This window comes from Muntiacus reevesi, chromosome 4 (genome assembly GCF_963930625.1).
Source record: "Muntiacus reevesi chromosome 4, mMunRee1.1, whole genome shotgun sequence".
Lineage (NCBI taxonomy): Eukaryota > Metazoa > Chordata > Mammalia > Artiodactyla > Cervidae > Muntiacus > Muntiacus reevesi.
This window is the reverse complement of record NC_089252.1, coordinates 149,637,828-149,772,457: the sequence shown is the minus strand read 5'-3', so window position 1 is coordinate 149,772,457 and position 134,630 is coordinate 149,637,828. Positions and strand designations below refer to the sequence as shown.

The 134,630-nt window shown below is 40.1% G+C and overlaps 1 long non-coding RNA gene across 1 annotated transcript; it reads left to right on the top strand.

Moving 5' to 3' along the window:
* The first annotated feature begins 17,871 nt into the window (after nt 1-17,871).
* LOC136166119 (uncharacterized) lies at nt 17,872-117,196 on the top strand. The gene is made up of 3 exons (XR_010662853.1): nt 17,872-18,001; nt 39,942-40,025; nt 116,925-117,196. It is a non-coding gene; the product is annotated as an uncharacterized lncRNA (long non-coding RNA).
* The last annotated feature ends 17,434 nt before the right edge of the window (nt 117,197-134,630 follow it).

The window sequence follows — 134,630 nt, the reverse complement described above, 5'->3', positions numbered from 1 at the left end:
TTAGAAAGTTAAGATCTTTGTTTACCTACTGCTTTGCCTGAAAAGACAGCCTTATGGATCTGCTACGTTCAGGTTTCCTAACAGCCTCTTCTGGGGGCATTTTCCTCTCACTCCCACCTTGAGAAAAAAGCCCAGACTGGGACTTGCCCGAGGTCCCTGATTTTCCACACCGGTTTTAACTTTCCCACCAGAACTGCATTTTTTTTCTTATAGGCTTCTGTAATTAGAATTATTGTAATTAATAAGAATAGCTAATGTTCATATAGTACTTGAGTCAGTTGTTTATAAATATGCAATTCTTTAGTTCATCCACTGTGTGAAGTATGAACTATTATTGTCCCATTATTCAGCTTACTTCATTCCTTAGAGATGAGGAAATGGAGGCACAGTCAAGTTAGATGACAAGGCTCTTTTCAGCTTGTAAGTGGAAGAAGTGGGATTTGAACCCAAAACTGTCTGAGGTAAAATCCATACTGTGGCCACAGTGTTATAGAAACACTCTACTAACAAGCATGATTGTACTGAAACATGAAATTTACATTTTGTTGGGGATTATTTTCCTTTTACTTATTTAGCCTTCCTGAAGTTTATTTTGGAGAATTGTCTGAATTTAATGTGGTTAGAAAACCACACACAATTTAAAATAGAAACTCTTGAGAACAAACCATACATTCTGGGGCAGTTTTATGCTTTTCTTACATGTAAGATTATTGAACTTTTTGACCTAGGAGCTTATTTTTGTTTGGAGACTTGTTTGTCTTCGTGTATCTTGAGCCCCAAGAGCATGGTGAGCCCTCCGGGAAAATGACAATGAAGCTCTTCAATCATCAGTTTGAAAAATATATATTGATTAAATGTGCTCAAGAAGTGAACACCCTTGAAGTAATCGATGACACAATGCCAAATGAAAAGGAAATTTCCAAAAAGAAACATAAATATTAGGTGGATTAAATAGGGAAGATACTCCAGGGTATTTTTTTTTTTTCTGGAACCTTCTTTTCTGCCCTTGAACTGACCCTCCACGACTGGGTTAGAAGCCTCTTCTGTATGCTCCTGTGGCGCCTAGAAACTATGCCTGTGGTGGTACATTGTATTCTCATTGCTTGCTCGCCTGACTCTACTTCCCCGGAGATTCTTAAGTTTCTGAGGGGCACTCTGTCCTCATCAACAGTGTGTCTCCAGATCTCAGCATAGTTGTTTGTCTTAAGAAGGAGCTTAGCAATACTAGTTAAAAGGATGAGTTTACTGGTAAGCCTGGTCTTGTTGGGATGTACTGAGTTGAGATTATAATAAACTGTGAGACCAGTAGGGGCTTCCCACGTGGCACAGTGGTTAAGAATCCCCTTGCTAATGCAGTAGGTGCAAGAGATGTGGGTTTGATCCCTGGGTCAGGAAGATTCTCTGGAGTAGGAAATGGTAATGCACTCCAGTATTCTTGCCTGGAAAATTCCATGGACAGTGGAGCCTGGCGGGCTACAAAACTGAGCACACACGAGACCAGTATACCCACTGTGAATGCAGTCTCCATCCAAACCCCTCCCACTTTCCACCTCTCTTACATTTCCTTGTTTTCTTCCTCCCTTCCTTTCCCACTAGATATAAACTAGCTGTATATTTTGAGTGTGTGTATAGATCCTATTGTCCGGCTTGTTATTTGGCACATAACAGTTTTTAATGTTTATTAAATGAGAAACAAAGCAACCTGAAAAATTTTGTGTCAGGTTAGCTAACTTATTTCTGCACCCAATTAATAATCCCCGCCTTAATCCTGACCTCACAACTTGCAATCTTTAGAATGACAGAAGCACAGGATTTTCCTTTTTTTTTAAAATTGCTGAAGGAAACCTGACAACTCTCTAAGAGAGCCACTAGCCACAAGAGACTATTTAAATTTAAATTGATTAAAATAAAATTAAAAATTAAGTTACTCCATATTTCAGGGACTTAATAGCACATGTGAGGAGTGGCTCCTCTATTGCTGAGTACAGATATAGAGATTTTCATTATTGCAGAAGGTACTATTGGACAGAGCTGGTAAGTTACAAAAGGTAGGTAAAAGGGCCTAGTTTTATTAACTTAAATATATCACTATTACTAAAAAATATTTCAGGTTTCACAGCAGTTCTTTTACATACAAAGGACAGCACATTCCTCTCTAAGATGTGTGTTATTTCACATAGATAAAGATTTTTCCTGAGTAGTTGTGTTTAATGCACATTTAAAAGTATTCAGAAGAATAGACGGTTCAAAAGTATTCCTCTTTGTATACCCCTAATGTGAATATGCACTCAGTCAATCCTTTGGGAATCTTAATTTTTTTCTGTTTAAAAATACTCTGATCAACTTTGAGTCACTGCACAAGTTTGACATTCATTAGATTCGGCTGTGCATTTTAAGCTCGCGTGATTGAGAAACTAGAATACTCAGTAATGTTGGTAAAGGACATATGCCAGATAGTTTTGGACTGACCAAATATATATTTAATGACATCACACATACCATAGAGACAGTTCTCAATTTACAAACACTCTATTCAGAAGCAGCCCAAATATAAAACACACTGGTGTACTTAATCTCCTCCTTAGAACAGTATTGCAACAGTAGTCATTGTACAAAAAAATTAGTCAATAAACAAATAAATAAATCTTGGAATTTTTAGAGAATGGATAGCTTGAATTGCAGAGGCAGTAAAGACGCTGAGGAAAACCCTGGGGAATTGACAGAGGTTATTTCTACAGTAGAGCAGATTTGCCTAAGTGGTAACCCCCCTGACTAAAATAGTCTAGTTCCACCTTTCTCTGTGAGGCTCCGCCCCTCCTTGTTGAATTTCTGTTTCTCTCCCATTCCCCCAGTCTTTTACAGTTCTCCAGTTTAATTTGTAGTTCAGTTTTGTGGTCTCACTTCTCTAAGACTCAGTTTTCTAATCTGTAAAATAGGAATAAGAACATGCTGATTGTCAGGAATTAAAGGAACCTTTATGTGAAAATATAGATTAGAACATTAAAACAAGTGACTATGATTGTATATCTTAATAAAATTCAACTCACCCCACCTCAAGGTTAAATGGCCCTCGAATGTGTATATGGTCAGAATCTGGTTCATCGGAGTATGTAAGCTAGTTGATGGTTTGAAGGATCTGAGGGTTGCGGAGGTGTTCTGGGAGATGGAAAAAGAGTTTAAAAAGGAAATGGAAGGCTGTGAAAGAAAATAGTTCAAATTTGGCAAGAGTTTGTATAAATACCACCTTTTCCTTTAAGGAATGAATGTAATCGCTTGCATTTTCCCCCTTCTTCCATCTTTTGTTTCATTGATTATTCCTAAGGCTAAAGTTTCTACTTTACATCCTAATTCATCTGACATAGCATGTTTTAAAAAACTTAACGTTGCTTACTTTGATTTTCTAGTTGTCTTTTGCTGATGGAGCTTCTGTGAAGGGCAGATTCAAAGTACAACTGACTGCCACAGCAAAGGGGGAGGAAAACGGTGGTTGTGTTTCTGAGGGGTCCTGGGCAGCTAAGCCTTTAACTCTTGGGGTAGCAGGGCCAGTCACAGCTACTTGGCCTAAGGCAGAGGAAGCAGTAGTTAGACCAGAGCAAATCAAACCAAACCAAATAAAGTCAAACAAATAAAAAGGGCGTTGGGCGGGGTGAGGGGAGAGGGAGAGAGAGAGGGAATGAAAACAAGAGAATGAGCAGGGGAGAGGTGGTGGGTGAAGAGGAAGGGTAGGATGCTAAAGAGAATGCTGGGTACTGTCAATAGTTCTGAGCACAGTACATGTATCAGCTCATTTAAGCCTCATGATAGTCCAATGACATAAACACTCTTATTTTTATCCCCATTCAGTAGATGAAGAAATTGAGGCACGGAGATGTTGAACACCTGTTCCCAATGTCACACAACTCCTAAGTGGTAGAAGGAGGACTTGAACTCAGTCAGTCTGGCTCTGCGGTTTGTGATCTTAATCACTACTCTAGCAATTCTCAAGCTTTCTGGTCTCTGGACAACCCTCCTTCCCCCACCCCAACCCCCACCTCAACACACACACTTTCAAAAATTATTGAGGACCATGAAGAGTTTTGTTCATGTGAGTTAACCTATTGATATTTACCATATGAGAACTTAAAACATTTAATGAATAGAGTTCCCTGTGCAATACCGTATGTTCTCATTAGTTATTTATTTTATAAATAGTGTTGATAGAGTATATATGTTAATCCCAATCTCCCAATTTCTCCCTCTCATCCCCCATTTCCTCTTTGGTGTTCATACATTTGTTCTCTATGTCTGTGTCTCTATTTCTAGACACAAAATCATCTATACAATTTTTCTAGATTCCACATATATGTATTAGTATACAACAGTTTTTCCCTTTCTGACTTCCTTCACTCTGTATAACAGTCTCTAGGTCCATCTACATCTCTGCAAATAACCCAATTTTGTTCCTTTTTATGACTGAGTAATATTACGTTGTACCACATCTTCTTTATCAATCTAGTCAAAGCTATGGTTTTTCCAGTAGTCATGTATGGATGTGAGAGTTGGGCCATAAAGAAAGCGGAGCCCCAAAGAATTGATACTTTTGAACTGTGGTGTTGGAGAAGACTCTTGAGAGTCCTTTGGACAGCAAGGGGATCCAACCAGTAAATCCTAAAGGAGATCAGTTCTGAATATTCATTGGAAGGACTGATGCTGAAGCTGAAACTCCAATACTTTGGCCACTTGATGCAAAGAACTGACTCATAGGAAAAGACCCTGATGCTGGAAAAGATTGAAGGCAGAAGGAGAAGGGGATGAAATGGTTGGATGGCATCCTAGCCTCGATGTACATGAGTTTGAGCAAGCTCGTGGAGTTGGTGATGGACAGGGAAGTCTGGCATGCTGCACTCCATGGTGTAGCAAAGAGTCAGACTTGACTGAGCAACTGAACTGAACTGAACTGAACTGAACTGCTTACTTTAATTTTCAGCGGATTGTTTGGATTCTTTCTCTCTCTCTCTCTCTCTCTCTCTGTGTATGCATGCATATATATATATATATATATTTGTATATACATACATGTATTTGAGATTCAGTAAAAAACTGAATATAGGATAACTTCTGAATTGGGAGTCTTCTCTGGTAACTCAGAGGGTAAAGAATCTGTCTGCAAAGCAGAAGACCTGAGTTTGATTCTTGGGTCAAGAAGATGCCCTGGAGAAGGGACTGGCAGCCCACTCTAGTATTCTTGCCTAGAGAATTCCATGGAGAGAGGAGCCTGGCAGGCTGCAGTTCATGAGGTCGAAAAGAGTCAGACACAACTGAGCCACTTTCACTTTTTTCTGAATTGGGAGGGATTTTAGAGATTATCTGCTTAGTCTTATTTTATGAAGGGAAGCATCTGAGGCCAGGCAGGAAGATGACCTGCAGGAAGATGACCTACTGCAAGATTGGTGGCAGAACACAGGTCTCCTGTGTTCTCATCCACTTCAGAGAGTCATTGGTATTAATAAGTTGTATTATTCAGTGATTAGATAAATCTGTACCTACCAGAAAACCTATGATTTGACAGCCATAAGATCTATGGCACATTCACAGACTTCATCATTGCCATAGTGAAAAATTGCCCTTCTCTTCCCCAAATTGCATCTCCCCAGATATCTTGGTCTGGTGGATATTTGTCAGGACTTATTACCACTTCTTGCTTATTGCCTTTTGCTTTGCAAGTAGTGCTAAAGAGAACATGGGCTTGATATTGAAAAGAGGGTAATGATGTGTAAGAAGCAGCCGTTCTGAGACATCTGAGAATGCTGTCAGCCCTGTTATCTGCAGGACTTGCTTTTCTTAAGGATGAGGATATTTGGCTCTGAAGGTTTCCAAGACAAGCACATTCCTGCCAACATGATCCCTGGACAAGCCGTTCTGGAATTTGAACTTGCTACTGAAAGGGGTTAAGTCCAGGACACACACACTAGTTTCAGTGGGGGGTGAGCCATAGCTGGCTATGTTAGCACCTCATTATACAACAGTTCTGGAGAAAGTGATTCCAGATGTGCTCTCAGAAAGTACCTAGCACTTAATGTTTTTAACTCATTAAGCCAAAAATCTACTTTTTCAATTTTGGAGAACCAGAAGTTAGTTGATTAGTAATTTCTAGTTACTTTGTAAAGTTGGTTCTAAATTGGCCTTACTTTGCAGTGTACTTCAAGTTACCTGATTATAACCAGATAAAACATATATTTACACATTATTGTTGTTGTTCAGTTGCCAAGTCATGTCTGACTCTTTGCAACCCCATGGACTGCAGCACACCAGGCCTCCCTGTCTCTCACCAGAATATGCCCAAGACAGTTGAACTGGTGATGCCATCCAGTCATCTCATCCTCTGTCCCCCTCTTATTCTACCTTCAGTCTTTCCCAGCATCAAGGTGTTTTCCAATAAGTTGGCTGTTCACATCAGGTGACCAAAGTATTGTATATTTACACATACGTACAAGTAATCATGGGCTTCCTGGTGGCGCAGTGGTAAAGAATCTGCCTGCAATGCAGGAGACCCAGGTTCGACCCCTGGGTCAGGAAGACCTTCTGGAGAAGGAAATGGCAACTCACTCCAGTATTCTTATGCCTGGGGAATCCCATGGATGGAGGGCTGGACAGAGGGTTGGACAGAAGGATGGACAGATACTCCATCAGATAGCAGAGTTGGACATGACTGAGCGACTAACACATACACATATGCTCATGTATACATATATCTTTGACTACAATTAGAAATCCATTTTGAGTACTGACTTATGATCACTAAGTTCCTTTGTCCTGGAAATTTCATTTTGAAAAGTAAAGGGAACATATATCTGGAAAGTAGTATTCTAGTTTCCTTCTAACTAATCACACTGCTTATGATTCTGAAATTTCATGAAAAGTCATTAAAACTCTCCCCCACCACTCCTTATGTTTTTTTTTTTAACATAATTTGAAATTTTTGTCTTCATAAACTTTGTAACCTGAATTTACAAAGTATTGAAGAGAAAAGTTGCTGAATGCTTTCTCTGACAGGTCAGATGATTACTAAGAGTGGGATTTTTGCATCCCTTGTTCCCCAAGAGAGGGAAGATGAGGGTGAGTGTTTCATCTTGTTTAAATTATTTCAGATCGTAAAAATTATGGTTTCTGTTGAATACAAAGCAGATCTTCTTGGCTGGTCTCTGTTTACTTGAGAACATTGCATCCTGATAAACTCTTTTGGTAAGATATCTAAAACACTAAAAAAAAAAAGAAAGAAAAACTAGGTATTATATCTGGCTTCAAGGACCACAGCATTTATTTGCCAGACTTTAACCTAGGGCATTATTTACAACATGGAAGGACTGGTAAATATGTTTTTCAGAGGTGACTGTTTTGTTGCAAATAGAGTGGCAACTATGCTATGCTTGTGTCAGACTCTTTGCAACCCCATGGACTGCAGCCCCCCAGGTTCCTCTCTCCATGGGATTCTTCAGGCAAGAATAGTGGAGTGGGTTGCCATTTCCTGATCTTTCCAAGGCAATCCAGACCAAGGGATGGACTCTGGGTCTAGACAGACTATCTTGACTCTTGGTTCTGTTTGTTAATAGCTGTGGGCTTTGGTTTTCACAAATATAAAGTGGAATAAAAACTGCTGAGGATTTAATGAGTTTGTACTTGCAAAGAAAGCACTTAGAATCCTGCCTAGCTCACGTTAACATTGTGCTAGTGTTTTTTTAAACAAATAAAAAAATCTCAAATTTTGACTTTGCCATGTCAGAGATGCTAATATCAAGTAGCAATTTAAGCAATATATCACTTGTTAAAGTTAAAAGGAAGATGATCCTTGTGATTTATCCCCTCTTATGAAGCACCTTCTAGGTGCTTCTATCAGACTGGGACTACAACTGGAGGACAAGAAGATGAGGAACATGTAGCAGAGTGTGAAGGCTATTGCTTAGCGCCCCAGGTGGGGGCCTTGCTACATACTGATTTGTTTATATTATTTCCAATTGGAGATAAAGGCCCTTGGTAGTACCCTTCAGTGTGAGATGGGCCTTAGTCAGTGTGTGGAGTGTCAAGCAGTTGTAGTTTGATCATATGAAAGGCTTACTCTGGAGAAAATGGAAAAAGTCATGTTTTTTCCCCAAATCATTTGGGGACTCACTACTGAGTCAGTCAGGTAAGGCCCACTAGTCTCTATGACAGGTTTGTGACAGCTAGTCTTGCAGCCCTTCAGACTCATGGGCTTTTGATTTGGAGAAGGCTCCCTTCTTCCTGGTGGATGCAGGCCCATCCCAGGGTGCAGGGCTTGACTAGTGGAATACAGGCTGGATTTCAGCCCCCACCCACTCCTCCACCCAGCATTTGGTGTGGTACACAGACTGCACGTTGAATGTGGTAGCCCTGAAAGCAGGTGTTTGAATATTACCTCCTATGCTTCTGTGCTGTGCATTTGGTTTGATCATAGTCTACTTAAATATTTGGAGCTGGGGAAGAGATGGTTGAGTGGTTTTTGTCATTGAATCCATTGGGCAGTTGTTAATTACTACTTAAGATAATCCACAAGCATCTTGCTGACAGTCCAAGACTGTTTTCTATCAGAGGTTTTACTAAGGTAGTTAATTTAGGATTAAGATCCTGCCAAACCCTATATGTGTCTAAAAATGAGAAGAAAGGCATCAGAATATTAGACCTGTTTAGCCAGAAATCATATTTCTACAATGCTGTTGGTTTGTTTTATCTACATGCACTTACAATTTAAGATGATGCTTTTTATTCTATTTCCAATGATTTACAAGCTGAAAGACCAAGTACTTGGTGAAGGCCCTGGCTAATAACCAGTCAGTCTATTGACATAAAATCATGTCAAGAGTGGCCTCACAAGATTTGTGGGTTTTGGCCTCGCTTGTTTCTCATTCAGTATATCTTTTCAGTATTATCATCAGTTAAATTCTTCATTGGACATGTAATAGATTAAAATCACATTAAAGTCTGGACTTCAACCAAACATAGCAGAAAGTCTTGACTCTTTGACATTACCTCTGCAGATTCTTCTATTACAGTTTCAGTGGTCATCATTTCTGGAATCAATTAATATCTCTACTAACCCGTCAGGGAGAGTGCCATATGTAAAAAGGCATTTCAGAGTTATATTGTCTCAAATATATTTACTCTCATTCTCAGGGAAACTTGAAAGAACTTCTGTTGGTTCTATTCTTATCCTTTATTCATTTAGAAACCTTTCCTTTCCATTCCCATCTCCTGTCCTATGTTTTTTTACATTCTGAAATGAGTAGGAACTCTGCTTTTTAGCTCATTTGTGGTATAAGCATAACTCTAGAATCAGTTGTTTCTATTATCAGATTTCTATTTAGTAGTAAGTAGTATGCACTCAACACATTACAGTTTCTAAAGTACTTTTCAAATGTGTTATCACATTTAATAAACCTGAGCTTTCGAGAGGGCTATCATGATTTTCTTCATTTTTACAAAATGGCAAACTGGAGTGCTGTCTGCTCTGCTACCTAAAGGACATAGGAAGAGAAACGTGCTTTATTTTTTACCCTTTTTTGATTAAAAAAAAGATATTTGTCCCCCTGTTTCCCACTAACCAATACAACAATTTAAGAACATCTTTCACTTGCTTAGTTATGTGTAGCATAGTTCATGTGGTGGGAAACACATACCTTGGTAGCTAGCCTGTGAATTTGTCCCAATTTATTTAGAGAAAACTTTTGGAATGATTTAAAATTCTTGGGATTTTCGACTCAGACGAGACAAAGGACAGTAAAACAACTCTGGAGCAAAATTTAAGTAGTTAGTATATCTAGCCTTTCCAAGTAAATCAGTCAGAGAACCTTGAATGTCTGTTTTGTTTTGCATATTATGTGCCCCAGTTAACTTGACATTTTCACTTTTTCTAACTTTTTTCTGGGTGTGTTGACACTTAGGTTAATTCTGAACTGCTTTGAAGGACAGCCAGTGCCTAGCACATTATAGGCATTTAATGCATTTTGAGTAAATGATTGAATTGTTCAACATATGGACACATGGCAATTTGTAAAACATATCCCTAAATACAAATAATCACATTATATTCATGATTTTAAACTTGAAGGTTTTGACACAGTCTGAAGTGGTGAAGAAGAAGCAAGGACTTTGGAATCTGGAAAGATCTGGATCTGAATCTTCACCCTAGTATTCACTGCTTGTTATTACACTTTCCTTAGGCAATAACTTCTCTGATCTGCAGCCTCCTTACTTGCAAGTTTGGGATTTTATGGCCTACTTTGCAAGATTGCTGTAGGGATCATTTGAAACAGAACATGCAAAGTATGCAAGTATGCATAAACTGCTCTGAGTTTATGGTCAGCAATTGATGAAGACAGAGATAACTGTCATGGGCTCTACATTATTGCACTTTGATAAAGATATTTTTGAGTGCCAGTAGGTATTAAGCATGTGATAGGAATGTAAAGATAATATATAATATTCTCCTAGCTCTGTAAGATTCCTACACTTGGGATGGAGGTAGTGACAAGCCTGAAGTTTCCAAAGAAGTACAGACTAATTAAAATCCTATCCCAGAGTTTGTGTGATTCATGTTGAGGACTCTGAGGGGCAAAGCAGTTTGGAGCAGTGCCAGGGAGCAGTATAGATGAAGTAGGACATTCTCCAATCTTGCCTTGCACACTGGCCAGTGAAACAATGCCGGGACTTCCTCCTGTGTCATCAGCAACTGAAGAAGCTGCTACCAGCTACTGACGCTAGTCAGGAGGGGGAAGAATCATTGGTCACTGATTGCCATTATATAAAGCAGAGTGAGGTGGCCAAGTCTCTTATCGATGAAAGACCCAACATTGGTTAATTATGAATTTTGACAGTCTGAAGTGGTGAGGAAGAAGCAAGGACTTTGGAATCTGGAAAGATCTGGATCTGAATCTTCACCCTGGTATTCACTGCCTGTTATTACACTATCCTTAGGCAATAACTTCTCTGATCTTCAGCCTCCTTACTTGCAAGTTTGGGATTTTATGACCTACTTTGCAATTCATAATTAATTCATAATTAACCAATGTTTTACAGCAATCATTTTTTAATATGATTTGGAGATATGGCACTTTTCAAATTTGTATATGTAACTTATTAGTATTTAAGCTCCCACTGATCAGATTGTACATATCTATTTAACCTTTGTAAAAATCAGCTGCACAATCCATAGCATAAAATGCTCATGAGGACAGTAGCAGTTCAACAAATTACTTTAAATTTTACACAGGAGAGCAAAAAGCCAAAAATAGTTAAGATAATTTTGAAGAATAATAGAATTTTGCTTTAAAAAAGTGCAGAATTTTACTTTAATAGATATGAAGACTTACTATGAAGCTGTAGTAATCAAGATAGAATAGTAATGGCAAAGGCTTAGATATTTATGCTTGTGCATAGAACGTAAAGTTTAGAACCTCATCTACACATATCAAGTTTTTATATATGTATAGACCAGGTGCAAAACTTGGCATATATGAGAGGTCACATGGGAGAAAGTTTGATGGCTCGGTAATGGATTTTGTTATAACAGGAGAAAAACTAACATTAGATTCCTATATCATACTATACATAAACATCAATTATAGACAGAGTAAAGGCTTAAATGTGAAAATCACATGTTTTAAACATCTAAAAGAAAATATTTTATGAACTTGAGATAAGTAGAGATTTCTTAAACAATGTAGGGACTGGGTAAATAAACTTGACTATGTTAAAATTAGATCCTTCTGTAACAAAAAGACTCAAGTGAAAGACAAGTAAGCAAGTAAGAAAGACATTTAAACGTATAAAAAAAATCATGCCCAGAATATATAAATAATCCCTTAAAATCAGTGTGGAGAAGACAACCCAATAGAAAAATGGGGAAATGATAAGACCAGGTAGTTTGAAGAAAAGATTACCCCACATGGCTAGTAATCACGAGAATGTGGTGATCATGGTAATGCAATATGAAAACTGTCAGAAGTCTGGTCCCACCAGAGAGCAAGTGTTGGTGAGGATATAGAACAAAGAGAAATCTTATGCATTTCTTGCGGGAGAATTTCACTGGCATTACCATTTTGGAAAACAATTTGACAAAATGTAGTACAGTTGAAGATGAGCCTATCGTATTACCTGTATCTCCGTTGCTGGGTTTAATCCATGGAGGAAGTCCCACTGTACCAACCATAGTCTAAGTCTAAGTAGGAGCTCAGTGTATAGAATTTACAGGAGGGAAGGAAGGAGGGGATGGAAGGAGGGAGGAAGGAAGGAAATTTATGTTTTTTACTTCCTTTTGCTTTGTTCTGGATGTTGAGGGACTGCTTCTTCCTTGCCAGGGTGGTCCCAAACTGTCCTAAGAGTCTGTCAACTCCGTTGCAACTTTGGGGACTCAGAAGATTAGCCTCTATATCTCTGAGGTCCTACTGTGAATGGAAATAATGGTTTTCATAACTGATGAATTGAGTACATTCTGTAAATGTATTTTTGTATAGAATTCACAGTGGTATGAATATTAAGCTCTAATTGCATATTTAGAATGAATCTATCTAGGGAGCTATTTCAAATCCTAAATGATGATGCTGTGAAAGTGCTGCACTCAATATGCCAGCAAATTTGGAAAACTCAGCAGTGGCCACAGGACTGGAAAAGGTCAGTTTTCATTCCAATCCCTAAGAAAGGCAGTGCCAAAGAATGCTTAAACTACCGCACAATTGCACTCATCTTACACGATAGTAAAATAATGCTCAAAATTCTCCAAGCCAGGCTTCAGCAATACATGAACTTCCAAATGTTCAAGCTGGTTTTAGAAAAGGCAGAGGAACCAGAGATCAAATTGCCAATATCCACTGGATCATCTAAAAAGCAAGAGAATTGCAGAAAAACATCTATTTCTGCTTTATTGACTACGCCAAAGCCTTTGACTGTGTGGATCACAATAAACTGTGGAAAATTCTGAAGGAGATGGGAATACCAGACCACCTGACCTGCCTCTTGAGAAACCTGTATGCAGGTCAGGAAGCAACAGTTAGAACTGGGCATGGAACAACAGACTGGTTCCAAATAGGAAAAGGAGTACGTCAAGGCTGTATATTGTCACCCTGCTTATTTAACTTATATGCAGAGTACGTCATGAGAAACGCTGGGCTGGAGGAAGCACAAGCTGGAATCAAGATTGCTGGGAGAAATATCAATAACCTCAGATATGCAGATGACACCACCCTATGGCACAAAGTGAAGAGGAACTAAAGAGCCTCTTGATGAAAGTGAAAGAGGACAGTGAAAAAGTTGGCTTAAAGCTTAACATTCAGAAAACTAAGATCATGGCATCTGGTCCCATTACCTCATGGGAAATAGATGCTGAGACAGTGGAAACAGTGTCAGACTTTATTTTGGGGGGCTCCAAAATCACTGTAGATGGTGATTACAGCCATGAAATTAAAAGACGCTTACTCCTTGGAAGGAAAGTTATGACTAACCTAGATAGCATATCAATAAGCAGAGACATTACTTTGCCAGCAAAGGTTCGTCTGGTCAAGGCTATGGTTTTTCCAGTGTTCATGTATGGATGTGAGAGTTGGACTGTGAAGAAGCTGAGCACCGAAGAATTGATGATTTTGAACTGGGGTGTTGGAGGAGACTCTTGAGAGTCCCTTGGACTGCAAGGAGATCCAACCAGTCCATCCTAAAGGAGATCAGTCCTGGGTGTTCACTGGAAGGACTGATACTGAAGCTGAAACTCCAATACTTTGGCCACCTCATTCGAAGAGCTGACTCATTGGAAAAGACCCTGATGCTGGGAGGGATTGGGGGCAGGAGGAGAAGGGGACAACAGAGGATGAGATGGCTGGATGGCATCACCGACTCGATGGACATGAGTTTGAGTAAACTCCGGAAGTTGATGATGGACAGGGAGGCCTGGCGTGCTGCGATTCATGGGGTCGCAAAGAGTCGGACACAACTGAGCGACTGAACTGAACTGAACTGAATGTATGACATGAGATGCACCAGTACATTATGGGTAGCATAAAATATGAGTTATTACTGGATCCTTACAATTCTATTGGCAAAGGAAAATGAGACCTAATGCCCCCGAAAGATAAAAGTTTGGGGCTGGATGAATTTGGTGTTAATTCATTTTGCTGTACCGCAGAAACTAACATGACATTGTAAAGCAACTAGCCTCCAATAAAAGTTAATTTAAAAAGAGAAAGACAGATGAAAAAAATTCCGCTGGTGTATGAAGAAATGGGTGCTCTTTTAAAACAGTAAATATCCATATACACTAAGCCAGTCCTTTTATAACATATATTCCTAAGAGCATAGAAAACATGGCAGCTCTTGCCATAGCTGGAAAAATGTGTGGTTACCCTGGTAACAGCATCTTAGTTCATGCCAAGTACCACCTGGTAATTTCAAGTCTAACAGCTGTGCAGCATCTACATTTCCATTGAGGAAATAAAATGCGTTCATGCATCATCTCATGGCACATTTAAGAAGAAACAAGCTTGCAAATTTGGGGAAGGAGGGAACGAAATAGCACTACATACTAGCAGAGCCAATGGAGGTTTGAAAGCCCTAACTGCAGTCTTGGAAACATGCCCAAAGCAGTCAGCGCCACCACATTAGAGCTGTAGGATCTCGAGGCAGAGTTTTCATCAAAGCTCTAACACTCACTTAGGTCCAGTAGCTCGAGAACATTTTTTATCCCTTACTTAAAATGTGTACATTTAAGTGGAATTCTCACTCTCCATCCTCACAGGCATTTAAACAAAAATGATTGTGTACCCATTACTATGACAAACAGAGGATTATGAAATAAAGTGGTCCCAGTTTCATGATTTCTTGGTGCTCCCAGTTTGACCCCAAGTATTAGGACCTTCCTGAAATCTAGTCGTATTAAAAAAGCCAAGTCCTACAGTAGTTACTACTAGAATAAATTTCATGGGCACTTCTGAATCAGGTAGTTGAGTGCTGCTGCTGCTGCTAAGTCGCTTCAGTCGTGTCCGACTCTGTACGACCCTATAGACGGCAGCCCACCAGGCTCCTCTGTCCCTCGGATTCCCCAGGCAAGAATACTGGAGTGGGTGTAGTGGAGAAGAATTGTTTTATTAGACTGCAGGGGCATAGTCAGCTATGGAATAATTTCCTGCTCTCTCACAAAACCCAAAGACTATGAACAGTTTAAGATATATATTTAATTTTTTCCCTTTCCCCTTTTTCTGTATTATTGTAATTCTACACATATGTTTTGGAAAATTTAGAAATAGCAAAAATTATATAGAAGGAGAAAAAAATCACTGAAGATTCTAACCTTGTTAATATATTGGAAAATTTCTTTTATTCTTGCTTATGCATTCTTTTTGCCTTTGTGCTGCATTTCAGAAGAGCTACTCCAGTTATCCATCCATACTACAGGTGATTTTGTGCAGGATCAAATGTAATCATTATTACTTCAAGGGAAGACTTTCATTCTGATATGGCATTTTGAATTACCTTGCATATTTTTTTTTCTTTCTGCTTTTTCCTTTCATTGTAATCTATTCATTCTTGAGTATCTGTCCTCTGATTTCATGGAGATCATGTTTTCATACACCTCTACTTAGGACACCAAAGAGGACAGTGACATTTTCCCTGGTACTGTGAAATCTTTTCAAAGGCATCGAATTGCTTTTGTCCTGCCTCATCTTTGGTCAGGGAGAGCTCTATGTAGCCCAGTATAAACAGGGTGTACTGAACGGCCCTAGCTCTGTCCACTTTTGTTCTGACCACTTTTCCTCTCTCACTGAAAACTGAAGGCTGGCTATGTGCACAGCTTCTGTCCAGTTTCCAGGGCTTAGAATTCTTTCATTCAGTTACTTTTCCAAATACCTGATCCCTACTATGTGCAGACAGTGCTGTAGGTGCTGAGGATAGGGCAATAGACAAAACCAGTTAATGTAAAAGAGATTAACTTGTAACTGTGTAATTATACAAGATATATTACAAGAGCAATTGTAATATTAATCTTCTGGTAAGGGAAGGAGGGGCTTCCCAGGTGGCGCTAGTGGTAAAGAACCTGCCCGCCAATGTAGGAGGCATGAGAGATGTGGGTTTGATCCCTGAGTTGGGAAGATCCCCTGGAGGAGGGCACGGCAACTCACTCTAGTATTCTTTCCTGGAGAATCCCCATAGATAGAGGAGCCTGGGAGGCTACCATCCATGGGGTCGCACCAAGTTGGACAGGACTGAAATGACTTTGCACAAGGGAAGGAGTGGGTAAGGGAGGCAGTTATTTTACCTAGGGAAGGACGCTCGGGCTGATAAGGTAACTTTCCTTTTTTTTTTTTCTTTTAAATTCTTTGGTGCATGGCTTTCTTTCTTTTCTTTCTTTTTTTTTTTTTTTTTTTGACTACCTTTATTTTTTTATTAAAAATTTTTTTTTTCCATTTATTTTTATTAGTTGGAGGCTAATTACTTTACAATACTGTAGTGGTTTTTGTCATACATTGACATGAATCAGCCATGGATTTACATGTATTCCCCATCCCGATCCCCCCTCCCACCTCCCTCTCCACCCGATTCCTTTGTCTTCCCAGTGCACCAGCCCTGAGCACTTGTCTCATGCATCCAGCCTGGGCTGGTGATCTGTTTCACTCTAGATAATATACATGTTTCGATGCTGTTCTCTCAAAACATCCCACCCTCGCCTTCTCCCACAGAGTCCAAAAGTCTGTTCTGTACATCTGTGTCTCTTTTTCTGTTTTGCATATAGGGTTATCATTACCATCTTTATAAATTCCATATATATGCATTAGTATATTGTATTGGTCTTTATCTTTCTGGCTTACTTCACTCTGTATGATGGGCTCCAGTTTCATCCATCTCATTAGAACTGATTCAAATGAATTCTTTTTAATGGCTGAGTAATATTCCATGGTGTATATGTACCACAGCTTCCTTATCCATTCGTCTGCTGATGGGCATCTAGGTTGCTTCCATGTCCTGGCTATCAAAAATATACAAGCAACTCCTGCAGCTCAATTACAGAAAAATAAATGACCCAATCAAAAAATGGGCCAAAGAACTAAACAGACATTTCTCCAAAGAAGACATACAGGTGGCTAACAAACACATGAAAAGATGCTCGACATCACTCACTATCAGAGAAATGCAAATCAAAACCACAATGAGGTACCATTATGCGCCAGTCAGGATGGCTGCTATCCAAAAGTCTACAAGCAATAAATGCTGGAGAGGGTGTGGAGAAGAGGGAACCCTCTTACACTGTTGGTGGGAATGCAAACTAGTACAGCCGCTATGGAGAACAGTGTGAAGATTTCTTAAAAAACTGGAATTAGAACTGCCATATGACCCAGCAATCCCACTTCTGGGCATACACACTGAGGAAACGAGATCTGAAAGAGACACGTGCATCCCAATGTTCATTGCAGCACTGTTGATAAGGTAACATTTGAACTAAAGGAGATGAGGGAAGAAGTTTTGTGGTTATCTAGAAGACCATTCCCAGAAGACGACTCCAAAAAGGCCTTTAAAGCCATTCTAAGGTTTTTATTCTGAGTGAGCTGGAATACCAGTCTAGGGTTCTAAATTGAATGAAGTCCCAGAAGCTGAGTGAAGCAAGTGTTTTCAGAAAGAAGCAGGCCTCCAGCGTGTAGCTAATGGGATGGGTGGGGAGAGCTGGGAGCTGACCCTGGGTATAGCAACGTGGAGGTCATCTGTGACTTTGACAGGAACTATGTTGATGAAGTAATGAGGCTGAGAGCAGCTTGGAATGGATTCCAGAAGGAATGGGAGGAGTTGGACAGGAGGCAGGCTCTAAGGCTACTCTCTAGAGGAGTTTTACTCTTAAAAGGAAGAGAAATGGGGTGGTAGCTGGAAGAGGATATGGGACCAGGAACGTTTTACAATTTTATCAAGTGGGAGAGATTCTGACAGCACATTTGTGTGCTGGGAATGACTCAACAGAGAATAACAGCTCAGCGATGCAAGAGTAAGTATATGATTTGGAGCATTATCTTGGAGGAGGTGAGAGGGACTGGGCCCCATTGCACAGCGGCAGAGACAGGAAGCGGTCAGTTATGACCACAAGGGTGAGGCAGGGTTGTGGGCGCAGAGGGCCCTGTGCTGAGGGAGGCCCGGACGTCCACTCATTGTTGCTCAGTTGGACTCTGGCTGAAAGTTGATGTATTTGACAGACTGAGGTGCCATTTGCGGGCCTCTGTCCCACGTGCCCATGTGCTGTCTGTGAAAGTCCACCTCTCTGCCCCTCCTTTCTTCGGCACACAAGTCCAGGGGCTGTTCCCTGGCCTGGGCTCATTCTCAGCAATTTGTTTAAGGAAATACTACCCTTTTGTCCATTTTGCAATTTAAAAGACTTGGGTTCACACGGGATCCAGCAACCCCACCTCTGGGCCTCTATCCAGACAGATAAAACTATAATTTGAAAAAATGCATGCACCCCTATTTTACAGCAGTAGTATTTACGATCGTCAAGACATGGAAGCAACCCAACTGCTCCTCAACAGATGAATGGATAAAGAGCACGTGGTCCATAAATACAGTGAAATATTATTCAGCTATAAAAAGGAAAGAAATAATACCATTTGCAGTAACATGGATGGGTTTAGAAATTACATACTGAGGGAAGTATGTCAGACAGAGAAAAGACAAGTACCATATGATATCTCTTATATGTGGAACCTAAAATATGACACAGAGGAGCCAATCTATGAAGCAGAAACAGACTTAGAGAAATAGAGAGCAGACTTGTAGAGAGCAGACTTGTGGTTGCCAAGGGGAAGCATGGATGGGGGAAGGAAGGACTGGGAGTACGGAAATAACAGATGCAAACTATTATATATAGAATGGATAAACAACAAGGTCCTACCGTATAGCACAGGAAACTATATTCAATATCCTGTTATAAACCATAATGGAAAAAGAAAAGACTTGCGTTCAGACCAATTTAGTTACTGACATAAGGTCATCTGTGAGTAAATTGTAGAGCAGAGAACTGCCCCAGACACTTTGACTGTTTCTGGATTCTTCCACACCATCATCAGAAGAGGTTGGAGGAGACAGAGAATGGAGATTTTACTTCCAAAGATTCAGATTCCACATCTTTCTCCTGCTCTTGTCTGCACTGGGGCCCACCCCAGGGGTGATTGTGTAAGTTCAAAGTCCATGCAGACCACGGAGGTGTTTCTTAACCATGTGGAAGGGGCGCCAGTATTTGCAGGAGATGGGGATACATGCCCAGATGCTGAGTGGAGTCTCAGAGCACTCCGGAGGCTCCCGCTCTCTCCATAGCCTCTGAGGGACTGAACTTGGGCGGCACCTCCCTGCCTGCTCAGCCTTCCACCACTTTTCCGTAGATGCTTCACTTTTTCCTTTTGCGTTTTAGATCTGGAGAGAAGCAGGTTTTTAATGCTCGTTCAATTGCTCCTAGAAGGAGAGCGGACTTTTGAACTTGGAAAGAACCATTCCAGGACCTCTGGTGTAACCATCTTCTTATGCCCCCTGCTTTATTCAGCTTCTGTGTTGGCACAGCAAGCACTACCAAACATCTACTTCTAGAACTTTCTATCTCAACTCAGGAAAACACACACACACACCCACATTTGTTTGGTTCTCTTCTGGAAGAAGCTCTCAGAGACAAGGTATGAGGATTTGGCCTTAAAACAACTCTCCTGCTCTTCCAAGGACTGCCGTTGCAATCATTTTGGGGGGCCCAGGAGGTAGGACTTTGGCGTGCTTCTGGCATTATCTTATTTATGATGCGTTCTCCTCAAAATAGGGCTTCTCTGATGGCTCAATTGGTAAAGAACCCGCCTGCCAATTCAGGAGGAGCAAAAGACGCGGGTTTGATCCCTGGGTCAGGAAGATCCCCTGGAGAAGGAAATGGCAGCCCACTCCAGCATTCTTGCCTAGAAAATTCCATGGACAGAGGAGTCTGGCAGGCTCCAGTCCATGGGAGTCACAAAGAGTCAGACATGACTAAGCAGTACCCACAGGGATGCACTACTCAAAATTTGCTACTTTGTATCAGATGAACTGTACATTCCAAGCAGCAGGTGTTTTCTATTACACATATTAATACACACATGTGTTCAGTCTCTGTAAAGGATGGCGTCATGTCATGGCTAATCCGTTCAAACTCCTAATTGTAATGAGGTGTTATTAACAAGGTTCAGAGCTATAGATGAATGAAAAGGGCATTTCAGGTACTGGAATAAGACACATGTAATAAGGAGTGTATTTAGATGACACTGGATAAGTCCTTAAAAAGGAAAGTTTAGGTTAACAAGTGTTTAGAAAAAAATGGTAAATTGTAGAGTGTTTGTGTATATGTGTGCGTGTGTGTATATATATATATATATATATATATATATGCCTATATGATTATGTATGTAAATAAGATATTTTGGCTCAGCTGGTAAGGAATCCTCCTGCAATGCCAGAGACCTGGGTTCAATCCCTGGGTTGGGAAGATCCTCTGGAGAAGTGAATGGCTACCCACTCCAGTATTCTGGCCTAGAGAATTCCATGGACTCTATAGTCCATGGGGTCACAAAGAGTCGGACCAACTGAGCAACTTTCGTTCACTCCTCCTATGGTTCAGAAGCATACCCCAGGAAAACGTGTCAGAATGAAAGATGTTTAGTCCTCTGCCCTCATAGAAGGTTCTGCATGGGTGCTCACTTTGCTTGGCTGCTCATTGCCCCAAAGGTTCCGTTCTTTGTGGAGGAGCTCAGGCATGGGTACGGGGAGAATCCATCATTTTGGTGGAATGAGATGACGGCTTTGCTAAGAGTTCCATATATGTTGATCGTTTGGTGGGGGTGGGGGTGGAGGCGGAGGACGAGGCAAAAGCTGGAATTAGTCATATGAATGATGTGCTTGTTTGGACCCTGGGCCACTGCCGCCCAGATCAGTGCCAGCAAGTCCTGCAGACAGCTTCAACACCAATGTTCTGTTTCTGTCCCACTTGTATAAAATTCCATGCCAAGGTACAAACCACAGTCCTCCCTTTCTTGGTTTTTCATGCAAAAACTATTTTAGAAGAAATTTAAATGTCAAACCTTCAAGAACTTTGAACAGAGGAAACTTTAGCTCACTCACTCTAAGCATGGCTAAAGAAAGTTTTTTTTTTTTTTTCTTTTTTAAGTCTGATGAAAGTACTAACATTTCAGTGGTGTCTGTTTTTCACTGAATTTTTGTTCCAGAGAGAAACAAAATCACTATGTTGGAAGAATAATATTAAAGAAGAAGGAGTGAGGAAAGCATAAATATCAACAGCAGTACTTTCATGCCCAGGAGAGGCCCCGAGACCCCGTGTGTGAAGGGCATTGCGAGGCTGCTTTATGCAGTATGTCAATAAACCCCACACAGTTTAAAATATTCAACATTGACCTAAGTAGGCACGGACAGAAGATGCCTGTCCAGGCAGACATTGATGAATATACACATAGAACATATTGCAGGAAGAACTTGATGCTTCCCTCCACCCCAAACATTTCATTAGGCACAAATTTCAGATTAAATACCGATTCGGACGTCAGTCTGAGCAATAGAAAACATGTTTCAAAATCAGTTCTGGATGGCAGAGAAAAACCTTCTAAAGGAGTTCTAAGAGGTTTGTTCTTCATTTAAAGATGTTTATTGATAATAGAAGGAAAGAAGTTACAGGATGTATCTCTGGCTTCAAAGAGTTGACATTGTAGGAGTGATGAGGCAAGTCTGGTCCTCAAGGAATTTAAGAGAACTTTTACATAGCTAAGTGAGAAAGGAAAAAAGTCACAGGGAGAAAAGAGAAGGTCAGAGTTTGGATTTCAGAATTACAGACTAAAAGTGAGTGTCCACACAATCTGGAAGAGTCTTGAGGTAGAAACAATGGAAACGAACTCACCACTATGCATTATCTTAACCAGTGTTTCCTACATTATGAAATATATCCCACTGGACTCCTTTGAGAAGCTGATGAAAGTTACAGGCTTGGAAATAGCTATCTACCCTCAAACTCTTACACACAGTGTCAGGGATTTGGAGTCTGAGTCCATGGGCTTTGGAGTTTAAATTGAATCTGGTTATATTTACCATGGTTAGTGTCTTATAACTATTTACATTACTGTCTTCTCTACTAGAACATAAGCATTTCTAGGACATGATTATGTTTTATCTATTAGTCAAACCCCTTTCTTGTTAGCATTGAATAGTGTATTTGTTGCTGTTTCGTTGCTAAGTTATGTCTGACTCATCGAGATCCCATGGACTACAGCCCACTAGGTTCCTCTGTCTGTGGGATTTCTCAGGCAACCATACTAGAGTGGGTTGCCAGTTCCTTCTCCAGGGTATCTTCCTGACCCAGGGAGTGAACCTGCATCTCCTGCATTGGCAGGCAGATTCTTTACCGTTGAGCCACGAAGAAAGCCAGAATTGTTGTACAGAAAGCACTAAAATGTGAGCTGTCTATGGCCTATCTCAATGTATAGGTGTTAGGTTAATACAGCATTTTCCAAGTGTCAGTCATTAGAGTAACTTCCTCTATAATTTTTGCTGTAGATGTTTAGTCCCTGAACTATTATTTATTATCTATAGCAGCACAAAAATGATTTTTGGTGATAGAGCCCTACATAATATTGCATTTCAAAATGAGCAAGTTATTTTCACCATGTTTTCTTTCAACCTGGCTTATACCAAAAAGAGAGTTCCAGTTTACTTCTGGTGTATCTTTAATACCTCTCTGACATTTGGAGATCTTTTTGGGGAACTAATACAAAGGCTTCTGTAGGCTGCAGTATCTGGTAGAAGTGAGTAATATTGTTTTGTATCTCTTTCATCATGTTTAGTCTTATGAGAAGAAACTAATTTTCTATTTATAGAAGTGACAAAATTTTCTTTTAACAAAAAAGTTTTCAAAAAAGAACTGATTTAAAGAAAAGTGGTGTATCTGTTATTTATTGCTGTGTTAACAAACTATTCCAAAACACAGTTGCTTAAAAAGCAATGACTTATTAGGACTGTGAATTGATTGGGCTCAGCTGGGCAGTTCTTTTTCACTTGCTGTCTCCTGGGATCATTCCTGTGACTTGAGAGTTCGACTGGGACTAGAAGGTCTAAGATGGCTTTACACATGAGTCTGGTAGCCCACCTAGAGTGACTGCAGTTGGCTCAGCCGCCTTCTGTGTGGTCTCTCATCATTCTGTAGTCTGGCTGGGCTTTCTTATACTGTGCCTGGATCCCAAGAGAGTGGGGGAAAAAAGCTGCAAAATCTCTTAAAGTCTAGCTCTAGAAGTCACACTGCATTCCTCCTGCTCCATTTTATAGGTTTAAGCAAGCCACAGGATAAGTCTAGGTTCAAAGGGAGGAGAAATAGATTTGCATATTTGAGGGGAGGTTAGTGGCACTTGTGTTCAGGGGTGGAAGGAATCTTTGGCAATCATTTTGTAAACAATCTACCCCAAAAGGTGAGTAAGTAAACAATAGGACAGGTTGTAACAGAGATGCCAAAAATTGTGAAGGTGTTACTTACATGACTGATATTTAGTGTCTGACACTGTGTTAACCTTACACCTAAATAGCACTGTAGACAGTCTGTAGACAGACAGTTTTTAGTAGCTAGTCCATACTAAGCATAGTACTACACACAGCAAGGTTAAAGAAAAAAGATAAAACATACAAACTTGCCCTAAACTGCTTACATTCTAGTGAGGGAGACTGGTGTGTCCCCCATAAATAGTTGTAACAAAATAATCAGAGTGCATATTGTAGTAAAATACAGAGCCCTGATATTTTACATCAGTGTGAGACCATATGGATGTTCTTGGACTCATGACTTTGATCAAACTCTGGAGAAGATGTGAGACCCTAAAAGAACCTAAAAAGCACTGAGTGAATTAATAGACACAGTGGTGTGATGCCCCAAGATGACAGCTGCTCACTGTACTGGGAAGGAACAGGCTTCACATCCGCAGTAACTCCTACACGTGGGGAGGAGGGATGATTGAGGAAGGAGAACTGGCGCAGTTGGGAACCAATCAGATGCAGCAAGGGGGTCGTGGCAGTGAGATGCACGGAGGGGAAGAAGGAGGAAAACATGCAAGAAGACAGGAATGTGGGAGCTGGAGAAAGGAGGAGAGGGTTAATTCCTGGAAGACTGAATTCTCCAGCTGGGGAGGATGGTAGAAAGAAGAAAGAGGAGGTTTTCTGGGAACATCTCTCCTGAATTCAGTTTTTTTCCAAGTTGTACTCGACCTGCCCACATGATAAAAACGAACCAACAATAGGAAATGCGGATCTGAAACTCACTACCTTATGCCAGGCTCCTTGATAGGAATTGGGCATGAAGCAGTGAATAATCCTGAGAGAGGTGTTGCCTGTGTTCCCACGGAGCTTACATTGGGGGGGTTGAGGGGAGGGGGAAGATGGGGAGGGAGGTAATTTATATGTAAGAGAGTTCAAGTAAATTTTGCATTCATGTGTATGTGCCCAGTCGCTTCAGTTGTGACTGCCTGCTTGCGACCCTTTGGACTGTAGCCTGCCAGGCTCCTCTGTCCATGGGATTCTCCAGGCAAGAATACTGGGATGAGTTGCCACGCCCTCCTCCAGGGGAATCTTCCCAACCCAGTGATTGAACCCATGTCTCTGAAGTCTCCTATATTGGCAGGCAGATTCTACACCACTAGCTCCACCTGGGAAGCTCCCAAATAGATTTTACCTAATATTAACCGCCAACAATAAAATAAATCTACTTAATGGAATTGAGTGTTGGGGCAGTTGCTTTATGTAGGGTAGTGTGGTAGTGAAGGCACATTTAGAAAATACAACTGAAAGCTAGAAAGAAGGATTACACTGTTGTAGCTGAAGAAGGTAGGGAAAAAATTGTCCTAGCAGGAGATTAACCCTTGCAGTGTAACCTTGCCTTAGGCAGAGAGCAGATCACTGTCAGGGACCTTCCCTCACCGCCTCCACCCACAGAAGTCTGAATCTTCCCCGTCTCACAGCAGACTCATGCGGAGTAGATCATGAGACTGAGAACACACGGGAATGGCCAGGAGACCAGAGACGGGAACTTCCAGAAAGACAGGAGCAGAAGGAGAGAGAGAGGATATATGGAAGATTGGCAAGAGGGAGTTACTCACAGACCACCAGTGGTGTGGCCAGACGGGGCTCCTATAAAAGATACTGAGATCTGCTCCCGGAGTTAGTACCAGGAACGAGTTTGCTAGGCTAGAGATGTCACCCTCAATCCTCATCACACTTGGAATGTTGTACACGATGGGTTACAGCCCCTGAACAGTCTTCTGCCTTTTGGGGGTGCTGATCTGAGTCAGTGGTAGGACCTGAACCCCCCTAACCATACACAGAGCGAGTTGTCTGGACCTTTCTGGGGGGAATGATGGGCCAAGAACAGAGTTGCCTCTGGATCAATCTACCACCAGTGACACTTTGACTTCTGATTATTCTATTCCATCTACACTAAGGTACAGTTAATTTTTGAGAAAATTATATTTTTTAGCCACCCATTTCTCAACACATCTCCCCCCATACCATGAAGAATGGTACAACGTTAAGTAAATCAGTCTCTGGCAGTGATTCTCACCACATCTACCTTGGCTGGTGACAGGATGTCCCTCTAGATTTAAGATGAACAAGGATAAATTAGTTCATGGCATGTGTTGAAATGATAGGATCCTGTAAAAGAAAACCTTCAATGATTGGAATGTATCATTATTTTATTTTATATATTATTTTATATTTATATATTATTTATATATTAATTTATATTATTTTATATATTATTTATTTTAGAGCTTATAAAGCTTTCAAATATTGAATTGGCAAAAAAAATAAAATAAATGATTGGATCTATTATTTTTTTTCAAACCTTAGTTAAAATATAATTTAAAAACCACAGCCTTTGAGTATTGCTAGATACTGTGGGTAGAAGTAGCAGCAGTGATCTGGCTTCTACTTGCCACAGGTCCAGACCTCATTCTGAGAGAAGAGGCTTGGGTTTGGGAACAATTTTAGACTTTTATTTTTCTGCCATTTGCTGCTATCACCCTGATTCAATCTATTCACTGGGGTGTGATTCAAAACACAGACTCTGGATCGTGATGTAAACGTGTGGAATCAAGTCACTGACATGTTTATGATTCCCTTGTCCCATTTGATAGTTATTAATATCGTAGAGGTGGCAAGGACACATTCAATACACAATGCCTCCTGTCAAGAGAAAATGAAAACCTTCCGGTAAAGTCCCCAGAGCACTGGCTTTGTCCTGAGAGTACAGACGCTTAAAGTGGGGATCTGAACTATTCACCCTAAGCCAAATATAAGGGAGGGAAAGATAACAGTGTTGGAATCCTTGAGTTGGTGACAGAGAAAGCTACTCTTACCACCGCTGCTACTAGCAGTAATAACAATACAAATGATAGCTATTACCTGGTGCATACTCTGTGCTAGGGGCTAAGTGCCTCCCCTGTTTTAACCCATTTAGTCCTCACAATAGCAACGGATACCATTACTACCCTCCTCTTATAGGTGAGGAGACCGAGAGGTCATGCTTCTGAGAGGTGGCGGAGCGGGGACGGGTGATGGTGCTGGCAGGTGAATGACGCTGACAATTAAAGTGAAGAAGGTAAAATTTTTCTGTGAGGTGAAGATAGTCACTTGGGAAAAGGCTGCTCCATCTTTGTAGCCACTGCTAACAGTGAGGTGAGAGAGTGGCATCCACCTCCCTGCCCCTGGCCTTTGGGGATGGGGATGGGGGGTGAGGGAGGTTCCACTCCACTAGAAGGAGAAGGATCAGGAGAAAGGTTGCGTGGGGCAGCTGCAGAGACTCTTCTCATGCACCACCATGCATCTCAGAATCATAAAATGTTTGTGCTGGAAGGATAGTTGGGGTTATATGAACACCCCACGTTTTACAGAGAGGTCTCTAAGGTACCACATGGACTTAATGCTGTGTTGCCAGGGACACCTTTACTTTGATCCTAGGAAAGTCAGCATTCAGGGGCCAATTAATTGAGAAAACATCTGAAGCCCAGTTTATTTGGGTCTTTCTTTCTTTAACTTCTACTGAGTATAGTTGATTTACAATATTGTGTTAGTTTCAGAGGTACAGCAAAGTAATTCAGTTAAACATAGGCATATATTCATTCTTTTTCAGATTCTTTACCCTTGTGGTTTATTACAGAATACTGGGTAGGGTTTCCTGTGCTCTGATAGGTCCTTGTCGGTTCTCTATCTTATATATATAGTGTGCGTATGTTAATCCCAAGCTCCTAATTTACCCCTGCTTCCCAAGTTTCCCATTTGGCAACCATAAATTTGTTTTCAAAATCTGTCTGTTTATGTTTTGTCAGTAAGTTCATTTGTATTCATTTGAAAAATTAACTTCCATATATGAGTGATATCATATATTTGTGTATTTCTTTACCTTCTGTTCCTGACAGACAGGAATGACAAGGACAAAGGCTAGGATAAAGGGAACGAGATCCTACCAAATTTTTTTTTTAAGTCTTTATTGAATTTACTACAATATTGCTTTTGTTTTTTTGGCCACAGGTATGTGGAATCTTAGCTCCCTGATCAGGGATTGAACTCGCGCCCCTTGCAATGGAAGGCGAATTCTTAACCACTGGACCACCAGGGAAGTCCCCCTACCAGATTTTATGAAGAAACATGTGAATAGGAAGGAGACCTTCAGGCAAGACTTGTTTATAGCACTGTAGGGGGTATGGATTTGTGTTTATGGGTATGGACATTCAGGGACTATGAAGCTTAAATTCTTTTAATGTTCTTTGTAGGTGTCCTGGTGGATTCATTATTTTAGTTTTCATATTGATGCTCTTAGGAAAAGCCACATTTCCCCCCAGAAACTCCTGCTGGCACCTCTTCAGGAGGGCTACTAGGCTGGGCATTCTTTCATGCTGCTTATTTTGGACATGGAGTCCTCACTGTTACCTGGACTCTTTGGATGTGGCCTGAGGGATGTCAATTAGGCAAGTTGGAGAGAAGGCACTTTCCATTGCTTCTGTATTTTGCCCCAGCTTCTCGTTAGCTGTCTTTTCTACCTCCTAATTATGCCTCTAGGTCCTTTCTGGGAAGGGTGACATTTTTCTCTCGGCAGGCAGTATTATAGTCTAGAACTATCCTTGTCACTCTTTATTGCTTTTAATAACTGCAGAATCTCTCACAAGTTGTCTAGAGTTTCATAAACATATGTTGATGGCCCTATTTTGTCAGCCTTCAAATGGTCAAGGTCACAGACAATGTACCAGAGAAAGGAAGACAGTGAGCACACTATTATAAATAGATGTGTAGCTTGAAGATACACTTTCAGACATGGGGATATTAGCTGGCAATAGGAAGGAAGTGATGACATGCAGTAATAATTCTATTTCACTTAGGGAATTCTCCATGTGTGTGCTAAATGCTTGCTGCATTTAATCTGATGGGCATCTTGGCATGTCAGAGGTTTAAACGTTTATCGTGGTTATTTCATGACAGTCAAAAGTGAATTAAAAGATAAGAATGGAGCTAAAGTACAGTTTGGATAGCTGAAAGTTGGCATAGGATAATTTTAATTTAGGAAATCTAAGTGGAACACATAAGGACAATATACCTTGCATTTTGTCATTCTGAACTCTTAGAAAACATAAGCTCTGGGGGACCCTTTTAGGTAGAGTTGAAATACTAGTACTGAATTTCATTTCCTTGCCTCTTCATAATCTAATTCATACTCAAAAAGTATATATGTATATATATATATTGTACTTGAAAAGGTTGGAGTATTAATAGCCTTTAGGGATAGAAATATTTTTCTTTGACATTTCAAAACTAGGGAAGTGATAGTTTGTTAAAGGTTAGTTGCAATGTGGAAGTAGGAACCATATAAATAAAACTTTTTTATTCTGTTAACGAAAATCTATTCATCTATTTGCATTTTGTTTATCTTATTTCCTGGTTGTTCATTGCTACTTTACAGAAATACAACTGATTTTAGTGTTTTGATCTTGTATCCTGCAAGCTTACTGAACTGATTTATTAGCTCTAAAAGTTTTTATTTCTCTGTTTTCTTCTTAATTTTTATTTTACATTTAACAGGTATATTTCAACAACGAAACATCTAAAAGGTCTATAAATTTTGTTATCTGGTGCTCAAAATTGTCCCCAAGACCTTGGTTTAGACTTGTGGGTGTATGGGCTCATGATTTGTGCCTAATGGACCTCAGAGCTCCCAGCATCTGGAGAGAGGGGATAGCATCACCACAGAAGGCAATAGCACCAAAAATAATGACTATAGTGTTCACTGGTAGGCCTATACACCAATGTTAACCCTTTCAGTATCCTGTTTAGGCAGGTATTATAACCATAGACTTCCCTGGTGGCTCAGATGGTATAAAATTTGCCTCCAATGCAGGAGGCCCAGGTTTGATCCCTGGGTCAGGAATATCCCCTGGAGAAGGGCATGGCAACCCACTCCAGTATTCTTGCTTGGAGAATCCCATGGATAGAGGAACCTGGCGGGCTGCAGTCCATGGGGTCACAAAGAGTCAGACACGAATGAGTGACTAACACTTCCACTTATAACCATAGGCAAGGAGGTTAGCCCTTGGATAAGTTAACTAACTCTTCTCAGAAATGCAATTTTTCATCGCTAAAGGAAGAAGTATTATTACTTCTAACAGTAATTAATACTGCCCTGAGTTTTTCCCCCTGAAGATTAAATGAAGAATAATGTGAAAGTACTTAGCACAGGGCCTCTTTTATGGTTGCTAGTTATCATCATCATCATCAGTGTTCCATTTTTCAGATGAAGAAGTGACAGGCTCAGAGACCCAGGAAGCTGGGAAATGGAAGGCAGGAATCCAAGAGGGAGGCGCCTGACTCCGGATTTCCTTCTGATTGACAGTCCACCACCATATTGCATTAGGAAAGTCGAGGTTAGGTTAGAGAGAGGAAGTCATGGGACTGAGGCTTAACTTTTGACTGGGAATCTAACTCTCATTTTGGGAAGAGGTGACAGGGACATGGGAGAAAGAAGTTATTTATAGTCGGGGCCTCAGAGACCTCAGATGACTGCCTCTAATTGGCACTCTTTTTTCTGCTGGGTTCCTGCCTTCTCCTAATGGTGTTGCCCTTCCCATGGATCAGGGTTGCCAACTATAGACAAATGTTTCTTTAGTTCATTAACCCAGTTCCCCTTTCTCTGAACTCGCTTCATTCCTTAGATAACTAAAAGAAGGGAAAGGGGATCACCTACCAGTCAGATATTTCTCCCTTCTCATGACCTGGGAGACCCTAGACAATTTATACAGCTTTAAGTGTAGCATCTTTTGGGAAAGGCACAACAGTGCTCTTCTTAAAATTACCTTCCTGGAACTCTCAGGACCAATAGCCATGCCAAATTGAGTCTGAATGAAGGTGTTATTGATGAGATTTGTAATATTCTTAAAGTTCTTTCAATAGTCCTCACTTTGATATGGCTTAGATTGTCCAAAAATCATAATTACCAGTGGTATATGGAAAGTAGTTGAGACTAGAAAAATCCTCATGCTATCTCCAACCCAGGACAAGGATACTGAGCCACTGAGATCATCAGATACATGCTGGTATGTGTTGCTCTTCCTGACTAAGAGGTGGAAACATAACCTTATAAGAAGTTACTCTGGTCTTCTATTTAGTTCCCTTTGTGCTAAAGAATTGGAGAAGGCAATGGCGACCCACTCTAGTACTCTTGCCTGGAAAATCCCATGGACAGAGGAGCCTGGTAGGCTATAGCCCATAGGGTCGCTAAGAGTCGGACATGACTGAATGACTTCACTTTCACTTTTCACTTTCATGCATTGGAGAAGGAAATGGCAACCCACTCCAGTGTTCTTGCCTGGAGAATCCCAGGGACGGGGGAGCCTGGTGAGCTGCCATCTCTGGGGTCGCACAGAGTCAGACACAACTGAAGTGACATAGCAGCAGTAGCAGTGCTAAAGAATAAGCATTTTTCCTGTGCAACACCTGCAACACCCCACCCCTTGCAAAAATTTGGGAGGAGAGATGCTTTTTGAGGTTGAGGATTTTTTGTATGTGGCATCCAATAAATCTTTATTTTGTACTCTTGTTTATTTAAGTGTTTGTAGAAAAAAAATTTCTATGGTATAATCACCTGGTGGGGATTGGCGAACTCATTGGAATTTAATCATTGTCCTTCGGTGATTCTCCTTTGCCCTAGATTTAGTTGTTGTCGGGCTTGCTTTCCTCTGTTGGAGCAGAGGCTTCTTGCAGGCAGGATGAGGCTTCCTCCTCTTTGCTTGTACCTGGAACAGAGAACTACCCAGTAAGCATCAGAGTATGTAGAGCTAGTGGATTGCTACAGACTAATTTGGGCTCAACCTTCTTGCTGACAAAGGAGTGAAAAGGAGAAGGGAATTCATAGCCTTGGTTCCACAAGACAGAAATAGTTTCAGTAAGTCAGGCTCTTTGGCTTTGGCAGCCATTAATTGACACTGGCACAGAATGTGGAGAGGGTCAAAGGGAAGGGAAAAAAAAGGGAGAGGGCAGAAAGATGAAGAAGGATCTGACGGTGAGAAAAAGAATAGGATAGGGAACATATTATTTCACCCGGTTCCTAATCCCTGTCTTGGGCCAGTGTGCTTTGCCTTTACTCTGCCTGCAAACATCTCCATTTCTTTCTTTATTTTTAAAGCTTAATCAAGACTGAGAGAGAAAGTGAAAGTGAAGCTGCTCAGTCGTGTCCAACTCTTTGTGATCCCATGGACTGTAGTCTACCAGGCTTCTCTGTCCATGGGATTTTCCAGGCAAGAATATTGGAGTGGGTTGCCATTTCTTTCTCCAGGGGATCTTCCCCAGCCAGGGATTGAACCTGGGTCTCCCGCATTGCAGGCAGATGCTTTATTGTCTGAGCCACCAGGGAAGATTAGATTCCAAATCAGAAAGAGGTGGGAATTGAAACTACTTAGGCAGTGAAAACATGTGTCACTATTTTTCTTCCTTTAGTCAGGTCAAGGGTTCCAGTATTAGCAGGGAGTTGGAGATAGTAAATCAGATTCTCTGATCTCCCAGACTGAGGATGTTTTCTTTCTAGAGACTTCTCTGAAGAGAAAGGAAGGTGCAGGAAAAGAGAGGAGGAAAAATAATGGGCGATGAGTAAAGTTAAAAGGAAACATTTTTTTTTTAAGGGGCAATACTGATTGCAGTGGATAGATTTGATTTCGGTTGTAATGGAGAGTGCAGGAACATCTTATTCCCAAATTCGAATGCAGTTCAGTTGGCTCGTTCTGCAGACGCATGGCGATAGGCAGCTTGGATGCACGGCCAGCATTTCAGAATCGACTCCATCACGGACCTCAGGGACGATGAGCAACTGCAGCCTTCCCCTCCTGTTCCGTGTCTTCCATCTGTGACACTTTCTGTCACTTAGTTTCCAATTTGCTTGAAATAGTTTTATTTACTCTAAAATAGGATGGTGCTTATGTTGCCAGTGACGGTCTCTGTGGCTCCCTCGTTACAGAAAATGCTGTCAGTGCAGTATTGGAGAATAAAAAGCTAACAGGTTGAAGTCGGGTAAAGCCAGCAGCAGGCACAGATGGCAGTGCAAAAGCCTTAACTGTATTCTACTTGGGGCATGCCTTGCGCTCCCATACTCTTGGTAACGTGCACAAAGCTACTGTGAGCCAGACTCTTTTGATCTGTACTCGTGGGAGAGGCGGCCCTAGAGTGTGATTTTGGGGGTTTGGTTTCAGCATTTGTTTCATCCTCCTGTGACATCTGTTACCTACTTTGCTAAGGTACTAAAGATCAGGGACACTGGCCCGGAGTCTCAGCTCAGTAAATGTTTATTGCTTCCTCCTACTGCGTTTGTAATACTGGGGTTATAAAGACGATAACAGCACAGTTCCTCATGGCTTAGCCAAGAGAGACAAAGGCAAAGGCAGCCTGGGCTGAGGGTGAGAAGCTGCCTATGCTTCATAATATTTGTGGAAGAAATGGATCAAGTGCTAGATTTCTTATATTGACAATGCATTTTGGCAAGACAGCTAGAGGTGGAAAGCCCAGTGGGTGAGTAGGAAGAAGGGGGAGGTCTGGTGATGGTGCTCTGCCACAGTTATGGGAGAGTGAAGGGAACTTGTTCTATCGAAAACTTTCAGACTGACAGAAAAGTTAGAAAAATAGTGTGAAAAAAATACCCTTTACTATAGGCACTAACTTTTAACAGTGGCTAACATTTAGTTATATTCGTTTGCACTGGGTGCAATAGCTTTGAACTATAAAATAAGTTGCAGGCAGTATTCACCCCTTGGTTGTTTAATAGGCATGATCACACCCTTAAAATAAATAATAATCCCATAATGGCATCTAATATAGAATCCATATTCAAATTTCTCTAGTTGTCCCAAATATCTTTTATAGATTTCTTTTCTTCCCCAAATCATGATTTGATCAAAGTTCACACATTGTATTTAGTTGTTGTGCATCTTATTTTCTTTGGATTTATATTTTGCTTTGCTGTGTTCTATGATATTGAATTTTTGAAGAATTTAGGCTGATTCTATTGGAGAATATTCCTTATGTTGAATTTATCTGATTATATCTTCATGAAGAGATTCAGGTTAAACATTTCGTGGCAAGAATCTTACAGATAGGTGTTGATGTAGTGTAACAGCTTTAAACTGAAGATTCAGAGATTTCATGGGTTTATGTATATGTATGTATCTGTTTTCCATTGAGAGAGGTTTTCAGTTTTATCAAACTTTTAAAGATTCTATGAGCTCCAAAAGTTAAGAACTGGGGAAGAGGAAGAGGAAGTCATTATTAGCAGGAGGTTAATCAGTCTTCAGTTTACAGCTATGAATAAATCTTAAACCATTAGATGTTTTGTATATTTTTAAACAGTGTTTTCACTTGTATTTTTAAAGGAATGTGATATAAGATAAAACATTTGAACAACACAAAAATATGACAGAGTGAAAAGTGTCCTTCTGACTCCAGTTCTTCAAGTACCCAGTTCTTCCTGGCAAAAGTAACCTGTATTCCCAGTTTCTTGAGTGTCCCTTCAGATAGTGTGTGTACAGGTAAGTATGTATGTGGCTATGTGAAGAGCTTCCCAGGTAGCACAGTGGCAAGAGATGAGGGTCTCTCCCTAGGTCAGAATATCCCTTGGAGAAGGGAATGGCAACCCCTTCCACTATTCTTGCCTGTAAAATTCCATGGACAGAGAAACCTGTTGGGCTACAGTCCATAGGGTCACAAAGAGTTGGACATGACTGAACAGCTAAGCACACATCTATGTCCTTTTATTTATTTTACACAAGTGGGAGAATTTTGTAGAGGAAGTGTACCATAAGTGAATATAACTTAAATCTACTCTATATATCTGAAGTGAAAAATAGAGTTCCCTACATGTACTTGGCAAAAACAACAACAAAAACAACACCACCACCACCAAAATAAAAGAAATTAAAGCAGAAGAAATCTGTGCTGGTGATCTCACCTGCCATTCCACTCAATGACTGAGCAGGAGATGGACACAGCAACCCCTGTTCCTTCAACTGAACTCACTTTCAGCATATGCACAGCCCTGCACCCAGAATGAGGCTGGCTTCTTATTTTACTGTGGTGAGGAAACTTAACATGAGATCTGCCCTCTTAACAGATTTTAAAGTGGGCAATATAGTATTGTTAACTCTAGGCACAGTATTATAAAGCAAATGTCCAGGACTTAGTCATCATGCATGTACATCGTGAAACTCTATACCTGGTGATTAGCAACTCCTCCTTTACCCTTCCACCATGCCCTGGAACTTCCATTCTAATCTGAGTCTGACTATTTTAGATATCGCATAGAAGTGAAATCATCCACTATTTGTCCCTTTGGGGATTTGCTTAATTCATTTAGTGCAATGCCCTCAGGTTTCATCCACATTACTGCATGTTGCAAGATCGCCTTGTCTTTTATGACTGAAGAAAGTTTGACTTTTTTTTTTTTCTGAATATTCCCCAAGTCTAGTTTGATATTTTAATTTTGGTAGATCTAACACTCCAAATCTAATGCAATCAGAGAGTAAAAATAAGTTATTCAGAAGCACAGTCAAACATCAACACCAATTTCAAATTCCTATCATAGGAATTTAAAATACAAAGAGAAAGGGAGAGTTACAAATAAACAGCTCCAAAAAAGCAATCCGCATCTTTTCACCTGTTAGCCATTAGTAGGCTGTCTTGAGGAAAATGTCTGTTCAAGTCTTCTGGCTATCTTTCAGTAGGATTGTTCGATTTTTGCTATTGAGTTGTATGAGTTCCTTACATATTTTGGATATTAACCTTTATCAGATGGTTTGCAAATACTTTTTTCCCATTCTGTAAGTTGCCTTTTCATTTTGCTGGTTGTTTCTTTTGCCCACCAGGGCTTCCCAGGTGGCTCAGATAGTAAAGTGTCTGTCCGCAATGTGGGAGACCCAGGTTTGATCCCTGGGTTGGGGAGATCCCCTGGAGAAGGAAATGGCAACCCACCCCAGTACTCTTGCTTGGAAAATTCTATGGATAGAGGAGCCTGGTAGGCTACAGTCCACCGGGCAGCAAAGAGTCAGACACGATTGAGCAACTTCACTTTCTTTCACTTTCTTCTTTTGCTATGCAGGAACTTATCAGTTTGATGTAGTCCCACTTTTGACTTTTGCTTTTGTCCTTCACTTTTGCTGTGATATTCAAGAGAGGCTGACTTTTAGGACTGTATCTATTACACAACATGACCTGTAAATGATAGTTAGCTTCATCTGATATGCAGCTGAAGAACTAGCAATGCCTTTCAATGCCATAGGAAACACCAGCTCTGTGCAGGATTGAGCGAGAGGTTTTGTAAGCTTCCAAACTGGCGTTGCTCTTAAGGAGGGTCTTTGAGGAACTTTTCAGCCTTACTCATTGACTTGAGAGCCCATGTAAAGTAGGCTTCCCTGCTCCTCCTGGGAAAAGCTATTTTTAAAAGCTCTGTGTAATAGGATATCCTGGTTGTCCCACACCAGCATATAGAGATCTATTTTATTCTTTTAAATAGTTACATAGTGTTCCATTACAGAAATATACCAGAGTTTGTTCAAAACCAGTTCTCTATTGATAAATACTTAGATTGTTTTCAGACTTTTGCTGTTACTATTATAATGCTGCAAAGAACAATGTATTTTTTTGTAATAATACATTTTGTGGTGCTCTCATGACCAAGTGACTTTTGGAGAATGATTAGAATACTTTTGCAATATTTATTGAAAATAAGGACATTCTTTTCTGGTTACTTGTGACCTGAATTCCTATGATTTTGACTTTTCAAAATGAGTTTAAAAGATATCCATTACCTTTAAAAAATGCCAATTACCATAGTTTTAAAATCCACTCAATGACATTAGGATTCTAAAAGATAGCATGGACTGTAGCTGGCCAAGCTTCTCTGTCCATGGAATTCTCCAGGCAAGAATACTGGTGTGGGTAGGTTTTCCCTTCTCATGGGGATCTTCCTGACACCACTCAGGGATCAAACACCAAACTCTGGATTCTTTACTGTCTGAGCCACGAGGGAAGCCATATTTCTAGTAGTGTTTATTCAACAAATATTTCAGGAGTGCCTCTATGTACCAGAGTTAATGTTAAGGGTTTGAGATTATATGTCTCCTAGTATCATTGGAATTCTGCTGAAATTTAAGATTTAAAAGTATTTATTTAATAATTGCTCATTTATTCCATTAAATTTATAAAAAGACATTTTTATACTGGTGACGTAGAAAGGAGGGGGAAAGTAATATATTTGTATTGAAAACTGTATTTTAACCTATTTCCAAAGCAGCAACTATGAAAACTTGTTCCTTTCTTACTTTTAATTTCTTTCCTATTTAAGAAATACCTATGCTGAGGATTACGGCTTATTGTTGTATGGTTTTGGAATATTTGAGTGTCCTAGATTCTAGGATGAAGTTTTCAAAATACTGTTCTTGTTTAGTCGCTAAGTCACGCACAACTCTTTGCAACCTCCTGGATTGGGTTTTTCAGGCAAGAATACTGGAGTGGGTTGCCATTTCCTTCTCCAAGGAATCTCCCTAATCCAGTGCTCGAACCCGTATCTCCTGCATTGCAGGCAGATTTTTTACCGCTGAGCCACCAGGGAAGACTTTCATAATATACCACATTATAAACTATTTTCTGTTAAGAAGTATAACTAATCACAGTTTATGGTGTAAATCTAATACATGTAATGGATTGTAGGTGTTTAAATGCAATTGATATATGCTTCCCTTAACTTTATAGATTATTACAGTCTTCATTTATTCAACTTATATCTATATATTAAAGTTATTTTAAAGTTTTTGAATGGCTCATACATGCATGTATGTAGTGATAAAAAAATGTAAAACTGATACAAAAGGCATCTGATTCTGTTTCACAGAACCAAGCAATATAGCTAATGTCTTCTGAGATGTTCAATGCAGTTCCAGACAATTCTATGTTTACATTTCTCCCTCCTTCCATTTCTTTCTTCTCTTCCATCAGTTTTAATAACTGGTATGATCAACCCTTTCTCATTCCTTAAAAAAAATTTTTTTCCCCTAGATCCTTTTTACTGGTTCTTATTGCTTATTTAGTTTTATACAGAAACTTTAAAATCAGCTTGCCTATTCTGAAAAAAATCCTAACAGCAATTTTGGGAGTGGGATGCCTAGTATTCAAAAATTACCTTCTGAGGGAATTGACATATTAAGATGCTGAAACCAAAAACATGATATGCCTTTCCAATTGTTTGAATCTTTAAAAAAATAACTATTGAGTTTATCTTGAAGAATTTTAAACTTTTTTTCAGTAAATAGAGTGATTTCCTCTATTGTATCTTCTGACTGTTGTTTGTTTGAAGACTTGATTTTTCCATAATATGTTTTTCACCATACTTAAGTCTTCATTGTTTGTAATAGTTTTTCAGCTGATTCTCTTGAGCTTTCCACTTAAACAATTATTTTATCTACATATACCTTCAGAGCAATATTAATTATGGTGATCTTACGTTGTATGGCTAGTAAATTATACCTGTGCATATTTTCAAATAAAGTGTTCTGGTTAATTGCTTAATAGAAAAGCAGTATTAACTGTTAGGTATGAACACAAAACAAAACATCCAAATCTACAGTCAGCACAAAAATGAAACAAACCAACAGCCAACTAACAAAAACTGCTCTCATCTGCGATTACTTGTGAATCAGGCATCTCAATTTTGTGTAAACAAAACAAAATGAAATTTTGGAGCACTGAGTGTTAAGATTTGTATCACTATCATGAATAATCCCCAATTTCAAAATTTTCTGTGTTCCTTAAAACTCGCCATTTTCATTTATTAATTTTATAATAAATGTATGTAACAGATTTGGACCAATAAAATATTTTGGTAAGATATTGCTTTTATTATCTGTCGTTTATGTTGTAGAGCCACATGAGATTTCATTTGCAAACTGAATTTAGTTGCCATGAAAAACAGAAAATACTGGAATCACTCCCCTGGCCTCTCACTTTACTGGCATAGAACTTGTCATTGTAGACTCGGTGTCAGTAGGTCAGTGACCCTACAGTTCCCGTTTTTGTGCTGGAAATATCTGCAGAGAGAGAATCTTGGTCTCCTAGGAGTGAAATTCTTAACAATCCTAATTGTTTGCTTACCTGCGATGTACGGATTGTTAAGATAAAGCAGGGCGGAACCTGACCTAACCAGGCTTATCTTTCATCTGAATATGAAGGAAATGATTCACTGATGCTCAACCAGAAAGACCTAGGTTGGAAAACACAGATCAGTATTGCGTCATCAAGCATTCGAAAAACAAAGTGTCCGAGAACACAATTTGCAAATCGATTCCCTACACTTTCTCTTATCAGTTAAGCTATTTGTGTTAATGGTAGTAATCGCCAACGTGTTTAGTTTTGCCGTATATTCAATGTCTTCACCGTAACCTTGTGAGGTGGTGAGGTAGGTATTTTCATTCTCATTTTACAAGTGAGGAAAGTTAAGCTCACACTTGGCCCAAGGTTGCGTAGGCAGCAAGTGGCAGTGCCAGGAATTACTAAATCTAGGTCTGCCCCGGAGGTGGGAGGGTATGGATTATGTAACTTCATCTTCTTGAAATTTCTATGATGCTTCTGTGGAATAAGCGTAATAGTCATTTTGCAGTGCTGTTATAAAAATGAAATGAGAAAATGTAAGTAAAACATTTAGGCTAGTATTTAACATATGCAAGGATTTTAACATATATTTATTTCATTTACTTTTTGCTCTTTTAGTTCCATAGTTCTATTGGTATGGCCTTAGTCAGTACACTAAAATTTCCACTGCCTATTTTCCATACTATAATAATAAATTAGGGTCTTACTGTACTTTATCCTCCATATACTTTTCCTAGAATTAGCTTACATCAAGTTTCTTGTGGTATTTTAGTTACGCCTTCCCCCACTTTTGGGCAAAGGGCCAAGAATATTTTGAGGGGATTAAGACAAACCTACAATTTATTGAATCAGACCATTAAACAGAGCTAGAGTGAAGTTACAATAGAGTTACAAGGTGACATATCTAAAGGGGCAATGAGCAGTGGGCGTAAGCGAAAATCATAAAAATCCATTTATCTGCCAACACATTTATGTAAGAGATTACACTACTGGTCAGGAATTTCCTGCTGTATGTCATTTTTTTTTTCATGGAGCTTTTCAATAGCTGGTAATGGGCTGTCTTGCTTCCTCTCCAGGCTTGGCTGTTATCAGCTCCACTCAGATATTCCTTCCTATTCAATTTGGAGTGCTTGGTGACACTTATGAATGAGTGCATCTATTTTTTAACAGTGAGAATGTTGATTTACATCACAGAAGGCTCATCACTTCTGCTTCCCCCCACACAGGACTGTTGGAAGAATTTACTCTTCGAACATACGTTCGTTGTTTGAACCTCCAGGAAAAGGGCGCCATAAAATCAAAAGCCACATGTGAGTTTTCTAAAAAATAATTTCCTGCTAAAATAATAGGCAAAGGTAGCAATTAAGAAAATTTCCTAGGTAAGTGAGGAAGCACATTTGAGTATTTCTAATTATGTAGAAAAGGCCACACGAAAGGGACCGCATTGTGGATAGAACAGTTCATGTGAGGCAGAAAACCAGAGTTTGAGACTGGGCTCTGTGTGTATGGGGTGAGCATGAGCAAGACACTCAGCTCTGCCAAGTCCCATTTGCTTCAGCAGTAGAAATGGGCGCCGTATCACTGCTCTTAATCCCTGTTACATTTTATTAGGACAAATGAAACTCACAAAAACTTAGTTTACAAATGTGGTGTAAAACTTTACTCAGGCAACACTTTTTAAAGGAATTGGACATACAAATTAAATCTGTAGCTATATCAATGTTTGTACAAGTAACACGCATATAGAAATATAAAAGAAATAAATAGATTTAATGTTTTCTAATTTCAGTGGTGAAACATGATTTTATGTTTTACTTTAAAAGAGATTCAGCAATAGCTGACTCAATGAATTATTTAGCCCTCTAGGCCTCAACCAATTTGTCTTCTTTTCTTTTTCTTAATTCTACATCAACAATCTGGCAGCAAAGAGAAAAAAAATTAATATTTTCTCAAAATGACTTAAGCCTCAGCTGTACCCAGCTAATGTCAATTGTATCAAATCAAATATTTGAATCATATCAGATAATTTGATACTTAAATTAAAATTTCTGGTAGCTTGTATGGGCCTAAGATTAAAAAATATTTTTAATGTCTTTTCTTCCTGACTGTTAAAATGGAATTAATTTCTAAAAATTTAAGTATGGGATAAATACCGGGACTCTATTAGAAAACTTTACTGTGCTAATAGATAAAAGGAGAAAATGAACTAGAAATATATATGTTTGGAAAGAGATGGCAAGTTTTTCACTATCTGAGGGTATGGTTTCCTATTTGGTGAAACTAGAAAGTCAGTTAAAATACTTTTAGAATCAGTAAGAGAATTGAGTAAAAAAATTGGTTAAAAGTAAGTACACAAAACTCAAAAGCTCTTTTATATACCAAATATTACCAGTTATAAAATATAAGGGAAAAAAGAATTCCATTCTCACCAGAACACAAAGGCCATGAAGGGAGAGAACAATTTTTGTTCACTACTGCTTCCCCAGCTCCTGAAACACTGCCTGACATGTGGGAGACAACAATAAACATTTATTGAATAAGTGAATGAATAATAATGAAAACATACCAAAATGACTAGGAGCAATCAATATAAAAAATATAGGGCCCTTACACAGAAAATTAACCTACACTGAGGGATATGAAAGAAGACTTGAAAAAGTAAATAACTGAATCTTACTTGGAAGGATCTGAGAATCTGAGATTGTAAAGTTGTCAATTCTTCCTAAAATAATTAATTTATTCAACATAGTATCCAGTCTATGCCCCAACCACTAATGTCAAGAAGCTGAAGTTGAATGGTTCCATGAGGACCTACAAGACCTTCTAGAACTAACACCAAAAAAAGATGTCTTTGTCACCATAGGGGACTGGAATGCAAAAGTAGGAAGTCAAGAGATATCTGGAGTATCAGGCAAGTTTGGCCTTGGAGTACAAAATGAAGCAGGGCAAAGGTTAACAGAATTTTGTCAAGAGAATGAAATGGTTAGAGCAAACACCCTCTTCCAACAACACAAGAGATGACTCTACATATGGAAATCACCAGATAGTCAATACCAAAATCAGATTGATTATACTCTTTGCAGCTGAAGATGGAGAAGCTCTATACAGTCAGCAAACACAAGACCGGGAGCTAACTGTGGCTCAGATCATGAACTCCTTATTGCAAAATTCAGACTTAAATTGAAGAAAGTAGGGAAATTCACTAGACCATTCAGGTATGACCTAAATCAAATCCCTTACGATTATACAGTGAAAGTGACAAATAGATTCAAGGGATTAGATCTGATAGAGAGAGTGTCTGAAGAGCTATGGACAGAGGTTTGTGACATTGTACAGGAGGCTGTGATCAAGATCATCCCCAAGAAAAAGAAATGCAAAAAGGCAAAATGGTTGTCCAAGGAGGTCTTACAAATAGCTGAAAAAAGAAGAGAAATGAAAGGCAAAGGAGAAAAGGAAAGATATACCCATCTGAATGCAGAGTTCCAAAAAACAGCAAGGACAGAAGAAAGTCTTCCTCAGTGATCAATGCAAAAAATAGAGGAAAACAACAGAATGGGAAAGACTACAGGTCTCTTCAAGAAAATTAGAGATACCAAGGGAATATTTCATGCAAAGATGGGCACAATAAATGACAGAAACAGTATGGACCTAACAGAAGCAGAAGATATTAGGAAGACATGGCAAGAATACACAGAACCATACAAAAAAGATCTTCATGACCTAGATAACCACGATGGTGTGATCACTCACCTAAAGCCAGACATCCCGGAATGTGAAGTCAAGTGGGGCTTAGGAAGCATCACGACAAACAAAGCTCGTGGAGGTGATGGAATTCCAGCTGAACTATTTCAAATCCTGAAAGATGATGGTGTCAAAGTGCTGAACTCAATATGCCAGGAAATTTGGATGACTCAGCAGTGGCCACAGGACTGAAAAAGGTCAGTTTTCATTCCAATCCCAAAGAAAGGCAATGCCAAAGAATGTTCAAACTACATTGTTCAATATTCAATAATGATTCAAATCATTGAGCTCATCTCACATGCTAGAGGTTCAAGCTAGATTTAGAAAAGGCAGAGGAACCAGAGATCAAATTGGCAACATCCATTGGACCATTGAAAAAACAAGAGAGTTCCAGAAAAACATTTACCTCTGCTTTACTGACTAGGCCAAAGCTTTGACTGTGTAGATCTCAACAAAACTGTAGAAAATTCTTAAAGATATGTGAATACCAGACCACCTTACCTGCCTCTTGAGAAATCTGTATGCAGGTCAAGAATCAAAAGTTAGAACTGAACATGGAACAAGAGACTGGTTCCAAATTGGGAAAGGAGTATATCAAGACTGTATATTGTCACTCTGCTTATTGAACTTACTTATATGCAGAGCATGCTAAATGCTAGACTGCATGAAGTACAAACTAGAATCAAGATTGCCAGGAGAAACATCAATAACCTCAGATATGCAGATGACCCTACCCTTATGGCAGAAAGCAAAGAGGAACTAGAGAGCCTCTTGATGAAACTGAAAGAGGAGACTGAAAAATCTGGCTTAAAACTCAGCGTTCAAAAATCTAAGATCATGGCATCTGGTCCCATCACTTCATGGCAAATAGATAGGGAAACAATGGAAACAGTGAGACACTTTATTTTCCTGGACTCCAAAATCACTGCAGATGGTGCCTGCAGCCATGAAATTAAAAGACACTTGCTCCTTGGAAGAAAAGCTATGACCAGCGTAGACAGCATATTAAAAAGCAAAGACATTACTTTGCCCACCAAGTTCCGTCTAGTCAAATCTATGGCTTTTCCAGTAGTCATATATGGATGTGAGAGTTGGACCATAAAGAAAGCTGAGTGCCGAAGAATTGATACTTTTGAACTGTGGTGTTGGAGAAGACTCTTGAGAGTCCCTTGGGCTGCAAGGAGATCAAACCAATCAATTGTAAAGGAAATCAGTCCTGAATATTCATTGGAAGGACTGATGCTAAAGCTGAAGCTCCAATACTTTGACCACCTGATGCGAAGAACTGACTCTTTGGAAAATACCCTGATGCTGGGAAAGATTGAAGGCAGGAGGAGAAGGGGATGACAGAGGATGAGATGGTTGGATGGCATCACTGACTCGATGGACATGAGTCTGAGCAAGCTCTGGGAGTTGGCGATGGACAGGGAATCTTGGCATGCTGCAGTCCTTGGGGTTGCAAAGAGTTGGACATGACTGAGCAACTGAACTGAGACGAATCAAAATCCCATGGATTTTCTTTTTTGACCTGGTCAATCTATACTATATTTCATGGAAGAATGGTTGTGTAAAATGAACTAGTGAAGTCTCAAAAAAAAAAAAAAAAAAAAAAGCGTAGTGGTTGTATGTAGTGTGTTTTTCTCTCCAGATAGTCATTCATTCAACAAATAATTTTGAGAATCTATTCTGTCACTGATAGTGTTCCAGGCACTGGGGACACAAAATTGAATACAAGAGAATAAAATCCCTGTTCTCATGGAACTTATCATCTTGTGGAACTCAGTTTAGAGATAACAGACAATAAGCAAATGAGTAAGTATAACACTTAGGATGTCAGATGGGGATGTGCTAAGGAGAAGAATAAAGCAAAGCAGAGACTGCACTGTGGCAGGGGGCGGGCAGGGGAGAGGGGAGAGGGGAACTGCGATTGTAAGTAGGCTGCTTGGGAAGGATCTCACAGAAAAGGTGGTATTTGGGTAAAGACCTGCAAGGGGTGAGTCATGAGGCTATCTGGGATATTAAAAGCTACAGTAATTAAAACAGTGTGCTCTTAGCTTCAAAGAGCCACAGGGGGAAAAAAATGCAACAAAATATTGAGTTCAGGAATTGGCCCAAATATATGTGAAGATTTAGCATGTGATAAAGTGGCCAAAAAGACCAACTGTTTATAAACAGTGTGCAACAATTTGCTAGACATTTGTTAAAAAAAAAAAAAGTTGAGATCCTACCTTTATAGACAAAAATTGCAAATGGATTAAAGACCTTAATGTTGAAATACATACCCAATGGGTCAGTGGGTTAAGAATCTGCCTGCAAGCAAGATTCGCAGGAGATGCGGGTTCAATCCCTTGGTCAGGAAGATCTCCTGGAGGAGGAAGTGGCAACCCACTCCAGCTATCTTGCTTTAAAAATTCCGTGGACAGAGGAGCCTGAGCGCTACAGACCAAAGAGTTGCAAAGAGTCCAACACAACTGAGCATAGCACAGCTTATACACATTAAATTACAGAATAAATATTTAAGGAAATATTTTTGTACTCAAATGCTTTGACTAGAGAAAGCCTGTTAAAATGTGATAACAAAGCAGAAAACAAAATAGAAGGTCCACAGAGTTGACCACATGAAAGTTTAATGTGATAAAAACACACAAAAAAATAAACATAAAAATCCTCACTCGTGAAACTTACATTAAAAAAAAAAAACAGCAACACACATCACAGAAACACTGAATTTCCTTTTTCTATTTATTTTACCCTTCCTGAAATTCGTATACACCTTTAATGTTATAATGTTTCTTTTCCCTTGTTCTTAAGAGTGATTAAAATGATAGTACATATTCTTATAAACTACTTATTAGAAAGTAGAAATAAGGTATATAAAGAGTTTTAGGAAGCAAAAATATTTTTTTGGTATACTCACACAGCACAAGTAAAAGGAATATGAACAGAACTAACAAAGAAAGAGAAATATTCAACAAAATTGAAAAAGTGTTTAACCTCTTGAGCTTTTAAAGAAGGATAAGCTGAAACACATTGAGATGCAATTTATTACCTGTTGGATTGGTAAGGTTGAAGAGGATTAATTATGAGAGACAAAGGGGAAACAGCATTTTCATTTACTCCTAATGGGAGAGTAAATTTGTATAGTCTCTCCTCAAAACTACGTATGAACTACATATGCTTTACAAATTTTCTCAGATTTCCCCCCAAGTATAACTGAACATGTGATCAAAGATGTATGTATGAGAATATTTACCTCAGCATCATTTGCAATAATGAAAAATTGGAAATGACCTTGAAGCCTATAATAGACGAATGGTTAAAAAAACTATAGTATAGAGTATGGAATACCAAGCAATTGTTATTTATTTACATGGAAAGATGTCTATATACTAAATTTTTAATTGAAATGCAGACTGCAGCAATCATTTCAGAAGACATTTTGGCAGGTTCTCATAAAGCCAAACATGGTCTTATCATATGACTGGCAATCACACTTCTAGATATCTATCCAAAGGAGTTGAAAATGTCTGTCTGCACAAAAACCTACACATGCCTTTTTATAGCAGCTTTATTCATAGCTGCCAAAAATTGGAAGCAACCAAGACACATTTCAGTAAATAAATAGATAAATTAACTGTGGTACATCCAGACAATGGAATGTTATTCAGCAATTAAAAAAAAACAACAACTATCACATCATAAAAAGATAGAAAAGACACAGAGGAAACTTTAATGTATATTGCTACGTGAAAGAAACTGATCTGAAAGGCTATATGCAGTATGATTCCATCTACATGACATTCTGAAAAAGGCAAAACCATGGAGGCAATAAAAAGATCAGAGCTTGCTGGGGTTTAGGGGAGGAGTGGGGATAGCTGAATAGGTGGAGCACGGGTGACTCTTAGGACAGTGAAACTTTTCTGTATGGTACTCTGATGGTGGATATATGACACTATGCATTTGGTAAAAACCATAGAGGAGTGAATCCTAATGCAAACTGTAGTTAATAATAATATATCAATATTGTTTCATCAGTTGTAACAAATATACCATGCCAAGATGTTAATTGCAGAGGGAGTGGGTGTATGTGCAGGGAGGAATGTTGTTCAGTCACTCAGTCGTGTCTGACTCCTTGAGACCCCATGGACTGCAGCATGCCAGGCCTCCCTGTCCATCACCAACTCCCAGAGCTTGCTCAAACTCATGTCCATCGAGTCATGATGGACTGGTTGGTTGGCCATCCAACCATCTCATCCTCTGTTGTCCCCTTCTCCTCTTGCCTTCAATTTTTCCCAGCATCAGGGTCTTTTCCAATGAGTCAGTTCTTCGCATCAGGTGGTCAAAGTATTGGAGCTTCAGCTTCAGCATCAGTCCTTCCAATGAAAATTCAGGACTGATTTCCTTTACGATTGACTGGTTTGGTATCCTTACAGCCCAAGGGACTCTCAAAAGTCTTCTCCAACACCACAGTTCAAAAGTATCAGTTCTTCAACACTCAGCTTTCTTTATGGTCCAAATCTCACATCCATATATGACTACTGGAAAAGCCATAGATTTGACTAGACGGACCTTTGTGGGCAAAGTAATGTCTCTGTTTTTTAATACCCTGTCTATGCTGGTCATAGCTTTTCTTCCAAGGAGCAAGCATCTTTTAATTTCATGGCTGCAGGCACCATCTGCAGTGATTTTGGAGCCCAAGAAAATAAAATATGCTGCTGTTTCCATTGTTTCCCAATCTATTTGACATGAAGTGATGGGACTGGATGCCATGATCCTAGGTTTTTTGAATGCTGAGTTTTAAGCCAGGTTTTTCACTCTCCTCTTTCAGTTTCATCAAGAGGCTCTTTAGTTCCTTTTTGCTTTCTGCCATAAGGGTGGTGTCATCTCCCTGTACTTTATGTTTGTTGTTTCTGTAAACCTAAAATTGTTCTAATAAAGTCTATTAGTTTAAAAGAAGACAGACTATGAAGCACATGTATGTTTGATTCTGTTTCTGTACTGTATGAATGTGTGTGAGTATAGGGGGACTTGTGTAGAACTAAGTTCAGAAGGACTACATCAAAATGTTAACAGCAGTGTCTGCCAGTAGGGGGTTTTGAATGATTCTTGCTTTTCATTTGGTGTCTTTATGTACTATCTAAATATTTTACAGTTGTTTTATGATCAGGAATTAAAAATTATTTTTATTTTGAAGACAACATAACACAGCAAAAAGAAAAACAAGCAACAAAAAGAAAATTAAATAGATAAAAAATCTCCCATAATCCCACCACCTAAAGATAACCAGTATTAATGTTTGGTAAACCTCCTTTCAGGCTAGCTAGAATGCAATATGCAATATGCAACATGTAATATATATATATATACACACACAGATATACACACTGCATGTAATTTTGCAACATAATTATATGCATTGTTCCTTTTGTATTAAGCTTACTTTTTAGCATTAACATTTGCCATGTTCTTAAAAATCTTTTGAAAGTATCACTTTATGTTGCATAATATTCCATCATAAGCTATATGATCAATTACTGAATATTTAGTTTCTCCCCCCAGTATTTTGAATAGCATTGTTTTAAATAGCATTGTGGGTGAACATCACTATATAAAGAGTTTGCATTATGTTCTTATTATTTCAGGACCAAGGATATTTCTAAGGTGATTCATAGAGATCAATTCAAATAAATGGCAGCAAGGTAACTAAGTATTTAAGATGGGAAGAGATATTAAGAAACCATTTCCTTCCATCCCTGTTTGCATGGAAGCAATGCAACCAATCAGTTTAGGGCCACATTTCCTTCTAACCTTAAATTTTTCTAAATGTACATGGTAACTTTATGAAAAAAGTCCAAAAAGTGGAAATCTGAACATATACATTAGAAGAGGATATTTCATTTACAAAAATATGTGATCACAGTTCAGTCAAGATATGGAAGTATTTTAGAATGATATATTTAATTTTGGAAGTGAGGCATGAAAGAAGAGAAGAACCAAAGAGCCTTTGGAGAAACTCATGAAAATTATGGCCCCTCCACTCAAAAAATGTACACGGGCAGATATATTTATGGTTTTGCATACCCAGTTGACAACGACGATGGTCTATCAGTGAATCTCAGCTTAAGACCTCACACTGTAGCAGCTGAACCTTCTCAAGACGTCAGTTCACTCAAATAAAATTACTTGTGTTTTATACAATATTTTGCAAAATTCTTTCCTATTTGAAGTTTCATCCAAGCATCCCAACCTTCTAAAATAAATCATGGATATAATATTTATTCTCATTTTAATAACTGAGAAGATCAAGGACTTTGTTTGAGGCCTCCCTGTCACAAAGAGTTTGCTTCAGGACTCATCTGGTTTTTTTTGTTGTTTTTTTTTTACTTTAAATCCGATTCTCTTTTTCCTCTGTTCTGATGGACCACTCTACTCTACAGGCTTGGGACGCTGTAGAGTTTAGCTAAGCAATATCTAGTAGGGCCTTTGTAGTCTGGCTTAGTGTCACTATAGCACAATATTTCCATCTAAACGGAATAGGTACTCAATCAATGGTTTGCTGATAGTATTTAAATCTCATTTAGCAGCAAATTCTGGTGTTGTTAAACACTGTTACACGTATCTAAGCAACTCTATGCAGAGTCAAGATTTTGGTAATTATCTGGTTATTTTGATCTAGGCAGGTACTTGCTAATTGATGTTTTAAGGCATCAATTTCCCTCCTCCCCACCCCCGAATTATTGGACTGTGAAATCATGGAAAATTAAACAGTAACAAACATAATATGTACATATTTGGAGATAGATTTTTAAATAGTTTTTACTATTGCATTTTTTTCCTTGTCAAATGTTATTTATGAATAATGTTAAGGGCAACCGGAGAAGAAAAATGCCACAGAGAACAATTCCCTTGGGTTGAGTCATGTTGTATATTAGGTGCCTCTTGTCAGTGATGCCATTTCTTCTTTCAGTAAAGCAAAGCAAGATTTCTTTGACCTATTTGAGTTATTTATTGGCATCAGAGAGGTCATTCCTGATGTATGTTTATTCGTATTTTTTAAGAGTACACAGTACAAAGTTTAAAATACGCAGTACAAAGTTCTTGTGGGATGGAAGGAATTGTCCACAGAAACCTAAAGCTTGAAAGTATTTCTTTTAAAGATATTTATTGACTATTGTGGTTTGGGGGGTTAGTGGAATCTGCCTAGAGGCCAGTTTAGAGGAGAAGATGGAGAGGATGAAATATAGTGTGAATGGGGTAAAGGCAGAGGAGGGCCCAAAGGCTGTCTAGGAACTGGGGCATGAGAGCAGCTGGAAGGATGTAACTGCTGCTCCTGAGATTTTCTGTGCTTTTCCTGCTCCGTGCTAAGCGCCCTGCTTACATCTTCTCCTTAACAAGACTACGAGGGGGCAGATATTATTATCTGTATTTAAAAATGAGGAAACTGGCTCAGAAAGATTTAGATAAATAACCCAAGTTGTCACAGCAGATAAACAGCAGAGTCAGGATTCCAATTCATGAATGTTTGGGCTCCAAGTCTATGTGTTGTACCGTGATGCATATGCTCATCAAATAACACTGACATTACAATAATTTCTCCCAGTTTGGCTTTGGTGAACTGCCCAGAATTTTTTTTCTTTTTTTAACACAAGAGGCACATGCTCCAGTTTATTTTTATTCTAAGATAAGGGTCTGTAGAGAGACGTAGTTCCTTTTGTGGCCTGTTAAAGTTTATCTTGTATTTAGTCCCTATTGTGCATCAGAAAGACCTAATGAGTTGAAAATAGAATCTTTTAATTCCTGTGTTGTTTGTTGTTTAGTCACTAAGTCATGTCAAACTCTTTTGAAACCCCATGGATTGTAGCCTGCCAGATTCCTCTGTCCATGGGATTTCCCAGGCAAGAATACTGGAGTGGGTTGCCATTTCCATCGGAACCTGAGTCTCCTGCATTGCAGGTGGATTCTTTACCCCTGAGCCAACAGGGAAGCTTCCTAATTTCTGTGTAGGATTGGGAAAATGTACTCCATGAATTTCTAATTTATCTTTTTCCTGGAGTGGGGTAATTTGTATTTGTTTCTATTCCTGTATGCTTCTGGCAGTAGCCAAAGACTTCAAGTAACAGACATCAGTGAGCTACTGAATATGATTTTCTGTATTGTATGGGAGGAAAAAAGTGGCCTGGAGGACAGATTTGAGTGATGTGAGATTCCAGCTGGCCCCTTAGGTCCCCCTGGGGAGCACTGTAGCAACCTGAAGGTGTGTAAGATGGCACACCCTTGCTATCAATTTACTTGGAAATTTTAGCAAAGAGCACAGGAAGAACACTCTTGAAGGACCAAGAGATTTCCTCCTGCAGGAGAGAAAAATTGCAAAGTTGGAAACTATGAAAATAACCCCATATCTGATAATCCTTTATTCATCAAATATTTGTTGGGTAGCAGACGCTGGAAGTACCATGATGAATTAATCATTGTTCCCTGCAGTGCAGGAAACCCGAGTTCGATCCCTAGGTTGGGAAGATCCCCTGGAGAAGGAAATGGCAACACATTCCAATATCCTTGCCTGGAAAATCTCATGGAAAGAGGAGCCTGGTGGGCTGCAGTCCATGGGGTTGCAAAGAGTTGGACATGACTAAGTGACTAACACTTACTTACCTACTTTCAAGGAACTCACAGACCAGAGGGAAGACAATATATTAAATTCCAGCATGAGATATCAAGGGCTGTAATCACAGGGCCTTATGAGAGCACAAGTAACAGAAATTGTTCCAGGGTAGGGAACATCAAGTCTGAATGGGACTGGCTACATCATTTGCAGAGTCCACTGCAAAATGAAAAGGCGGACCACTTGTTTAAAACTATTAAGAATTTGAAAATGGGGACAACAGAGCAGTCAGTCAGACACAGGTGTTTCTTATGAATTTCCTTCCACTTAGACTGTGACACCCACAATGGGAAAATTCCAAACCACTGTTTAACAAAATAAACCTCGTCTGGGCACTCATGCCATTTGTTTCTTCTGAAGTATTATTATGATGCAACTAACATCTGTGGATCTAAGAGAATATTTTCAAATCAATTTGGTGTGGCCATAACAATTTTTGGAAGAACCACAGGATATTACAATGGGTCATGAATGTTTATTATTTATTGTATTCCCACCCTCCCAAAAGGACAGGGAACTTCAGGGAATATTTAAATACATGAACTAATTTGAGTAAATGATAAAAAACAAATGCAGTGTTTGCTGGAAATGGAGAGAGTCTACCTGTTGATTACAAAAAGCAGAAAACAGTGTCTGTGAAATAGTGTATTATTAATCTCAATCATTTGTTGCACCGTTTCATAGTTTGATACATGCCTGTTAGTATCTAGATGATTTATAGGGCCTCTCTGTGGGTGGAGTCTGCCTCCTGGTCCCATTGACGTCAGGCTTGGCCACGTGATTTGCTTCGGGCAACCCACTGGGAAGAAGCACTGTGCGCGTGTCTGAATGAAGTTCCAGGCAAACACTAAGGGCCTTTACATTTGCCACTCTACCCTGTCATAGGCCTCCTGTCCTCCAGAGAAGCTGTTCGTTCATAGAGAAGCTGTTCGTTCATCTTTGATCCTGAATGGAGAAACTACATGGAGCAGAGCCACAGACTACTTAAATAACGTGAACAGGAAATAAAATCTTTGCTGTTGAAAAACTGCTGAGATTTGGGGATTATGAATGATCATAATGGGCTTCCCCATGGCTCGGTGCGTAAAGAATCTGCCTGCAATGCAGGAGACACATTTGATCCACCGGGGTTTGATTCCTGGGTGGAAGATACCCTGGAGGAGGAAATGGCAACACTCTCCAGTATTTTTGCCTCAAAACTCCCAAGGAGAGAGAAACCTGGCGGGCCGCAGTTCATAGGGTCGAAAGGAGTGGGATACAGTTTAGCAACTGAGCATTTACAATAGGGCGACGATTCACAAATACCGTATTTGCCTAAAAGCCGTTTCAGTGATACCTCTCCTGTGCGGAGTGACATTGCTCTAAATGATGATTATATAAGTTCTTCTAAGGACAGATACACTGGGAATTCTCCTGGTGGTAATCTGATTGCTGGGAAATCATACTGGATCCTAGTGGTGGAAGCAATGTCTGAGGCTGACAAACCCTGGCCCAGCTGCTTGCTGCCTACTTGTCCCTGAAAAATTGCTGAGCCTCAGCTTCCCCATCTGTAAACTTGGAACTGGACTATTTACTTCCTAAGATTGTTAAGGCAGAGTCAGTTTTGATGTATTTCTTTCATATCAATGCCTCTTTCCCATGAGGTTTTACCTCCGCTGATCCTCTCAGCTCCTTGTCTGTTTGACTTTATCATTTTCTAAATTATTAAAAAAATATTTTCTGCTGGTGTACAGCAAAATGGTTCAGTATATATATATATACATATATCTATATATACATATAGATATGCATATCTATATGCATATATAGATATATGTATAAGTTTTCAGATTCTTTTCTGTTATAGGTTATTACAAGATATGGATATAGTTCCCTGTGTTAAACAGTAGGCTCTTGTGATTTATTTTATGTATCAGCAGTGCATATCTGTTAATTCCAAACTCCTATTTATCTCCCTCCCACCTTTCCCCTTTGGTAACCATAAGTTTGCTTTCTATGTCTGTTAGTTTATTTCCGTTTTGTAAATAAGTTCATTTGTATCATTTTTTAAAGGCTCCACATATAAGTGATATCATATGATTTCTGTCTTTTTCTATTTACTTCACTTTAGCATGATAATCTCCAAGTCCATCCATGTTGCTTCAAATGGCATTATTTCATATTTTTGGATGGCTGAGTAATACCTCACCATTATACATGTATATCATACATATTCTTTATCCATTCACTTAAGTTGCTTCCATGTCTTGGAATCACTTCCAGAGTAGTGTTACTGTGAACGCTGAGGTGCATGCATGTCTACCACTTTAATATAAAAGAAGTAGGACATTTTCAGATCTATGTTGAGCTTATCTGTGTTTCTTTCCGAGTGCTTATACCTTTACCTCACTCTCCAGTGGCAACCACCGCCTCATATCCTTTATTTTGATATCTAAATATAATTTATTACATATATAACATGTTGACACTAATATTAATATATAATACATAATATTTATTGCATTATTTTAGTATATGTTAGTATACTACATTATAGCTATAATATATATCTATATATTATACAAAATATATAACTATATATGTAACTATAATATATAACGTGAAAGTGAAAATGAAAGTCGCTCAGTCGTGTCCAACTCTTAGTGACTCCATGGACTCTACATGGAGTTCTCCAGGCCAGGATACTGGCGTGGGTAGCCTTTCCCTTTTCCAGGGGATCTTTCCAACCCAGGGATTGAACCCAGGTCTCCCATATTGCAGGTGGATTCTTTACCAGCTGAGCCACAAGGGAAGTCGATGATATATAATATAAACTATAATATATACTATATAATTTAGTGTACTACATTATAACTATAGCATACACTGTATTGGATAATATGTATATATACATAATTCAGAGGAGTCTGGCAGTCTATAAACCATAAAGAGCTGGACGTGACTGAGCAACTAATGCTTTCAATTTCACATAATTAAAAAAATATATATATAATCATATTCTTTATATAGGGCACATATATAGTAAAATAATTAGCAAAAATACTACCCTTTCTTGAAATAAAAAGGTGAGGAAAAGCAGCTTCATATCTATGAAGTTTTTAATTATTTTCTGTCATTTGCTAATTTTTTGTAATTGTCATTATGAATTAGGCCCTGTACTAGGAACCAGGTACAAGGAGGAGAACAGGACAAAAATGGGCTTGTCCTCTCTGAGGTTACCTCCTAGTGGGAAGAGGCAGAAAATAAATATTTAAGCAAATAAATATACACAGTAACAGACCCTAAGAGTCACATTATCTAAGAGTCCTTAGGAGGACTCTTCATTGAATGAATAAGAATGATAAGAATGGTGGTTAACATGTCTGTTTCAAGGAAGATAAGGAGTGTTTATTGAGCGCCTGAGTTTCAGCTAGTTTATCTGGATTACTTAATTTAAATCTTACAATAACCCTGTGAGTAGTCCATTCTGTACCTGAGAAAATTCAAAGTTCATGGCAGTCAACCAACTTTCCCAAGTTTATCAACTGGTAAATTGAAGAGTGTACTTTTAATTCTAATCTCCTACTTCTTCCTTATTCCAAACTCTCTCTTTTAAACTAGAAAAACCATGTATCTTTCTGTCTACCCTCTTCTCTACACATCCTGTTACACTATTTTTTAGGTGATAAATTATTTTATCTTAGAATAAAGTTAAATTTCAGCTTTCTCTCCCCCTTAAGAGCACTACTCTTTATTAAACAAAACATTGAATTTAAGTTTGGGAGGACTACCTTCAAACCACAGTTCTACTACTTGAGAGCTGTGTGATTTCTGCCAAGTCACTTAACCTCTGTGAGCCTCTGTTTCCCTATCTGTAAATGGAGAGAGTGCCAACATTCAGGTTTTACAACCTCAAATTTTAAATGAGTGGGGTCTGTCCTAATGCATTTTACCACACTTTGCACACTGACATGTTTTACACTGATGCAGATTCTCTACCTGGTGGTGTGCAAAAGGGTGAGCATAACTCGGATCACTTCCTCAGGGTGAATGGTGGGCCAGAGTCCTCGGAGGACTAAGGACCTGAATCCCTGGGCCTGTGCAAGGGTCTCCTTTTCCTCTGATTTTCACCCTCAGTAATTTTTCTGACTGAGGAAAAGTTTGCCTGTGGTTCACTCTGCCCTTGAGGCTAAAGGGGGCTCAGAGTGACTTTGAAGCTCCTCAGTGAAGGTGGTAGCACTAGGAATGATCATTATTATTTTCTTTAGCTGCCATTATTATTTTCTGTAGATCATTATTATTTCCTTTAGTGCAGCTGTAATAGAGTGCAGTTCAGAAGGGCAACTCCTTTGGAGGAAGACTGGAAAGTGATTCAATTTCAAATCACGAGATCAATTATGTAAGGTTCTAGAACAACTACTGAGTATTATAGCAGGTCTGTGGCACAGGTTCAGAAGGTGATTCAGGATGTCTCTTCCCTTGGACATTAAAGCCCATTACCTGAAAATGACTCAGCCTTGGCCCTTAGAGGACTCTTGAGTGCCCAGTCCAAACGGTACAATCCTGTCTAAAATACCAAGATCTCATGATAATGAATGATGTAGAGAGGGAAAGGGCACTTGTCTGGGTTAGAGCTCATTGGTTTGATAATTTCCAACCAAGAGCACGCATCTCTAGGTAGTTATATGTCTGTGATGGCAGGGATCTGTGGACTTTTATTTGTGTGATTAGAGCAAACCATCTCAAGAAAACTAGGCAACAGGTAGAGAAGGGGGAATAAATTCTCACTTTTTAATGTTCTTGTCAATAAGCACTCTCAGACAGAATAGGCTCTATTTGATGATAATTTCTATTCTTACCTGCAAATTGGGAATATTAAATCCTACCTCCCCAGGGGCTGTGATGCGGGCAGCACGAGATCATGGAAAGATCTCACATGCTGTTTGGCACAGCGCAGGTGTGGAGAGGAGTCACATCTCTCCTCACACTCTGTTCATTGCACATTCATCTGATGTCTGTAAGACACAGGAGCCAGGCTCTGTCTTACAAACCATACGGAAGATGTGCCAGCTTGCCCTCAACGAGCATGTGGCCTAGAAAGGAAGGTGAGATGCATAAATAGATGACTAGTCGTGGAGGGGGCAAGAAATAGCTCCCCCTTTCCTGGCAGAGTTGGGAGCCAGGAGATTGAGAGAGTGATGGAGGTGGATTCTGGAGAAGGCAGCATGGATCTGTCAGCCTAGGGCACCCACTGATGCTTCAGTAAGGCTTTAGGTGGATGTACCCAGGCGCAGGCCCTGGAAACCTAAAGAAGCACCATCTCCTCTGGGAAGCAGGAGCTGCAGCAGGCTGGTCCGCAGATAGTTGGCAAGGGGCTGCAAGAGGCAGGCTTGGGGAGGGGCAGATTCTTGCCACGTGGAGCCATGAGACAGGGCAAAGGTATAAGGAAAACCCCCAATCAACTTTGCTCTCGATTTAAATTGAAGGATTAAAAATAACTGACATCAATACTAATACCTTATTACTGACTGATTTATTTGCTTCCCTGATTATTGGCTTCTGGCGCTGTGCCAGAATCACCTAAACAGATTGAAAAAGTTACCGATGCCTGGCTCTCCATGGGAGTTCTCAATGGGAGAATTGGGGCTGGGGCCCAGGCGACAGCATAAAAGCATGACCTGACCTTCTGTAAGTCATTCTGACACACCCAGGCTTTTGACACGCAATGTTGAGCAATGGTGGGCTTGGTTAATCTTGGGGAAAAAAAAAAGTCTTAGAGAAGGACCTTCCAAATAATTGCATTATGCTTCTGTGAGAATAACACCCTCAGATTTCTTTGATTGTTTTCCAAAACAGATAAGAGAAGCTCAAGCAAGTCAGCAGATAAATTAACTTCTGTATAGTTTTATGTAGAAATGACCCCACAGATTTATTTTTGCTTATCTTTGTGCTGTACTTTGTATAAGCAAAGCCCAAATTTCAAAGGGTGGACTTCCCTAGAAACATAAGTAGGAACATAATAGATTCCTTTGCAGATTTACCTTTTATTGCCTATGTATTATGTACTGGGCTAAGTAATCTCATGTATGTTTCCTCAAGAGAGTCAGGCTATTAATGAAAACACCGTGAACTGGTGACAGTGTTCAGGCATCATGATTTCATGAAGGTTTATCTGCACATGATACTCAGTATCATATGGTGATGCTGTGGCATATACACCTCACTGGATACACCGAAAATTGGTTCAACTTTCTGAACATACATTTGGTTATATAGCTTAAGAACTAGATCTATGTAACTGTTCTTACCATTTCACTTATTAATCCAATTTCTGGGAAGTATCTTAAGGAAATATATATTTTCAAACTACAGGTAGGAAGAGAATAATTACTGTATTTTTAAATTATAACAGCAGCTGGAAATTGCAGAAATATTAATGATTAAGGAAATGATTAAGTAAATTATTGCATAATGACTAATGACAGTTAAATCTTATATGGACCCTTAAAACTGGTCATTATAAAGTCTATGTAGCAACAGGTAAAATGCTTATGACAAAATGTCAAATGAAAAAATAGGTGCCAGGATACTATATAAAAGTTATTCACTAGCACGGCCAGAAAATGTGAAGGTGGCAAGTGGTTTGTATGTCGAGGTAGTAGAATTTGGAGTGGTTTTTCCATCATGGTTGTGGTAGACAGATACTGTTCGGGTTATCCAACAACCCTTCTCACCCTACATGGACCCAGGAGGGAAAAGGAACTTCCCATCTCTGGTTAATGAACTGAGATGATGTATGCTTGGAGTTGGTGACTTTGCCCCTTTTTCTCTCTGCCGAATGGAGAACACTTGCCTGAAGTAAGAGACAATCAAAAGCTAGGGAGACAGATTGGAAGTCAGAGAGATGGACATGTGGATGTATAGATAAAGGAATAAATAGATGAAAGACCCACCTGATGACAATTTACATGTCCCCGAGACAAACCTCTACCCTTATTTATGCAAGCCCATAAAATTCCTTTCTTATATAGCAGTTAAGTTTGCATTAGTCACCTGTAACTGAAAGAATCCTGACTACAACATTGATTCAATTTTAAACAGTTTTTATTCTGTGTTAGAATTTGTCAAGGTTGTCGTTTGTTTGTTTTAAAATAAGCCATTTTACTTTTTGAAGTCATTGGAACATTTTGTACTTGTGTGTAAATACTGCATTTGTGAATCATTTCCTATTACATTACTGATAGACTTTTGGACCCTATTGAACCATAATTTCCTCCCATGTCTCTTTCTCAGCTTTTCCTGCAACATCAGCCTCGTTAACTGTTTCCACACATCCTGTTTCTGACAATAGGCACCCTGAGAATGCTTTCCAAAGGGTGGTCGGAACCATAATGTGAATTCAAATCTGTACAAGGCAGAAATGTATGGGGAATTTTTAAATAAATCAATAAACATTAATGGAGCTCCTACTCTATGGCAGGCGCTGGGGTTGCAACAATGAAAATAAAAGTAGACACAGCCGTGTCCTTAAGATGCTTCTCTCTGGATGCATGCGTCTGTTCACCAGGGTAGGCACAGGGGAGATACACGCTGGGAGCTTAGTTAACACTTATTACTCATTTGCTGAATATCTCTGCACAAAAGCAACAGGATAATAACCAACGCTTATTGAACTTTTACTCTGTGCCACACCTATATGCATTAATTATTATTTTCCTCATTTACTGGATGAGGGAATTGAGTGCCATGAGAATATTTAATGTGCCCAAGTGGCAGAAGTAGATTTAACCTGAGGCAGTCTGGCAGACAATGCAGGCTTACCCAATGTTATAAGAAAGCATACATCCAAATGCTGGATCTGGTCCTTAAATCAATTTTTAAATATTTAAAAGTTTATTAAACCGAATCTTGGTGGTAAAGTTTCCAGATAGCTGGTCAGGATAAGATGAAGGGAGAGTCTCTTTTCACCTTGTTAGACTTTGAACCATGGAGAAAAATGATCTGAAAAACTGAGGTCATCTGTACACGCATCTACTGAGAAAATTTTGTAGGAAGCCCTCAGTTTGATAAGGGGAGATGAAAAATAAATCCTTGAAGTGTATCACAGTGTGGTAAGTCCTATAATGAAGGAATTACAAAGGTACTGTATACCTTGGGAGGTGGAGGGAGGGGAAAGGAAAGAGGAAATGCCATGGAATAGCTGACAAGTAAGCTGACCATTGAAATATGAGTAGGAATTCTTACTAGACATGGCGGGCCAGGTGGGGGTGGTGCTGGAAAAAAGGCTTCTGGGGGAGGATTCACTTCTAAGCTACTCAAGAGTGTCTTGAGAATTGCAAGTGGCTCTAAGTGCAGGGCTAGAAAGATAGGTGAAAGCTATACAAACTCAGGGAAAGCATTTGGACTTACCTTCGAGGTCAGAGATATATAAACTGTTTCAATTGTTAAATAATGTGAGCCTGCCCTCCCCAGCTAGGTAGTTATTTAATAATTTATATTCATATTTAATCATTTATGTACAAGTACATCATACATGTTTAGTTTATTGTATCTCTTACAAAATACAGAGAGATAAGATTACATAGACAACATTTAAAACTTTTATTCCCACAAAAATATTATTAAATATTAGCATGAGCACTGTGTTTGAAAATGTTATATATTTTTGAAAACTTTTGTGTAATATCTTGTGATAAGGTAATTTGAAGGACTGGTTCTAAGTTCAGTTTATTTTAATTTCTAGTTTTAATCAAAACAAGATACTATGCAAAGAAAGTTTCAACAGGAGTGTTTGTTATCAGGATTGACCAAATCATGACTCTATTTACTTTGAGCACTATGTTCAGATCTTTCTTGAAGTTTAATTAATAACTTCATCTTCTCTGGTGTCAATCATTCATTCATTATTGAAAACTCTTTAGAAGGTGTTGCATTTCTGTATTTTTAGCAGTTGGTTCAAATCGATTGGTATTTTATCTGGGATTTTTAAAAAATAAGCTAGCAAATTCTGTTTCTAATTTTTTTTTTAAATGTGCAGATGGGAGAGTTTTTTTTTCTTTTATTTAATGAAATGCATTCATATGATTTTCAGCCATCAGCTCATTGACGATGGGAAAGCTTTCTCCAGTTGCATGAGTTATCTATTACTGTGTAACAAAGTATCCCTAAAATTAGTGCTTAAAACAGCAGACATTTATTATCTCATGGTTTCTGTGGTCAGGAATCTAGGAGTGGTTTTGCTGTGTTCTGTCTCAAGGCTGCAACTGGGGTGGTGGCCAGTTCTCCAGGCAGCTCAAGGCTGGGATGGGGGCGAACCTGCTTCCAAGTTCACTCACATGCCTGTTGGCAGACCTTGCCCGGGTCCTCATGGCTGTTGCAGAGAGAGTACCTCCTTACCAGTTGGCTTCTCTGTAAAGACAGCAAGCGTAAGACAGAAATCACAGTCTTTTGGTAACTTAATCTCAGAGGTAACCTTGCTATGGGCTTCTCTAATGGCTCAGCAGTAAAGAATCCACCTGCAATGCAGGAGACACAGGAGATGCAGGTTCAATCCCTGGGTTGGGAAGACCCCTGGAGAAGGAAATGGCAACCTGTTCCAGTATTCTTGCCTGGAAAACCCCATGGAGCCTGGTGAGCTATCGTCTATAGGGTTGCAAAAGAGTTGGACACCACAGAGCAACTGAGCACACACTCGACCTTCCTATAGTCTCTTCGTTGGAAGTGAGTCCTGAGGTCCAGCCCACACTCAAGGGGAAAGGGGTTACACAAGAGCATGAATGCCAGGAAGAGGGGATGGGAAGGAGGAGGGGCAACCTCAGAGACTGCCTACCACACCCATTGTCAAAATAGCAAATTATTTTAGAAAAGCAGTTACATTCTCATTCACCATTAAAAGGCCCTCTTTACTTTAAAGAGATAGACCAAGCATATTCCTTTTCCTGAAAATATCTGCATAATTCTGGCAGCCACTAGTCCTACATGAAAAAATCTGGCAACTTGGGATCCTTGTTATTTGCAAAAGGAAAATATGCAAATCATCTTGTAGAGAAATAACTCTTTTTAATTATTTGGATACAAAATAACTAGCAGACTGGTATGGGTGTGAAATTTTTCAGCTAACTTAAAAGAATTGCAAAGAATCTCCTTTATGAAGGACTCAGTTTTCATAACCTAACCATCCATGGCATCTTACAATCTGTAGAATGCAAATCATGACCATAGGTGAAGGTGAAGAAATGAATGAGGATGCAGCATCACCCCTTGTTTGTGGAATTTCCTTTCTTTTTAGAGAACCTTAGATGTGTTAGGTGAAAGCCAGATAGGGCAAGAGTGCCAGTGTCATTTCATACATTCAGTATTAGTATACATTTAAATGACTTTTTAATTATATTCTTTTAGTTTTGTTAAAGACAAAGAATGTGTAAACATAAAAGTGCTAATAATTGTTTTCTCTGTACCACCATGGGCCATCTAATGTATGGCCAGCGGATGCATGGTACACACACAATCCTTTAGTGACCCCTGCTCTTGACCAAGGAAGAAATTCTTAACTCAGGATTTATTATTTATCCTGAGTGATTTGTTTTTAAAGAGTGACAAAGAGTGACCAAAACTCTAATCAAATGTCCCAAACTATTGAGAACCTCTGCTCTAGGTCATAGGTAGCCAGTGAAAAGTTTTAAGGCGAACATTAAGAGATTTAAAGTTTAGGATGCTACTTGGGTATCAAAGTGGTGGGGGGGCATGGGGACAGTGAGCCTGGAGCACTGGAGTCAGTGGCTGCCAGTCTCTCTGAGAGGCAAAGAGTAAAGGCAGGATTAAACCAAAGCAATGCAAGTGGAGGAGGAAGGGCGTGGGTCCTGAAATTCACCACGCTTCCTAAGGAAAGGGGTCATTAAACCACCATGGAGCACGTGTTCATAAATGCAGCTTAGAAAGAAATCATGCTTCAAAAGGGAATTCTGAAATCAGAATTCAGATCTAAAGACTTCTTTCTTTTTGATCCTTTCCTTTATATCTGACTTTATTACTACTATTATCATTTTTCCTAGAGACTCAAGCTAGGAGAGAGGAGGAGATTAAAAAAGATGATTATCAATATTAAAAAGATCTAGCAAAGAAAAAGTAATAGAAGAAGGGTATTTGGAAAGAGGGACTGTAGAATAATATGCATTCCAAATACATTTGCAGCTGAATAAACATTTTGTTGCATTGGAAAATACAAGCGATGTGAATTCAGAAGCTGTGCCTTCTTTACGAAGGATGCAGTGTTAAATATTAATCCCCCCTTCTCGATTTTTAATTTCTTCCTATTGTGATCAGCATCACTTTGGTTTTGTCTAGGCTGTACTGTATCTCCTGGCCATCTCTTGTCTCACAGTATAACGTCACAATGTCACAGCTTCCTGCTTCACCCAGCCCCTTCACCTACACCTTCTTAAAGAGGCATTGTCCAGTTGCGCTAGAAACGCCATCTCCGGGGCGTGTGGGTCACGGTGAATTCCCAAGGTGGTGACTGTGGTTTTTCTGGGGTTCAGGTGAGAAGATGGGGAGTGCAGGAGCAGTGGGCGTCACCTTGGAAGTCAGGCAGGACGCAGGAGAGGCAGCCCCATTTCCACACGGGCCTCTGCCAGTCCCCAGGCGGCCTGCTAGTTCCCGAGGTCTAGACTTGCTCACCCAGCCAGAAACAACAACTTGAACACACTGGCCTTTCCCCGCTGCTGCTGTTGTTCCTGCGCGCGGGCCAGGCACCCTCCCGGGGGCGAGGATGCGGAGCCAGCGGAGGCCAGGCCGCTGTTGGGGTTGGCGGCTCCTCTCCGCCCACAGGCGCCTCCCCCTGCCCGCCGAGCGGGGGCCGGGGTGGGCGCGGAGGCGACTCTATCAGATCCATCGTTCTCAGAGGCAAATGTCTCAAGGATATTATGGATTGTTTCCTATGAGATTGTCTTGACTAGTAAGATTGATTTTAGCTGCCAGGGGCAATGAGGTGAGAGCTCAGACTGCAGTTATTTTCAACCTCTGGTGTCAGACCTGGAGAGCAGAACTCCTGGCAGGCTGATGGGATGGAGGCCTTGGGGTGCCTGGAGAAATCTGACCCCCTTTCCTCAGGGGATGGGTGGGGGAAGGGCTCTTCGTTGCGGTTCAGAGTCTAGTTCCAGTCTTACAGTGGTGACTGTTGGGGCTTATTTACTGGGTATTTAATTTTCTATTTGAAAAACTACTTACAGGTCTACAAAGATAGTTTTTTTTTCATTTAGGGCTTTTTTTCTTTTTTTTTAGTTTAAAGCATAGGTTTAAGAGATTTCTTCGTGTAATCTAATTCTTAGATAAGACCCCCCTCTCCTTCCCCCAACCTCGCTGTGGAATTCAAGAGAGCTGGGCTGTAGTCTCCTTTCCATGACTTATTAATTATGCAACTTGGGAACACGGTCTCTCCTTCGAGGCCCTTGTTTTCTCATCTCTAAAGACATCTGCTTTATTACAGGGTGGGATTCGGATAATTAAGCATTGGAGATGATGAGGAGGAAGGCACTAGAATAGTGTTTGTCTCCTCCAATGTGCTCCTTAAAGGAGATGTTATTTTACTATTAATATATAAATTGTCACCCACATGGCTCACAGGGCCTTCGTGGAGGATCTAATCAAAGTTTCTTGCAAGGAATATGCCTGTGAGTCTTGTGACCTGAGTCAAGGGCATGACCAGCTTAGTCAACAAATATTTTTATAGAAGTCTCCACTGACTACATAGTACTGATGGATTAGACATTGTTTTTCAAAAAGTAAAACTCTAAACCTTCTAGTCATTAAAAACTTGCCATCATATATGGCACGCCATGTTAATGAAACCATTTCTGGAAGTTTGTTTTTCTTTAAATTATAGGTAGTTCTGTAGTTAAAAGTAGTTCTACCGTTCCTCCTAGACGCTTCTACTTTTCAGTGACCCATGTGAGGCTAATAATTCATTCACTTCTGGTGTTTTGAAGTTGTTTGTCTGACTTTGGGTTTGGGGCATTCACATTCCCACCGTGATAAGTGTAGATAGAGAGTTAAATACCATTTGTCTGTATTACATGTTTGATACAGACAAACATGGAAGGGGGAAAGTGGACAACATAATTATGTATGCTTCTAATTTGCCGTTCTCCACTCTCGGGTTCTCTCTGACGATGTAGGTGTCAAGGGGTCCTGGAGAAGTTTGCAGATCCCCTCCCTCTTGCTCTCTGCTCTCCAGCGGTCACCTTTTCTGTTATCTCCTGCCATCTCTGCTCTGCTCCCTCCTGTCAACTCTGACGTCTGCCTGTCACCCCACTGCCCTTCAGAACTCTTTTCCTTGAAGTCTTTCCAAACAGGTGTTGTCTTGCTTCACTCTTGACCATCATCCTGCTAACCCCTGTGTCTTAGAGACGGTCACCCTTCTGAGCACTGATGCGCCTGTCTTTATATAGCCCTGACTGCCTGGCATCTCCATGCCCGTCACTCCGTGTTTACCAGCACTTACCCTAAGTCCTCCAGGGGAACTCAGAGGATCTCGTGTCTCTTTTCATGGAGTGCCTTGCATGGTTGTGGATTAAAGGAATTACAGAGACAATGCATACAGGGTGTATTGGGGGGAAGTCTCAGTACGCTTCTTTTTGCTTTTCAGTTTAGTAATTCTCTTCTGAATCTGATATCTATTAACCAAAAACTTATTAGGCAAGGTTCTGAAGTTTTACTTGCAGAAGGTGTACAAGTTTGGACAGGTGGATGACTCATAGACCCTAAAGAATTTAAAAGCCATGGTTTAGTGAGAAAGCCTCTCTCTCTCTCTCTCTCTCTCACGCACACACACACACACACACAGAGTTAGAAAACCTTGCAGACAGAGTCCACTAAAAGTGGCCTTGCAAGGCCACCTGTAACTTACCCATAACTCTCATATTGATGTGGTTCAGATGGCATGAGGTGCATGCTCTGAGGCCATCTGATGGAGAAGAAAAAGCGGCAAAAATATTGATACTTTTCTCACGCCCAGCCTGATGTAATCAATAGTAGCGCTGACTGCTTACACTTACTCAGTCCCTTACTATGTCCAGACACTATGTTATTATTATTATTATTTAAGTGCTATCTCATTTAATCCTCATAAGCCACCTCTGAGGAATGTTCACAGTTTTACAGAAGAGGATACAGAAGCCCAAGGTTACACGGTAGCAAAGTGTAGTCAGATTATGTATCCAGGTCTGTCTAACCTTAAAGCCCATCCAAGCCTTGTCCTTACCTAGGACCCTGTACATTTTGACTTTTGATCTCTTTCTTTTTTTCTGTTGAAGGGAGCGAGGAATGTATTTTAGCAGATGAGATTTGGCCATTCCTCCTGGGGCTTAGCCTGCTAGGTTCTCAGTACATGTTGGCTGAATGAATGAGACAGTCTGTTCCAGTCACTCTGGAATGCAACATGAGATGAACAGAACAGTGTCTGGGAGAGAGCTGCGGTGACTAGGTGGGAAAGAGACCTCTCTTACTAGCTATGTGACTTCAACTCTGTGGGCCTGGGTGTTACCTATAAATCACAAGGGGGTTGAGGGACAAGCAGTGTGTCAACTGCACATCCTTTTGGGCACATGTGTCACAGTGGAAGAGAGGAGACAGAGTCATCTGTCCTTGCCTGGGATTCAGGAATTCTGCTCTCTCTTTTTGTCTCAATGATCTGTATTTGTGATTTTTGGTAAACTTAGCTGTTTTCCTGTGCTATTTTTCCCATTCGATGAGGAGATAGAGCAACACATATATCCTTTCCTGCTTAATTTATTTGTTTTGATCCTTAAAATTTTGTAGAAGGTGAAAATCTAGTTATGTGATGAGGCTTAATGATTATAAAAAGTCCATTGTTGTTAAGTCACTCAGTCGTGTCTGACTCTTTGTGACCCTATGGATTTGCAGCACGCCAGGCTTCCCTGTCCTTCACCATCTCCCGGAGCTTGCTCAAACTCATGCCCATTGAGTCAGTGATGCCATCCAACCATCTCGTCCTCTGTCATCCCCTTCTCCTCCTGCCCTCAATCTTTCTCAGCATCAGGGTCTTTTCTAATGCGTCAGTTCTTCGAATCAGGTAGTCAAACCATTGGAGCTTCAGCTTCAACATCAATCCTTCTAATGAATATTAAAGATTGATTTCCTTTAGGATTGACTGGTTTGATCTCCTTGCAGCCCAAGGGACTCTCAAAAGTCTTCTCCAATACCACAATTCAAAAGCATCAATTCTTTGGTGCTCAGCCTCTTTATGGTCCAACTCTCACATCCATACATGACTACTGGAAAAACCATAGCTTTGACTAAACGGACCTTTGTGGGCAAAGTAATGTCTCTCCTAATTAATATGCTGCCTAGGTTGGTCATAGCTTTTTTTCCTAGGAGCAAATGTCTTTTAATTTTGTGGCTGCAGTCACAATTGCAGTGATTTTGGAGCCCAAGAAAATAAAGTCTGTCACTGTTTCCATTGTTTCCCCATTTATTTGCCATGAAGTGACGGGACCAGATTCCATGATATTTGTTTATAAAAAGTCCATAAACATCATCTAATGAAAACCCAGCCATAACATCTTCCTCAATGGGAAATGCTGAATTGTGATGGTTTAACTGCAGACGTTTTAATCCTGAAAATATCAGTGCTAGTAGCAGTTAAAGAAAGGCATCAAATATATATTGATTTTTCAGACATGAAATGCATATACCCCCATGTCTTTATTATAATTGAATTCACTAACAATTCCTAAATTAAAACAATCTTTAATCACAAAATTATTCTTGTTCTATAAATTCTTTTAGTGGGAAACTATAGACTTCAGAGAGACATAAATATTATTCACATCATATAAGCACTGGTAAAGGGCCAGCTTTGTCCAACTCATGGTCATTTTCTGAGATTCTGATGATGGGAATTTATATCTTCCAGAGACCTTTAGTGTGAGTGATCAGATACAGGAGGAGAAAAGACTACATATTGATTGCTGGATTCTTTGTTATTTAGATAGCATCAGGAGAAGGCATGGGCAGGTTTTATGAGGGAAGCAGGCAGAGAGCAGTGGAATTACTAACACAAGGCTGCACAGAACATTGAGTGGCTAAAGCAAAACAAAACCCCTGATCTTTTGAGCTTCTCTTTAAAGCGCGTGTTTACTCTACAACCCCCTGACCCTGTCCCCTGTTTCTGTGACAACTGGCTGCCACTTCTTGGATTGGCAAGATTAAGATGGAGGAGAACTGGTGAAATTCAATTCTCCCCAGTGCTTAAATCATTATTAATTAATCACTTCATCCTCTCCCGAGAGGTGGTTGGAAAGGGGTCGAGCTTTGGAGAAGGTGAACTCGGTGAAAAGCAGAGCTGTGAGAAATCTGTTCCCGGCATTATATTCAGTATTATAGCAATTAACACACAAAACAGATCATGGTGGGGTTCGCACTGGAGGGCAAGGATGGAGGGATTCAGGGGAAGAGTGTTTCAAAATCGCAAAGAAGGATTTTGAATCTTCTCTTCTCAAGGTGCCTCATTGGGCAGAGACCTATTTCCTTGTCGAAAATCCTAGTTTGAGAAAGACTTGAGACAGATCTTACTTCAGAGATCTGCGTGGTCTATTCTTTCTCCTCCCGTGTTAGCTTTCCCGTGTTCAGAAGGTCCTTAATATATCTGACCTTCATTCTCTCTGCTGTAACTTAAGCTTATGCCCTCTCCTGCTACTGTTTAAACTGATCCCTCCAACACTCGTTAACCCCCAGAAAGAGCTTTAGACAAAAGAGCCTCTCGGAACACCCTCTTCTGGCCTTATTTGTCTTTGTAATCCCTTTTATAGGGGGCAGGTTATCTTGGTTTCTCCCACAATTGGTGTGGAAGCCTGCTCAGCTGCCCACGTCACTCAGCTCTCAAGGGTCACTTTTGTCATCATTCAAATATTGAAACAGGTGGAACCTGCAACCTGTAATGTGAGCCGCAGTGGAAAGAAAGTGACTCAGTCCTGGCAGCTCAAGTCAGGTTTGAGAGAAATGACTGGGGGAATCCAAATGTTTCCTTGTGGCTTTTGCAGCAAAGGGTGGCTGAATGGCTTCCTTCTGGAAGAACGTGCCATTCCAGTGTCATCCATGTGACCGGTTTGGTGCAGTCGGACATTCCCCTCTGTAGTCTCCTTGCATAGAGCCTCTTGCCCCGAGCTGGCGGCTGCAGAAGCTGGCCTTCCAGCTCCTGCAACGGCAGCTCCAATAACACACAGGAGGACTCCGGCTGGGCAGGCACGAGGTACACACGAAACACAGGGCCTGAGCGGAAGTCTCAAACGAAACTAACAAGGAAAGGAGTTTGTTAGAAGACACTTCTGTTTCTCAGCTTCTCTTACACAGCTGGATTTGACTGTTTTGTTAACAGTAGTTACATGTAGCTCACTGAATATCACAAAACACATGCAGTTCTCTGAGCCTCACTTTTGCTTTCCAGCCTCAGAGCCACTGCTGGGTCACACTAACCCATCCTCCAAAAATGTTCTTGGAATTTGCCCAGGTGGTCTGTCCGGCCCAGTTGCCAACCTGGCTGCTCCCTTATGTGAAGGAAAAATAATCCAGTGGGAAAACACCCTACTATATTAAAGAAGATGTGAGTTATAAGGCACATTTCCTAATAATGGTTTGTCTTTTGGGGGTGGGTCCCTTCATCCCCTAGTACCTCCAGTTTTAATTTTGTAGGATAAAGAAAAGATGCTAGTCCCATACCTATTATGGACAGGCATGCTCTGAAAAGAAATAAACCAAGGCATGTCAATCCAAGAACTACTTTGAAGTAAATCCTTTGTAAAGTCAGAAAATTGAAGTTATTGTTGCAGTGATGTAAGTAGGTGTAGCTCAGCAAGTCTTAACTACATAAACATAAGGAAGTGGAAGGAATGTGGTGTCATGCCAAAAAGAATAAATGACTGACACCTCCCCCACCTTTTTCCCCTTATTTCCAGGGTGTATGCTAGTTAACATTTTTTTTAAGTGCCCAATTCCTTCTTGTGAAGCTTTTGCTAAAACCAGTAAGTTTAGACTATCTGGTGAAAAACCATATCCTCTTGTTATTGATGTTTTACAGCATTTAAATATTTTGACCTAAATGCTAAAGAACAAAGTCAATTGTTTAACTAAAAAAGGCAGAATGTAAATATTTAGCTTAGGTATTCGGAGTATCTATTTTCACAATCACAATACTTCCTTGCACATGTTTGAGAGAGAGTTGTAATATGGCTCTTTGAAAACCGTGGGAAATTAAAGATGAAATAAAAACCTGACCACGGATTTCCTTCCTCAATTTTAAGTGAGATCTCAATAAGGCTCTCTTATAGTTGGACATGGACTTTATTAGCTTCTTATGTGACTTCATACTACTTATTTTTGGAAAATAATCATTGCATTTTAACAGAAATGTGGTTCACAGTGGATTAAGTGAAATGTTATTTCTTGGAAAGTTAAAAAAAATATATGTGGTTTCCATTTTACTCCTCTTTGGAAGCATTTATTTCTAGGTCCTGCAGATCATTTTGAACTTTGTAGTTTTGTTATCAGTCTTTCACTTTCTTGTTTGAACTTTTGATCATTTATTCCAATTTTTTTTTAAAGCACATCCTGAACGCTAGCAAGGCATATGCATCTGCCTTAATGGTAGTAAGTGGATTTCTACAACTCAAGTTCTTAGCCATACTGGGGAAGGCAGGCCATGGGCAATAATGAAAATAGTTTATGCCAGCAGAAGGCTGCCATGGCACCACTTGGTGCTAATTACAAGTGTTTTCCATGAATAAATTAGTTTAATCTTAATGATAACCATTCATTTCTCATTTTAGAGAGTATGAAATAGAGGCAAAAGCCCTCAGCTTCAGTAATGTTTTAAAAGATACAGAACTTTTAAAATGTTGGATCCAGAAGAACAATATTACACATCTTAAAGTGTTTTTGTGAAAATTAAAGCAGAAAAATCACGTAAATTGATAATATCTCAATAAGCATGGGAAAAAAAAGACCATCGAATTTATGTGTAATCGCACCAAATGACCACTTTAAAATGTGACCCCTAGTGGGGATCTGAATCTGCCACCTACAAGCTGTGTGACCTTGAGCAAGTTGTTTCACTTCTCAGTTCCTCTATTTCCTCATCTGTCAACTGAGGAGAGTGGTTGAGGATTAAGTGAATAATAAATATAAATAATTCATCATGTGTCTGGCACATGATAAACACTTATGACGTATTAGCTGGCTCAGATTTTATTTTTTGAGGTACCTATGGAAAAAAAGCATGATGCAGACCGGGTTCATATCTCAGTCCTGCCCTATTAGCTGTGTGACCATATCAATATGTTTAACCTTCCAGAGCTACAGTTTCCTCATCTGTAAAATGACCATAATTCTTGCTCTACCTGAGTAGGGAATTATGAGGTTCCACCAAGGTAAGGGATATGACAGTACCTAAAGGGCTATACAGAATTCTGTGAATATAGTGAAATTTTGTAGCAGTGTCTGTTTTTAAAGTTCCTACCCTTTGCTACTTAAAAAACACGTGTAACCTAAATGGTATACAGAGCAAGCTTTTCTTTGTGTGGTCTTTTTTTTTTTTTTTGATTAAACATTTCTGGATTCCTGCTGATTCTTTTGTTAACCACTTCCTTTTGTTGAAATCTTGAACTAGTCTTGATGTAGAAACTGGCTGTTGGGGTAAGGGAGAATGAGCCAGTTTATTAAAATGATTGTCTGATTTTTGGAGAACAGTGGTCCCTTCTGGCTCTTTATCATAGATGGCAACTCTCTCCCAATCATAGAAACTTCACCCTTTAATACTTTTAATTGACTGCCTCTTGTTGTCCTGTAATTCTAGCTTGCAAAATAAGCTCTCCTAAATATATCTCCTGATGACTACTCCAGCTTGCTATGCTTTCAATTTCTCACATCTTGGGTTATTTGAAGAGGTTTATATTTACCTAATCCCTCAAGCAGCCCCAAGGGAAAGCAGGCTGCCCCCAGGCTTTAGGCATGCTGCCTGCACGCCTTGGCCAGAAGGGACAGGACTCAATTCCCTTTGTTTTTCAGACAAGACACTCTGGTTCTGACTCAGCCACACGGTTCCTTTGTTATACTCTTACTTGAATCATTGCTGCCCTTGATACCCAAATTCTGGATTATTTTTATTTGACTCTTTGTTTTCTTTTTTTCTACTCATTGGAAAGTCTAAGACCTTGCCCCTTTTATCTTCCCCAAAGAGTAAAACCCAATATAAACTGATCTTCAGGTTATGCGACTGTGGATTTCACTAGTACAGTTGTCTTTGTCTCACAGGGTTGGGGAACTGAAGGAGTGAGGAAGGAAGCAGTTATTATAGAACTGGAACAAAGTTTTACTTCTATGCTTAAAAACAAAGTTATACCTCTCGTTTTTCTCCCTATTCTTCGAAGCAATGTGCCTTGTACTTCAGAGCTAAAATGTACCTTCCTCTCCTGAAATCTTGGCTATAAGCCCTGGCTCTTCAGTTCTTTTTTCTTTTCCAGGAAGATCCTTTGCAGCCAGAGCAGACGTTGGGTTGACCAGCATGGGCTGGGCAACCTTTACCGTTGAAGGAAGATCCTGATGGGAGGATCAAAGCTCGGATTGTGCTGTGATGTCTGATCCATAACCAGCTTCCACCCACGCCTCCCTCCTCCTTACACTGTTTCCTCTTTATCCCCTCCTGACTTGCAGTGTTCTTCAAATGCCTTCTCCTCAGGTCAAGCGGGATCTAGAACTCCAACATGGCACCCCTTTACCTTACAGCACCCTCAGCAGAGTCCCTGTCAGCCTCAGATGGAATAGCCTGGAGCTAGAGGTCTCTAAACAGCCAGGCTGCCGTGAGCAGGATGTTTTGGTGTGTTTGCATCAGCTTCCTGTTGCAGAGTTTAGGAAGTGAATCTGGTAACTGCCTGAATGAAAACACTTCCCCTTACTCTCTATGTCAAAGAGAAGTTGCCTGAAATGGATGCCAACTTTTAGGAGTGAGGACAAACCTCTGAATTTTGAGGAGGCTTCACTGAATAGGAAAAGAACTCGACTTCACCATCTGGACCTGGTTACACAACCATCTTCACCTCAGTTTCCTCTTGCATCAGATGAGGAGATTCCATCTCCCTTGCCCAGTGGTTATGAGACAGCAATGAGATAATTTAAGTGAAGCAGCTATTTCGCCTCGGCAGAATCAGTTCTGTTTTGTATACATGCTATGGACTAGGCCTCTTTAAAGTCTGTTTTGTGAGCTGCACCCACGTGACTCTTATTTCTAGTCAAGCCTCTGAGCTCTCCGTGGGTGTTTATTCCATACCCCAGCTCCTGGAGGAATGGGGGGCTTGTGGTACTCTTCCTTGTGCTGGAGTAAGGGCCACAGAAGTCAGGGCCTGAGAACTCAGGCAGGAGCTGAGCTGTCTGGGTCCCAGGGCTTCTCTTCAGGAATTAGCTGTGTGACCTCAGACAAATTACTCTGACACTCTGGGTTTCAGTTTCCCTCATCTGTAGAACAGGAATCATAGTGGGGGGGGGGGGGGGAAACTAGAGAAAAAAATACACAGGCAGGCTCATACGGGCTATAAGAATTAAAAGAGAAAAATCCCCAAACGTGTAAACAGTTTAGGACAGCGCCTGGTTCCAGGTTTGCTGTCACTGTTCAGAGGACCTCCCCCAGACTGCTCACCTCGTGATCCACGCTTTCCACACGCAGGGCTTGCAGACAACAGGCAGGAGAGCCCTGCTGTCCCCCTGCCCCCTTCCTCTGCAGAGACCCCACATAAATGTGCAGACTGCACAGGCTGATAAGAGTTACCGGGTACTGAGTAGACTTCCGCTTCCGGTTTCTGGGTGAGACGTGGCCAGGAAGGTGGAGCGGAGTCTGGTTCACAGTTCGGGAGCCTCAGAGCACTTCCTGTCAGCATCCTTAATGTCACAGCAAGGCTGAGGCCTGCAGATGGTCGCTGCCTGCCCTCACCCTGGGCACCCGGGTCAAGGTGAAGGCCCGTGTGGCCCCCGCCGAAACTCAGGCTGGGCCTCTTTGGCCTCCGCTGCCAGAGATGTTTCTCCTGGTCTCTCCCGTCCCCCTCCACTGCTCCTCGCCCCCGCGCGCTCTTCTTTCATTTGGAAAATTCCTACTGCCCTTCAAGTCTCATCCTGGATGAAACTTCCAGAAAACATGCGATGGCCTCCAATAGGCCTCCACAGGCCCCTCTAATTCCCTCCCCTTGGGACACCCAGGGCTCCGGGCCACATCCATTTTGGCGGTCAGTTCTGACTTGCTCTGCTTTATCTGTAATTCTGAACTCGGGCGGAATAGATTATAAAAATATGTTTAACAAATGATACCTAGAACACCAGAAAGTGCTGTGGAGCTAAGTAGTTTGCAGGAGACATTATCCATGCCCTCTGTGCGGGGTGGGGGTGTCACCCTGCCCGCTCGGGGTGGGAGGCGTTGGAGGTGGGACTGTAGAGAGGCTCAGGAACATGGCTTTATTGGGAACATTCCCCTCTATTTACAATTACAGGAGCAAATAGGCTCATTCACGTCTGATTTAGAAACTAGTCCTGTTATACTGTTAACCCCATACCTCAGCGTTCAGTTTACGGTAGAATTTAGGGTTAAAAACTGGAGTTTCTGCACAGAAAAATGACAAAGTTAATGACTTGTAAAAAATGTTGTACATTTTTCTCAAAGCTGTCTTATAATAGCTGTTTCTTGCCTATTCATTGATGGTCTAGCTTTAAAAGAAAGATTGGAATGGCTATCCCATTGTATTTTTAGAAGTACTCAAGTGAACTCTAATAACCTGAGAGTCATGGCAACCTCCAGGACTTTTGGTGTCCTCCCTAGCAGATGATATATTACTGCCTGCCTGCCTCAGTGTCTTTGAAGGAATTCTGCAGATCAAGGGTCAGGCCTTCTCAGGAGACTTGTTCTAAAACAATCATCAGCTGGGCTGGAACAACATTTAAAATATTTCTAGGCTTGCTAAGAGCACCGTGTATAGATAGCATCTCACTCACCCCAGAGTTTTTATCCTCTGCATCTTTGAGCTGTTTCCTCGGTGACCACGCCCCCATATCATAGATGACACCTGGCAGGAGCAATGGTATAACTAAGCCTTTTTGCTTTATCAGGACCTTTTTTTTTTTTTTTTAAAGAAAAGAAAACTGGAGATTATCATACTCAGTGAAATAAATAGGATAGAGAAAGACAAACACGTATCACGTATATGTGGAATCTAAAAAAATCATACAAATGAACTTATTTACAAAGCAGCAGCAGCAGACTCACAGACTTAGAAAACAAACTTATGGTTACTGAGGGGGTCAGGTTGAGGGGAGGGATGAATTGGGAGTTTGAGATTGGCATATGCTGCTGCTAAGTCGCTTTAGTCGTGTCCGACTTTGTGCGACCCCATAGACAGCAGCCCACCAGGCTCCCCCGTCCCTGGGATTCTCCAGGCGAGAACGCTGGAGTGGGTTGCCATTTCCTTCTCCAATGCATGAAAGTGAAAGTGAAAGTGAAGTTGCTCAGTCATGTCTGACTCTGTGCGACCCCGTGGATTGCAGGCTACCAGGCTCCTCCATCCATGGGATTTTCCCAGCAAGAGTACTGGAGTGGGGTGCCATTGCCTTCTCCGGATTGGCATATACACACTACTAAATTTAAAATAATAACCAACAAGGACCTACCATATAGTATAGGGAACTACTTAATATTCTTTAATAACCTAAATGGGATGGGCTTCCCTGGTGGCTCAGATGGTGAAGAGTCTGCCTGCAGTGCAGGAGACCGGGGTTTGATCCTTGGGTCAGGAAGGTCCCCTGGAGAAGGAAATGGTTACTCACTCCAGTATTCTTACCTAGAGAATTCCATGGACAGAGGAGCCTAGTAGGTTATGTTCCATGGGATCGAAAAGAGTTGGATACAACTGAGTGACTAACACAACCTAAATGGGAAAATAATTTGAAAAAGAATAGATTTATGAATATTTATAACTGAACAACTCTGTTGTACACCTGAAACTAACAAAACACTCTAAATCAATTATACTCCAATATAAAATAAGCATTAAAAAAAAGAGAAAACTTTTGTTCATCTTTGATTCTAGGCTCGTAAAATCTTTTACACCCCCAAGGAACTTATCTTCCAGATAAAATGTGAATTGCAGTGAAAATGATGACATGTGTATCAAGTCTTAAAACCTGCTGTGACTTTGGAGCCATCCTGAGGGTTCATTCAACAGTATATAGTTTTATCATTTTAACAAATGACATGAAATTTTATACTTACTGGTGAAACTCCCAGTTCTTATTTTTCTTTCTCAACCAGAGAAAACTAGAAAAAGTAAAACATTTTTGCTTTAGAATTGGATTTATTTTTGGTTTCCTTGTTGATTCTGGGCCCCTTACAAGCCTCCATGTGGAGAGTAAGGTCCTCAGTCTGTGGACCAGGCTTCCTCTGCTACCTCTGGTACAGACCAGGGCACACACAGGGACATGTCACTTAACTTTCTGATGGGCAGTTTCCTAATCTGAAAAGCACAGGTAACATATCTCCCTCACATAGTTGATGTCTATGTCCAGCACATATTGGGCAACAAGAATTTTTAAATGTGAATTTAGGTTGTTTTTTAAGGTACATATTTATAGGAAGAAAACTGGAATTGAGCCCTAAAACCAGAGTCTGGGTTTTGCTACTTCTTAGTCTGAACAAGTTAACTTGGAAGCAGAATCTTTAGGGTCTAAGCCCTTTGTCTTACAAATGATGAAACTGATGTCCAGAAAGCTGAAGGGCTTTGCCTAACATCATGCAATGAGCTAGTGACTGGGTGTTGACCATAAGTCAGGAGTCAAGGGGTACCTGGTCCAAGGGTTTTCCAGTCGTACTGTCCTGCCTTTGGCAAGCTGTTAGCCATTCAGTCGTGTCTGATTCTTTGTGACACCATGGACTGTAGCCCATCAGGCTCCTCCGTCCTTGGAAGTCTCCAGGCAAGAATACTGGAGTGAGTAGCCATTCCCTTCTCCAGGGATTCTTCCTGAGCCAGGGATCGAACCCAGGTCTCCTGCGTTGCAGACAAATTCCTTACCAACTGAGCCATCAAGGAAGCCCTTTGGTAAAGAGCTGTGTAAGTTCATTATAATGTATTAATGTTTTTTCAGTGTTCACCTAATTTGATATTCTGAGTTCCAAAAAAAGAAGGTGCTTTAGATACAAACAGGAAAATGGGCAACCATGACTGACCAGTAGGGAATTATAGAGCAGAGAGCCTTAGAGTTCAGCTCTATTGCAGAAATTTTGAGGCTCAGAGAGGGGATTATTAGTTTGGACTTACGCATGGACACACAGGCTAGCTCCTGATTCCCCTTCATCCCTCTCACATCACAGCTGCCTCATTTTGATGGGAAATGGAAAGGTGGAACATGTACTGTATGTTGTTGGAAACCTTCACAGTGACTGGTAAAATGCTTGACACGTCATAAGGCCCTCTAGATGCCTTCTAAATTATATGACAAACTGCTACCAGAACTTTCAACATAGAATATTGGGTGGGATTTACAAACAGAATGCACTCATGTGATCACCACCCTGATCCAGCAACAGAACATTATCAGCATTCTAGAAGCATCCTGCATGCCCCTCATCGAGGTGGGCATCCTATCCTCACTTCTGATAGCGTAAGAAGAACCTCTAGCATAACAGTTCCCATCTGAAGCACAAGGCAAAGACTGCCCACTACTAAAAGAATTTGACGTCTATGGGGTACTGATGGTAAGCATAGCGCCAATAAAACCCAAGTCCAGCTCAATTCCCAACTAGATTGACTCTCCTGACTCGGCCCTCCATATTAATGACCTAACAGAAGAACAGTCATGCTTATTTCTTGGCAATGTCTTTATACTTTAAGTATAAATGGAATAAAGTAGTAAGTATTCATTTGTGTATGGCTTCTTTTGGGGAATATTTTGATGTTGACTTAGATCTGACAGAAGTAGAATTCCAAATGGCGGGCTCAGTGGAGGGAAAAAGGTCTTCTGCATATTGCGGTTTCATATTAATGTTGAAAACTGGTGTCAATATAGCATTTGATTAAAAGAGTGTTGTAGGTATAACTGAGTTGCAGCCTGTTCTTATTGGCAAGATTTTTGTGCTTTAAATGATTCATTTGGCACTAAATTATAATTTTTAGTTAGGTCAGTTGATGGAAGTAATACAAAATTGAGGAAGGAAGGTTAAAAATATAAAACTCTCTTGTGTCCTTCTCTTCAATTTATTATTTTTAAATACATTTTTGGTGTTATGTTCAGAAGAGAATGGTGACTTTTCTATGTAAATATTCTATTCTAAATAAATAGAAACTCTTGAATAAAGAGTCCAGATGATTCTGTCTTAATTATCTTTTTCTTCCTATTGTCTAACTAAATTCCATCATATAGTAGGTATTCAATAAATAATTGCTCCTAGAATGGGCTTCCCCAACGACTCAGCAGATAAAGGATCCACTTGCCATGCAGGAGCCTCAGGAGACATGGTTTCGATCCACGGGTCAGGACGAGGCCCTGGAGGAGGAAATGGCAACCCATGCCAGTATTCTTGCTTGGAGAATCCCATGAACGGAGGAACCTGGAGGGCTACAGTCCATGGGGTCACAAAGAGTCAGACATGACTGAGCACATGAGCATAGCTCCTAGAATAAATGAATGATTAAATAAGTTGAAACAAGACGACAAACAAAGTTATTTTTTAACAATTTTTATTGTTATTTTTAAAAATAACAACTTTGTTATTCTAGAGAATATGGACCATCAGAGTAGTGAGGAAGAAGAAGAGACAACATTCTTTCTAGATATTGGAAGAGTTTTAGAAGTAGTTTTGCCTTTCGGATCTGGAGTCAAACAGCTGTAATCAGTAGTGGAGGGTGCTGGTTATCTCCTAGCATCCCTTTTCTTTTGCTTCTTTGAGTGATGAGATTCCTGAGTATTAGCAAGGCACACAGCTGCTCAGGTAGAGACAGTAATTCATAGCATCCTTTGCAGCTACAAGACTAAGCTCTTAATAATGGGAAGCCAGCAAAAGTGAGGTGGTACCTTCTGAATATTACTTTTAAAAGACAATTCCTACTAGGTGAGAGAGGGTGACACTCAAACAGCTAAAGGGCACCCAGAGATGAAGGTCACATATTGGTAGCAGAGTCTCCCTGCTTGCCTCTGCACAGTTAGGTGAAAGAGAAGCAAGCTTCTATGTTATGAAGACATTGTATTTTGGGATTTCTTTTTCTAAATTTAAAAAAGATCTTAGCATGTATCCAAAATTTTTCAGATGTCTTCATTGAAATCTTTGTTAAAAACAAACCAGCAAACAAACAAAAAAACCCCTCACATCCCAAAAGAATGAAAGTTAACAAACGGTATCAACTGCCATCACACAGAGACCATGAAGCCTTATGCTAGGTTTTTCATGCAGACACATAGTTCAGTTCAGTTCAATCGCTCAGTCGTGTCTGACTCTTTGCGACCCCATGAATCGCAGCCCGCCAGGCCTCCCTGTCCATCACCAACTCCCGGAGTTTACCCAAACTCATGTTCATCGAGTCGGTGATGCCATCCAGCCATCTCATCCTCTGTCGTCCCCTTCTCCTCCTGCCCCCAATCCCTCCCAGCATCAGGGTCTTTTCCAATGAGTCAGCTCTTTGCATGAGGTGGCCAAAGTATTGGCGTTTCAGCTTCAGCATCAGTCCTTCCAATAAACACCCAGGACTGATCTCCTTTAGGATGGACTGGTTGATCTCCTTGCAGTCCAAGGGACTCTCAAGAGTCTTCTCCAACACCACAGTTCAAAAGCTTCAATTCTTCAGCACTCAGCATTCTTCACAGTCCAACTCTCACATCTGTACATGACCACTGGAAAAACCATAGCCTTGACTAGACAGACCTTTGTTGGCAAAGTAATGTCAATGCTTTTTAATGTGCTATCTAGGTTGGTCATAACTATAACTAACATATTACAAATTTAAAGGTGAAAATTAAACAAGTACAGAGGATCTGGCAGTACAACTGAAAAAGTTCAAGGACATTGCTGTGTAATATTTTTAAGCATCAGATTGTGTAACAAACAAGAAGAGAACTACAGACCTAGGTTAAAAAGCAAAAGTTCCCTAATCATATAATTTTGGAACTATCTGAGACAACTGAACAGTAACATTTGCTTAAAAGGAATGAATAAGCGTGTATCCAATTAATACAGAAATTGGTTCTGGAAATGGGATGTAAGCATTTAAAAAAACCTGAATTTGTGACATTGGATAGCAACAGGCAGAGGTGACATAGGCACAGTATTTCATTTAGAAACACTGGTAGCACTTGTTATTCTGTGACATAGCATTTGCTAAGACAGTTACCTATTATAAATGGGAAGACAGGTCATTGGCCTCATGACCTTTAGCTCAAGGAGAGCAATTAAGAATATAGGTATACATTGATTAGTACTCACTACTGTTAATAATGTATTATAAGAGGAAAGGGAAGTCAGGTAATTATTGGTCAGTAAGTGGAGATAGAAGGGAATATAGCTCTAATGAGGGAGGTTTTCTCATTTATGGATCGCAATCTTATATATCTTAGAGCTTAAGTTTGGACCATGCAAGGTTGGAAGATCTGTGTCTGCAGACAACAGTAGATAAGTTTGATGATGGAGGTCTTTCTCATGGACCTTCTGTTAAGTATTTTCCTTGGCCAGAAAATGGAAATCAGCCCAAAACAAAGACTGGATAAAAGTCACTGCCTTCTTAACTGTTTCAAATGGCTGCCACTAAAGGTAGCCAACATGAAATAGAAGCAAAGAGGGAAAGGATAAAGAGAGAGGCTAGTAAAAAACAAAAAAAAAGAGGAATCTTGGTTCAAGAGCTGTGGCCAGAGAGGTCTTTGGCTACTGTTTCTTTTACATGGAAGCCAATAGATTAGAATTCCACTTAGATTGTGTGATCTATTTGCAGAAATAAGGGGAGACATGGATATTGGACCGAGGGGTAGACATGGAAGAGAGTGATGTTATACTAATAACTGTTTTTTTCTTTCTTTTTCTAACAAAATATCCAGTTCTCCCCCTGCACAGCCCTCCCCCAACCCACCCACAAGTATTAGCAGGGTACACGATTGCCTACCTAGTCACCGTATCCCCTCAGCTTTCTTTGAGATTAAGTTTGCTTCGCAACTCATTTCTAGCCAATGGTATGTGAGGAGTTTTGTATGTGTTTGAAAATCATTGGATATTTTCTATGCACACCTGCCTTCCACAGCTTTGAAATAGCCCCATATTGGGCCTTCCCTGGGCCAAAGAGAAGAGTTGCATATTGATGACAAAGGAGCCATCCCACCTGTGTGACCTCTGTCGCCCCCTTCTCCTCCTGCCCTCAATCTTTCCCAGCATCAGGGTCCCTTCAAATGAGTCAGCCCTTCGCATCAGGTGGCCAAAGTATTGGCGTTTCAAGGATGATGTAGCCACCTATGGTGAGGATAACCCTGCTGGACTGCCACTTCATTAATCGGTTTGCATCTTCAATCAGGGATAACAAAACTATGGTAGCATTTTTACAATTCCTTTTAAAAGGAGTGGATTATAAAAGTATGGTATGCCTTGTTTTAAAATCAATGATGTCCAAAGTAATTGTAGGACATTGCACAACTACAGGGATAGGTAGCAGATCAAATGAAAAGAAGCTTTGCTGAGCAAAGCGTGCCTGCCAGCTCTGGTCCACGTCACTGGTGGCAGATGCCAGTGTTACCAGTATCATTACAGGTAAAAGATCACATTCCGACTTCTTCAGTCTTGAGTGTTTCCTGTGCAGTCTAAAATTACACTAGGAGAAAGTAGGCTGAGTTCACTGGCTGGGAGAAATCTGTTTCATTCTGAGGAGAAGCCAGACTTTGTTCATTCAGTATCCAACTGTGGAATATGAAAAGAAATTGTCATTTAAACAACCCCAAACTCTATGATTCTATTAAAAGAAGTATTGGGATGGTCGTTTGGGTTTTTCCATAAGATCTTAGGGAAAAACTCAAATGAACTTTTTGGCATAACCTAGTTGTTGTTGGATTTGATGCTTCTAAAGGTGTTCCTGGTTCTTTTCCTTACACTCATAACCTAAGAGTTAGTTTCCATCCTCCTACTCTTCCTTGAATCCAGTGGAAAAAGTATAATTCAGTATAAGTGTGACTTTATGAAACTGTATCTTTGCACTGTTAAGTTGTTTATAAGTTTAATTACTAAAGATGTCTGTGAGTCTGGTCAGTACTTTTACCAATTTGATATACTTACTGAATAGTCATTGAGTACCTACTGTGTGCTGGGCTTTCTCGAGCAAAGTTTTTCAAGTATGTATTCTGCTGAGGACAAATTTTTCTGAATCCTCACAGTCTTTGTATTACAGACATGGAAACTGACTGCTGCCCAGCCAGGAAAAATGAGTTACCCCACGATGACAGACAGGGTCACTTGACTAGAGTTCCATAGATGAGCCAGATGAATTGTTTACCAACCTACCCCTTTTCATTAGTCATTTTCATGTCATACTTACATGACCTGGAATAATATAAAATAGCTACAAGACCTAAAACATTACTTTAAATAGGTATTCTTAAAAAAAATTAGCAGTGTTCTTATGTTTTACAGTCTCTAAAAATGTACATGTTTAGATTAGATTCTTAAAAAGAATACACAAAGAAAACAGGAGATATTTATTAATAATTAATAGCTTATTAAGATTCTTCAGAAATTATTTCCAGCTTTAAAATCATACAAAGATGTTAAAAGGGGGAAAAGCAGGAAAATTTAGGAATTCCACAAATCAATCAAAGTGATATACTACACTACACAAAATGAAGGATAAAAATCCCATCACAGTAGATGCAGAAAAAGGATTTGACAAGATTCAACACCGATTCATGATAAAAACTCTCAACAAAGTAGGTATAGAGGGAACACAACTCAATATAGCTGAGATTTTTTTAATGAGAAATCTCAGTTAAGATACTCAATGATAAAAAGCTGGAAGCTTTTCCTCTAGATTCAGGAACAAGACTAGGATGCCTAGTCTCATCAGTTACATTTAACATAGAATTATAAGTCAGAGTCATAGCAATCAGACAAGAAAAGGAATAAAAGACATATAAATGGAAATGGAAGAGGTAAAACTATCACTAAATTGCAAATGACATGATATTGTATATAGAAAACCCTAAAGGCTCTACCAAAAAATTATTAGGACTAATAAATTTAGTAATGTTATGGGATGTAAAACTAATAAATGGAGACCTGTTGCTTGTCTATACACTAATAATGAACTATCAGAAAGGACTCAAGAAAACAATCTGGTTTACAATCTAATCAAGAAGAATAAAGCACCTAGGAATAAATTTAACCCAGGAGATGAAAGACCTGTATTTTGAGCCCTATAAGATATTGATGAAAGAAATTGAAGATGATATAAATAAAGCAAAAGACACTGTGTGTTCATGGAAAAATTAATATTGTTGCAGTGTCCATATTATTAAAAAAAATCTACAGATTCAATGAAATCCCTGTCAAAATACTCATGGCATTTTTCACTGAACTAGAACAAATTAATCCCCAAATTTTTATGCAACCACAAAAGATCTTGAATAGCCAAAGCAGTCTTGAAAAAGAAGAAAGCTGGAGTTATTATGCCCCCTGACTTCAAACTATAGTACAAAGTTTTAGTAATCAAAATAGTATTGTACTATCACAAAAACAGACACATAAAATCAATGGAACAGAACAGAGCACAGAAATAAATCCATACTTACAAGATCAATTAGTCTATGATAAATGAGGCAAGCCCATACAATGGGAAAAAGACAGTCTCTCTAAAATAAGTGGTGAATGGAAAATCAGGCAGTGTTACTACGTGTAAAAGAATGAAACTAAAATATTTTCTCATACCATATACAAATATAAGCTCAAAATGGATTAAAGATTTAAATGTAAGATCTACAACCATGAGATTCCTAGTAGCAAACATGGGCAATATGCTCTTCGATATTTGTCTTTTAAATTTGTATATCTTTTAAATCTGTCTCCTCAGACAGGGAAACAAAAGCAAAAATAAACAAATGAGACATCAGTAAACTTACAAGCTTTTTCACAGCAAAGGAAATCATCAACAAAACAAAAAGAACCTATAGATGAGATCCAGGCATGTTCAGGGTGGTTTGGCTATAGAAAAGACAACCTATAGATGGGGAGATATTTTTTTTTTTGCAAATGATGTAACTGAAAAGAGATTAATATCCAACATATATAAACTGCTCATATAACTCAGTATCAAAAACCAAACAACCCAATCAAAAAATGGGTAGAAGACCTGAATAGATATTTTTCTAAAGAAGACATACAGATGGATAACAGGCACATGAAAAAATGTTCAACATTGCTAATTACTATAGACATACAAATAAAAAACCACAATAAGATATCACCTGACAATGATCAGAGTGGCTGTCATCAAAAGAACAACAAATAACAAGTATCGGTAAGGATGTGGAGAAAAGGGAACCATAGTACACTGTTGGTGGGAATGTAAATTGGTAAAGCCATTGTTGAAAACAATATGGAGATTTCTAAAAAAATTAAAAATAGAACTACCATAACGTCTAACAGTTCTCCCCCTGGGGATTTATCCAAAGAAAATAAAAACACTGATTTGAAAAGGTAAATGCACTCCAATGCTTATTGCAACATTATTTATAATAGCCAAGATATAGAAGCAATCTAAGTGCCCATCAACAGATGAATGGATAAAGAACACAGTGGAATATTACCTAGCCATAAAAAAAAATGAAATCTTGTCATTAGTGTCAATATGGATGGATCTGGAGGATATTATGTTTAATTAAATAATTAAGATAAAGACACATACCATACATTTCCCCTTATATTTGGAACCTAAAAAACAAAGCAAATAAACAAATATAGCAAAACAGAAACAGACTTACAGATACAGAAAACAATGATTACTAGAGGGAAGAGTAGTGGGGAGAGAAATGAAATAAGTGAATGGAAAAAAAAAAGAGATAAGTGAATGGAGATTAAGAGGTATAAACTACCAGTTACAAGTAAATAAGCTATAGGAATGCTATGTATATAGCACAGGAAATAAAGTCACTATTTGATAATAACTTTGTATGGTGTGTAACCTATAAAAATATTGAATGCTGTACATCTGAAACTAACACAATATTGTAAGTCAACTATACTTCAACTAAAGAGTTTCTATGGTGCTCCCAGCCCAGCAAGGATGCAATGAGTGGAATAGGATGAAGTGCATCTAGATAGCATAATTGAAATGGGGCATTAGACGAATGAGAGTGACATATTTTAAGTACTCTTTTCAGATTTTCCCATTGAAAATATAAAAAAAAAGATTCTGCAGACAATTAAAATTGCATTTCCCTGGTTAAAAAGTAGAGGTATAGATCAAAAATAACAACACACATATCTTGTTTGCGTATATAGGAACTCCAAATTAATTTCTAGGTGAAACAAGTCTGTTTCGATGTTTCAAAAAGAATAATTGTCATTTTAATGAAGCTTACACGTAAATTTACATCCTTAATTTTGATAGTCATTTTTATTAAAAAATCTTTTCTGTTTTGTTCAATTATCATTTAATGTGTAAGCTCTTTTGTTTTTCATAATTTCCAAAATGTTTTTGTATTTTTTAGCTTATCGAAAATTTGAGTTTTATATGTTTTTGAGAATTTTAATGTTTTCCAATGTGTTTAGTTCATTCTTGTTATTGTTATTTCACTTATCTAATTTTCCTTTGGATTCATTTGTTATTTCTCCCTGCATGAAATTCAATGGATGTTTAATTTAATTCTTGTCTCATTTTCATTCCTAATGACAAAGAAACTATATTTCTAAAAAAAAATGCTTAACAGCAATAAAATGTCTCATTAGAATAAGTTTTAACTCTTCAAAGTGCCTTCCTATCTGCCTTCTCATTTGATCCTCAGATTAACCCCTAAAGCTGGAGGTTATAATTATAATTTATCTCCACATGTCTGAAGAAACAAAGAGGCCAGTAAGTTTTGTAAATGACTGGTTCAAGGTAGATAGCTAATTAGTGACAGTATACATCTCATGACAAATTTTAAAATTAAAAAATACTATAATAATAATGCAGATAGTTTACTTTGGAAGCCCTGACCAAAACTATAGTGGATATATTTTTTTGATCTAAAGGTGTTCTTATCCAGTTGTGAGCACTCACTTCCTGCATGCTAACGACTCCCACATTTCTATTTCTGCCCTGACCTCTCTCTTGAGCTCCAGTCTCACATATTCAAGGGCTTACCTGATGCTCCTCTTCGGTGCCTCATAGACATCGTGATTGGAACAGAAACAAACAGTGGGTCCTGGCCCCATCCCCAACATGTTCTTGCAGAGTTACCCATAACAGTAAATGGCAACTTGGTTTTTGCAGTTGCTTAAGATAAAAGTCTTGCTGTTATTTTTGCCTCCCTTTCCCCCCCAACACACTCTCTCTATCACATCTATCAGCAAATTTTGTTGGTTATATCTTCAAGACATATGCAGAATATGAGCAATTCTGTTAAGGGTTGGGGTCCCCAGAAGCTGACTCAGGAAACCATTAGCAGGTAAGAAGTTATTCTGAAGACCTCTTGGGATCATTGTCTGTGGATGGGAGGGGCTGAAAGTAGGATCAGTTAGGGGGCAATTAGTCTACAACTCAGGGACAATTTCAGCCAACTCTGCAGGGAGATCTGAGACTGGGATGACTTCAGAGATCCCTCATTGTGGAGAATGGGCTCTTTCTTCCACTGTTGCCTGGACCAATTAGTGGATACAGACTGACCACAGGAAGGGGGTGTAACTCTGGGTGTGTCATCTCTCTCTAGCTAAGGACAGTCGAAGGAATGATTACTGCTATGGAGGGAATTTCAGGGTGATGCAAACAAGAGTCTGGGATTGAGATGCTACTTCAGAAAGAATGGTTCAGAAGTGCTTTTTTTGGGAACACTGACATTGAGTTGAGATCTAGAAAACTGAATGATGGACAGGATCTAACCCTTTCAAGCACTGGTGAAAGAGAATACGGTGAGCTTGGTGGGTGGAAGGGTCAGAGTGAAAGCCAAAGTGGCTGGAGGGTCATGAGGCAGGGAGGGTGTTAAGTGATGGAGTTGGACATGTAGACATGGGCATGATTGTGAAAAATCAGGCCAAGGAGCCTGAATAGTATCTTAAGTGTAAAGGAGAGCCATGAAAAGTTTGAGTTACATAACAGTCTCTCTTGTTGTTATTGGAGCATGGCTTGGAGGAGGCAAGAGGAAATTTGAGAAATAAATTTTGGCAGCTATTGTGGTGGTTCAGGAGAGAGATGATTTTGGCCCTGATCAGAACATTGGCCAGGGAACTGAGGAAAGGTGGGGAAACAGGATATATCTTATGTTAGAGCTAATGATGGATTGGGTGTGGGAAGCAAGGAACCAAGGAGACTGTTAACAATAGTTTTGGGTTTGAACAACAGGGTGAACAGTGATTTGATGGAAGGGTTGGTGACCATGTATGCAAATGTATGTCAATAGTATATTATAACTAATATTTATTTTATTTTGATAAAAATAATTAGTATTTTTTTGTAGTTCCAGATATTGATGTCTCTTATGGAACTTTAAAAAAATTGGTGGGAACTAGTTTACATTAGATTTATTTCTCCAGATGTGGAGGCCAGTGACAATAGAACCTAGCTGTTTATGTTTAGAACTCACAGGCAGTAACTGCTTGACTTTCTTGCTTTATCTAGGATAAAGTTTACACTTCTACACCAACTGAGCAACTCTGGAAAATTTGTCAAAACAATATAGATTCACTATAGTAAACATTTCAGACATGTTTACATTCCAAGATCTGTATTCCTGACTAAGCTCTGAATATACACCCATTTACACTAGGTTCTGAGAATAGTGTGGCTCATTGTATATCTGGAAAAAAGGAAGGAATCTGCTGTTTTATATGAATAAGCTCAAGAGCAGGGAAATAACTTGACAAAGGCACCAAAAGGTCCCAGAAAGGGCTGTGGAAGAGCCCCCTTCCCACGGTACTTCTGCTGACTCTTCTGACCCCAAACCTGGATGTGGTCACCTCAACTCATAGATACAGGATGAAAGTGTGACTCTAAAGGACTCTCAATAATATCCCAAGTTTGTTCAAAGATCTGACGTAAAAGTGCCACAGTGATTGATGTTTATTGCCATGTTCGTGTCAGGAGGTTTGCCTGATGTCCCTGAAGACAGTCTTTTCTGCAGAGCTATCTGGCATGTGTGATAGTATCAGAAGTGTTCTCAAGAACAGGTCAATATGTGGGCTCTGTACTGATTTTTTAGGTAACTGAGGGTGGTTCATTATCATTAGTCATACTCTTTTGAGCTTTGGGTCTTTTGCTGAATTCTTGATAAAATGTGTAATATGTATTAACAGCACCGGAAGAGTGACCTGAGTAAGAGAGCTGTTATACAGGTTTCTGTTGCCAGTGTAGGCAGCACAGTCCATTTACCTGATGGTTTTGGCACCATCTTTCCTGGCATCTCAGAGATGAGCAACGCAATGTTACGTCCACTCACGTACCTGGTTACGACTCAGGGTGATTTGGGTGGGCACAGAGTAAAACGTGGAGAGGGACTACAAGTACATGTGAGGGACGTGGGGTGACAAGTCATATCTCAACTTCCCATTCATAGAGATTTGCCAAAGTATCAAATTCAGTCTCATGAACATAATCCACCTATCAGTAAAATATTTACTAATTTCTTGCCAAATCAAAAATTTAACAAAACTAAATCAAATTAAATAAAAAATAAGGAACTTTTATGAGATTCCACATAGTATTTATTTCGATTTGGGTCTGATCCTTTGTAGGATTCTATTTACCTATTTTGAAAGGAGCTATTATTTCTTCTTCTTTTTATTATACACATAATGTCCAGTTTCAGAGTCTTTTGCCTGTGAATTGAGAGACAGAGAATCATAGGAGACTCTGGGATCTGGCTGTCCATCTCTTTTGCAGTCTTCATTCATCTCTGACCTTCTTACTCCTATCTGTTCAATAAAGACAATGACCCATTAAGAGTCACAAAACAGTCAGGGACAAAGATTGAAATATCTTTTTTCAAAGCCAATCAGTCAACAGCAATACCCTGTGCCAGCTAAGCATTAAGCCAGGCTCAGGAGATGCAGAGGTAAAGACAGCCATGATGGCGAAGGAGCAATTGCTTTTACATGCGGTTACTTGGATGGCAAGGGAGACAGGATGAGTGGACACAGAGAACTGGCAAATCATTTATATTTTCAGTTAGATTAAAAAGTACATTTAAGACTTTGGATTCAGCATCCCAAATCTAGAGTGAGGAACCAAGCAGGCCTTTGCTTAATTTATTGAGATCATGGGTAGAATGTTCATATGGGGTCCTTTGGGAGGATGGTGACTGTTATGAATAGAATAGGATGCACAGCAGCAGAAGAAGCCACACAAGAAAAGGAAGAGGGAGAAAAAAGGTCCTCAAAGGATGTATTGATGCCAAAGAATTTTTCCCTTCAAAATGTGGTTCTGGAAAAGACTCTTGAGAGTCCCTTGCACAGTAAGGAAATCAAACCAGTCAGTCCTAAAGGAAATCAACCCTGAATATTCATTGGAAGGATTGATGCTAAAGCTGAAGCTCCAGCACTTTGGCCACCTGATGCAAAGAGCCGATTCACTGGAAAAGACCCCGATGCTGGGAAAGATTGAGGGCAGGAGGAGAAGGGGATGACGAGAGGGTGAGATGGTTGGATGGCATCATCGACTCAATGGACATGAGTTTGAGGAGATGGTGATGGACAGGGAAGCCTGGCATGCTGCAGTCCTTGGGGTCATAAAATGTTGGACGCAACTGAGCAACTGAACAACAACAAAGCAAGTATATGGTTGCAGTTGTGCGGTTTATGAAGTTTTCTACGTACACAGAACAAGTGTGTTTTTAAAAAGATTACTAATTGTTAGAGCCAGAAATGACTTAGAGATCATCAGGTTTAAAGATTCTCTAACTTGGTGTGCATCAGAATCTCTTGGGGAGTTCTTAAAAAAAATGCAGTTTCATAGACCCTATTACAATGGCCAAGATACATGGTCCCTAGATAATTCCAGAACATTTCGTGCTTTCAGAAGGACTTATTTATCCAGTTTTCTTAATTTATAGAAGAGGAAATTGGCATCCTGAAGGGTTAATGTGCTTGTCCAAGGTCATATGTTTAATGACTCCCACCAATTTAATCTTTATTGGCTGTATGCCCAGGCAAGGAAAAAAAATACATCCACTTTGGAAAGTATCCATAGATAATTTTTTTCCTGTTTTATGGCAGAAAAAAATGGAAATGTGCAAGCAAGTTAGGAAAAAAATTACTACATATGTGAGTATAGTTGAACAGCTATTTTTTTAGCTATAAAATTTTGTGAAAGATGAAATTACATGTTTTCTGCTTTCTATTTTTGCCTACAACTTAAAAAAATGTATTTATTTTATGAGCTACTTCTACCAGAGTTTATGTGGCATTAGGCACAGTAAACTGAATTTCACTACAGCTCTAAAATAGGTAGTCAAGGCTTAAACTTTCAGGTGAGGAAACAGAAAAGCAGTGTAATATCTCACTCAGTAAGACTGGACTTGTAATGGAAAGAGAAATTGTTTGGCGCACGTGTGTGCTGGACCTTACTATTCACATAAGACCTAGAGTCCAAGGTACGGAATTTTATTAAAGTAACTTTGGATTTAACCTCATCAACCTATTTGCATTCTACTCTTGCCTTTCTGACAATGATTAACACTAATGTTTAGTACAGGGTCTAAAGTATGTTCTTCAAACTCTCTTACCAAAAGGAAGTTCTTTTGTAAGGAGCCAGCCCCTAGGTATTTGAAGCCCAGGGAACTACTTCTCCAAGGGTTGAGATACAGAGCTGAGCTGCCAGGAGAAGCAGCCACTTCCTAATGTAACTGCTCAGAAAGGTTAGAGCAGAAAGCACAAGAAATAAAATTGCTTCTCTGTCTTATATAAATCGTCAACTGTGTTTCACAACAGTGTACCAGTGCTCCAAATCATTCAACTTGAATAACTGTGGTTGAGCGTCATTGTTAAGTTTACTTGGGGATCACATTAATCCTTGTCTTGAACATAATGTGCCAGATTTCTGTGATGACAAGCAATTCACAAGTCCAGTCTTGGGAGCGAGGTTTTAATCAGACTCAAAAATAACTCAGAGGCCGTTTTGGCTTTTCCTTGAAGAAGAAATGCTCCCTAGTTTGATTCAAGACAATTTTGGGGAAAGTTTTTCCCTTTGACTGTTTTACCTTTTGTGATTATATTTATTTTGAATTATTAAAAAACTAATTTTCAATTAAGATCAGAACTAAGACAGAGTCACATAATGGTGGTTGGTGAAGAAGCATTCTTGGCTGGCATGTCAGTTACTTGGATTGTTAAAACAATTCTGCTCACCAGGAGTAGTGTGGCTACTGGCCTCTGCGAGTGTGTATTTTCTGCACCTATAAGAATGTTAAATTGTGATATTCAGCCAGAATTCATAATTAGAAATGAACTTCAGGGTCCCATTATTTAGGTTCTAATCTTTCAGAGGTGATTCCATAGGATCACTGATTAAAATTTCTATAGTTTCATACAGTGTTAAGTGAGATTTGTGTTTATGGGAGTTGGTAGTACTCTTGTTTAGTTTGCTGGACATTGATATTTTTAATTGGTTGAAAGTGAAAATGTTAGCTGCTCAGTCATGTCTGACTTTTCGACCCCATGGACTACATAGCCCACTAGGCTCTTTGTCTATGGAATTCTCCAGGCAAGAATACTGGAGTGGGTAGCCATTCCCTTCTCCAGGGGTTTAACACCTACAAAGAATTCAAAACATATAGCAATATATATTTTTTGAACTGGTTTCCTAAAGCTGAGGAAATACAAGCAAAAATAGACAAATTGGACCTAATTAAACTTAAAAACTCTTACACAGCAAAGGAAACCATTGACAAAACAAAAAGACAGCCTGCTGAATGGGGGGAAATATTTGCAAATGATTTGATTAACTAGGGGTTAATATTCAAAAAGTATAAACAGCTCATACAGCTCTACATCAAACAACCAAACAAACCAATTAAAAAATAGGCAGAAGACCTACATAGACATTTTCCCAGGGAGGATGTGCATATGGCCAACAGGTACATGAAAAGATGCTCAACATTGCTAGCATCAGGGAAATGCATATAAAAGTCACAGTGATGTATAACACCTTTCAGAATGGCTATCACAAACAAAAAAACAAACACAAATAACAAATGTCGGTGAGGATGTGGAGAAAAGGTGTACATGGTGGGAATGTACATGTGGGAATGTACATTGTACATGGTGGGAATGTAAATTAGTGCAGCCATGGTGGAAAACAATATGAATATTTCTCAAAAAACTAAAAATAGCACTACCATGTGACCCAGCAATTCCACTCTTGGGCATTGTATCTGAAAAAATCCACTACTAATTTGAAAAGATATCTGCATCCCAATGTTCACAGCAGTGTTATTTACAATTGCCAAGATATGCTGCTGCTGCTGCTAAGTCCCTTCAGTCGTGTCCGACTCGGTGCGACCCCATAGACGGCAGCCCACCAGGCTCCTCTGTCTCTGGGATTCTGCAGGCAAGAATACTGGAGTGGGTTGCCATTGTCTTCTCCAACTGCCAAGATATGGAAGCAACCTAAGTGTTCATCTATAGATGAATGGATAAAGAAGATGTGCCACATCTCATCCTCTGTCATTCCTTTCTCCTGCCTTCAGTCTTTCCCAGCATCAGGGTCTTTTCTAATGAGTTGGCTGTTCACATCAGGAGGTCAAAGTATTGGAGTTTCAACTTCAGCATGAGTCATTTCAATGAATATTTAGGGTTGATACCCTTTAGGATTGACAGGTTTGATTTTGCTGTCCAAGGGGCTCTCAAGAGTCTTCTCCAGCACCACTGTTTGGAAGTACCAATTCTTTGATGTGTAGCCTTCTTATGGTCCAACTCTCACATCCATACATGACTACTGGAAAAACCATAGCTTTGACTAGATAGACCTTTGTTGGCAAAGCAATGTCTCTGCTTTTTAATATGCTGTCTAGGTTTGTCATAGCTTTTCTTCCAAGGAGCAAACGTCTTTTAATTTCATGGCTGTAGTCACCATCTGCAGTGATTTGGAGCCCAATAAAATAAAATCTCTCACTGTTTCCATTTTTTCCCATCTGTTTGTGGTGAAGTGATGGTACCAGATGCCATGATCTTAGTTTTTCGAATGTTGAATTTTAAGCCAGCTTTGTTCGCTCTCCTCTTTCACCTTCATCAAGAGGCTCTTTAGTTTCTCTTCGCTTTCTGCCATTAGAGTGGTATCATCTGCACATCTAAGGTTATTGATGTTTCTCCTAGCAATCTTGATTCCAATTTGTGATTCAGCCAGCCCAGCATTTCTCATGATGTACTCTTCTTATAAATTAAACAGGCAGGGTGACAACATGTAGCCTTGATGTACTCCTTTCCCAGTTTTGAATCAGTCTGTTGTTCCATGTCTGGTTCTAACTGTTGCTTTTGACATGCATACAGGCTTCTTGGGAAGCAGGCCAGGTGGTTTGGTATTCTCATCTCTTGAAGAATTTCCCAAGTTTGTTGTGATCCACAGAGTCAAAGGCTTTGGTGTGGTCAATGAAGCAGAAGTAGATGTTTTTCTAGAATTCCCTTGCTTTTTCTATGATCCAGCAAATGTTGGAAATTTGATCTCTGATTCCTTTGCAAAAAATTGTGAATCACTATATTTTACACCTGTAACTTCTATAGTATTATACATCAACTATAGTTCAATAAAAGTTCAAAATATCCACATAGAGATGTTGAATAAAAAAATCTTCCTTTATCTTCTAGCCATCTTAACTCCTCTCCCAATTACTGTCACTTTTAATATACATCCTTTTAGAGGTCTGTTACATATTTACAAACATATACATATGTATGTATATATACTTTCCTAAGATGATAAGTGCAGAGTACATCATGAGAAATGCTGGACTGGATGAAGCACAAGTTGCAATCAAGATTGCGGGGAGAAATATCAATAACCTCAGATATGCAGAAGACATCACCCTTATGGCAGAAAGCGAAGAAGAACTAAAGAGCCTCTTGATGAAAGTGAAAGAGGAGAGTGAAAAAGTTGACTTAAACAGTCATCAAGACAGTATGGTACTGGCACAAAGACAGAAATATAGATCAATGGAACAGAATGGAAAGCCCAGAGATAAATCCACGAACCTATGGACACCTTGTCTTCGACAAAGGAGGCAAGGATATACAATGGGAAAAAGACAACCTCTTTAACAAGTGGTGCTGGGAAAACTGGTCAACCACTTGTAAAAGAATGAAACTAGAACACTTTCTAACACCATACACAAAAATAAACTCAAAATGGATTATAGATCTAAATGTAAGACCAGAGACTATAAAACTCCTAGAGGGGAACATAGGCAAAACACTCTCCAATGTAAATCGCATCAGGATCCTCTATGACCCACCTCCCAGAATATTGGAAATAAAAGCAAAAATAAACAAATGGGACCTAATGAAACTTAAAAGCTTTTGCACAACAAAGGAAACTATAAGCAAGGTGAAAAGACAGCCCTCAGATTGGGAGAAAATAATAGCAAATGAAGCAACAGACAAAGGATTAATCTCAAAAATATACAAGCAACTCCTGAAGCTCAATTCCAGAAAAATAAATGACCCAATCAAAAAATAGGCCAAAGAACTAAACAGACATTTCTCCAAAGAAGACATACAAATGGCCAACAAACACATGAAAAGATGCTCAGCATCACTCATTATCAGAGAAATGCAAATCAAAACCACAATGAGGTACCATTACATGCCAGTCAGGATGGCTGCTATCCAAAAGTCTACAAGCAATAAATGCAGAGAGGGTGTGGAGAAAAGGGAACCCTCTTACACTGTTGATGGGAATGCAAACTAGTACAGCTGCTATGGAGAACAGTGTGGAGATTTCTTAAAAAACTGGAAATAGAACTGCCATATGACCCAGCAATCCCACTTCTGGGCATACACACTGAGGAAACCAGATCTGAAAGAGACACGTGCACCCCAATGTTCATCGCAGCACTGTTTATAATAGCCAGGACATGGACGCAACCTAGATCCCCATCAGCAGACGAATGGATAAGGAAGCTGTGGTACATATACACCATGGAATATTACTCAGCCATTAAAAAGAATTCATTTGAATCAGTTCTAATGAGATGGATGAAAGTGGAGCCCATCATACAGAGTGAAGTAAGCCAGAAAGATAAAGACCAATACAGTATACTAACGCATATATATGGAATTTATAAAGATGGTAATGATAACCCTATATGCAAAACAGAAAAAGAGACACAGACGTACAGAACAGACTTTTGGACTCTGTGGGAGAAGGTGAGGGTGGGATATTTTGAGAGAACAGCATCAAAACATGTATATTATCTAGAGTGAAACAGATCACCAGCCCAGGCTGGATGCATGAGACAAGTGCTCCAGCCTGGTGCACTGGGAAGACCCAGAGGGATGGGATGGAGAGGGAGGTGGGAGGTGGGATCGGGATGGGGAATACATGTAAATCCATGGCTGATTCATGTCAATGTATGACAAAAACCACTACAATATTGTAAAGTAATTAACCTCCAACTAATAAAAATAAGTGGAAAAAAAAAAAAGTTGGCTTAAAACTCAACATTCAGAAAACTAAGACCATAGCATCTGGTCCCATTACTTCATGGCAAATAGATGGGGAAACAGTGGAAACAGTGAAATACTTTTGGGGGGCTCCAAATTCACTGCAGATGGTGACTACAGCCATGAAATTAAAAGATGCTTGCTCTTTGGAAGAAAAGTTATGACCAACCTAGACAGCTTATTAAAAAGCAGAGACATTGCTTTACCAACAAAAGTCCTGTCTGTTCAAGGCTATGATTTTTCCAGTAGTCATGTATGGATGTGAGAGTTGGACTATAAAGAAAGCTGAGCACCAAAGAATTGATGCTTTTGAACTGTGGTGCTGAAGACTCTTGAGAGTCCCTTGGACAGCAAGGAGACCCAACCAGTCAATCCTAAAGGAAATCAGTCCTGGATATTCATTGGAAGAACTGATGCTGAAACTGAAACTCCAAAACTTTAGCCACCCGATGCGAAGAACTGACTCATTTGAAAAGACCCTGATGCTGGAAAAGATCGAAGGCAAGAGGAGAAGGGGATGACAGAGGATGAGATGTTTGGATGGCATCACCGACTCGATGGACATGAGTTTGGGTAAACTCCAGGAGTTGGTGATAGACAAGGAGGCCTGGCGTGCAGCAGTCCATGGGGGTCACAAAGAGTCGGACATAATTGAGTGATTGAACTGAACTGAACTGAAGATGATAATTATATGTATATATTTTATTTGTATACAGATGGTAGCATACTCTATATACCATTCTGAACCATGCTTTTTCCCCTTAAATGTCTCTTGGCAAGCTATCCATCTCAATGAGTAGTAAAATCTCAGTCTTCCATGGAAAGGCATTTAGATTGTTTCCAATTCTTTGATATTATAACAAAGATACATTTTTACCTGTGGGAATACATTTGTGAGGAAAATATCTGTGAGTCAACTGCTGGTTTAACCAATATAAAACATTTCAATTTTTTGTGATTATTGTCACTTGCCTTCCAAGAGGTTAATTTATATTTCTACCACCAACTCAAGAATGTGTCTATTTCTATAAATACTTGCCAGCATAATATTTTTAAATATTTTGATTTTTGCCTATCTGATTGCTGAATGCTGGTCTCTCACTGTACCTTAAATTTGTATCTTTTATTATTAATGGTTCAATGCATCTTTTCATACACCTAATCATTTGTTTATCCTTTTCCATGGACTATCTCTTCCTGTATTTTGCCCTTTAAATTTTATCTTCTAATTGATTTTTAAGAGTTCCTTATTCATGGACGGAATTAGCTTTTAGTCTGTGATGTAAAGCAAAATTTCTTATGCTCTTGCCCATAGTATTTTAAGATATTTTAAAACTTATATGTAAAATTTTAGAAATTTTATTTGGCTGACTATCAATCACTACTTTTGTGGTTTCTGGGTTTTATGGAAAAATCTAAAAAGTTCCTCTCTACTTTGAGATTTTTAAGACATTCTCCTGTTTTTTTCCCTCTTAGTTCTTTTATGGTTTCATTTTTCTCATGTAAATTTTGATATATCTGGATTTTTTGTGGGTATGTGGTGTAAAGTACGGATTCAACTCTCTCCCTGGATACCTGTGAAAATCTTTTGTATATTTACTGTGCTTTTTGCTTTGGGCAACCCTGGGCAAACAGCATGTGGCTACAGTATGGAAGATGTGACCTTGCCTTGTAGAGCTACCCTGGGCTCTGGAGGGCCCAAGGTAGTATGCTGTTTTATTGTTAGTGTGTTTGCAAATAAAGACACGGGGGATCTGCAGAGGAACTGTTAAGAGGGTTATGTGATGAGGAGAATATTGACTCACTGGAAGAGAGGGAGTCAGGTGAGAGGCTATGAGGATAGTGGTATAAGTGGAGCAAACATTTTAGAGAAACAGCAAGGGCTACTGTTACCATTGGAAATGAAAATCCTTTCAATAATTTTGTATTTCTAGTTCGTCCCTACATAGTGATGGTGGAAGTTCTTAAATTTGATTTTTAAAATGTGATTTAGGACAACACTACACATGATTTTTAGGGTATGAGAGAATAGAAAATGTATTTGTTGGTCTCTGCCCCCAGTTCCTGGCACAGAGCTCCTAAAACCCTTGTAATTTCCTAGGTGAGAAAAGTACTAGGAGCATCTTGTGTCCTGAAATTTGGCCTTTCATTACATCCCTACATAGGGCTCCTGAAATCCTTATAAATTCCTAAGTGATAGGATGGGGCTGACCACCAGAAAGACCAAACCGTGATTAGCAGCTTAGAATTTTTCAACCCTCCCCCCATCCACCAAAGAGAGGAGAGGGGCAGGAAATGGAGTTAAGAATTAATTGTGCCTACAAGAGGAAGCCTCTGTAAAAATCCCAAAAGTATGGGATTTGGAGACCTTCCACGTGGGGGAACGGGTGGAAGTGAGAGGGCACAGGAGTTCCACACCCCTTCCCACTTACCTCACTCTAGGCATCTCTTCCATTTGGATGTTCATTGTATCTTTTATCATATCCTTTTGCAATAAACCAGTCCATGTAGTAAACTGTTTTCCTGAATTCTGCAAGCCACTCAAGCAAATTAATCAAGCCAGTTGAGAGGGTTGTTGGAGCCCATTAGCTGAAGCAGGTGGGATCAGACCTCCTCTCCAGGTAGACATAGTCAGAATTCAGCTGTAGGACACCCAGCTGGTGTCATGGAGAACTGCTTGGTGTGAGCAGACACCCCCACATATTTGGTGACCAGAGGTGAAGTGTGCAGTGTGAGTACCAAAGGAGACAGACAGGAAAGAAACACAGGGTAGGCAAGAAAAGGTTTTTTCCCAGCTCAGGTGACAGAGCAAACTGTGTTTTTATAACACAAAGGGCTTGTTTCTCAAACTTTAAGCAAACCTTGTACACTAACAGAGTTTTAGGCACCTACATGTGGAAGATTGGAAACTTTCAATGAACACATAAAACAAAAAGAAGGGTGCAAAACGGGTACAAGTTTAGTTAAGTAACAGTCACATTGATCATATTTTTCTTCTGCTCTCTACTGGAGGTTTGTTTCTTTCAGCTTTTAGTTTTCACAGGAGGATTGAGGTCAGGTTCTTATGCTAAAGTCCGACGTTTTAAATGCTCAATTAAAGTCCAAGATTATCCAGGCACTTCCAGGATGCCTGCTGACTGGTGTCACTTGAAGTTCACGGAATGCAGCTTCCATGGGGTCCCTGCATGCTGCCCCCCATTCCTACTTTCCGGGTCAGCTGTCTAGTCCATTTCAGGTGATTAGAGTACCTTTCTCTCAACATTTTGTAGGTCTAACTCCTTCAGGGTACTGTGATAAATGGAAATTTTGACTTTCTGATTTAGGAGAACTAGGAACAGGGTTTTGAGGGTTTATGCACATGTAAATGTAGATAAAGCCTTGTTTTTTAAAAATATTCTTTCCAAAGAATAGATCCATGTATATGTATAACCAAATCACTCTGCTGTAACCTGAGACTAACACAGCATTGTTAAGAAACTATACTCCAATATACAATAAAAATTACCCTTTCCAGGGAACCCTCTTATACTGTGGGAATGTAAATGGATACAGCCACTATGAAGGTTCTTTAAAAGGGTGGAGTTTCTTTAAAAAAACTAAAAACACAACTACCATATCACCCAGCAATCCCACTCCTGGGCATATGACCAGTGCTCAGTTGGTTAGTCATGTCTGACTCTTTATGACCCCATGGACTGCAACTTACCAAGTTTCTCTGTCCATAGAATTTTCCAGGCAAGAATACTGGAATGGGTTGCCATTTCCTCCCCCAGGGAATCTTCATGACACAGAGCTTGAACCAGCGTCTCCTGCATCTCCTGCATTGCAGGTGGATTCTTTACCCACTGAGCCATCAGGGAAGCCCCATATACCCAGACAAAACCATACTTCAAAAAGATATATGCACCCCAATTTCATTGCAGCACTATTTATAATAGCCAGGACATGGAAGTAACCTAAAAGTCAATCGACAGAAGAATGGATAAAGAAGATGTGATACCTGTATACAATCGAATATTGCTCACCATAAAAAGGAATGAAATTCTACCAATTGCTAAGATGTAGATGGGCCTAGAGATTACTATACAGAGAGAAGTTAGTCAGAAAGAGAAAAAAAAATATCATAAATTAATGCATATATGTGGAATCTAGAAAAATGGTATAGATGATCTTATTTGCAAAGCAGAAATAGAGACACAGACATAGAGAACAAACATATGGATACCAGTGGGGAAAGGAGGATATTGGGAGGTTGGGATTGACATATATACACTACTGATACTCTGTATAAAATAGTTAACTAATGAGAGACTGATATATAGCACAGGAACCTGTACTCAATGCTCTGTGACCTAAAGGAAGGAAATCCAAAAAAGAGGGGATATATGTAAACATATAGCTGACTCACTTTGCTGAACAGCAGAAATTAACATTGTAAATCAAAGTCACTGAGTCCTGTCTGAGTCTTTGCAACCCCATGGACTATACAGTCCATGGAATTCTCCAGTCCAGAATACTGGAGTGGGTAGCCTTTCCCTTCTCCAGGGGATCTTCTTGACCCAGGGATTGAACCAGGGTCTCCTGCATTGCAGGAGGATTCTTTACCAACTGAGCTGTGAGGGAAGCCTGCTACTATAAAAATTTAAAAATAAAAATTATAAAAATAAAAATTTTTTATTTAAAAAATTAAAAAAATAAAAATACCCTTTCCAGAGAAAGAAAAATATCATATGATATCACTTATATGTGGAATCTAACATATGATACAGATGAATTTATCTATGAAACAGAAACAGATTCACAGACATAGAAAGCAGACCCATGGTTTCCAAGGGGGAGGGATAGGTTGGGAATTTGGGATTAGCAGATGCAAACTATTATATGTAGGATGGATAAACAACAAGGTACTACACAGGGAACTACATCCAATATCCTGTGATAAACATAATGGGAAAGAATATGAAAAGAATGTGCATAGATGTATATATAGGTACTAATATGACAGAATCACTGTTGTACAGCAGAAATCAACATGTAAAGCAACGATACTTCAATAAAAATAAATTTAAGAAAATACCCTTTCCACATTTTTTTTTTTCTTCTTACTTTCTATTTATAGCACAAGATGTCTCCTGCTTCCCAGAGAAAAGAAACCACGGGGGAGAAGTTGCGGCAGCCTCCTGCTTCCAGTTTGTCGGGACCCATTTCTCAACCTCCCTTTCCTCCTCTTAAACCAGAGAGATCAGTCCTCCCATTATTCAGGGCCGTCTCTCCATCTCTTCTCTGGATTTCGTCTCCTTCCGTCAGCTCAGGAACTGTTTATGTCTACCTCTCCCTTCTCATCAATATATTATGCTCAGAACGCTCTATTTTGAAAATAAATCAGGAGTGACTGCCTCCAACTGCAGAGTCGTTCCTTCCTCACAGCAGAAGTGTACATCCACCTACCCTTTCACTTTCGGCTTTCAGGGATAGGTTCCCAGTCACTTCACTGAAATCATTTTTGCTAAAGCCTTTGACAGCCTCCTCAAGGCCAACTTGACTTGAAATTTTCAGGCTCCATTTTCCTTGAAATTTGGACCCATTTGTAGCTTCTACCACTCCCTCCTTCCCAAAAGCCTCCCTCTCCTTCAGGAGACTCCTCTCCATCTTTCAGACTCTTCCTCCTTGGCTCATCCTCCAATGCCATATTTCCTCCCAGTCCTCTCCAAGCTCCTCATCTTATCTCCCCTTGCAGGAGCCAGTCACATCCATGCTTAAGATCATGGGATGTAAAGTCAGCGAGATCCAGATTTGACACTGAATTTCTAACTCTTTTAAATTTTGTCTTCTGGACAAGTGATTTAACTCTCACAACCTCCATTTTCTCAACTTTAAAATAAGTATAGTAATTACCTCATCAAGGGGTGTGAGTTGGGAGTAGTGTAATCAGGTACACTATAAAACATTTTATTTACTGATTGATTCAACAAAAATAACCCCACACTAGATCCCCCGGAGAAAGGAATGGCTACCCACTCCAGTATTCTTGCTTGGAGGATTCCATGAACAGAAGAGCCTGGTGGGCTACAGTCCATGTGGTTGCAAAGAGTCAGACACAACTGAGCTACTAACATTTTCACTTTTTTTCATACTACAGTTACTATGTACAAGGTTTTTTGAACTGTGACATACAACATGAAATATAACTTATAATGTTGTCTAGGACATACATGCATAATATGTATTTACATAATATGTAATTTTTGTAATTTATGTATAATGTGTAATTTATGCATAATTATGTAATTTATGCAAAATAAAATTTCTTGCAGAGATCCTTACTCTTCCTAGGTTTAATGTTATATGCTTTGTTATTTTCTACTCTCTTTCACAAACTTGTACTGGTCATTAATTACTGAATACGCCAATCCTCAATATGGCCTACAGTTTAGAAGACATTCTTCTAGGCTCTTGGGGTATATAAGAATTGATCACATGGAATTTTCTTTCCAGAGATGAGCTGTCCATTTGTATTTTCTTCAGTGATGGAAATGTTCTATAACTGTCTTGCCCAATGCAGTATTTGTACTGTATTTATTCAGTCACTCAGTCATGACCGACTCTTTGTTGATCCTATGGAGAGCAGCATGCCAGGCTTCCATGTCCATCACCAACTCCTGGAGTTTACTCAAACTCATGTCCATTGAGTTGATGATGCCATCTAACCATATTGTCCTCTGTTGTCCCATTCTCCTCCTGCCTTCAATCTTTCCCAACACCAGGGTCTTTTCCAATGAGTTGGCTTTTCGCATCAGATGACCAAAGTATTGCATATTCAACTTCAGCATCAGTCCTTCCAATGAATATTCAGGATTGATTTCCTTTAGGATTGACTGGTTGGATCTCCTTGCTGTCCAAGGGAATCTCAAGAGTCTTCTCCAACACCACAGTTCAAAAGTGTCAACTCTTCAGCACTCAGCCTTTTTCATTGTCCAGCTCTCACATCCACACATTACTGGAAAAACCGTAGCTTTCACTATATAGACATTTGTCAGCAAAGTAATATCTCTGCTTTTTAACACCCTGTTTAGGTTGGTCATAGCTTTTCTTCCAAGAAGCAAGCGTCTTTTAATTTCATGGCTGCAGTCACCATCTGCAGTAATTTTGGAGCCCCAAAGAATAAAGTCTGTCACTGTTTCCACTTTTTCCCTATCTATTTGCCATGAAATAATGGTACCAGACACTCTCCTTTACTTTCATCAAGAGGCTTTTTAGTTCCTCTTCACTTTGTGCCATAAAGGTGGTGTCATCTACATATCTGAGGTTACTGATATTTCTCCTGGCAATCTTAATTCCAGCTTGTGCTTCTTCCAGCCCAGCGTCTCTCATGATGTACTCTGCATATAAGTTAAATAAGCAGGGCGACAATATACAGCCTTGACGTACTCCTTTTCCTATTTGGAACCAGTCTGTTATTCCATGTCCAGTTCTAACTGTTGCTTCCTGACCTGCATACAGGTTTCTCAAGAGGCAGGCCAGGTGGTCTGGTATTCCCATCTCTTTCAGAATTTCCCACAGTTTATTGTGATCCACACAGTGGGCTTTGGCATAGTCAATAAAGCAGAAATAGATGTTTTTCTGGAACTCTCTTGCTTTTTTGATGATCCAGTGGATGTTGGCAATTTGATCTCTAGTTCCTCTGCCTTTTCTGAAACCAACTTAAACATCTGGAAGTTCATGGTTCATGTATTGCTGAAGCCTGGCTTGGAGTATTTTGAGCATTACTTTACTAGCGTGTGAGATGAGTGCAATTGTGTGGTAGTTCAAGCATTCTTTGGCACTGCCTTTCTTAGGGATTGGAATGAAAACTGACCTTTTCCAGTCCTGTGGCCACTGCTGAGTTTTGCAAATTTGCTGGCATATTGAGTGCAGCACTTTCACAGTGCCATCTTTTAGAATTTGAAATAACTCAACTAGAATTCCATCACCTCCACTAACCTTGTTTGTGGTGATACTTCCTAAGGTCCACTTGACTTCACACTCCGGGATATCTGGCTTTAGGTAAGTGATCACACCTTTGTAGTTATCTGGGTCATTAAGATCTTTTTGTACAGTTCTTCTGTGTATTCTTGCCACCTCTTCTTAATATCTTCTGCTTCCTTTAGGTCTATACCATTTCTCTGCTTTATTGTGCCTGTCTTTGCATGAAATATTACTTTGGTATCTCTAATTTTCTTGAAGAGGTCTGTGGTCTTTCCCATTCTATTGTTTTCCTCTATTTCTTTGCATTGTTCACAAAGACTTTCTTATCTCTCTTTGCTGTTCTTGGGAACTCTGCTCAGAGATGGACATATCTTTCCTTTTCTCTTCTTCCCTTTGCTTCTTTTCTTTTCTCAGCTACTACTTAAAGTCCTCCTCAGACAACCATTTTGCTCTTTGTGCATTTTTTTCTTGGGGATGGTTTTGATCACCACCTCTTGTACAGTGTTATAAACCTCTGTCCATATTTCTTCAGGCACTCTGTCTATCAGATCTAATCCCTTGAATCTATTTGTCACTTTCACTGTATAATTGTAAGGGATTTGACATAAGTCATACCTGAAGGGTCTAGTGGTTTTCCCTACTTTCTTCAATTTAAGTCTGAATTTTGCAATAAGAAGTTCATGATCTGAGCCACAGTCAGCTCAGCTCTAGGTCTTGTTTTTCCTGACTGTATAGAGCTTCTCCATCTTCAGCTGCAAAGAATATAATCAATTTGATTTTGGTATTGACCATCTGGTGATGTCCATATGTAGAGTCATCTCTTGTGTTGTTAGAAGAGTGTGTTTGCTATGACCAGTTGTGTTCTCTTGGCAAAACTCTTTTAGCCTTTGCCGTACTTCATTTTGTACTCCAAGGCCAAACTTGCCTGTTTATTTCAGGTGTCTCTTGACTTCCTGGTTTTGCATTCATCTCCTATGATGATAAGTGTAAACCAGTAGCTACATGTGATTTCAGTCTTTGAAATGTGGTTGGTGCAAATGAGGTACCGAATTTTCAAATCTTTCTAAATTTTAATTTATTGAAATTTACAAAGCAGCATGAGGCTATGGTATTAGACAACAGGTATAGGTGGGTGACAAACAAGAAAACAATAAATAAAAGAGCAGATAATTCCTGATAGTTATCATCTGTCAGGGCAGTGATAAGGCTATTTAGGATGGAGTGATTAAGCATGACTTTGGGACAAGTTTAGGTTGAGCTGTCAGAGAAGACCCCTCGATGGAGATAATATCTGAGTTGATATCAAATTTGGCCAGATTTGGCCAGTTGAGGTAAGAGGATCCATGCTGGAGAGAACAGCAGATGCAAAGGCCTAGAAGAGGAAATGAGTTTGGTATATTTGAAGAAGAGAAGACCTATGTGGCTGGATCACAGTGACAGTGAGTAAGCACTCTATGAAGGCAGTTGTGATGACAAGAAAAGATTCAGGCCTTATTAATCAACTTATGCATGAATATTTCCCCTGGAGAATACTGCAGGCATTTCAGACTCAGCTTATTCTATACAGAACATCCAAAATTTGTTCCTCTCCTGTTTCCTATTTCAGTGAGTGGTACCACCATTTAACCTGGCATTATCTTCTTCCACTCCCTCTTCCTCACTCTATCAATTGTCAAGTCCTGTCATTGTTCTTCTAAATATCTCTAGAATATGTCCACTTCTCCGCATGCTTGTTTGATATTTTCTTGATTCGTAGACTCATAATAGTTTCTTTGCTTCAATTTATTTTTCACATGAGTTTCCCTGGTAGCTCAGCTGGTAAAGAATCCCCCTGTAATGCAGGAGACCACAGTTCGATTCCTGGGTTGGGAAGATCCCCTGGAGGAGGGCATGGCAACCCACTCCAGTATTTTTGCCTGGAGAATCCCCATGGACAGAGGAGCCTGAAGGGCTACAGCCTTGGGGTTGCAGAGAGTTGGACATGACTGAGCGACTAAGCATATCACAGTACATTCTTTACACAGCAGCCAGAGTGATCATTCTAAAATACAAATGCAACCATGCCACTCTTTGGCTTCAAATCTTACCATGCTCCCCAGGTACTCAGATTAAAGCAGAAATTCTTTAACAAGCACTCACTAGGATCCTTATCAGCCTAATGTGCCTTGCTCAAAACTGTTTTCAACAATTTGAAAATGTCTTGCTCTTATTTGGGCATCTGTGAAGAGTGTTTCTCCTGCATAGGATTTTCTCTTGCTCTAGCATCTCCAACCTCTGGATGACATACTTGTCATATAGCTTAAGCACCACTTTCTCCAATAAACCTTCCATGACTCCCTGGCCCATGTTTGACATCCTTCAGGTCTTCTCACTGCTCTCTGAATTTCCCCACATGGCACTTACTTCACCACCCTGTAAATGTTTGCTTACAAATCTGTTGGCTGCACCAGTGCAGGGATCAGTCTCCCATGTTTGTTGGTTCATCACCAGCACTTAGCACATGCTGGGCATCAAGTAGATGCTTAGTAAACATTTGCTGGATACATACAAAAGAAATAACATGAATTCAGATATTTTTATTGACAATTAATTCTTGCCTATTGATTAGCAATAACAGCTAGCATTCATTGAGCATGCTTAGCGTTTTATTCTATCTCCTTTGTCTCGTCTACCATAACCCACTAAAGTAGTAGGCATTCAATTCAATTTTATAAATAGAAAACTGAAACCTCTATGGATTTAGAATAACTTGCCTGAAGTGATACAACTGGCAAGTGATAAAATCAGGAAAACCCTGGTGCCTCCCAAGTAAAAAAACAAAATTCATTTTTCTTTTTAAATATTTTTTTATTTGTCCAAGTCAGGTTCTAGCCATAGCATGTGGGATCCTCAGTTGTGACATGTGAGATTCAGCCCCCAACTAGGGATCTAACCCAGCCCCTGCCTCCCTCCTACCCCGCCAACATCAGAAGCACACACTTCCAGTCACTGGACCACCAAGGAAGTCCCTACAATTCATTTTCTCAACTCCTACACCAGATGTGATGAGCTTTCTGAGTTTCTTTATTCTAATAGAGACTTCACAGGCAGCAGTGGGTTCATAACTGGAGAAGGGTGGTGCTTAGGTCAGTATTCCTGAGCTGAGTCATTATCCTAGACTTATAAAGCCAACTTCCATTTGCTGGGCTTGAAATGAAGCTCAAGATTAAGCTATTTTCTTCAGTTTGGTTGGGTGTATCTTGAAAAGGTTTTCAGAGAGTAAACTCCTAGGGGGTGCTGGTGAATGCTCTGGTAGTGGGCTCTGGGTCACCCGAGGGACTTGATGGGTGGTCTCCATGGAAAGAGGGAAGTCAGAAGCCTGGGAACTGAGGTGTTGACCATGCTGTGGCAGAAGGCATTTTACATTTTCTTTGTCATCAGTAATCCATCTGGGGAGTGGCTTTGTTTTCCAAAAATTTCAGGAGTTGTCACATTGAATTGTGACCTATAACTTGGTGGATATTGTGATAGACTGTTGTTTCAGAGCCATTTGGGAATTTGTAGTCCAGTGGTTTGATGTACTTTGGGGATTTTGATTCTGCCATTTTGGCCTCAGCTTGTCATGTTTCTGGTGGGTTGAACAGGTAAGGGGAGTGTCTTCCTCTTGCAAGACTCCAGGCACTAGCCAGATTTCACCTTGCTAATTTTTCACTACATGTGTCTTTGGCAGGAGAGTGGGAATTATTGGCTATTTCACAATGAAAAGGACAATGGGGGCCAGAGAGGTTAACTGGCTTATCTCAGTGAAACATCCAGGTTAGAGTAACTCAAGGTCATAGGATTATGTTTCTGAGTTAGACTGTTCTGTCTTACTGGGGAAGAAATGCATGTTTCATATTTAAGGATCCATATACTTCCATATATATTCATTCTTTCATTCAACAATTAGGTTTCCCAGGTGGTGAAGTGATAAAGAATCTGCTTGCCAATGCAGGAGATGCAGGTGACGCTGGTTTGATCCCTGGGTTGGGAAGATCTCCTAGAGAAGGAAATGGCAACCCACTCCAGTATTCTTGCCTGAATACTGGAATACTCCATGGACAGAGGAACCTGGAGGGCTAGAGTCCATGGGGCCACAGAGAGTCAGACACAACTGAGCAACTGACCAGTACTCAATAATTACTTATGGAGATCCTACCTTGTACTAGGAACTGGGGTTATAATGAGAATAAGACAGACATGCTATCAAGAACTGACATTGCAATTGAAGAGGAGACAGAGCATGTAAACAAATACATGAATTTTTCATTTCAAATGATAATTTTCTACAGAGAAAATAAAAACAGAGGAAGAGTATGTGGAGTGCTTGGGGTGGGTGAAGAAATGATCATCAAAAGGCTTCTTCCATGAGATGGTGAGTGTAGGCTAATAGCAGAAGGATGTAAAAGGGCTAAGTTTGAGGAATCTAGGGAAGAGCACTCCAGGCAAAGGGAACAGCAAGTGCCAAGGCCCTGAGGCTAGGGCGAGAGTATTATGTTTGAGAGGAGGAATGCTGAGTCTTTAGAGGTTTTTAAGCAGAGGAGTGATGGGATGTTCATCTTTAGTATAGCAAGATCTCACTATCTGCCATGCAGAGGGGAACTGAGGGAAGTAAAGGATAAAACAGGGAGAACAGGAAGAGATTACTGCAAGGATTCATTAATCTGTGTCAAATCTGTTTTATTCGATCCTTTGGACCCAAAGCATTTGATTCCTTTTTACTCTGTTACTTATTTGATTTTCATGCTTGTCTTCATTGCCTTGATTTGAGACAATTCAACTATTTCAGTTGTTTCATCTTCATTTCCTGATTCCAGCCAATTCCTATCCTCTCCAGTTTGTTTTCCTCCAGCCTCTAGGCTTAGTTCTCATCTTAAACCAGAGTTACATTATGCACACTCTTCTTAAAAATCATTCTGCGATTCCCTTTGCCCCCAGAATCAAGTTCATGATCTTTAGTGTAGTAATCAACTCACCAGTATTGAGTTGTTCATTTGTTGGTCAGCAGATTGCTTGTTAGTGTAGCACTGGACTTATTTATTTTTGCAGCTGATAACTCTTACCGCATATAACCAGTCATGTGAAGAGGAAAGTTAGGAACATGAAGTACCCCTGATTCCGGATTGAACTGTTTAGAAGCTGCATGAGCCATGCTAATCAGTGGGTGAGACACAGCGTTCAAGGGCCAATAAGGTATTTCCATAGCCTCCTGGTAGAGTTTGTTGATTCAACAGCTCTGAGAAGTCACGCAGCTGGATACATTTTTGTTGGAATGACTTGCATGGAAGGGACAAAAGGAGGGACCTGAACTCTAAGACAGATAAAGTCCAACCTAATCACAGACTCCCTTAACCTCTTAATGGCATTCTAGAGGGCAAAGACAGACAGTTCTTATGGATAGAAATTATTTCATTTAAAAAGTGGAAATATCTGGTCAGAAGGAAATGTCCATTCAGTGTGAGATTTATCCTAACCCTGCATTGTGTTGTTTATAGGCAATAGGGCCCTGTGAGTGAAACACTGCATAACAAAAGGTTAAGAAACAGGAGACTTTGTGGTTATTTTCTGAGTTGAATTTGTAGACTTGTAATGCAGTGATTCAACTCTGGCTGTCAGCACCCAGCCAGGATTCTGTCTTTAAGCATTTGTAGTCATGAGGCAAATATATGCTGAAGCATTTCTAACCTGGCCTTACCAAGGATTTCCTAAACAGAGGGTAGTTTCTCTAGACTCGTTTTCTGGCCTACCAGATAATCAGAGGGGAAAATAATTTAAAAATAATTAATTAATAAAAATTAATTTTGTTCTATCATTTCTCACTGAAGAAAATAAGATTTTTGAGGTTGTTGCCCGTGATGCCAAAGGAGATAAATGAAATCTGTTTCTGCCAATTTTAAGAGCCATGCTAGAAGTTTTTTTGTAGAATAATCATTTTAAAAGATATGGTATAATAGCTCAATATTTTCTGTATTCAACTTTAAGGTGGGATATAATTTTTAATGTCTATACTACAAGTGAATTATAATTTTCTACCATATTTTAAGCATAATACGAACATTTAGCTGACAACTATGTATTGTACAAACAATACCATAAGAAGTACCACAGAAATCAAACATGAAAAAAAGGAAAGGAAAGCATATCTCTAATTTTGCCATTTTAAAAACTGAGTTGTTTGAATGTTTCCTTCCAGTTAGTCAACATGTTACATAATTTTCATGTAGTTACAATCATAACCTAGACAAGACTTTACAATCAGGTTTTTGTTTCTAATGTTACATAAATCTTTTTTCTCAGCCACTTTGCATTTTGAAACCCTAATGTGCCTTTATAGTAGAATTTCTAGGCAATAATGGATCTCTTCAAAAAGGTTATCTAAGTTCTGGAAGAAAAAGGTTTTCATTGCTGTTCTCAAAGTTACCATATCGTGGTTAATCTTTATTGTTTCAACTAAGACAGCAACTTGCCAAGGCCCAAACAGAGCTCCTAAGATTTAACAGTCCTAGGAGAATAGGGGATGGGTCACAGTCTGGGTGTGCTAAAAAGATGTCAATTTTCCTTTCCTGTCCTATCAAGAGTACAAAGTTCTTAGATTTTACACTGAAAGCATTGAAACTACTGCTCAATTTAATGACAAATATAGGGGACGCACATAGGCCTTGTGGTTTGCTACCTTTACAAGGTATTCAATAGAAGAAAGGCCACAGGTAACAGCTTAAATTCTAGCTACTGTAACTCAGCCATCTGTTCCATTGAGGGAAAGAACACGCTGATATTAGAAGCAAAGGGAGGCATTAATCAAACTGTTTGCCTGCTGTAGTGAAGGCGATCTGTATGGAGCTATAGGGATCTTTTATCTGCTTTTCTCATATTTGTCCAAGGTTGTATAAAATTTCCCATGGATTTAATATGAGCCCAGTAGCAGACACCAAGAGAATTCTTCAAAAAATATTTTCTGAACTAAAATGTTTTCCTCAGAAGAGACCTGGAGGGAAGGTGATGTGGAAGGAAGGGAGGATGTGATTTGCCCCTCGAGCCTGTAAGTCACAGTTCATGGTCAGAAAGCTGCAGGGCATACCCTGATAAGGGATCCAGTTTGATGTCTGTGGCTGTATCTACAACACAGAAAATTAAGATGGGCTAAAGGGTGCAGGGAAGGTGGCTCTTCCCCAGCGTTTCTCACTTGGCCCATGAGATAACTTTCCAGAGCTTCTATTCTATTCTTTCCACTCACTAGCCCAATGTGTTCTGGGACTGAATGTGCTAACATTCATAAGCCTTGTTAATTATGAGATGATCCTCACTGTCGTCATCTGCCTCAGTCATGGATTACCAAATGTCCTTGGTCAATGAGGCCTGCACAAATATGGATTTTACTCTAGAATCATTTGGTTTCTTAAAAATATATATTGCTAATAACAATGTATTAGTTTTCACAGATGAGATGACAGACTGTTTATCTGGCCCTCCCTAAAGACAGGATGCAATGGCTAAGTGACAGTACTAGGTTATCGCATAGAGGACGAGCTGAATGGGCCAACCCTCACATGCTCTAACCACCACTGGGCCGTGTCTGTTTACTTGTTTGCTCACTCACTCACTCTGCTGGTGTTGGTTGACTCAATTTGGCTGGTTGTTGTTCATTGTTAGTTGCTCAGTCACGTCCAACTCTCTGTGACCCTATGGACTGCAGCACGCCAGGCTTCCCTGTCCTTTACTATCTGCCAGAATTGCTCAAACTCATGTCCGCTGAATTGGTGATGCCATCCAACCATCTCATCCTCTTGTCCCCTTCTTCTCCTGCCTTCAATCTTTCCCACCATCTTAGCATCTTTTCTAGGCTATTTGCATGAGCTAAGGAGGCAGAATCTCAAAGAGCCTTCAATCTGGTAGGGAACACAGACTTAACCTAAAAATCTCTTAGTAAATGCAAAATTAAATTTGTCGTGGGTACGAAGAAGGGAGGGTACAAGGGGTGCTGAGAGTGCCGACTGGGAGTGGTGACCTGGTCAAGAGGTATCTCCAGAAAGGAATGATGGACCTACAGTTGAAAACAAGAATAATACCATTGGCTGACAATTACCAAGTGGTTCCTATGTACCAGGCCCAGATTTTAGTGCTTTATATGGATTTTTGGTGAGTTATGGACTCATGTTAACATATAGGTGAGAAAATTCAGGCTTGGAGATAGTAAGTAACTCGTTTAGGATCATGCAGCTTGAGTAAAAATACTGGAATTCAATTTAATTGCAAAGTCTGGATTTTTAACCTCTCTGTTGTACTGTCTCCTGTCTTGCTTGAGATATAACTTAAGCAGATGAAGAGAATGGTGGAAAGTGATGCCAGGCAGGTGGAACAGCTTGTGTGGAGCACAGAGGTGGAAGAGAAGACAAGCAGGGTGGCTGGGGTGATGGGGGAAGAGAAGAGAAGCATGCTGAAGAGGGTGCGAGGTGAGGCTGGGAGGTGGGCAGGGTCAGGCTGTCTGGAGCTGGGGAGCTGGGTCAGACTCTGGCACTGCCCACAGGAAATCACTGAAAGGTCCTAGGCAGGGGTGGATGTGATCAGACTAGCATTTTGAAAAAGTCACTCCAGCTGTAGTATAGAGCCTAGATGAGGGCAAAGGTTGATTTGGGGAGATAAAGTAAAACCCTTTAGAGGTGGTGAGGGGTTTCAGAGCAGTCGAGGTGCTGAGATAAGTTCTAACATTATGACTTTGGATAAAGATATCGTGTTGACATGTACCCCAATGTTCATCGCAGCACTGTTTATAATAGCCGGGACATGGAAGCAACCTAGATCCCCATCAGCAGACGAATGGATAAGGAAGCTGTGGTACATATACACCATGGAATATTACTCAGTCATTAAAAAGAATTCATTTGAATCAGTTTTAATGAGATGGATGAAACTGGAGCCCATTATACAGAGTGAAGTAAGCCAGAAAGATAAAGACCAATACAGTATACTAACACATATATATGGAATTTAAAAAGATGGTAACGATAACCCTATATGCAAAACAGAAAAAGAGACACAGATGTACAGAACAGACTTTTGGACTCTGTGGGAGAAGGCGAGGGTGGGATGTTCTGAGAGAATAGCACTGAAACAAGTATACTATCAAGGGTGAAACAGATCACCAGCCCAGGTTGGATGCATGAGACAAGTGCTCAGGGCTGGTGCACTGGGAAGACCCAGAGGGATGGGATGGGGAGGGAGGTGGGAGGGGGGGGATCGGGATGGGGAACACATGTAAATCCATGGCTGATTCATGTCAATGTATGGCAAAACCACTACAATATTGTAAAGTAATTAGCCTCCAACTAATAAAAATAAATGGAAAAAAAAAAAGCTGTCGTGTTGAGAAGGGAAAAGCGGGAGGTGATGTGGCTTGGAGGGAAAGACCACACATTTGATTCAGGCTGGTTGAGTTTGAGGTATCTTTCTGAACCCAGGTGGAGCTGTCTAGTGGATCATATTATATATACATCAAGAGCTCAGGAAGAGTTTAGGGCAGGAGATATAAATGTGTGAGTCATCAGAGGGAGAGGTGGTAATTGCGCCCATCGGCAAGGGTGAGTATGGCCTAGGGAGAGTCTTTATGTTTTTGTCCCCCCCCTCCATGATTTCTTTCTTCTTTCCAACTTGTCTCTGGGCTGTATGCATCCTTTTCCTTGCTATGTCACCTACCTCCAAACCTGATTCTTTTGCCCCCTTCCCCATCAGTCCATCCATCTTCGTGCTCATCTGTATTCTCCATCCCTCCCTCCATCCATCTGTCTCTTCCTTCTTCCCACTCACTAACTTGCTGCTGATGCACGCTGATTTTTCTGTTCTCGGCCCCACTGGAGTTTCTTTTCAAGGCAGCCAGTGATCCCTGACCCCCCCACGAAGCACTAGATCCAACGGCTCATCCTGACCCAGTCTACATCTCCTGGCTTCTCCTCAGCATCTCACTCTTGATACCTCTTCCTTTGAACATTCTTCTGCTCTGTGTGCCCTGGCATGTATTATCTTGACCCTCAACTCTTTTCTAATTTCTCTTGTTTTCTTCAGATGCATCACTTTCTATTGGTTTGGCCAAAAATTTGTTCGCTTTTTTCCGTAACAACGTGTGGAAAAACCCAAACGAACTGTTTGGCCAACCCAATACTGCTACCCCATAAACGGATGTATTCCCCAGGAATGTTTTCTTCCTCCTCCTGTACATGCTCCATCAGCTATCTTGTTCAATCCCATGGCCTTATCAGCCACCCACATGTGGATAGCACCAAAAACATATCTTTCTAGCCAACACCTGAATACCACAGACCCGACTGTCCAACTGTGGGCTAAACGACTCCTCTCTGCATTCTGCTAGCATCCCAAACTCAGCATGGTCCGTATCAAACATTTCTTTTTCCTGGCAAGCAATTTAATGTCCTATACTGCCTGTTTTAGCTGGGTCCCCCCTTTCTTCATTCTTTTTACTCCTCTTTAATGCTACCAGATTCAGAGCACTGTTACCTATAGCCTGGGACCTTTGCCACCATCTCCTATCCAGTTTTTCTTCTCGGGTTCTTCTTGTTCTGAATGAATCCTATGCATTTGCTCTAAATGAATCATGTATTCAACCCACTTCATGTCTGGGCAGCCTCAAATCTTTAATAATCCTCTGTTACCACTGAAATAGGGCTTCCCTGGTTGTTCAGCAGTGAAGAGTCTGCTTGCAATGCAGGAGATGCAGGAGATGTTAGCTTGATCCCTGGGTTGGGAAGATCCCCTGGAGCGGGGCATGGCAACCCACTCCAGTATTTTTACCTAAAAAAATCCCATAGACAGAGGAGCCTGGCAGGCTACAGTCAATAGGGTCAAAAAGCGTCTGACATAACTGAGTGAGCGCAGCGTGGCACCACTGAAATAAGTACAGCCCCATTAGAAAGTGAAAGTTTAGTCGCTCAGTCGTATCTGACTCTTTGTGACCCCGTCTTCCGTCCATGGGATTCTCCAGGCAAGAATACTGGAGTGGGTTGCCATTTCCTTCTCCAAGGGATCTTCCCGACCCAGGGATCGAACCCAGGTCTCCCACATTGCAGGCAGATGCTTTAACCTCTGAGCCACCAGGGAAGCCCTATTAGCCTAGTTTTAATGATCCTTCTCACCTGGTCCTGATGGAGTCTCCCGCCTTTATCTTCTGCTTCCACCTGATACACACATTCTGAGCCAACCATGTCAGCCTCTCCTCCAGGCTGCATGATACTTGAAGGCAGGAATCTGAGCTTCAGAATCCTTGTATCACCTACATTCACACCTGGAACACAGTGAGCCAAACCTCACTAAAGGTTTGGCATGTGCAGTCTGGTGCTTCCCAGGCCCTTGCATTTATTACTGGTCCACTTCTTATGTGGAGGATCCTCCTCTCCTTGTCTTAAGAAGTAAGATGATGTATGTAATGCTGGGCTTAGTTGCACGGTCATGTCTGACTCTTTGCGACCCCATAGACTGTAGCCTGCCAGGCTCCTCTGTCCATGGGGATTCTCCAGGCAAGAATACTGGAGTGGGTGGTCATGCCTTCCTCCAGGGGATCTTCCCAAGCAAGGGATCAAACCCAGGTCTCCCGGATTACAGGCGAATTCTTTACCATCTGAGCCACCACGGAAGCCTGATGTAATAGGACTATTTAAAGTTGTGCATTGGGAATTCCCCGGCAGTCCAGTGGTTAGAACTCTGCACTTTCACTGCAGGGGGCAAGAGTTCAATCTGTGGTTGGGAAACTAAGATCCTGCATGGCATGGCCAAAAAAATGTGCATCATATAAACATAAGTTCAACTTTTGGAACTTATTTCTAGCACCACTTTCTTCATGAAACCATTACTTATCCTCCTAAGAACCACCCCTTCTCTGAATCCTCAAGATATTTCTCTTTCCTTAAAAATTTTTGTTAGGTACCAGAGTGGGATGCAGGGATATTTCAAAGGAAATATGATCCCTAGTCTGATATCTTTGTTGTGTTTGATCATTAGGTGTGTTTTTGTTATAAAACCTTTGATTCTAAACAGCAATGTGAAGACTCATCTTCCCCATCACCAGCTTCCCACAATCTTTTTCCAGCCTTAGTTCACTCCACTGAGCTCAGAGTTTGGTCCCCTGGGCACTAATGTGTGACTTGCCCACACTAGTTTCTTACCATTTGTGGACATGAATTAGGTGAAGTGATGCATATGGCTGCCAATATCGCCCATCATAAGTGAAGAGTGAGTCAAAGATGGGAGCTGTGTTTATTTTGCTTCAGTTGCCAGAAAGTGCTAGTTACTATAGTGTGACTGACTCTTTGCAACCCCATGGACTGTAGCCCTCCAGGCTCCACTGTCCATTTGGAATTCTCCAGGCAAAAATACTGGAGTGGGTAGACATTCCCTTCTCCAGGGAATCTTCCTGACCCAGGGATTGAACCCAGGTCTCCTGCATTGCAGGTGGATTCTTTTGTCTGAGCCACCAGGGAAGAGAGAGAAGGCAACAGTGCCTCTCTCACAGGACCAGTAGAAGCAGTGTAGAGCTGTGTGCCACCATGAGTAGCTATTTCTGCCACTTAATTTGGGGGATACATGAAATGAAGCCAGTATGAAGGTGGAAAGATGAATATATTCATGCAAGCACAGACATGTTTCTTGTGGAGTTAATCTCTGTGTGATCTTTCATTCCCAGCCCTCTGACTCTGCCAGCCAAGCCCAGGACAGGCACTTCAAACCTATCACCATCTTGTCTCTACCACAGAGGTTGGGAAATGAGTTCTATAAAATTATACTTTGTGTTCAGAATCCTGTATTTGTGATTTGAAGTTGGTCCACTCCTCAGTCAGTTCTTGGAGGGGCTGTAATTCTCCAATCTTCTTAATTATCCCCATGGATAAAAATGTTGAGGACCTTGCAGGATCTTTCTCTAGGACATGATCCATTTCTTGCCCTTTTGAGAGATAGCCAAAATCTTAGGATGAAAAAATAACTCTTGATGAAAGGGTTCTGGACAGTTCTCCCAAAGCAGCCACTGAATTACGGGAAAAACATTTATGGGGAGAAACCACAAGGCAAGGAGGCAGGGTCTAATTCAGTCATCAATAAGCCCATTGTTTCTATCTTGGGAATCTTATTTTTCCATGGAAGTTCTTTAAAAGGGCTAAAGCACTCAGAGAACCACTTCAGTTCTATGTGGGGTCCCAGAGAATGATTTGGGCAGTGAGTAGGGAGGAGAGATTTTTGCTGATGAAGGGAGCTGAGTCAGGCATTTCCAGGGACTTATCTACAGGCAGGTGGACCATAGTGAGGAGGTTACTCTTAGGATCGGGTTTAATGTGAGGGTCATGAGATCTAAGAAGGACCATCAACTCCAAGTAGGAAGCAAGTTACTTTATTTCTTGGTCCCCAGAATATTCAATTGCAAAATGAGCATAAGCATTCCTGGACCCAGCCTTCTTAGCAAAGTTATTATGTTGATCAAATCAGAAATGAGGAAGAGGGGGAAGCTAAAACTCTTATTAAGCATTTTGAGATGCTAAACATGTTATAGAAATGGTTTTCATTTCATTTTGAAAGAGGCAATAGCATTTTCTTTTTATTAAGTGACCCACAAAATTAATGAGAGATGTTCAAATGCTCTGAGCCCTTAAGGCAGAATGAGAATGAACACAGGAACTGACAGCCTGTCTTCTGTGAATTGCAAATGGTAGTGAAAAGAGGCCCACTTCCAACATCTTCTTCTTAAGTTTGAAGTCTTTGCCCAAACACGATTATGCAATATTTTGGGAGTCAGTTCCAAGCTTTCTCAAGTTGCTTATGAGAGATTTTGTTTATTAAATAATTTTCTGAAATTTACCAAGTTTTAGTGACTCACGGATTCATGCAAACTTATGTCTGACATTTAGAATTATAGAGTGAGAGGGGGAGAGATCATCTAATTCATCCCGTATTTTACAGGAAAGGAAACCGGGAGCCAAGAAGTCTAAACGACTTGCCTGAAGCTGTATGCTGTGCCCATGGGAAAGCTGGGCTGGAACCCATCCTCCAACATTCTCAGCTCAGTGTTTCTCTTCAAATACACTTTCCATGAATACTCTGGACATATATCCTACTTTCATGGTCAAAGCTAAACCCTTGGAAGAAAGCAAGAATGAATTTTTCCCTGTGACTTCAAAATAAGAGAAACATTTTGTAATCGTAACACACCATGCTTTTAAGAAGGTCCAGTTCTCTGTAGACTCCGCAGGTCATAACATGCTTTCTCACGCATTTAATCTCTGTAACGATTCAGGTGAAGATTGTTATTAATACCAGATATAGAAGCGGCTTGGTCAAGGTTTCCAAAAATCGAAATTGTGACTCAGGAAAAGTCTGGGTTTTCAATTCCATTTTTGGAGTTTTTGTTATGCTATAAGAAAGCTGATACCTAAGTGCTCTTAAGTATGAGTGATCATTAGTCACGGAGATGAGACTCCCAGATACACCCCCCACCCCTTCCTTCAGCTCCAGCTGAAGCTAGGCTCTGCCTCAGTGTATCCTAAAATGCTGACACCCACACTGCTGTGACATGCCAGTTCATAGTGGATTGAGTTTTCCAGCTCGTCAATCAACAAAAATTCACTTACTTGAGAAAGGCCTAGTTGAATATCAGATACTTCTCATTTCTAGATGACTTTTAAGTTATTGACTGATTTGATTTTCCCAGCAAGCCTATGACCATTATATTTCAGTTTTATAGATGAGCCACAGAAAGAGTAGGTAACATAGCTAGTAAATGGCAGGTAAGTAAAATTTGCATTTTTGTTTTTCTTATTAAAAGTATCGGGAAGATCCCTTGGAGAAGGAAATGGCAGCCCACTCCAGTATTCTTGCCTGGGAAATCCCATGGACAGAGGAGCCTGAAGGCTACAGTCCATGGGATCACAAAGAATTGGACACCACTGAGTGACTAACACTTTCCTTTTCAGTATTTTCGCATAGTTAACTCCAACCGTTCAATTCTTTGTCTATGGTGTAAGATTCTCCCCTTACTGAAGCTCGGGGTCTCAGCTCCAAAACCATGGGGGTTTGTAGGGGGGTTGTAGGGGGGTTGAACTAGCAGTTCGTCCTATAGTACTATTGTCCCCTCGCCACTGCTGAGGACTTCCCTTGTGGCTCAGCTGGCAAAGAATCCGCCTGTAATGTGGGAGACCTGGGTTCGATTCCTGGGTTGGGAAGATCCTCTGGAGAAGGGAAAGGCTACCCATCCCAGTATTCTGGCCCGGAGAATTCCATGGGGTTGTGAAGAATTGGATATGACTGAGGGACATCTACTTTCATCACTTTCACCTACTACTGAGGCAGGAGGCAGATGCCCCCCCCACCCGCCAGGGTAAAGCAATTGGATATTCATTCTCTATGAACTGAAACTCCAAGACAAGAATAGCAGGGCAATTGAGGGAAGAAGTTAGGCCCTTCCTTGACCACATACTTACTATTCTCCAAGTCAAGAGACCTCCCTGGCCACACATACACAGAAAAGGCTCCTTGGAAGCCAGAGCAGAGTTTTGTCAAGGGATTTTCTACCCAGATGCCTTTTTGGTAGGATCCATCTTGACTAAGAGATGCATGTGCACACATGGGAGGAGCCTGAGATATACCTAATATGGACTGTGAACCACGCAAATCAAAATGATTGGTCAAAGGAAACCCGGAAGAAATAGCCCATTAAAGTAATTCAAACTGCCACGAGGGTGTGATTCAGTGACTCTCTCTCCCCCTGAGTCCTCCTGTGTGACTGTCCACACGTACTGTACTTTTTCCCTCTTAATAAACACTTTACATGCTCCATTACTTTCCATCTTTGCGGAAATTCTTTTCTGCAAAGCCAAAGGGTCAGGGCCTATGTCACTGACCACTGGTCTAGTTGAGAGGATCTGGCACTTTCATTGCTGCAACCCAGCCCAATCTCTGGTGGGGAACCCAAGACCCACTTCAAGGCATTGCAGGTCGAGGCCACTGGAGATCACCACCATATGCTCCATGAACTTGGCTGTCCCATAACACCCTAGTCTGCTCTACCTTATCCTACTTCATGGCAACCCACTGCAGTATTCTTGCCTGGGAAATCCCATTGATGGAGAAGCCTGGTGGGCTATGTATGCTGAGGGGTGGCAAAGAGTTGAACAGGACTGAGCATGCACACACAAACAAAAAAGTCTCTATTTCCAGGAATAAGTAAAAGTTACATCGTTATCATTTGTATTTATATATAAGCATTAATGGAGAAGGCAATGGCAACCCACTCCAGTACTCTTGCCTGGAAAATCCCATGGACAGAGGAGTCTGGTAGACTGCAGTCCATGGGGTCGCTAAGAGTCAGACATGACTGAGCGACTTCACTTTCACTTTTCACTTTCATGCATTGCAGAAGGAAATGGCAACCCACTCCAGTATTCTTGCCTGGAGAATCCCAGGGACGGGGGAGCCTGATGGGCTGCCGTCTATGGGGTCGCACAGAGTCAGACACGACTGAGGCGACATAGCAGCAGCAGCAGCATAAGCATTAAGCTTATGAACTTTCCAGACATTTTAACATAGGAAAAATGGGATATAAAATGTAAAATGTGATATAAAATAACCACTCCTTCTCTCCTCCCTCCACCCTTTACTTCTTAAAATATTCGTTTGAGCAAACTCGTTACTCAACGGTAATACAAAATCCTCCCACAACAGAATATGAAGTCCCAAATCCAACAGTTTTTTCCTTAGTGTCGACAAGTGTATACAGAGAGAACTAGGTTAAATGAATATACGGGCAACCTGTGATGGGGCAACAGGAAGTTGACGTCACCAAGTAAGCACCCAGGCTTGTGTACAGGCTCCTGCAGAGCAGATAAGTCTTGCCGCTCTTGATGCTGTGGGAGTACGTGCTGCGTGTACTTTATTGTTTGAATTTAAAGTCTTTTTTCAGCATCAGCTACTGCAGGGTCACCCTCCTTGCTGCCCCTGAAGTGCTAGGTCCCAGAAATTCCATCTTTCATTTGAGATGCCCAGCTGTGAGTTCAACGGTTCACTTGGTGCAACTCGGAAATGAATCATCTCAAATGATGATTTCCTCTACTTAGAGTCAATGAGCTTTCAAAAACGATTAAAGATGTTGAAATTTGTACCTTTTTATACGTGAAAGGCCTTTATGAGGTGCTTTTACCAGTCCTTGAAATAAAGCCAAGTAGGGGGGCAAAAGAGAAGCTCAAATCATATAGACGGGACTGATGTTGAAAGAAATGGAAATAATTGCTTGTGTATCCATTTGACATGCCAACCAGAAAGGAGTTAAGTTCCTGCCTGCGCTGCATTTTCTTCCTTATGAATTAAGCACTAAAATATGCCCACGTCATCATTTTCCTCACACACCTAGCTCTTCCTCTATAATGCCTTGTCTCTACTTGCCTGCAGACAGAGCTCCCCATATTTTGCTTCTGACTCTAAACACCCATGATCACTCATGATGACAGAGCATTGGTTAATGAGGTGGCTGTGAGATGTTGAGAAAGTTCTGTTTGGCTTGTAAAGCCATGGCTGTCTTTTATAATGGAACTTTTATCTTCTGACAGAGAGCTTGGAGCTCACGTCTTTTTTTTTTTTTTTTTTTGGCTCAGCATTTTCACTAGTGGTTGATGGTGACTATTCAAGGATTTCATTCTTCTGTCATAGAAAGCTGGGTTGAAGATGGGGAGGCAGGTGGACATTTCTTTCTACTGCTCTCTGTGTCCCACAAGGCTTTTACAGAGCAGGGAAGTAAACTATCTCCTGAAGGAGAGGAAGGTTTATCCTTATATCATGAACCTATCATTGTGGCCGACACGCAAGGCAGATACATAGACCTCACTACCAATGCAAACGTCACTTTTCCCCTTCATTTCATGTGGGAATTGGCTTGTCAAATAGGAAGTCGTGTGGATGTTGAGTTAGACACGGGTCATTTCCTTTCGCTACAAAGGAGCCTGCGAAATGAGAGTTCGCCACGACCTTAACCTGCGTTCCAGTTCAATCAATAACCCAGGGGCCAAGGTAATCACTTGATGTAGTCACTACTTGACTTTTCTGCTTCACTGTATTTACAGTTAGAGAAAAACACATCCCACAACGCAATACGTACACGCTTTCTATCAAGGATGTAGCATAAGGGTAAACAAAGTGCCCTCTTAAGTCAATATTTGCTGGGAAAAGGACAGAGTGTTCTTGGTATTATTATGGTACTAAGGTTTCACAAGCTAAGAAAAACACTGAATTTGTTACATATTTATGTACAAGTACTATGAAGCATAACAGGAAAAAAGCAGTCAGACATTTTAATCAAATCAAATTCATACATGCTTTAATAGGCAAAAAGTTTTGTACTTACATAGACCATGGATGGAGTCTTCTGTCCTGTTTCTCATGGGGCAGAAAAGCAGCTTTAAATGTTTTGCTGGAAAATAAAATTGTCTTTTTTGGATTTCCATTAGATGGAAATGAATAGTTGAATAATGTATATGTCTTCTGCCAATTAAAAAAAAAGGGTTCTGTGATTTGTACAGCTGTGATTGAGAGGAGCCAATTGACACTTGAAGGCAAAGGAAGATGGAAAATGAAAGAATAAATGAGTGGAAAATTCCACAGCTCAGAATCCCGGTGCTCTCTCAAGGACAAGATTGTTACTTGAGAAGGCTCTGTTGAATTTTTGGCATTCTTGCATTATCTCACTTTGAAGATGGAATGTAAACCATGGTTTTCAGCCAGTATCACTGTTCTCTGAAGTACATTCAGTTAGATTTGCTGGGAGTCTTTGGTAATATCAATTTCCTTAAATTTAACTGAATAATTAAGGTTTCAAAAGTTTTGGGCACTCATGATCTCTCTTAGCGGGAAAAGCAGCTGCATCTTTGGGATGTCTGTGGTAAATTCTCTTTCCGTGGGACTCTGAGTGTTAACCAGAAAGAGATCCACTCATTCACAAAGCCTTTAAAGACAATTTTGGCTACTTGTATAGTCTACTACTCTTAGGGAGTATTGTTAGAAGTTCATTTGCTATAGAGATCGTGAGAACTGCCAACAAGTGGGCTTGGAAAAACTGGACAGGTGCTGGTTGCTAGTGATAAAGATACTTTCTTCTGGTCTGTTACTGTGGCAGAACATTTATTAAAACTTAATCTCTTCTTGTGTATTTGTTAAAAAAAAAACAAACAGAAGATTCTGGGGAGGATGTTCATTTTTAAAGTCAAATACTCACTAAAACTTCTGGAATCTGAGTTTCTGTTCTTGTCTTTGTGTCAATAAATAACATATATTGAAAGTTATGTTTAAACATTGATTGTTGGTCACCTTATTTTCAACTAATTTGAGATCTGTGCCTGATCAAAAAGGTTGGTTTTAGCAGAATTGAAAGAGGTACATGTACCCCAGTGTTCATTGCAGCATGCTTTACAACAGCTAGGACATGGAAGCAACCTAGATGTCCATCAGCAGACGAATGGATAAGGAAGTTGTGGTACGTATACACAATGGAATATTACTCAGCTATAAAAAAGAACACATTTGAATCAGTTTTAATGAGGTGGATGAAACTGAATTATACAGAGCGAAGTAAGCCAGAAAGAGAAACACCAACTCAGTGTATTAACACATATATATGGAATCTAGAAAGATGGTAATGACAGTCCTATATGTGAGACAGCAAAAGAGACGCAGACATAAAGAACAGGCTTTTGGACTCAGTGGAAGAAGGTGAGGGTGGGATAATTTGAGAGAATAGCATAGAAACATGTATATTATCATATGTAAAATAGATGACCAGTGCAAGTTCCATGTGTAAAGCAGGGTACTCAAAGCTGGTGGTCTGGGACAACCCAGAGGGATGGGGTGGGGAGGGGTGTGGGGGAGGGTTCAGGATGGGGGGGACACATGTGCACCCATGGCTGATTCATGTTGATGTATGGCAAAAACTACAATATTGTAAAGTAATTATCCTCCAATTAAAATAAATTAACTAATTTTAAAAAAAGGTTGGTTTTAGGATACTTATAAGATCCCTTAGCATAAATAGCATGAGTATAAATAGCAGCATATATGGCAAATATACAGAAAAATCAATTAACAGAGACTCATGACTCTTTCAGAATTTAGAAATATTTCTTACTGGTTTGTCGCTGAGATTTTCAATGCCTGTTTTAAATTAGAAATTTGAGTTTGCTTTAATATCCAGTATAGAAAGGATTCTGAAAAAAGGGTTGGCATTCAAAACATACTTGGTCATTGTCAGGAGAACCTGAAGAATTGCCACAAATTATATGCCACAGATGCTCCACAAAGGATGGCTCCACCGGCATGGGCTATATGGTAGGTCTTTCATGTTCTTCCTGTAGGGTTGCACCAGGTCCCACGGCTTAGCCCATGAGTGGAGCATTAAAGTGAGGCTTCAGAGTGTAAGGTGTTTTCCTGTAAGAATGGTTGAGAAACTTTTCCTTATAGAGGTGTCTCTTTTTGAAATTTAGACTTCTCGTATGATACAAGCCAATTATTTCCCTTTTATCTAATTAGGCATTCTATCACTCATGGGATGAAATATCCTTAATAACAGAGAATGTAGTTTCTGAGAAATTTGAATCAACAGGGAAAATATGATATTGACAGTCTTCAGTAACATTGCTATTGTATTAGTGAGGAAGATTCTTTTGATGCCAAGTCACAGAAAGTGACATAAAAAATGGAGGTTTATTGAAACAATTATGAGGACTCTCAGAGGCTGTAAGCAAGAGTTGTCCAGGGAGGCCTTGGGAAGGGGAGGCACCATGGAAATTTAAAGAGATCATGTCAAATGACTCAGTTCAGATACCAGGTTAACACCAGATTCCCAGTTTTTGGGAGAAAAAGTCTTACAAGGCCAGTGTGGGACTGTGTCCACCTTGGATCAATGAGCTGAGCTTTACAGGGGCAGGACCACAGAAGCTCAGACCTGGCTTCTAGGGGCCTGCCACCACCACGGGCAGGGCCCTGAGAGGGACAACTCATGTGGCTGACTATAACTGAGCAGCCACCATGGAAGGCATTGAGCTCAGAAATTACAGCTTTCAAGTTCTACTTGGAATGTAGATATATGTATACATATATATGTATATATACTATATGTATACATGTGTATACATACAGTAAAAAATCAGGTGGTTTCTTACGCATTCCATAGCTATGGTTAGCACAGTTGTGGGGAGAAATTATTGCAACATCAGGTCATTAGTTTTGAGAAACGTTATTTTCACTCTCCTGTCAGATGCTTCACAAGGTCATCGGAATAGACGTGTGATAAATGGGAAACAACATAGAACACACATTTAGTGAGTAAACATACAAACTTAAATGCTATGTGACATTAAAATCCAGGTATGTGTATTTTCTTTGCTTCACCTATGGGTACTCAAGAGTCCTTGGTAATTCACTCTTTGATTTGATCCATCTTTTTTGATGTCCTGTTTGTGTTGTCTCTGTATTAATCATCAGGAACTCAAAAGTATACTGGTCATAGTTCTGGCTTCCAAAGAGTTTACAGTCTAAGAGGCAATACAGTTCAGTGGGTTCGAGTGGTAGGATAAGTCGCACACCTTAGGGGAGTACATTTCAGAGATATCAACACAGTCTGGGTGCCGGGAAAGTCTTTCTGAAAGAAGTGGTTCAGACAGTAAAGAATCCACCTGCAATGCAGGAGACTCGGGTTAGATACTTAGGTCAGGAAGATCCGCTAGAGAAGGGAATGGCTACCCACTCCAGTATTCTTGCCTGGAGAATTCCATGGACAGAGGAGCCTGGTGGGCTACAGTCCATGGAATCACAAAGAGTCAGACACAACTGAGCGACTAACACTTTCACTTTTCACAAGCAGGAAAAAGTTAAGAAACTGAAGAACTTGCAGCTGGGAGAGAGAACAGGCAGAAAGCAATAAAAGAACATATCATCCAGAAACGTTCAAAATCCCATAGACAATAGAAGGCATTTTTGTTTGAAGAGCTGCAATTAGGACAGTAGGGATTATGGAGAATAAGGAGGGAAGATCCTTGAAGTGAGAGATACGCAGAGGTCAAATAATGAAAGGTATGGTGAGTTATGCTAGGGACTTTATCTGGAGGACAATGAGAACTGAAGTGTTTTAAATGGGGGATACATGATAATACTTTTTAATTATAAAAATTACTCTGAGGCTGGACCAGAGAAGATAAGACTAGAAGTGGGGAAATGATTTAGGAGAATAACAGGAATGCAAGAGAGAGAGCTCCATGGGGTCACAAAGAGTTGGATGTGACTAAGCGACTGAACTGAACTGAAGAGAGAGGGCAGAGGGCTGAACCAAAGTGGTGCTAGTGGCAATGGAAAAAAGCAGATAAAAATAAGAGCTCAGTGGGTTGTGCTGTATGAACAACCCATACAACTCAATAACAAAAAGCAAACGACCCAATCAAAAAATGAGCAGAAGGCCTAAATAGACTTTTTTTCTCCCAGAGAAGACATAGAGATGGCTAACAGGAACATCAAAAGATGTACAACATTGCTAATTATTCAACTTCCTTGGTGACTCAGATGGTAAAGCGTCTGCCTGCAACGCAGGAGACCCAGGTTCAATCCTTGGGTCGGGAAGATCCCCTGGAGAAGGAAATGGCAATTATTAGAGAAATGCAAATCAAAACCACAATGAGGTATCACCTCACTCTGGTCAGTATGGCCATCATCAAAAAGTCTATACCAATAACAAATGCTGGAAAGGGTGTGAAGAAAACAGAACCCTCTTATACTGTTGGAGGGAATGTAAATTGGTACAACTACTACAGAAAACAGCACAGAGTTTCCTTAGAAAACTAAAAATAGAGCTACCATATGATCCAGCAATCCCACTCCTGTACATATATCCAGAAAAGACAAAAACTCTAATATGAAAAAATACATGCATCCTAATATCCATAGCAGCGCTATTCATAAGAGCTAAGACATGGAAGCAGCCTAAGTGTTTATCAACAGATGAAAAGGTAAAGAAGATGTACGTGTGTGACAGACAGACACACACAATGGAATATTAGTGTTAGTTGCTTCAGTCATGTCCGACTTTTCAGGAACCCATGGACTTTAACCCTCCAGGCTCCTCTGTCCATGAGATTTTCCATGCAAGAATACTAGAGTGGGCTGCCATTTCCTTCTCCAGGGAATCTTCCCAATGCAGGGATTGAGCCTGGGTCTCCTGCACTGCAGGCATTAGTCAACCATAAAAAGAAAATAATAATGCCATTTTTAGCAATTTGGATGGAACTAAAGATTATCATATTAAGTGAATAAGCTAGACTGAGGAAAAAATATTATATGATACAGCTTATATGTGGACTCTAAAATAATGATATAAATGAACTAATTTACATAACAGAAGCAGACCCACAAACATAGAAAACAAACTTATGACTGCAAGAGGGGAAAGAGGGGGTAGGGATAAGTTGGGAGTGTGGGTTTAACAGATACACACTGCCATATGCAAAACAGGTAAACAACAAGGATTTACTCTACAGCACAGGGAACTATACTCAAGATCTTGTAATAAACTATGATGGAAAAGAATAAAAAGAATACATGTATATATAACTGAATCCCTTTGCTGTACATCTGAAACTAACACAATATTATAAATGAATTATACTCCAATAAGAACTTTAAAAAAATGATGTGCTGTTTGATGAGGAATGGGTAGTGAGGAATAAAGAGTCGGGGCAAGGACAGATTCAGGCTCCTGGGATGGACAACCCAATGAACAACAGAGTCGGTCTCTGAAATCGGGAGGGGCAAGACAGGGTAGATGGTGAGTTCTGTGTGGTGAGTTCTGGCATGGTATGCTTTAAATGATCATGTGAGAGCAAGTAGAGGTTTTCAGTAGTCTTTATAAGTTTGATGATCGGGAAAAGGACGTGGGATAGAGGTGTAGTTTAGGGAGCCAGAAGAGTATACAGAAGTGCACTGAGAGAAGTGTTAGAGGGAGTTGTTGTTTCTCTTGGTCTTCATAGTCTCTGTGGGGAAAGAGTGTTCGGAGCTTCTGACATTGGTACCTTTGAGAACAATCCCTGGTGAGACTGAGGCAAATCTAAACTTGTCAGGAAACCCTCCTTCGGCAAGGTAAATTCCTGGTGATGCAAAGGCAAAGAAGAGATTTCTCTTTCCTCACAGAGCACTGTGCATGCTCAACTGAATTATTAAGAATGAAAAAATATCTCTACTGTGTGTTATCCATTCATATGCATGGAACATTGATGATCCGGACATACTACTTCTAGCACAAGGGCTGGAAGCAGCACAGTTGGAATGCTGATCAGGTGGCCAAGGTAAATTCCCTGATAAGATTATATTTCATCCTCATCCCTTATAGACTCAGATCCTTGACCTGGGGCCCAGCAAGTGCTCAGGAAACATTCATTATTTGTATCGAGGTTCTTCCACAGAACAGCTTCATATTCTAGGGATTCCTTCTTGTGCTGTCCAATCACTTCTGATTTCTCAGTGTGGAGTGAGGATGTCCAGGATGGTGGATGGAGTGAGGATGGTCCAGATACTTTTTTGTGAAGCCTGTATTTTTAGGGTATAGAGCACTTAGAAATTTTTTGACCTTTTAGGACCCCCAAACTGTGAAAAGCCCCCCCTAACATTCTATCAACAAATATTCACCCTCAATTTTTTTTGATGCCTTCCTTAGGTAAACTAATTTAAAAACATACTGGTTAAAGGTTATAGCTGGGCTTCTCAGGTGGCACTAGGGGTAAAGAACCTTCCTGTCAATGCAGGGGATATAAGGGACATAGGTTGGATCCCTGGGTCAGGAAAATCCCCTAGAGGAGGGCATGGCAACTCACTCCAGTATTCTTGCCTGGAAAATCCCATGGACAGAGGAGCTTGGTAGGTTATACAGTCCATGGGGTAACAAAGAGTCAGACATGACTGAATCAGCTAAGCATGATGCAAAGGTTGTAGCCAGGGCAGGAAATAGCATTAATGGCCATATCAGTTAGGATTCTTCTGATTACGAGTAATAGAATATCTAACCCAAAGTAGCTTAGGCAAGGCAAATATGTGACTTCAGGTGTGACTTTAAATAGGACTCAATGGTGCAGCCATGGAGAGTTACTCTTGTCAGTTTTGATTCCACTTCCTCTGGGTTGAATTCATTCTCAGGCAGAATCTTCTTTCAGCGTTGCAAGATATATACTAGGAACTACAAAATCCTTCCAAGCTGAAATTCTGCAGAAAATGTGAGAGTCCTTATTGTGGCATCTCCTACTGAATGCTTTCATAGGGTTATTTGACCACTGTAAACCTGTCATTATGATTCAGAGAACAGGAAACACTGATTAGCTTGATCTTATGAGTCTGGTCTACTATTAGCTTAGTGGAGCAAAAGACCTGGTCCTGATTGTATGCTGTACTCTGATCCCAGGGTATATGGGCTGGTTTGGAAAGATGTGTTGTTTCCCACATGGGTATCTGGGTTCAGTTAACAGGAGAAATGTGAATGAAGGCCAAGTGGCAAGAACAACTGATGGCATGTAATCCACCATTTTCCTTCTTGCACCCATGGCAGACATTGATCATCAATCATGGTACTTTTTCTCACTGTACCTGGACGTGGCTTTATCAGTGCAGTGCTGTCGTCAGCCTCTAACAATCCAGCAGAGTTTACTGAGCAAGGCAAAATGCCAAAAAAAAATACTTGGAAATTCCTAGATAAAGCTATCTTTTCCCTTATCAGTAAATCAAGACAGAAACAGACTAAAAGAATTCTATAGTAAGGTCAAAATTAATCACTGATGAGCATTTTTCTTTGCTCCCTTTTTGGTTTCTTTCTCTCTCTCTGTGTTAGCTTATTAATAAGAAAATTTTGTTTTTATGTTCTGAGAAAACTCTCTGGAGAGCTGTGGAAAAGTAATAAATTTGTTCTTTTCATGATGGACATTAAAGGCATTGGAAACATTCTGTGATTTTAGTGGGCATAACGTGGCCAAAATAACTATGTATTTGCCTACAAGAAAAATGCAAAATGTAAATAAACGCAATCAGGCTCAAACAGATGGGTTTCTTTCTGGGGCCCAGTGGTCAGGATTTCAGGAATGCTGAGTCTGAAACCTGACTCTGCACCACTGTCACCCAGAACTAACACATAAATGACCATTTGGATAACCACAGGGACCCCAGAAGGCCCCTGCCTTCCTGTGTCGTCATCTCTAAGTGCTTTCTGCACTGGCCAGAAATTCCAGCATTAAACGCTCATTTTGTGTGCGTGATTTTTAAAGCTTTGCTTCCTTTGTCTCTTTTTAAAATGCCCTTAGAAAGGCCCCATAAAGACAGATCATTAAGTTCTCCCTTCCCTTTACAACTTGATAGCAGAAGTGTTGGATTGTCCTTTGAAAGCAGGTTTTATTAGGTGGTGAGTGAGAAAAACAGTGGGGGGCAGGGTGGGTTCCAAAAAGAGATGAAAGTGTCCTTAAAGAAGACACTGAGAAATCTACAGACAAATATTACTTCTTGCCTTTTTACGAGGTCTTAGCTGTAGTCTTGGCTATGCCATTTGAGAGCCTCCAAGTTTTAATGTGTTTATTCTGTCCATCTATCCCATGCTCATTTAACAGACATTCATTGAGAATCATCTACTGTATCTAAGTCATTGGAGGGAACACAAAGATGTAATTTTTGATTGAGGAATCTTAATTATAAGTAAGGTGGGAAAATAGTAACATTGTTTTTTTCCGCATAGTGTTTCAAAAATTTTCAGGGTCACAATCTTAATCTGTGCTGATCTGCACCCTTTCATCTTGAAAAACCTGTTATTTTCTCAATCACAAAATATTGCATTTTCTAGAAATTCTTTGGGGTTTAGCAAGTAAACTGACATGATAATGCTGGAACCGTTCACTTTGTGTTGTGTGTTTGCACAACTGTCCTCAGCAGTCTCCACCTCTTTCTCCCATCCTTCCTCTTTCCTCTCTGCTCCCAGTTCCTTCTCTTTTTCCCCCTTTCCTCTGTATTGCCCGCCCTTCCTCTTTGTTCTCTATAGCCCTCGCTCTACCTCTCTTTCTCCCTAGATGTCTTCATTTTTCCTCCTCATTCTCTCCTTCCCTACTCCATCTTTCTTTCTTCCCATCCTGCCCCCCACTTCACCTCTTCCCCTCCTCCTCCTTCCCTCCTTTCCTCTCCTTTTCCCTCCTCCTTCTTCTCCCCCTCTTCCTCTCTCCCTCTCCTTGTCCCTCTCTCTGCCTCCCTTCTCCCTTCTTCCTCCCTAACCTTTACTCTATAGCAGTTTGAGGTCATTTCTCCTGCATCACACAGACCTCCAGGTGGTGAGGAAAAGGAGGACTTTGACCTTGGAACACTCTAAATTTACTCTGTCCAATCTTGACCCCCCTGCTATCCTAGTATCCATCCATAAATCATTTCAGCTTAGGTTGGATCTACTGGCCTGGGTCAGTCACCCAGGCCAGGGGAATGAGTACCATGATGAGCTCATCCTGAGGCCAGGGCCACCGTGACTGTGGCTGGCAGTTCCACCAAAGCTAAGTGGAGGTAGGGGGAATGTTTCACCCACAAAGTAAGGGTGTTATTAACAGAAAAAATGGAAGGAAGGGACCTTGAATAGAATAAAAGCAAGACAAAACAAAGACAAAACAAAAGGCAACACCTACCCGTTCACTTTTTTTTTTAGGGTAAAATTCACTAAAGATAAGCAAATGTCCCTGAATATTTATTTTCATGCAACCTTGATAAATTGACATTGAATTCAAGTCATTCTCTCCTAATAAAAGGAATAACAGCATGTTATTTAACAACAGTGACTAAATCATTCACCATGTCATAAAGAACAGGATGTTACAGTACCATAAAAAATTGCTTTGTATAATAAAAGCTATCACAAACACTTAGAGACCAATAGACTAAATAAAGGATCAAATCAGTTCAACTCATCAGATATTGAGTGTGTATTTTTCTGCCAGGATTGCCAAATTAAACTCTACACCAGGAAGAAGATAATAAAATGATTAACAGATACACATTTGAAAAGGTAGGGATGTGCTAACTATATCTTCAGCATAAGTACTCAGCCTGGGGGTGATGATGCCGGGAGTGGGGAGCTGAGCCCACCAGGGTGAAAGAGCTTCACACAGCATGTCTGGAGGAGGAGGCTTCCTTCTAGCCTCTGAAATGTGGCAAGGTAAAATCATTCAGCCAGTTAAACACTTCCCAGTGGACTATTTCATTCGATTCTATGTAAGTGCTGGGAGAATCAGGCATCATCTCTGGTGAACAAGAAAAGTCCAAGGAGATTCCAGATGAAGTGACCTGTCCAGGGTCACATAGGTCATCAAAGAGGGATCAAGGATTCAAGTTGAGCCTTACAGAATGCAAGATACACACTTTCCTCCACTGCATTCCTGCAAGGTTTTCCTCAGAGGAGGGACGATGGAGGGACAATGGATGGATGATGCTCTCTTCCTGGGGCCCTTCTCTTTGACCTACACTTGATTGGTCTGCCCAAATCTCTCCTTTTACTGGTCCCTGATCTCTCCAGCTTTTCAAGAGCAGGTATCACTTCAAGCAGTGGAATCCAAAATTCATTAGCCATCACAATTCCCTTGGGGGCTTAAACACCCCTTCCATCACCTCTCACTTCCCACTCCCCTGAAGGCACACACAGGGTTTTGGTTCTACCTGCTTCTTGATTTCTCTTGATATTTTGACACTACTGAGGATTAGGATCTCCAGAAAGCAGACTCTGAGGCATAGTGAGGATTGCAAAAGGATTATTGAGGAGCAGCCACTGTGAGAGGAAAAGAAGGGGCCGCAAACCTGGGCGGTGGGGGGGTGGGGCTCAAATCTCATGCAGACCTGACAGAATCCCTGCCAGCTCCATGGAGAGTTCCAGAACAGAGACGGCTGTGAGAGGAAAATTCACTGTGTGGAAATGGTCAGGCCCTGTACTCCCGCCTTGCTCAGTTATCATCTGGGGACCTCCTGAGAAGAGTGTGACCTTGGCTAAAAGCTGAAGGAGCTCCCAGCTGGAGGCTGTCAGCTTGCCATGGTCCTCACAGCTGGGTAGGGAGTTCTGTCTGGAAGAGAGGGATCTGAACGGCATCTTTCAGTATGCTGATTTGTGGTGGTCATTTAATTGTTTTCTGTCTTAAGTTCTTCTCACTAACTAGTTGTTTTTGTTGTTCAGTCCCTCAGTTGTGTCTGACTCTTTGTGACCCCACGGACTGCAGCACGCCAGGGTTCCCTGTCTTTCACCATCTCCCGGAGCTTGCTCACACTCATGTCCATTGAGTTGATGATGCCATCCAACCATCTCATTCTTTGTTACTAACTAGATTATAACCTCATGAAGAGTTAGGGCCTTAGGACAACAACCAAACCCCCAAGTAATATAGGGTGAAAACAATCATGTGAAAAAAAAAGAGTCAGTGTCATTTAATGGATTTTTTAACCTCTTCTGCAAGCAGCACCTGAAGTTTCTTATTAGATCATTGATTGAATTGGGTAACAAAATATTAATAACTGGATGCATTTGAAACAAAAAAGAATGATAGTTTTCAAACCACTCAAAGAGAGGTAAATCTCACCTTTCTTAGAGAAATTTGACAAGTTGGAATTAAAAACAAATGATAAACATGGGCTTTGTTTAAAATTTAATTAAACTTCCATTTTCTTGGTGTGTTATAGGTTATAGATATTTAACGTACTAGTCTAATTTAATATGCATGCTCAGTCGTGTCTGACTCTTTGCGACATGCAAAGAGTGTCCTATGGACTGTAGCTCACCAGGATCCTCTGCCCATGGGATTTTTTAGGCAAGAATACTGGAGTGGGCTTTCATTCCTTCCTTCAGGGAATCTTCCTCACCCAGGGATCAAACCCACGTCTCCTGCGTCTCCTACATTGCAGGTGGATTCTTTACCACTGAGCCATTGGAGAAGCTCCCACCTAATAAACTGGTGGAAACAAATTCTTGAGGTTTATTATACTCTGGGAGATGGGTTCTTCTGGGTCAGTCACAACTCCTGGATTTAGACTTGATTCACTGAGAGACACTGCTTCAAGAAAAGAAGCTGGCTTTATATCCATGGAGGACAGTCTGATTGTGATTTAGTTTATCCACCTTTGCAGAACTGCCTCTAAAAACTTCTGCAGTAACTGCTGCTCAGAGAATAAACTTGGGGAATGATCAGTGCCATCAGGAATCCTTCTTTACAGGAAGAGATGGAATTTGTAATATTTGTGCACCCAGATATTCTGCATCCTCCCTGTGAGGCTTTCCTACATGTTTAAGCTTCTTGTCATTATGCAGGAGTAACAACTAAAGCAATCATTCCTACTCACTTCATTTTGACAGTGCAAAAGCTTTAAGAGATGTTTCCCTGGTGGCAAAATAAACTTGATAAACAGAGAGAACTATCCTTTAAAAAATAGTTTTTAGAGCACAAACAGCTGTCTTCCATTTTTGGCATAAAAAGGGAACAACTCAAATGACTAATCTCACTAAGTATTACAATAAAAGTGCTGGCGAAACATTAACTATATCCTTAGCATCGTTAGTAGCCCTGTAATTACAGTTCTAGTTTAAAAAAACCCAACAACTTCTAGGGCACATTTAATTACTATCTGCCTTTATCATTCCATTCTTGCCTTTCGAGTGTTCTTATATGCACTGATCCCCAATATCAGTCATTTATCTGCCCTGAAAAATAAATGTGTCTTTGAAGAAAACATTCTTACTTAACACCATACCATAGAAGAAACTCTGGAGGAACAATCAAGAGTGGTTGATCAGAACTTAAACATCAGGGGCTTAAACATCATACTAAATATTATGCTACTATCTATATTTCATTAACGTGTTATCCTACATTTATTTTTATCTCTTCCCATATAAATGGACAGTTTCATGGATTGTATGTCAATGAAACCGAAGTCTCACAAAGAGAATCATCCCCAGGAATTTATGTTAGAGACTGTTAATTTTTATTTTATTTTTTTATTGAAGTATAGTTGACTTACAATGAAGAATAGAGGTTGTTAAAATGAAATGATGTTTAGGGTTCACAAGGGGTAGATTGGAGGAGGACTTTTTTAAAAATCAAATCAGCTTATCAATATATTTGGAAACTGTCCCTTAAAAGGTCTTCAGTGTTATAAATAATTCTGCATGCTTCACTGACTTTCCTAACATGCTTCTGCTTCCATAATTCCTTTCAAAAGCCTGCAGTGAGCAGTACTGGGGCTTGTATGGGTTGGGTGCGCTTTGAGCCCTACCCACAGGACACCAGGAATGTCAGCAATATCTGTTTCCATAATTCACAGTTCCACCTGGGCATTGCTTTTGGTTTGCAGCACTGGGATGTGGCCACTCCCAGGAGAGCCTCTGGAGGCCTGTAACCACATGCCTGCAGGGAGCAGTGATGTGGCTTCATCCTGCCTTGCTGGTGATGTAGGAGACACCATCCTGGGGATGGATAGGGGTACAGACTTGGAATCACACCAACTAGACTTAGATGCTGGGTCTGCCACTTGTAAATGAATGGCCTTGGGCAATTTCATTCAACCTAAGTCTCAGTTTTCTCACATGTAAAATAGGGATATTGATAGTAT